Source organism: Eumetopias jubatus, unplaced genomic scaffold (genome assembly GCF_037043125.1).
Source record: "Eumetopias jubatus isolate StellerSeaLion01/CBP00866 unplaced genomic scaffold, mEumJub1_p1.0 scaffold_10, whole genome shotgun sequence".
Lineage (NCBI taxonomy): Eukaryota > Metazoa > Chordata > Mammalia > Carnivora > Otariidae > Eumetopias > Eumetopias jubatus.
Window position 1 is genome coordinate 42,093,128 of NW_028274816.1, and position 144,179 is coordinate 42,237,306.

General features: G+C 41.6%; 1 protein-coding gene across 1 annotated transcript; it reads right to left on the reverse strand.

Moving 5' to 3' along the window:
• Nucleotides 1-22,686: 22,686 nt before the first annotated feature.
• Nucleotides 22,687-90,795, reverse strand: LOC148163193 (endogenous retrovirus group K member 13-1 Env polyprotein-like). Its single transcript, XM_088026929.1, has 2 exons — nt 89,736-90,795; nt 22,687-22,811 (listed from the first exon to the last, which is right to left on the reverse strand). The coding sequence occupies exons 1-2, from the start codon at nt 90,793-90,795 to the stop codon at nt 22,687-22,689; spliced, it is 1,185 nt and encodes a 394-aa protein (XP_087883055.1).
• Nucleotides 90,796-144,179: the final 53,384 nt, after the last annotated feature.

Below are 144,179 nucleotides of genomic sequence, written 5' to 3' on the forward strand. Positions count from 1 at the left end.
AGACTGTGGCCAGCAAAATCTAAAATACTATCTGATCCTTTACAGAAAATTTCTGCCAAACCCTGGTTCTTGTAATAACCTGTAAGGTGGGTATTATTTTTACAGATGAGAAAACTGAAGTTCAGAAAAGTTAAAGGTTAGCTCAAAATCACCCAGACCATGGCAAAGCTATGATTTATACCTTCAAGTGGCTGGTTCTCTGGCAAAAGATATGGCAGCCCTGGTGTTTCTCAAGGTGTTAGGGGATGCCTGCCCCCCTTGCCCCCACCAAGTGTTTCAGAAAGAATGAGACCCACAGGCTTGCTCCTCTGGTCTAGCACCTTTTTTGCACTAAGAATCTGGGTAGCTGCTGAATTCTGTTCTCTATGTCCTCTTCTCTTGGCTGTACTGGCTACTGTGTCTTGTTTTGCCATTACCAAGAATGTAACTGCTCTTCCACATGGCTATCTTGTTAACCAATGGCACAGTAACACAGTCTATCATGTTCAGTGCAAGAACTGATAGTCTATACAATTGCTTCAGAAATTACCAAGAAGAAAAGCAGTGATTAAATTTTTAACTTCTTCTTTTTTGTTCCTTAGAGACAATAGTGTTGACTTCAGGCTGTCTCCATGAACAGCACATTTGTGGGAACTTCAACAAGGTACTTTGAAGAAGAGCAATGATTGCAAGCATATTTGAATACTTGCTCCTCACCAACACCTCACATGTGACCTCCAAATACTCAAATGTGGTCACAGGGAATCCCAACATCATTATTGACAATAGACACAAAGCCCACCTCCTCACCAATACCTCCTCCTCTTTCCTGGACTCTGGAGAGGCCCCCATCTGTACTTCCTCTCTCCAGTCTCACACCTTCCACCTTCTCTGATGCGGTTTTTACTTAGCTGAGTGGTGCAACCAATTGTGAGGTGTACTGATATAATTTTGTACTAAAAATAGTATCAGAATATAGGCATTTGCAAATTATTTATTTGCTTCCTATAGTTGTGGACTTTTGCTGGAGTACAACATATGTACAGAAAAGTACACAAATAACAAGTACAGAACTTGACGAATTTTCACAAACCAAACAAAATCTGTAAAACCAGAATCCAGAATCCAGACTAAGGAATGGAATATTATCATCTCCTAAGAAGTCTGTGTTGTATCCTCTTCTAGTCACTACTCTCAAGAGTAACAACTATCCCCAGTTTTATCACCACCAATTAGTTTTGCTGCTCTTGATCTTCATGGAAGTGGTATCATTAAGTGCTCTTGGGTCTGGCTTCTTTCCCTCAACATAGTGGTGAGATTCATCCAGATTCTGGTGTGCAATTCTAGATCATTGATTTTCATTGTTGTCCAGTGTGAATATACTACAGTTTACTTATCCATTCTATGGTTGATAGGCATTTGAGTAGTTTTCAGATTTTGCTATTATAAATTGTGCTGTTTATGAGTGTTTTTATATACCACTTTTGGTTCACATAACTACACATTTCTGTCAGGCATATATCTAAGAATTTAATGACCGAGGATAGTATAGCATACGTTCAACTTTAGAAAATAATGGCAAATGGTTTTCTAAAGTGATTGTAAATGTGGATGTGGGCACACTGCCATCAACAGTGAATGAGAGTTCCAGTTTATTACACATTCTCATCAAACTTGGTAAATTTATCTTTAAAAATTATTATTGGAAAGATTCAAGAGGGGGGCAGAGCAAGATGGCAGAGGAGTAGGAGACCTGGATTTCATCTGGTCTCAGGAATTCAGCTGGATAGGGATCAAACCATTCTGAACACCTAAGAACACAACAGGAGATCGAAGAGGAGAGTAGCAACAACTCTTTGAACAGAGAAGCAACCACTTACTGGAAGGTAGGACGTGCGGAGAACTGAATCTGAGGTGATATTCGGGAGAATAGATGGTGGGGGAGGGGGCCTCCGTCGGCCACTTCTGGCAAGTGATAGAGCAGGCAGAGCACAAAATCAGAAATCTTAGAAGTCAGCTCCGCTGAGGGACGTCACTACAGTAGCTAAGTGGTGGAACCCTCGTGGGACAGTGTGGTCTCAGGACCCTTGGGGTCACACAAAGACTGGGGATGCCTGAGTGTGGCAGAGCTCCCAGGTATCAGAGCAGGGAAGCCAGCTGCAGAGACGGAGCCAAGGCGTGGGCTCTCATCTTGGGATTGCCATAAACTGTGATCGGTGACACAGTCGGGCCACTGCTCCTCCAGCAGGGATCCAACAAGCAGCAGATCCGGGGAGACTCCTCTTCTTCCCCTGGGAGGAGCGGCGCGGGAGTGCACTGCAGGGATCTGCTGGGTTTGGAAACTCCACATGAGGTCGGGTGCCAGAGATAGAAATGCGTGATCACAGGCAGGGTGAGCACGGAGTGCGGCTGGAGACCAGGGACATGGGAGTGATTGACTGCTTTTCTCTGGGGGCGCACTGAGGAGTGGGGCCCCGAGTTCTCCGCTCCTCTGGGATGGAGATTGGGAGGCTGCCATTTTCACTCTTGTCCTCCAAAGCTGTACCAAAAGTTTGCAGGGAACAAAAGCTCCCGAGAGCAAACCCAAGCAGATTAATTAGCCCGGACCGGCAAGGGTGGGACAGTTCCACTTCCAGCAAAGACATGTGGGAACCATGGCAACAGGCCCCTCCCCCAGGAGATCAGCAAGAACAGCCAGCCAAGACCAAGACCAAGTTTACTGATCAATGAGAACGGAAGAAATCCAGCGCTAGGGGAATACTGCACATAGAATTCATGGCTTCTTTCCCATGATTCTTTAGTTTTTCAAAGTTATTTTTTTAACTGTCTTCTTTTTTTGAATTTTTCTTTTTCCCTTTTTCTACCAACATCTTATCAATCCCTTTTTTAAAAAAACATTTTTATTTTTCATTTTTAGAGTCATATTCTATCCCTTCATAGTAGTTACCCTTATTTTTGGCATATATATATATATATATATAACTTTTTCTCTCTTTAAAATTTTGGGATACAGTTTCTTCTAACAGATCAAAATATACCCTAAACCTCTAGTGTATGGCTTTGTTCTAGTCTCCTGTCAGATCACATTCTCTGCCTTATTTTTTCTTTTTTTTTTAAATCTTCTTCTTTCTTTTTACAAACAACTTCTTATCTTATCAATTCCTTTTATAAAATTTTTATACTTTTCATTTTTACACTCATATTCCATCCCTTCATTGTATCAACCCTTATTTTTGTACATATATAAGTTTTTCTTTCCTTAAAATTTTGGGAGGCACTCCCTTCTATCAGACCAAAATACACCCAAAATCTAGTCTGTGGCATTGATGTATGCACCAGCCTGATCATATTTGATCATATTCTGTCTTGTTTTGTTTTTGTTTGTTTTTATCTTTTTATCTTTTTATTTGTATTTTTTCTTTCTTTCCCTATCTTTTCCCCTGGACTCAGGTCTTTTCTGATTTGTTTAGAGTATATTATCTGGGAACGTTTTTACCCAGTTCACATTTTGTTCTCTCATTCATCTATTCTCCTCTGGACAAAATGACAAGATGGAAAAAAATCACCTCAACAAAAAGAACAAGAAGTACTATTGACTGCCAGGAACGTACTCAATACAGACATTAGTACAACGTCGGAACTAGAGTTCAGAATCACGATTTTAAAGATACTAGCTGGGCTTGAAAAAAAAACATGGAAGTGATCAGAGAAACACTTTCTGGATAAATAAAAGAACTAAAATCTAACCAAGTCGAAATCAAAAAGGGTATTAAAGAGGTGCAATCAAAAATGGGGGCACTCTACAAGAAATATTGAAAGAGGTCCTCTAAGCAAAAAGAGAGCCTAAAAGCAACAAAGATAAGAAAGGAACACAGACAATATACAATAACAGTGACCTTACAGGCAATACAATGGCCCTAAATTCATACCTTTCAATAGTTACCCTGAATGTAAATGGACTAAATGCCCCAATCAAAAGACACAGGCTATCAGATTGGATTAAAAAACAAGACCCATCCATATGCTGTCTGCAAGAGACTCATTTGAGACCCAAAGACACCCCCAGATTGAAAGTGAGGGGGTGAAAAACCATTTACCATGCTAATGGTCACCAAAAGAAAGCTGGGGTGGCAATCCTTCTATCAGCCAAATTAGATTTTAAAACAAAGACTGTAATAAGAGATGAAGAAGGACACTATATCCTATGTAAAGCGTCTATCCAACAAGAAGATTTAACAATTGTAAATATCTACGCCCCTAACATGGGAGCAGCCAATTTGATAAGGCAATTAATAACAAAAGCAAAGAAACACATTGACAAAAATAAAATAATAGTAGGGGACCTTAACACCACCCTAACTGAAATGGACAGATCATCTAAGCAAAAAATCAACAAGGATATAAAGACTTTAAATGAAACACTGGACCAAATGGACTTCACAGACATATTCAGAACATTCCATCCCAAAGCAACGGAATACACATTCTTCTCTAGTGCCCATGGAATATTCTCCAGAATTGATCACATCCTAGGTCACAAATCGGGCCTCATCCGGTACCAAAAGACTGGGATAATTCCCTGCATATTTTCAGACCACAATGCTTTGAAACTAGAACTTAATCACAAGAGGAAAGTCAGAAAGAACTAAATACATGGAGGCTAAAGAGCATCCTACTAAAGAATGAATGGGTCAACCAGGAAATGAAAGAAGAATTAAAAAAATTCATGGAAACCAATGAAAATGAAAACACAACTGTTCAAAATCTTTGGGATACAGCAAAGGCAGTCCTGAGAGGAAAGTATATAGCAATACAGGCCTTTCTCAAGAAACAAGAAAGGTCTTAAATACACAACCTAAGACTACACCTAATGGAGCTAGAGAAAAAACAGCAAATAAAGCCTAAACCCAGCAGGAGAAGAGAAATAATAAAGATCAGAGCAGAAATCAATGAACTAGAAACCAAAAGAACAGTAGAACAGATCAACGAAACTAGGAGCTGGTTCTTTGAAAGAATTAACAAGATTGATAAACCCCTGGCCAGACTTATCCAAAAGAAAAGAGAAATGACCCAAATCAACGAAATCATGAATGAAAGACGAGAGATCACAACCAAGACCAAAGAAATACAAACAATGATAAGAACATATTATGAGCAACTCTATGCCAGCAAATTAGATAACCTGGAAGAAATGGGTGCATTCCTAGAGATGTATCAACTAGCAAAATTGAGCCAGGAAGAAATGGAAAACCTGAACAGACCTATAACCACTAAGGAAATTGAAGCAGTCATCAAAATCTCCCAACAAACAAAAGCCCAGGGCCAGATGTCTTCCCAGGGGAATTCTACCAAACATTTAAAGAAGAATTAATACCTATTCTCCTGAAAGTGTTCCAGAAAATAGAAATGGAAGGAAAACATCCAAACTCATTTTATGAGGCCACCATTACCTTGATCCCAAACCAGACAAAGACACCATCAAAAAGGAGAATTACAGACCAATATCCTTGATGAACACGGATGCAAATATTCTCACCAAAATAATAGCCAATACAATCCAACAGTACATTAAAAGGATTATTCACCATGACCAAGTGGGATTTATCCCTGGGCTGCAAGGCTGGTTCAACATCCACAAATCAATCAACGTGATACAATACATTAACAAAAGAAAGAACAAGAATCATATGATCCTCTAAATAGATGCAGAAAAAGCATTGGACAAAGTACAGCATCATTTCTTGATCAAAACTCTTCAGAGTATAGGGATAGAGGATACACACCACAATATCATAAGAGCCATCTATGAAAAACCTACAGCGAATATCATTCTCAATGGGGAAAAGCTGAGAGCTTTTCCCCTAAGGTCAGGAACTTGGCAGGGATGTCCACGCTCACCACTGCTATTCAACATAGTATTAGAAGTCCTAGCCACAGCAATCAGACAACAAAAAGAAATCAAAGGCCTCCAAATCGGCAAAGAGGAAGTCAAACTCTCACTCTTTGCCGATGATATGACACTGTATGTGGAAAACCCAAAAGACTCCACCCCAAAACTCCTAGAACTCATACAGGAATTCAGTAAAGTAGCAGGATATAAAATCAATGCACAGAAATCAGTGGCATTCCTATACACCAACAACAAGACAGAAGAGAGACAAATCAAGGAGGCGATCCCATTTACAATTGCAACCAAAACCATAAAATAGCTAGGAATAAATTTAACCAAAGAGGCAAAGGATCTGTACTCAGAAAACTATAAAATACTCATGAAAAAAATTGAAGAAGACACAAAGAAATGGAAAAACGTTCCATGCTCATGGATTGGGAGAAAAACATTGTGAAGATGTCAATGCTACCTAGAACAATCTACACATTCAATGCAATCCCCATCAAAATACCATCCACCTTTTTCAAAGAAATGGAACAAATAATCCTAAAATTTGTATGGAACCAGACGAGACCCCAAATGACCAGAGGAATACTGAAAAAGAAAAGCAAAGCTGCCGGCATCACAATTCTGGACTTCCAGCTCTATTACAAAGCTGTCATCATCAAGACAGTATAGTACTGGCACAAAAACAGACACATCGATCAATGGAACAGAATAGAGAGCCCAGAAATGGACCCTCAACTCTATGGTCAACTCATCTTTGACAAAGCAGGAAAGAATGTCTAATGGAAAAAAGACAGTCTCTTCAACAAATGGTGTTGGGAAAATTGGACAGCCACATGCAGAAGAATGAAACTGGACCATTTCCTTACACCACAAACAAAATAGACTCCAAATGGTTGAAAGACCTAAACGTGAGACAGGAGTCCGTCGAAATCCTAAAGGAGAACACAGGCAGCAACCTCTTCGACCTCAGCGACAGCAACTTCTTCCTACATACATTGCCAAAAGCAAGGGAAGCCAGGACAAAAATGAACTATTGGGATTTCATCAAGATAAAAAGCTTTTGCACAGCAAAAGAAACAGTCCACAAAACCAAAAGCAACCGACAGAAGGGGAGAAAATATTTGCAAAAGACATATCAGATAAAGGGCTAGTATCCAAAAATCTATAAAGAAATTATCAAACAAAACACCCAAAGAACAAATAATCCAGTCAAGAAATGGGCAGAACACATGAACAGACATTTTTCCAAAGAAGACATCCAAATGGCCAACAGACACATGAAAAAGTGCTCAACATCGCTCGGCATCAGGGAAATCCAAATCAAAACCTCAATAAGATACCACCTTACACCCGTCAGAATGGCTAAAATTAACAAGTCAGGAAACGACAGATGTTGGCGGTGATGTGGAGAAAAGGGAACCCTCCTACACTGTTGGTGGAATGAAAGCTGGTGCAACCACTCTGGAAAACAGTATGGAGGTTCCTCAAACAGTTGAAAATAGAGCTACCATACGATCCAGCAATTGCACTACTGGGTATTTACCCCAAAGATACAAATGTAGGGATCCGAAAGGGTACGTGCACCCCAATGTTTATAGCAGAAATGTCCACAATAGCCAAACTGTGGAAAGAGCCAAGATGTCCATCGACAGATGAATGGATAAAGAAGAGGTGGTATATATACACAATAGAATATTATGCAGCCATCAAAAGGAATGAGATCTTGCCATTTGCAACGACGTGGATGGAACTGGAGGATGTTATGCTGAGTGAAATAAGTCAACCAGAGAAAGACATGTATCATATGACCTCACTGATATGAGGAATTCTTAATCTCAGGAAACAAACTGAGTGTTTCTGGAGTGGTGGGGGGTGGGAGGGATGGGGTGTCTGGGTGATAGACATTGGGGAAGGTATGTGCTATGGTGAGCACTGTGAATTGTACAAGACTGATGAATCACGTATCTGTACTTCTGAAACAAATAATGCAATATATGTTAAGGAAAAAAAAGAAGATAGCAGGAGGGGAAGAATGAAGTGGAGTAAGTTGGAGGGGAAGAGGAACCATAAGAGACGATGTACTCTGAAAAACAAACTGAGGGTTCTAGAGGGGAGGGGGTGTGGGGAAATGTTAGCCTGGTGATGAGTATTAAAGAGGGCATATTCTGCGTGGAGCACTGGGTGTTATGCACAAGCAATGAATCATGGAACACATAAAAAACTAATCATGTATTTTATGGTGATTAACATAACAATAAAAATTATTTAAAAAAGAATAAAATATATTTTAAGCAGAAAAAAAATGGGGCACTAAATGCTAGGATAAATGAGGCAGAAGAGAGAATCAGTGATACAGAAGAGCAAATGATGGAAAATAAAGAAGCTAAGAAAAAGAGAGATAAACAATTACAGGATCACGAGGGCAGAATTCGAGAGATAAGCGATACAATAAGACGAAACATTAGAATAATTGGGATGCCAGAAGAAGAAAGAGAGAGGGGGGCAGAAGGTATATTGGAGCAAATTATAGCAGAGAACTTCTCTAATTTGGGGAAGGAAACAGGCATCAAAATCCAGGAGGCACAGAGAAACCCTCTCAAAATCAATAAAAATAGGTCAACACCCTGAGATCTAATAGTAAAACTGACGAGTCTCTGAGACAAAGAGAAAATCCTGAAAGCAGCTCGGGAGAAGAGATATGTAACCTAAATTGTAGAAACATTAGATTGGCAACAGACCTCTCCACAGAGAACTGGAAGCCCAGAAAGGACTGACATGATATATTCACAGCACTAAACGAGAAAAATATGCAGCCAAGAATACTATAACCAGCTAGGCTGTCACTGAAAATAGAAGGAGAGATAAAAAGCTTCCAGGACAAAGAAAAACTAAAGGAATTTGCAAACACAAAACCAGCCCTACAAGAAATATTGAAAGGGGTCCTCGAAGCAAAGAGAGAGCCTAAAAGCAACACAGACCAGAAAGGAACACAGACAATATACAGTAACAGTCACCTTACAGGCAATACAATGGCACTAAATTCCTAACTTTCAATAGTTACCCTGAATGTAAATGGGCTAAATGCCCCAATCAAAAGACACAGGCTATGAGAGTGGATAAAAAAAAAAGACCCATTGATATGCTGTCTGCAAGAGACTCATTTTAGACCCAAAGACACGCCCACATTGAAAGTGAGGGGGTGGAAACCATTTACCATACTAATGCACACCAAAAGAAAGCTGGGGTGGCAATTCTTGTACCAAATGAGATTTTAAAATAAAGACTGTAATAAGAGATGAGGAAGGACACTATATCCTACTTAAAGGGTCTATCCAACAAGAAGACCTAACAATTGTAAATATCTATGCTCCTAAGATGGGAGCAGCCAATTATATAAGGCAATTCATAACAAAGGAAAAGAAACACATTGACAACAATACAATAATAGTGGGGGACCTTAACACCCCCCTGAATGAAATGGACAGATTATCTAAGCAAAAAATCAACAAGGAAATAAAGACTTTAAATGACACACTGGACCAAATGGACTTCATAGACATATTCAGAACATTCCATCCCAAGCAACGGAATACACACTCTTCTCTAGTGCCCATGGAACATTCTCCAGAATAGATCACATCCTAGGTCACAAATCAGGTCTCAACCAGTACCAAAACACTGGGATCAATTCCGTGCATATTTTCAGACCACAGTGTTTTGATCCAGAATGCAATCCAAGAGGAAATTCAGAAAGAACTCAAATACATGGAGGCTAAAGAGCATTTTACTAAAGAATGAATGGGTCGACCAGGAAATTAAAGAAGACTTAAAAAAAATTCATGGAAACGAATGAAAATGAAAACACAACTGTTCAAAATCTTTGGGATATAGCAAAGGCAGTCCTAAGAGGAAAGTATATAGCAATACAAGCCTTTCTCAAGAAACAAGAAAGGTCTCAAATACACAACTTAACCCTACACCTAAAGTGCTGGAGAAAGAAGAGCAAGTAAAGCCTAAACCCAGCAGGAGAAGAGAAATCATAAAGATCAGAGCAGAAATCAATGAACTAGAAACCAAAAGAACAGTAGAACAGATCAACGAAACTAGGAGCTGGTTCTTTGAAAGAATTAACAAGATTGATAAACCCCTGGTCAGACTTATCCAAAAGAAAAGAGAAATGACCCAAATCAACATAATCATGAATGAAAGAGGAGAGATCACAACCAACACCAAAGCAATACAAACAATTATAAGAACATATGATGAGCAACTCTATGCCAGCAAATTAGATAACCTGGAAGAAATGGATGCATTCCTAGAGATGTATCAACTACCAAAATTGAACCAGGAAGAAATAGAAAACATGAGCAGACCTATAACCACTAAGGAAATTGAAGCAGTCATCAAAAATCTCCCAAGAAGCAAAAGCCCAGGGCCAGATGGCTTCCCAGGGGAATTCTACCAAACATTTAAAGAAGAATTAATACCTATTCTCCTGAAACTGTTCCAAAAAATAGAAATGGAAGGAAACTTCCAAACTCGTTTTATGACGTCACCATTACCTTGACCCCCAAACCAGACAAAGACCCCATCAAAAAGGAGAATTACAGAACAATATCCTTGATGAACACGGATGCAAAAATTCTCACCAAAATACTGGCCAATACAATCCAACAGTACATTAAAAGGATTATTCACCATCACCAAGTGGGATTTATCCCTGGGCTGCAAGGTTGGTTCAACGTCCGCAAATCAATCAACGTGATACAATACATTAACAAAAGAAAGAACAAGAATCATATGATCCTCTCAATAGATGCAGAAAAAGCATCTGACAAAGTACAGCATCCTTTCTTGATCAAAACTCTTCAGAGTATAGGGAGAGAGGGTACATACCTCAATATCTTAAAAGCCATCTACGAAAAACCTACAGCAAATATCATTCTCAATGGGGAAAAGCTGAGAGCTTTCCCCCTAAGGTCAGGAACGCGGCAGGGATGTCCCCTATCACCACTGCTATTCAGCATAGTATTAGAATTCCTAGCTCCTGGACAGCCACATGCAGAAGAATGAAACTGGACCATTTCCTTACACCACATACAAAAATAGACTCCAAATAGTTGAAAGATCTAAACGTGAGACAGGAGTCCATCAAATTCCTAAAGGAGAACACAGGCAGCAACCTCTTCGACCTCAGCGACAGCAACTTCTTCCTAGAATCATCACCAAAGGCAAGGGAAGGAAGGGCAAAAATGAACTATTGGGATTTCATCAAGATAAAAAGCTTTTGCACAGCAAATAAACAGTGCACAAAACCAAAAGCAACTGACAGAATGGGAGAAAATAGTTACAAACGACATATCAGATAAAGGGCTAGTATCCAAAATCTATAAAGAACTTATCAAACTCAACACCCAAAGAACGAATAATCCAATCAAGAAATGGGCAGAAGACATGAACAGACATTTTTCCAAAGAAGACATCCAAATGGCCAACAGACACATGAAAAAGTGCCCAACATCACTCGGCATCAGGGAAATCCAAATCAAAACCTCAATGAGATACCACCTCACACCAGTCAGAATGGCTACAATTAACAAGTCAGGAAACGTCAGATATTGGCGAGGATGCGGAGAAAGGGGAACCCTCCTACACTGTTGGTGGGAATGCAAGCTGGTGCAACCCCTCAGGAAAACAGTATGGAGGTTCCTCAAACAGTTGAAAATAGAGCTACCATACAATCCAGCTTTTACACTACTGGGTATTTACCAAATAGATACAAATGTAGGGATCCGAAGGGGTACGTGCACCCCAATGTTTATAGCAGCAATGTCCACAATAGCCAAACTGTGGAAAGAGCCAAGATGTCCATCGACAGATGAATGGATAAAGAAGAGGTGGTATATATACACCATGGAATATTATGCAGCCATCAAAAGGAATGAGATCTTGCCATTTGCAACGACGTGGATGGAACTGGAGGATGTTATGCTGAGTGAAATAAGTCAATCAGAGAACAACATGTGTCATATGACCTCACTGATATGAGGAATTCTTAATCTCAGGAAACAAACTGAGTGTTGCTGGAGTGGTGGCGGGGTGGGAGGAATGGCATATCTGGGTGATAGACTTTGGGGAGGGTATGTGCTATGGTGAGCGCTGTGAATTGTGCAAGACTCTTGAATCACAGTCTGTACTTGTGAAACAAATAATGCAATATATGTTAAGAAATAAAAAAGAAGAAGATAGCAGGAGGGGAAGAATGAAGGGTAGTAAGTCAGAGGGGGAGACAAACCATGAGACCTGATGGACTCTGAAAAACAAACTGAGGGGTCTAGAGGGGAGGGGGGTGGGGAGATGTGTTAGCCTGGTGATGGGTATTAAAGAGGACACGTTCTGCGTGGAGAACTGGGTGTTATTCAAAAACAATGAGTCATGGAACACTACATCAAAAACTAATGATGTGATGTATGGTGATTAACATAATAAAAAATTTAAAATAAAAAATGATTCAAGGTTTTTCTTATAACAATACCTCTTTTACTACTTTTATCTCTTGAACTTTTAGAGGAGAAGGGAGTTGAAACTAGAGAAAGTTTTTCAGTTTATTACTATTAATGGGGTGCCCTGTCTCATGGCAGGGGAAAGCCCCCAATGAGTACCTATTTGCTGCAGTTGACAAAGTAATGAATCATGGGTCTGTCTCCTGGAGGAAACCTTTGGATATCATCAAAACACAAAATACCAGCCTTCTAAGGAAGGCAAATCCTGTTAAATGGAAGGTCTTTTTGTTTGGTTTAGTAATATGATGGATTTTGATCTGTACAGGTGAGCCTGAAGTCAGAGTTGGGACTAGCTGTCTCAGAGCAGGTACCTCAGACTGGATTACCCTAGATACCAGCACACAGGAAAGAGCCAGGAAAAGGTGTCTTATCAATCAGGACACTGGCCTGGGTACCTGTACTCAATTCCACGGAGAACTTGGAGGGTCAGTGTAGAATAGTCCACACAGGGAGGAGAGGGCTGGAGCATTCACTCAGCAACTTCCCTGCATCATCAGTTCAAGGCTGTTTTCCACTTGCACAGGAATGGTCAGAAACAAAAAGTCCTCAGACAGGAAGTTGTGGGGGTTGTCCCCCAACAGATTCTGCCTTCATAGAGGCACAGTTGGGCACCAACAACCTCTGCTTCATTAGGCATCCACCACCACTATCACTGTCTTATGCTGAACACATGGTTTTGCAAAGTAGATTCCTACCTCTCAGAAGTCATGCTGACTTCCAGTGGAATGAATGTAGGCATCCAGGGGGCAGATGCTTTCCTGCCTGATGCTGAAGGGACCACCTTGGGAGCGGCATGGCATGAAATACCTTTCTGGGTTCAGACAGGTTCACAGTTGTTCCACTCTACATGACTAAAGTCTTTCCATTAGCTCCAGAGAGGTTCCTTGGAGCACCAAGGCCTACCCTCTCTCCTTTGCATGTGTTTTTACTCATTTCTGGGAGAGAAAAACCATCCTGTTCACCTTGAAGCCCAAATAGCACCCATCAGAGACCCAGCAGAATGGATAAGGCTGCTGCCACTGTCTGCAGAGCTGCTCTCCCCCACTGGGCTGTGAGCTGATGGCTGACAGGCTGATGGATCTCCTCCCCACCATGGTGAAACAGAAATTCATTCCATCTCCAGGCCAAATGCTCACTATCCCAGACTGAAAACTGAAACCCCCTACCACCAGGACTCTTAAGTCAGGATTTCATTTCAACAGGAGTTTCAAAGCCCTGCCTGGGACCCTGAAACACATCAATTGACCTCTGAGAGGAGAGAGGAGAGAGGAGAGCAAGGCCTCCAGAGGCCAGAAACAGAGCTTTGATGCACAAAGGTTTGAGAGTCTGGGTTTTCTGTAGGATATTTGGGGAAAACGATTTATGTTTGCATAGCTTCAGAGGTTGCCAGAGTGTTTTATATAATAGTCATTGTGTTGGGGCTGAAATGGAGTCCCCATTCCTTAACTACAGATGGTCAGGATGGCAATACTGACCAGGTTATGCTGGGCATTTCCTATAGAACTAGACTCCTTCTTCTCAGGCTCTACTGAGCCCTACTCTTAGGCTCCACTTCCAGGATGCCAGAATTGATTAGGCCTCATGTTGAGGACACACGGCACAGGTATAGCTATTCATTCTATTTTCCCCAGGGCAGACATTATTAATCAGTCCTAAGCCTGGAAAGAGACTCCTCCCTCATCCTTCTTCAACACACTGTTCTAGGCAGCCACAACCAACCAATCAGTTTGTGTATACCAGTTAAATTTATTTTCCTGGTTTGCTTTTCTGTTCAAACTGGCACCTGTAAAGAGCATCATGGGACCTGGTTAATACCTCTGCCCATCACGACCTCTTTCCCATATATGCTATATACTTGTATTAATAAGAATAATTCATCCATCTCTAATATTCAACACTCACTGGATACATATATTTTGTTGAACATTTACTGTGCTCCAAGGACTGTGCTAACATGATGAATATTCAAAAGGAGTGGGATACAAGATCAAAGCCGCTCACTGGGAGAATCCTACTAAGATCAGCCTTATTACTGGAACTGCAAAAAGGTCTCTATTCATAGGACTGGTGTTCCCCAGAGTATGTCACAGCCACCTTCCACATGGTGAGTTTTGCTTTTGGAAAAGTAGAAGTGTAGCAGAGGAGAGGAAGAGTGGCTACAGGTAGGAAGAACAAGGAAGCCAACAAAAGACTGATAGAATCAAATTGTAAGTTCTTTATTTCTTCTTGTTTCTCAGTCATTTCCCAGGCAAGGGCCAAGATTGTGATGAGGATAGAAATGAACTGGATCTTGTTGGGAAAAATGAGCAAGATACCCATACCTATTTCCCCAGTCAACTATCCTCACTCTCAGGGAAGCAGACAGGTCTGTTCATACACAGGGTGAGGTCACTGGATCAGGAAGTAACACCAGCACCAAGGGCAGTCATCCAGAAACTAACCAGCAGCCTAGAAAACGGCCACCAAAAGGACTCTGCCCAAGTAGGGAAGGAAGTATCTAATCAAGCCAAGCAGTGCATTGCTCTGGGGTCTGGACCTGAGTATACAGAAAGCGATGGCCAGTTGGAGCATGAGAAGAATGTGCAAGCCGTAAGAAGAAGAGGGAGCATCTGAAACATCTTAAGCATCTGAGCATCTGAAGTCTCAGAAGGTCTTCTGGGTGCTCCTCCACTTTGCCTATGTCTTCTAGATTACTCCTTCCTCCTTCTTAAAGTAGTTTATTCTTTATTACCATAGGAATATCCCACATGCAAGGATGATGAGTCTAGGAACCAACTCATGACATGAGTCATTGTTGAAGGATCTGAGGACTTTTGCTCAGAACATGAGGGTTTCCATCTAACAATCTTGCAGGCTATCTGAGAAAAAAATGAAATGAGAGAGAAAAGTGGGTCTGCAATATATAAACCACACACTGTGCAGGGCTCTCCAAATCCATCATTTGCAATGTCCTGATAACAGTCTTACAAAATACCTCTAAATAAGTGCTATTCCTTTACCTCAAAAAATGAGGCTTAGAGAAACATATCACTATTCTCTACACATGGCTGATCCAGGATTCAAATTCTGCTGATGGTTCCAGATCAGAAGGAAACACAGATGCCATCAAATTACATGCTCTCACTGGGTCCTGCATAATTCATTCTGCATCTTGTTGCCCCCACAGTGCCTGACACCAAGTCTTGTATCTAGAAAATGCCCAATAAATGTTCAAAGAAAGCAAGAAGGAAAAAGAAGGTAAAATCTTTGAGTAGGGAAAAGTTGGGGGGAAGGAAGAATAGAGCAAGTCACATATATGGCACCCATTCTGGTGACAAGAGTGGCCTCCTGATGAGGCTTTACCTTACCTTGGAGTGAAGCCTACTGTCATTGTTCCCTCCATTTTTCTTGGATCCCATCACTATCTGGGTCCATGCCAGCTCTGTATATGTGGTCACTCCCCACAACCTGCACCTGGGTTCCTATTGTCAGCTGCCATGACTGGTCTTGTTTGTACTGAAAGCTGGCAATACCTCAGTGTATTCCATCCAGGATAAGACCTTAACCAATGATGGTTGGGGGGATTATAAATGCTTTTTGCACCTGATCTGGATAAATCTTGGGTGTTATCACTGAACTCCCTTTTGGAATAGAGCCTCAATTTCCCAGGACCTTTTCTTGATTCTACATCTTTGTCCTTTTCCTTCCTGTCCCACTTTCCTAATCCCTTTCCAGGTTTTCCTTGGATCATTTCCAAATAAATCATGTTTGTACAGATTCTTATTTTAAGGTCTTCTGGGGAACCCAACCTAAGGCACGAGCCTCATTAGAAACTTCCCTTTGATAGCTGAAGCCTTCCAGTAACCTCTTCCTGGCCACGCCTCAGCTTTGATAGGGCCTGACACTCAAGTTCAATTCTTAAGCAAGTTTTTAAGGATTTCTTCTTACCCTTTTTGGTCTTCAACCTCTGGTATGTGAGTATTGGGGGTAGAGCTTGAATTCTTAAGTCCTTTGCTCAAAACTTCTTTTTATTTTTAAGATTTTATTTATTTATTTGACAGAGAGAGAACGCACAAGCAGGAGGAGTGGCAGGCAGAGGTAGAGGGAGAAGCAGGCTCCCCAGCCAGCAGGGAGCCAGACATGCGGGCCTGGATCCCAGGACCCTGAGATCATGACCCGAGCCAAAGGCACACGCTTAACTGACTGAGCCACCCAGCTGCCCCTGCTCAAAACTTCTTTTGGAAATTGCTAAATGTTCCTTTTAAAGTATTTCATCACCTGCCTTAAAAAGTTCTAATCAGGAAAATTGAGGGTAAATAAACATTAAAATAGAATGTGTATGGTGGATAGAAGAATAATAGTAATTACTGTTGATTTAGTCTATCCAGAATGCCAGTCCTATTTTTGAGCTGTCATGTTTATTCCTGCAACAAAACTGACACAATGTATTATCACCCACCTCCTTTTTATAGATGAAGAGGAGACTGGAATCTCGTCACTAAGAAATCCATCACAGGATACATGGAGTCCAGTAAAAAAGGCATTGCACCTGGCAAAGCCCTTCTCCTTGGAGTGGGCAAATGCCATGTTTGAGTGGGCCTAGAAGAAGTCAGCAAGTTCCCCCAAGGTTGGCTGATTCTGATGCCTTGCACTTTAGGACAGTTTGAAGCAGGGGACAGAAGCATTGATTAGTGAGGAGACAGGAGCCCACCTTTTACCAACCAACACAAAATCCATATGCTCAGAAGTCCCTCTGAGATCCCTCCTTCCACCACAATGAGGAAAGAAAAGAAGATTGGTAAGGTGCCTCCACCTTGGAGAAAGCTAGACTTACATATTCACAACCAGCAGAGCAATTTCAATCAAAGCCAAGACCATATTAGTAGGGTGAAAAATAGACACAAACCAGCACAGAATGGGCTTCAACAGCATGTAGTAAGACTTGCATAGCTACTGTTTGACTCTATGCCAGATATTGTGCTCAGCCCTTTCTCCCATTTAATCCTCACAGCAGTCCCATGTATATATTCTGTTCTTATTTCCTTGTAGCTAAATGAAATATGAGAAAGGCTTAGGTAAGTTAAGACCTATGTTCAAGGCCACTGAGCTTCTAAGAGGGGATTCTCAGGTAAGAACTGGGCTGCTTATGATCATGTTCTTAACTACTATGCTGTACTAGCAGTGAAGGAAGGTTTCCAGGGGGCTACAGAGCTTGAGCTGATCCAGGAGACTCTCCAGAGACAGGGCCTCATGTGTCCTGCCCTTAACCCTGTCTGGGGAGCAGAGGAGAGTGGAGGAGGCATGACTCAGCACCTGCTGATTTGGCCAAACACATGCAGCTGCCTTGCCTCTCTCTCTCTCTTTCTCTCTCTCCCTCCCTCAGGATGGTCCTGTGTCATGGTGTCATGATTACCTTCCTGTCATCATCACTGCTGCTATTAATAATACATGAATAATTCAAAAAGTAAACTTTGAGGCGCCTGGCTCCTTCCTGCCCTGGGGGAGCTGCCAAAGATAGCTCATCCCCAGGCAGCCCACGATGCTGCTTGAGGAGAGCAAGAGGTGCATGTGGAAGAAGACTTTATTTCTCCAAGCTGGTTACATTTTATGCCTCTAATAGATTTAGAATCCTCTTCTCACCTGTGAAAGTCCCCTCCCTCAAGCTGAGAGCCAGTGAATAAAAAGAACAGTGTTGGATGACACTGACCTCCATTTCAAAGCATGTCAGCTGATTTCTTTTTCCCTTTTTTCTGATATGAGATTTTCCCAGGGCCTGATGGACCTGGTGGAGGGGGGGGGGGGGAGTTGCTGGGTGGTAAGAACCAGATGGCCACCAGAGAGAGAAAGCTCTGGGAGACAATTCTGTGTGGTAATGGGTGGTCTCCTGAGGCCTCTTCTGGCCAGCTCTGAAATGGAATTATCCAACAGAAGCCATGCCCTGTGGATCAAGAGGTTCTGAGAAGAAATGGGGATTTATGTACCCCAGTAATCAGTCCAGTAATGTGACTAACCAGTCTGGTTTGCCCAGGACTGTTCAGGTCTTGAGCCTGGAAGCCCCACATTCCAGGAAGCCCCAGAAGTGGCTAGGCCAGGATTGTGAGCCCAGGGTCAGTGGGAATTCATGGAATAACAAATGTCCAGAGGGGAAATTTGCTCTTCAGGAAAGATTTTGACTTAAAATCTTAAGACAAGGGGCACCTGGGTGGCTCAGTTGGTCAAGCAACTACCTTCAGCTCAGGTCATGATCCTGTAGTCCCAGGATTGAGTCCTGCATCGGGCTCCCTACTCAGCGAGGAGCCTGCTTCTCCCTCTAACCTTCCCCCCTCTCATGTACTCTCTCTCATTCTCTTTCTCTCAAATAAATAAATAAATCTGAAAACAAAAATCTTAAAACAAAATGAAACCCAGCCATTTGCAATGCTTGTGAATGTGTGTGAGGTGGATCTGCACACTGTGGCTAAAAATTCAGCTTATATGTCCCAGGCGTCTTTAAAAAAGTTTGAAATTTTTCCTGAGAGACTTTCTTGTATGGCTCTCTTAAAAGTTGACAAAAACTGTGGCACAAATCTTGGTATTTCAACTTTCTCCTTTTCCTCAAAGTATTACAAAAACCAGAAGGAAACAGATCATTGATCAAAATGCAGAATGATTAAAATCACAGTCCTTCCATTCATGAGCAATGTTTTTCAGCTAATAAACATTATTTTTCTATGTGTATAATTTGTCTTTTCTCCTGTTGCTGAATAAACTGCACATATAGTATGAACGCAAACTTGTAGACAGATATTGAAAATACACACACAGACATGTTAGCAAAAGACTAGAATAAAGTACACCCAAAAAAGATGCTTTAAAGACCATTTTCTCAAGATGAATTTTGGGACTCCTGGGTGGCTCAGTGGGTTAAACCTCTGCCTTCAGCTCAGGTCATAATCTCAGGGTCCTGGAATCGAGCCCCACATCGGACTCCCTGCTCCGTGGGGAGTCTGCTTCTCCCTCTCCCTCTGTGCTTTCTCTCCCTCTCTTGCTCTCTTTCAAATAAATAAATAAAATCTTTGAAAAAAAAAAGATGACTTTAATGTTTTAGAAGAAACCATACCTTTCTCTATTGTTTAAGTGATATTGAAATTCCAGTGGAAAGAATTCTAGGTTTAATGTTGAGAATCCTTTAACTAAAGCAAACTCTAAGACCTAATAATAAAATATGAATAGCACCATATACTCCTAAAACCATTCTAGTTTCTGGAATGCCATCACTCACAGAATTGCAGAAAGGGATGGGATAGGTATTGCTATCTCCAAACCACAAGCAAGGGAGCCACAGCTCAGCAAGGTTAAGTGACCTGTCCCAGGTGGCAGCAGCTCACAGGTGAGACCTCATGGGGACAGACTTCAGCTCCGCTGACACCCAGCCTTATGCCATTTGTGGTCCAGGTTGCCTTCCCAGACTTTGAGGGCAGAAAACCTTTGAGGGCAGACTTTTTTAAAAACCAGCTAGGATCTTTCCCTGAGAGATGTTGTATATTGTTTGTCCAGTGCACTCCCTGTTCTTTCCTATTATTCTAGCATAATTATTAGTAGCACCTTTTCACTTTCAGGAGTAGTCCATTAGAAAACAGGATGTGTTGCCTCCTTTTAGAGGATATCAATCCTCATCAAATTTCTGTCAGGATTTCATAAAACCACCCTTCAGGTACAGGGTGAATGGGCAAGTGACCTCCTGGCCTCATGCCTGGTGGGTGCAGTCTCCAGCTTTGAGCTCTGATTGTTATTCTGAGCATATTTCCTACTTCAGCTGTGTCACTGTGAATAGAAAAACTGCAATGAATAGAACTCTCAGGAACTCAGATAAAATGTGACTGAGGGCAGCTCCACCTGGCCTACATCTGTTGTGTTGGGAGGCTTAGCAGGGCCCACCAGAGGGCTTGCTGTGTGCTAAAAGGTCCCAAATTGGCCCTGATTTTTCATTAATTTTTTCAACAATCATACATTTAATAAATGATTACTGAGGACCAGCTAACTGTCAGGCTTGAGCACAGAGCAAGGAACACAGAAGAAAAGCTCCCTGTATTCATGGGACTGATACCCCCGAGACATACAGACAATATGAGAAATATGCACAAATAAATATAAAAATTTACATAAATAAGTGTTGTGCTAGTATATAATGGGAACAGGTCTAATTCAAATTGGGTTGTCAGGGTAGGACTCTCCGAGGGGGGAGTTTTATGATGAAACCCAAAAAGTGAAGAGGAACCAGGCATAGAAGTATGTGGGCCAAAACAAAAACCACACATAGGAATATCAAGTACAAATCCCTGGGATGGGAAAGGCTTGACATATTTGGAAAATGAAAGAAAGTTGGTGTGGCTGGACAGTAGTGAGCAAAGTAGAGAGTGGCATGAGGGATGCTGCCAAGTCAGGTGGAAAAGCTCACACAGGGACTGGTGAGGGTCTGGGCCATGGTTTCCAGGGCAATGAGAGATCCTTGAGGTGCCGAGTTATGTGAACAGGCCACTCTGGAGGATGTGCTAGAGAAGGAAAAGTGTGAAAGCAGCAGAAGAGACAGGAGGCAGATGAATGCATAAGTCTAAAAGAGAGAGTAAATAGGCAAAACGTGTTGCATTAAGATACAGAAGATTGAATGGTTTTAAGGCTAAATTTTAATACAGTTTGCACAGTAAAACAAAATGATGGATATTGTGGGGGGACCAGAAAAAAGTAAATAACCAAATATTATATTTAAATTTCTAGCTTGAGTAAGTGGTAGACAGGGTGTCCATTCTTTGAGATGTGACAGAGAGGGGAGGTAAAGATGGGGGCTGATGGGGGCGTAGGTGAAGGAGTCAAGGAGTTGTACTTGAGACATGTTATTTTGAGGTGCCTCTGAAGTGTCCAAATGGAGATGTCAAAGGGAGGGTTGGATATGCAAGCCTGGAGCTCACAGCAGAGGTCTCTGCTGGAGACATACCTGTAGGAAGTATAGGCCTATTTGGAAGACAATATGGTAAAACCCCTCAAGAAAGAACAAGTGGTCACTTGTGTCAAAAACTTAGAATATGAAAAGATAAAGATAAGAATTTTTTATAGATTTGGAAAAAATTAGATGTCACTGGTGACCTTGATGAGAGCAGTTTCTGAAGAGTTACAGGGCAAAGGTCACAATGAGGAAGGTTGAAGAGTAGATGGGGAACACTTTTCTAGAAGTATGGCAGACCAAGACAAGCCTCCTGGTAATGATGGCTAAATATAGCAAACATGTTTTTAAGTGCATAGCTTAGCTTACAAAAATAAGAGAAATAACTAAATAAGTAAATAGGTAAAGTCGAAACTGAAAACTAAAATTATAACTATGCCTTTCCAGGTTCACTGGACAGGGAGTTTGAATTTTCATGTCTACAAGTAAATGAAGCTGTGAGCCTGTGGGAGGTAGGAAGTTGGAACTGAAACTGACCCTGCCCACCGACCTAGTAAAGCCCAGAGCTCTGGAAAGCTTCATCCCCAGGAAAGAATAGGTTAGAACACTTGGCCATTGCCCTGGGAGACAGCAGAGATACTCACCCTCCTTGACTTAAGCCCTAGGATGCATACTCAATTTTTAAATTTTATTTATTTATTTTATTTTAAAGATTTATTTATTTTGAGAGAAAGAAAGTGTGGGGGAGGAGGCAGAGGAAAAGAAACTCAAGCAGACTTCATGCTAAGTGTGGAGCTCTTCATGGCCTCAATCTCATGGCCCTGAGATCATGACCTGAGCTGTAATCAAGAGTCAGAGGCTCAACTGACTGAGCCACCCAGGTGCCCCTTATTTTATTTTATTTTTAAGATGATGATAGATAGATAAGATAGATTGATTGATTGATTTTAGAGAAAGAGAGTGAAAGCATGAGTGCAGGGAGGGGTGGAGGGAGAGGGAGAAGGAGAATCCTCAAGCAGACTCCCTGCTGAGCACCATGCCCAAAGTAGGGCTCGATCCCAGGACCCTGAGATCATGACCTGAGCCAAAATCAAAAGCCGCTCACCTAACCAAATGAACTACCCAGGCACCCCTGGGATGCACACTCTTTTTAAAATGTTATCCAATACACCACTGAGGGAAATTTCCATTGACTCTGAATCCCAACACCATACAACTTTTATGGCTTCTTTATATGTTCCTCCCATACTACCTTTCCTCCTCTACCTCTCCCTGTCAGATTGCCCCTAGGAGCTGAGAATTCTTCTCCCTTATCACATGGAACCACTGCACTCTCTAAAACTACCCTGTCAAAGGTCAATGTCAGTTTCTCCAATATCAAACCCCAAGCCCACCTTCCACTTCAAGATGCCCTGATGAATAAACAGGCTCACCACTCCAATTTCCTCATGTTCATGGCATTCATGTTTATAAACTATTGAAACAAAAGAAAAAACAACAAAGGTTTTTTGGTTACCCTCTACTAAAAAGTAATTCACCTATGAAGTGTAGGAATGAAAAACAAATAATAGTTCTTTTGAGTAACCTTGGATATTAGAAAACTAAAAACAAAACACAACAAAAAATAAAACCATATATGTATACTTTCTTCTTTTTTTCGTTACCCTCTACTAAAAGACCCCATAGTGCTATTTTCATCAAGAAAATAAAGAATTTGATGGGTATTAAGGAGGGCACGTACTGCATGGAGCACTGGGTGTTAGAAGAAAACAATGGATCGTGGATCACCACATCAAAAACTAATGATGTAATGTACGGTGACTAACATAACATAATAAAATTTTAAAAATTAAAAAAAAAATTAAAAAAAGAAAATGAAGAGTTTATATTAAATTCCATTGGTCTCAAATATGAGTCCCTGAAGAGCTGGGCTGGAAGATGTTCTAGGTGACAAGTAGCACCTAGCATTCAGAATATTCCTTCTATCAAAAACTCAAAAACATGAAGCTTTTTTTCCTGCAGTGACCTTTTCATGCCTGGCTTCCTTTCTCTAAGGTGAGTACTCTGCCAGAAAACTCTTAGTGCTTTGAAAAATGGTCCCCAGGGGAGCCTACCTACCAGATTACCTGGACCTGGACTGTAGCTGTGGACAGTGCTTAAATTCAGGCCCCAGTTATACTAATATTTTATACAGAAGATCAAGTATGCATTTATTTATTTTGCATACATAATATAAATATGTAACTATTTATATAAATATATATTTAATACATAAACACATATATTTAATATATTGATATGTAAATATTTATATGAATATGAATAATACGAATTATATACATTTACAATATGTGTTTTACTTATCTTTTAAAAGATGAGATTAACTCAAACATATATATATGTTATTAGTTGGAGATAAAATATATTTATTTATTTTTTTAAATAATTTTTTATTGTTATGTTAATCACCATACATCATTAGTTTTTGATGTAGTGTTCCATGATTCAATGTTTGTGCATAACACCCAGTGCTCCATGCAGAATGTGCCCTCTTTAATACCTATCACCAGGCTAACCCATCCCCCTACACTCCTCCCCTCTAGAACCCTCAGTTTGTTTTTCAGAGTCCATCTCTCATGGTTCATCTCCCCCTCTGACTTACTCCCCTTCATTCTTCCCCACCTGCTATCTTCTTCGTCTTCTTTTTCCTTAACATATGTTGCATTATTTGTTTCAGAAGTACAGATCTGTGATTCAACAGTCTTACACAATTCACAGCACTCACCATAGCACATACCCTCCCCAATGTCTATCACCCAGCCACCCCATCCCTCCCACCCCCACCACTCCAGCAACCCTCAGTTTGTTTCCTGAGATTAAGAATTCCTCATATCAGTGAGGTCATATGATACATGTCTTTCTCTGATTGACTTATTTCACTCAGCATAACATCCTCCAGTTCCATCCACGTCGTTGCAAATGGCAAGATCTCATTCCTTTTGATGGCTGCATAATATTCCATTGTGTATATATACCACCTCTTCTTTATCCATTCATCTGTCGATGGACATCTTGGCTCTTTCCACAGTTTGGCTATTGTGGACATTTCTGCTATAAACATTGGGGTGCACATACCCCTTCGGATCCCTACATTTGTATCTTTAGGGTAAATACCCAGTAGTGCAATTGCTGGATCGTATGGTAGCTCTATTTTCAACTGTTTGAGGAACCTCCATAGTGTTTTCCAGAGTGGTTGCACCAGCTTGCATTCCCACCAACAGTGTAGGAGGGTTCCCCTTTCTCCGCATCCCCACCAACATCTGTCATTTCCTGACTTGTTAATTTTAGCCATTCTGACTGGTGTGAGGTGGTATTTCATTGAGGTTTTGATTTGGATTTCCCTGATGCCGAGCGATGTTGAGCACTTTTTCATGTGTCTGTTGGCCATTTGGATGTCTTCTTTGGAAAAATGTCTGTTCATGTCTTCTGCCCATTTCTTGATTGGATTATTTGTAAAACAAAATATATTTAAGAGTGAAATCAGAATTGAGATCATTTCCATAATTATGCACTAAATTTAACAGCACTTCCTGGCAGCCAAGTCAAAAAGAGAAAGAGGTTTTTTTGGCATGCCAATCACAAAAGTAAAGACAGCAATTTTCAAAGACATTTTAATACATATTTCATGTACATAACATGTGAAAAACCTGTATATATTGCTAATGCCAGGAATTCCAGGAATTATAAACTTCCAGTTTTGCTCATGGATTGTTCTGGCAATACTTCAATAGATCCAAGTTCCAGGTGGCAGAATGTGAATGTTCATTTGCTTATGACCCTTTGTTAAAATAAAATTTATTTGTTCAAAAGGAATAAACAAGAAAGAGAAAAAGAGTACCACAAGTAAAATGATCCACAAATAGTTCTGTGGAATGAGTTAGTGAAATAGAGAAAGCTACTGGGCTATAGTGAACATGGAAGCCAGTCTGTCCTTCAGCACCCTGGATAGGATCCAGGTATAGAGTCTCTGGGTACAACTAAGATGAAGATAAGAAGGGGTTGGAAATAGGGTAATTCTTTAGAAGTCTGTACCATCATACAAGTAGCCACCACTCTCATCCTCCGTATCCAGAGGAGGACACTCAGTAATACAGCATTCTTCCCAAGGTGGCTTTTCTCTAAAAACTTTGAAAAAATATATGGGGGGACATGAAGGCATTTTGTGTGGGTAACAGTACCCCAGAGTGAAGCCCTCCTCATTCTGACAAAGGAGGAAATAGATTTTGGTCTGAAGCCTGACACTATGATTCTTCCCCACACAACAGAGAGCTCCTAGTCAGAAACTGTATAAACATGGGAGACTACCCAAAGATCACCAAGCATATGAGGAGAGTCAGCAAGATGGAAGGGAAAGGCCAAAATATATAAAATAGAAAACATAATCCTAGAGGAAACAGTTCAGGGAATAGAAACTTAAAAAGAAATGAAGACAAGATTCCTAACATATTCAACAAGATTAAAAAAAATTAATAACCATAAAACAAAAAGAGTAATTTAAACTGGTAAATTAAATACAAATAACATGAAGAAATGGAAAATATGGAAAGCAAAGTTGAGATAATCTTCCAGAATAAAGATTAAAAAACAAATATATGAAATATTTATATTTATATATATATATATATAAAATCCAGAAGATCCAACATCTAATAGAAACCCCAGAAGAAGAGAACAGATAAAATGGATGGGAAGAAATTATCAAATAAATACTGGAAGAGACTTTCTTAGAGCAGAGTTTCAGATTAAAAAGGCCTACTGCAGATCCACCAAGATCCCATGCCTAGGCACATTCTCATAAAAAATAAGGAGAATATCCTAATAGAGGGACAAAAAGTAATTCACCTATGAAGTGTAGGAATGAAAAATAAATAATAGTTCTTATTAGTAACCTTGGATATTAAAAAACTAAAAACACAAAACAAACAAAACCAGTAATATTTTGAAAGAATGCATAGAAATACAGTAGTGACACATTAAAAACATCAGAATATTTTTTGGGGAACAAAAATGTGGAACATGAGGGAGGAAGGGAGGAAATGAAGTGAGGCGAAGAGGGAGAAACAGGGAAGAAGGGGAAAAAAAAGGATTGGAAGAAGGGAGGGAGGCAAGAAGGAAGGAAGACATTTTCATACGTCTTTCAGCAAAACTAAACAAATAACCAAGAAGGAGGAAGACATGGGAATATTAGGAATAGTGGATTCCACACAGAAGAGCAAGAAAAGAACCTTTCTGGTTCTTCTGTTTCCTTCCTTCTTTCAACAGTCATGTTCTACTATTCTACTGATGTTCTGTAAGTTCTTTTTTTGTTTGAGATTTCAATTGTTTCTACCTTTTCACTCTTAAGATTATACGCAGTGAAAATATTTTTGAATGTAGCTCTTTTCTTCTCCTCAATTACTCTAGGAAACAAATTTACAAGTTTGGCTCAAAGGATGTAAATATTATAGAGTTTTGGTACATCACTTGCATTGCTTTCCAAAAAGCTTGTATCAACATACTATTTCATAGTCAAGTCAACCGCTTTAAGCCCTAATTTCCTGATTCATAAAATGGGAATGATAATAACTCCTATCCCATAGGGTTGTGAGGGCCAAATGAAATGAAGCATCTATATTAGTAACAGTTTAATAAATGCTACATATTTATTAGCCCTGGAAGATTTGCAACAGAACCACAGAGGGTCCTGGAAGGGTAAAGTGAAGCAAAACAGGAGGCTAGAAACAAATAAATAACAACAATAGTATAGAGATTTTATTGTTATTAATTTCTTTTCAGTTTTTAATTCTTTTTAAGAAATATATCTTGTGAATTTAAGCCCAAATATGAAACACCACAATGAAGCAAGATTTCAAGTAATTAATGAAAAGCAATTAAAGAAAGCAAGCCCATTTGACTTTACCATGAGACACCTTCTATTCTGGCACAGGAGTAATGTAATGAGACACCCAGAGATGAAATGCAATCCTGCTCTTAGTACCACAATAATTGATTGGACAATTAAATTATTCACTTGTCTTTTTACCCACTGTCTCCTGCCCTGTCCTGAGAGGACTTTACCTGTCTTGTTCACCATTGTAACTTCAACACTTAGAACACTGCCTGGCACTTTTGAGTGAATAAATGAGTAAAGTGAGTGCTTATATGCTTAATAATATAAACATTGTTTATTAAATTTTAACAATGTAAACACTCTTGGACAAAGAATGGAAAGCTTAACTGAGGTGGAAAGATGTATTAAAATAACTTTCAGAGGTGAATTAGAAATGTAGCTGATAGAGGTAGAACATGGAGGGGTGAGGATGGAGTAAATGAAGAGGTAGAGAAAAAGTTAGGGTTGCTAAGATTTTCATCCATAAAGTGTTACCAGGAGGGTTACTAGAACAAGTAATAAATAATAAATATATTATTTAAATTACTTCAAGTTATTGGTTAATATAAATAATGCTGCTATGAATATGTGTGTGTGTCTTTGTGCATACATGTTTTAATTTCATTGGGTAAATTTCTAGAAATGAGAATGTCTACAAAAAGCAAGTTTATAGAGATAGAAAACAGAGTAGTGAATGGCTTTGGCTGGAAGTAGGAGTGGTTTTGACTGTAAATAGGCATGAGAAATTTTCTAAGGTGATAGAAATGTTCCAAAACTACGTTATGGTGATAGCTACACAACTTTATAACTATACTAAAATCATTGACTTGCATACATAACAATTTTATAGTATATAAGTGATGTCTCAATAAAGGTGTTTTGAAAATATAATAAGTAAAGTTTCTAGAAGAAAATCATAGGGGAATATCCTTGTGACTTAGGGATGGCAAACATTTCACAGAAAGAAATAATTATAAATAAAAAATTAATTTTAATCAAAATTAAAATGTTTTGTTTGCCAAGAAACACAATTAAGGAAATGAATAAGCAAGCCATAGACTGATAGAAAATATTTGCAAACTAAAAATTTGACAAAGACCTCATTCTTCTACTACAACTCAAAAATAAAAAGACAAAAAAAAAAACCACAATTCTTTTAATGGGCAAAAAAACTTGACCACACACCTCACAAGCACACACACACACATATACACATACCAATGAACACATGAGAAACTACTTAATGGCATTAGTCATAAGGAAAATACAAATTAAAACTATGATAAGATACATCTACACACCTATCAGACCAGCTAAAATTTAAAGGACAAATACTGGTAAAGATATTGAACAACTAGTACTTGCAAACATTGTTAGTGGGAATATGAAAGGGCACATGCAGTTTGGAAAAAAGTTCTGGTTTCTTCTAAAGTTAAATATATACTTACTCTATGGCCCGGCAATTCCATTCCAAGATATATAGATATAGATATAGATGATATAGATATAGATAAAATACACACACACACACACACACACGAAATACTTGTAGAAGAATGTTATAGTAGTTTTATTCATGATGACCAAAAGCTAGAAACAGGCTAGGAGTCTATCAATAAGAGAATAGGTAAATAACCAGAAGATATTATTGATAAAGGGAATGCCATAAACCAATATCAAAAATACTATGTTGAGTGAAAAATAAAATCTTTCAATTAAACAATATTTATTATATGGATTTCTTTTATATGACTTAGAGAACAGGGAAAACTAATTTGTGATGGAAAAAATCTAAGAAGTAGTTGTCTTTGTGGTGGCAGAGAGAGAAGGATTAGCTGGGAGAAGACAAAGAATGTAATGTTCTATATCTTGACAGAGCCTTGAGTTACAAAAGAATATGCATTTATCAAAACTCATAGAAAGGTACACTTAAAGTCTGTGCATTTTATTTTATGTAAATTTTATTTCAAAAGGAAAAAGAAAAATTTTACTTCAAAAAAAGGAGAACTATAAACAAATATTAAACTCTGGATCAATACTGTAAGCTGAAGTGTTTAGAGGAGCAGACTAATGTTTCAACTTGCTTTGAAACAAAAAAATAAGATGGATAGGTGGATGGTTATAGGTGTGGATGAATAGATAGATATGTGATAAAGCAAGTGTAGTAAAATGTTAATTGCAGTATCTAAGTGATGTAAATATGGGTGCTCACTGTAAATTTTTTTCACCTTTTGTGTGTTTGATAGTGTCATAATAAGATCTGGGGAAAATGTAATCAATGGAAGAACTAAAATAATTTAGCTATGAAATATGGAGGAGAGGATAAGTTGGGTTGGGGACAGTAGGTGAACTAAATCCTTATTTCTCCTTTTAGAGAGTCAATAGATATTGTCTAAATCTAACAAATCAATAAACGGATGTTCATATTATTTAGAGCAATGGAGGTAAAGAACACAAGAAAGAAAATAAACAATTTTAAATTATCGCTAAAAAAATTTATCTCTGAGACGTAAGATGAAGGTATGTGTGCATTAAACTTGCCTTTCATAGTAACCTATTTCTTATCTTCTGATTTTTTTACCCTATAATGCTTTACTTTGATCAAAAGAACACACAGAAAATGTCTCTGAGCCTGCAGACACATTTATCAGCTGAAGGACTGCTGGAGACCTTAGCCCAAAGCTCTCTGCCCACTCTCTGGGGCTGGAGTGATTGATGATGCTGAGAAGTATCACTGCTGGAAGGAATTCAGAATCAGATCCACTTTCATCTTGTGTCAAGGGTTTGAATGCCATGACTGCCTGGTATCTACCAGGTGAAGTGCACAGCTGAATGTGCTCAGATTAATCCCAGAATGGACCATCCTTGGAGTAAGACAAGTACCCACAGACAGTCAAAGTATACATTGTTTTATTTGATTCCCAAAGTTCTTCCTCATTTCCAAAATAAGGTAGTTTAAACAACATGGCAATTTAGAATTTAATAGTTGTCTCAAAGGAAATAGATGTGAATTATCAAGGTGCATAGCACCTGATCCTAATAGTTCAGTTAATGTTATTACAATGGAAAATACAGACTCTCATCTGAATTGTCTGCTTCTGCACTTGATGGTAGTCTGTTTTGAAAAACTTCTTTCCTGCCACCTGCTTTATGGCATTAAAATCTGGAGATTCTTTTGTTATAAAGTTACCTAGGTTCAGTGCTTCAGATTGAGGATGGCTACTTTTAGTAGAGACCAGGAATTGCAATCCCATGGGCAATCACCATTTATCCATCCACCCATTCATCCATCTGCCCATCCATCCATCCATCCATCCACCCATCCACTTATCCAACAAATATTAATTAAATACTAAATATGGGGCTCATTCATTCTGGGAGTTAAAAAAAATTCTATGGAGAAAATAGACAAGATTCCTGTCTTTGCATAGCTTACCTTTAGCTATTAAGAAGCAATAAAATTACATGATTGAAGGACATAAAGGAAATTATCAAAATTATCTAAGTTGAGAAGAAATGGTGGCAAAAGAAGTCTTCAGGGAGGTAGCATTTTAGGTGGACCAGAAGATTAAGAATTCAGCTATGAGAAGAACATGAGGTAGTCTACTTCATACAAACAGCAAAATCAAAGCTCTGAGGTTAGAAAGAACCTGGTGTGTTTGATAAACCAAATGAAGCCTGTAATGGTTAGATTTTAGAGTGACATGAATTCAATGGAGCAGGAGGTTGGGGACAGATCTTACTGGGCCAAGTAGGTCATGGTAAGGAATTTGGATTTTATTTTCATGTGAACAAGAAGTTATCACAGGATTTTAAGAAGGAAAATGATAACAGAATTTACATTTTCAAAAGATGATTCTAGATGGTCTGTGGAGAATGAATATGGGAGGCTATGAAAACTGAGGACCTTTTTTTAGTTATTTAGGGAAAGGTGGTGGTGACCTGAAAGCAGGTGGTAGAGGAAGTGTATGACTCAAGATGTTATGGCCCTCTAATTTTCCAATTATTTTTGCCCAAACTTGCCAGTACTGTGACTTCAGGATTGAAGTTCCTGCATGCTTTCTTCAGTAAAATCCTCCTCCAGTGTTCTTTGGGACCTGGAAGGAGGTTTAACCTGCAGCATCTTTAGGTGGCAATATAGCTTGCTTGGAACCAAAACTTGGCTGGAGGAGTTTTCATCCTTATCCAAAAAGTGTCCTGATGCTGTCTACAGACAATTCCACTTCAAAGGAGCCACCTAGGGGCCTACTCCAACTCTGAGCAGACCCTGGCCCCTCTCCATCTCTTTGCTCTGCTCTGTCTTCTCTCTAAACTCTTGGGTAGGCCCACTCCAAAGGCCTCACATGGTCCCTAAGATAAGATGCATCCCTTTTCCAACAGTTCTAGCAAAAGTTATGGAATTGGCTCTTATTAGACTGACCTTTTTAATTCCTGAACAACCACAGGGATGGTATAGCTATTGGCTAGGCTGGAGTCAGCTGTCAACTGCTCAAGCCAGTGAAGGTAGGATGGAGCCAGGCACATAAACCATATTGTTGGAGACTGACAGGAGGATCATTCTTCAAGGAAAACCAAGAGCTGGTACCAGCAGAAGAGGGAATAGATGCTTGGTGAGGAAAAAATTGACATTTCCCAAAGCATCTTTCAAGTATGGCTCATGAGCTCTCTCTTCCAAGAAGTGTTTATCTTGCTCCATAAAGAATGCTTGCTCCCCTTGGGAAACGTGGCTTGATCAGTGCAGTTGACTTTGTTTGTTTGTTTGTTTTGAGAGAGAGTTATTATGTGTGTGTGTGAGAGAGAGAGCTGAGGGGAAGGGCAGAGGGAGAGAGAGAATTTTAAACAGGCTCCATGCCCAGCACAGGGCCTAACAGAGGGCCTGATTCAGGGCTCAATCTCACGACCCTGAGATAATGAACTGAGCCAAAATCAAGAGTTGGATGCTCAACTGACTGAGTCACCCAGGCATCCCTTGACTTTCTTGTTAAGAGAAGTTGTAGACAAATCTCAGTGACTTCAGATGTAATCTTCCAGGGAAGTCTTGACAGAGGAGTAGGCCCCCAGGTGGCTCCTTTAAGTGGAAACTTAAGTCATGGGTCTGACTGCCTAAAGAAGTACTATGGAATTATTTTTTCAAAACATAATTTTGGGGCGGAGCAAGATGGTGGAGGAGTAGGAGACCTGGATTTTGTCTGGTCTCAGGAATTCAGCTGAATAGGGATCAAACCATTCTGAACACCTATGAACTCAACAGAAGACCGAAGAAGAGAGTAGCAACAACCATCCGAACAAAAAAGTGACCACTTTCTGGAAGGTAGGACGTGCGGAGAAGTGAATCCGAGGCGATATTCGGGAGGAGAGACGGCGGGGGAGGGGGCCTCCGTCGGCCGCTTCTGGCAAGTGATAGAGCTGCGGAGCACAAAATCGGAACTTTTAGAAGTCCGCTACGCTGAGGGATGTCGCTCCAGTGGCTAAGTGGGGGGGTGGAACCCTCATGGGTCAGTGTGGTCTCAGGACCCTCGGGGTCACAGAAAGACCGGGGGTGCCTGAGTGTGGCAGAGCTCCCAGGTATTGGAGCGGGGAAGCCGGCTGCAGAGACAAAGCTGAGGCGCGGGCTCTCACCTCGGGGTGGCCATAAACTGTGATCCGCGGCCCAGTCGGACCACTGCGCCTCCAGCAGGGACCCAACAAGCGGCAGAGCTGGGGAGACTCCTCTTCCTCCCTGGGGAGGAGCAGTGCAGGAGCACACCACAGGGATCTGCTGGGTTTGCAGACTCCACACGGGGTCGGATGCCAGAGAGAAAAATGCTCGGTCACAGGCCAGGTGAGCACGGAGTGCGGCTGGAGACCAGGGAGACAGGAGTGACTGCTTTTCTCTGTGGGCGCACTGAGGATCGGGGCCCTGAGTTCTCAGCTCCTACGGATGGAGACTGGGAGGCCACCATTCTCACCCTGGTCCTCCAAAGCTGTGCCGAGAGCTTGCAGGGAACAAAAGCTCCTGACAGCAAACCGGAGCAGCTTGCTTAGCCCAGACCAACAAGGGTGGGGCAATTCCGCCTCCAGCAAAGACACTTGGGAACCACGGCAACAGACCCCTCCCCCAGAAGATCAGCACAAACAGCCAGCAAGCCAAGAGCAAGTTTACAGCGCAAGGAGAAGAGAACTCCAGCACTAGGGGAATACTGTACATAGAATTCATGGCTTTTTTACTATGATTCATTAGTTTATGAAAGATAATTTTTTAACTGTTTTTTTTTCCCTTTTTCAACCAACATCTTATCAATCCCTTTTTTAAAAAAACATTTTTTATTTTTTATTTTTAGAGTGATATTTTATCCCTTCAGAGTACTTACTCTTATTTTTGGCATATATATATAAGTTGTTCTCTCTTTAAAATTTTAAGATACGCTTTCTTGTAACAGATCAAAATATACCCTAAATCACTAGTGTATGGCTTGGTTCTAGTCTCCTGCCTGATCACATTCTCTCCCTTTTGTCTTTTCTTTTTTTTTTAATCTTCTTCTTTCTTTTTTCAAACAACTTCTTATCATCAGTTCCTTTTATAAAATCTTTTACAATTTTTATCTTTACAGTCACCTTCCATCCCTCCATTATATCAAACCTTATTTTGTACATATATGTCTTTCTTTCTTTAAAATTTTAGGAGGCACTTTATTCTAAGAGACCAAAATATGCCCAAAATCTAGTGTGTGGCACTGATATATGCACTAGCCTGATCATATTCTGTTTTTTTGTATTGTTCTGTTTTTGTTTTTATCTTTTTCTTTTTGTGTTTTTTTTTCTCTTTCTTTTTTCTTCCTTTCCCTTTCTTTTCCCCTGGTTTCAGGTCTTTTCTGATTTGTATAGAGTATATTTGCTGGGGCTGTTGTTAACCTGTTAGCATTTTGTTCTCTCATTCATCTATTCTCCTCTGGACTAAATGACAAGACAAAAAAAATCACCTCAGCAAAAAGAACATGAGGTAGTACCATCAGCCAGGGACCTACACAATATGGACATTAGTACGATGTCGGACCTAGAGTTCAGAATCATGACTTTAAAGATACTAGCTGGGCTTGAAAAAAGAGTGGCAGTTATTAGAGAAACCCTTTCTGGAGAAATAAAAGAACTAAAATCTAACCAAGTCGAAATCAAAAAGGCTATTAATGAGGTACAATCAAAAATGGGGTGCTAACTCCTAGGATAAATGAGGCAGAAGAGAGAATCAGCGATATAGAAGATGAAATGATGGAAAATAAAGAGGCTGAGAAAAAGAGAGAGAAACAACTACAGGATCACGAGGGCAGAATTTGAGAAATAAGCGATACAATAAGATGAAACAACATTAGAATAATTGGGATCCCAGAAAAAGAAGAAAGAGAGAGGGGCAGAAGGTATACTGGAGCAAATAATAGCAGAGAAGTTCCCTAATGTGAGGAAGGAAACAGGCATCAAAATCCAGGAGGCACAGAGAACCCCTCTCAAAATCAATAAAAATAGGTCAACATCCCACATCTAATAGTAAAACTTACGAGTCTCAGAGACAAAGAGAAAATCCTGAAAGCAGCTCGGGAGAAGAGATATGTAACCTACAATGGTACAAATATTAGATTGGCAACAGACCTATCCACACAGACCTGGCAGGCCAGAAATGACTGGCATGAGATACTCAGAGCAATAAACGAGAAAAATATGCAGCCAAGAATACTATATCCAACTAGGCTCTCATTGAAAATTGAAGGAGAGATAAAAAGCTTCCAAGACAAACAAAAACTAAAGGAATTTGCAAACAAGAAACCAGCTCTCCAAGAAATATTGAAAGGGGTCCTCTAAGGAAACAGAGAGCCTAAATGCAGCATAGATCAGAAAGGAACACGGACAATATACAGTCACAGTCACCTACAGGCAATACAATGGCACTAAACTCATACCTTTCAATAGTTACCCTGAATGTAGATGGGCTAAAAACCCCAATCAAAAGACACAGGCTATCAGATTGGATTAAAAACAAGACCCATCAATATGCTGTCTGCAAGAGACTCATTTTAGACCCAAAGACACCCCGAGATTGAAAGTGAAGGGGTGGAAAACCATTTACCATGCTAATGGACACCAAAAGAAAGCTGGGGTGGCAATCCTTATATCAGACAAATTAGATTTTAAACCAAAGACTGTAATAAGAGATGAAGAAGGACACTATATCCTACTTAAATGGTCTATCGAAGAAGAAGACCTAACAATTGTAAATATCTATGCCCCTAACATGGGAGCAGCCAATTTTATAAGGCTATTAATAACCAAAGCAAAGAAACACATTGACAACAATACAATAATAGTGGGGGACTTTAACATCCCCCTGACTGAAATGGACAGATCATCTAAGCAAAAGATCGACAAGGAAATAAAGACTTTAAATGACACACTGGACCAAATGGACTTCACAGACATATTCAGAACATTCCATCCCAAAGCAACGGAATACACATTCTTCTCTAGTGCCCATGGAACATTCTCCAGAATTGATCACATCCTAGGTCACAAATCAGGTCTCAACCGGTACCAAAAGATTGGGATTATTCCCTGCATATTTTCAGACCACAGTGCTTTGAAACTAGAACTCAATCACAACAGGAAAGTTGGAAAGAACTCAAATACATGGAGGCTAAAGAGAATTCTACTAAAGAATGAATGGGTCAACCAGGAAATTAAAGAAGAATTTAAAAAATTCATGGAAACCAATGAAAATGAAAACACAACTGTTCAAAATCTTTGGGATACAGCAAAGGCAGTCCTGAGAGGAAACTATATAGCAATACAAGCCTTTCTCAAGAAACAAGAAAGGTCTCAAATACACACCCTAAACCTACACCTAAAGAGGCTGGAGAAAGAACAGCAAATAAAGCCTAAGCCAGCAGGAGAAGAGAAATAATAAAGATCAGAGCAGAAATCAATGAACTAGAAACCAAAAGAAAAATAGAACTGATCAATTGAACTAGGAGCTGGTTCTTTGAAAGAATTAAAAAGATTGATAAACCCCTGGCCAGACATATCAAAAAGAAAAGAGAAATGACACAAATCAACAAAATCATGAATGAAGAGGAGAGATCACAACCAACACCAAAGAAATACAAACAATTATAAGAACATACTATGAGCAACTCTATGCCAGCAAATTAGATAACCTGGAAGAAATGGGTGCATTCCTAGAGATGTATCAACTACCAAAATTGAACCAGGAAGAAATAGAAAACCTGAACAGACCTATAACCACTAAGGAAATTGAAGCCGTTATCAAAAATCTCCCAACAAACAGAAGCCCAGGGCTAGATGGCTTCCCAGGGGAATTCTATCAGACATTCGAAGAAGAATTAATACCTATTCTCCTGAAAGTGTTCCAAAAAATAAAAATGGAAGGAAAACTTCCAAACTCATTTTATGAGGCCAGCATTACCTTGATCCCAAAACCAGACAAAGACCCCATCAAAAAGGAGAATTCTAGACCAATATCCCTGAAGAACAAGAATGCAAAAATTCTCACCAAAATACTGGCCAATAGGATCCAACAGTACATTAAAAGGATTATTCACCATCACCAAGTGGGATTTATCCCTGGGCTGCAAGGTTGGTTCAACATCCGCAAATCAATCAACGTGATACAATACATTAACAAAAGAAAGAACAAGAATCATAGGATCCTCTCAATAGATGCAGAAAAAGCATTTGACAAAGTACAGCATCCTTTCTTGATCAAAACTCCTCAGAGTATAGGGAGAGAGGGTACATACCTCAATATCATAAAAGCCATCTATGAAAAACCTACAGCGAATATCATTCTCAATGGGGAAAAGCTGAGAGCTTTCCCCCTAAAGTCAGGAATGCGGCAGGGATGTCCACTATCACCACTGTTATTCAACATAGTATTAGAAGTCCTAGCCATAGCAATCAGACAACAAAAAGAAATCAAAGGCATCCGAATTGGAAAGGAGGAATTCAAACTCTCACTCTTTGCAGATGATATGATACTCTATGTGGAAAACCCAAAAGACTCCACCCCAAAACTGCTAGAACTCATACAGGAATTCAGTAAAGTGGCAGGATATAATATGAATGCACAGAAATCTGTGGCATTCCTATACACCAACAACAAGACAGAAGAGAGAAAAATCAAGGAGTCGATCTCATTTACAACTGCAACCAAAGCTATAAGATACCTAGGAATAAATTTAACCAAAGAGGCAAAGGATCTGTACTTAGAAAACTCTAAAATACTCATGAAAGAAATTGAAGAAGACACAAAGAAATGGAAAAAACCTTCCATGCTCATGGATTGGAAGAACAAACATTGTGAAGATGTCAATGCTACCTAGAGCAATCTACACATTCAATGCAATCCCCATCAAAATACCATCCACCTTTTTTAAAGAAATTGAACAAATAATCCTAAAATTTGTATGGAACCAGAAGAGACCCCGAATAGCCAGAGGAATGTTGAAAAAGTAAAGCAACACTGGCGGCATCACAATTCCAGACTTCCAGCTCTAATACAAAGCTGTCATCATCAAGACAGTATGGTACTGGCACAAAAACAGACACATAGATCAATGGAACAGAATCGAGAGCCCAGAAATGGACCCTCAACTCTATGGTCAACTCATCTTTGACAAAGCAGGAAAGGATGTCCAGTGGAAAAAAGACAGTCTCTTCAACAAATGGTGTTGGGAAAATTGGACACCCACATGCAGAAGAATGAAACTGGACCATTTCCTTACACCACACACAAAATAGACTCCAAATGGTTGAAAGACCTAAACGTGAGACAGGAGTCCATCAAAATCCTAAAGAGGAACAGAGGCAGCAACCCCTTCGACCTCAGCCGCAGCAACTTCTTCCTAGAAACATTGCCAAAGGCAAGGGAAGCAAGGGCAAAAATGAAGTATTTGGATTTCATCAAGATAAAAATCTTTTGCACAGCAAAAGAAACAGTCCACAAAACCAAAAGACAACCGACAGAAGGGGAGAAAATAGTTGCAAATGCCATATCAGATAGAGGGCTAGTATCCAAAATCTATAAAGAACTTATCAAACTCAACACCCAAAGAACAAATAATCCAATCAAGAAATGGGCAGAAGACATGAACAGACATTTTTCCAAAAAAGACATCCAAATGGCTAACAGACACATCAAAAAGTGCTCAACATCGCTCGGCATCAGGGAAATCCAAATCAAAACCTCAATGAGATACCACCTCACACCAGTCAGAATGGCTAAAATTAACAAGTCAGGGAACGACAGATGTTGGCGGAGATGCAGAGAAAGGGGCACCCTCCTACACTGTTGGTGGGAGTGCAAGCTGGTGCAACCCCTTTGGAAAACAGTATGGAGGTTCCTGAAACAGTTGAAAATAGAGCTTCCATACGATCCAGCAATAGCACTACTGGGTATTTACCCCAAAGATACAAATGTAGGGATCCGAAGGGGTATGTGCACCCCAATGTTTATAGCAGCAATGTCCACAATAGCCAAACTGTGGAAAGAGCCAAGATGTCCATCGACAGATGAATGGATAAAGAAGAGGTGGTATATATACACAATGGAATATTATGCAGCCATCAAAAGGAATGAGATCTTACCATTTGCAACAACGTGGATGGAACTGGAGGGTGTTATGCTGAGTGAAATAAGTCAATCAGAGAAAGACATGTGTCATATGACCTCACCCATATGAGGAATTCTTAATCTCAGGAAACAAACTGAGGGTTGATGGAATGGTCGGCAGTGGGTGCGATGGGGTGGCTCAGTGATGGACACTGGGGAGGGTATGTGCTATGGTGAGTGCTGTGAATTGTGCAGGACTGTTGAATCACAGATCTGTACTTCTGAAACAAATAATGCAATAAATGTTAAGAAATAAAGAAGATAGCAGGAGGGGAAGAATGAAGGGGTGTAAGTCAGAGGGGGAGACGAACCATGAGAGATGATGGACTCTGAAAAACAAACTGAGTGTTCTAGAGGGGAGGGGGTGGGGGGATGGGTTAGCCTGGTGATGGGTATTAAAGAGGGCACATTCTGCGTAGAGTACTGGGTGTTATGCACAAACAATGAATCATGGAACACTACATCAAAAACTAATGATGTATGGTGATTAACATAACAATAAAAAATTTTTAAAAAATGAAAAGATTTGAATTTCCCTGATGGCTAATGATGATGAACAAAACCACACTGAGATACCACCTTACACCAGTTAGAATGTAAAAATTGACAAGGCAAGAAACAACAAATGTTAGAGAGGGTGTGGAGAAAGAGGAACTCTCTTACACTGTTGGGAATGCATGTTGATACAGCCACTTTGGAAAACAGTGTGGATGTGCCTCAAAAAGTTAAAAATAGAGCTACCCTATGACCCAGCAATTGCGCTACTGGGTATTGACCCCAAAGACACAGATGTAGTGAAAAGAAGGGCCACATGTACCTCAACATTCATAGCAGCGATGTCCACAATAGCCTAACTGTGGAAAGAGCCGAGATGCCCTTCAACAGATGAATGGATAAAGATGTGGTCCATATATACAATGGAATATTACTCAGCCATCAGAAAGGATGAATACTCAACTTTCACATCAATATGAATGGGACTGGAGGAGATTATGTTAAGTGAAATAAATCAAGCAGAGAAAGTCAATTATCATATGGTTTCACTTATTCGTGGAACATAAGGAATAGCATGGAGGACATTAGGAGAAGGAAGGGAAAAATGAAGGGGGGTGTGGAAATCAGAGGGGGAGACAAACCACGAGAGCTATGGACTCCAAGAAACAAACTGAGGGTTTTAGAGGGGGAGGGTGAGGGGATGGGTTAGCCTGGTGATGGGAATTAAGGAGGGCACGTATTGCATGGAGCACTGGGTGTTATACACAAACAGTGAATTATAGGACACTACATCAAAAACTAATGATGTACTGTATGGTGACTAACATAACATACTAAAAAAAATGAAAAGTTAAAATTTTCAAGAACACTGAGTTTGGGAAAGTTTACATGCTCTAATGCCCCCCATCCTCTCTTAAAAGTCACAATGCATATTAAAGGCTTTGAGACATTCTAGAGAAAAACAAACCAGAAATGTTTTTATAAAAGGCAGAGATTATAAATATTTTCCCCCGGATTAACAGCTGTTAGCCTCTAGTTAACTAGTGTACCATGAAACATACTTTCTGAAATTCTTATTTAATGGTTCCTCCAATGTGCAAAGAATCAACTTAGAAGCAAGCTGAATTTATAAAGAGAAGTAAAAGCATTTTGTGCTTGGGCAGCATGTTGCAGGACCTTACAAGTCGGCATCAAAATGCAGATCACAATTGGATAGAGCACATTTCAATACCAACTCATATCTGTCATAGTAAAGGGAAATTGTAAATGCTGTGTTTCAGGGCTTTGTTCATGTCTACTGTCAGGGTTAATACAGTAACTGCTTAATTATTGGTAGTTGGGAATAACTAGTGCTCTATTTACACATTCTTATGTTTTACATTCTTTAGTAGAAGCCCAAAGATGGCCAAACACATTTTACAAAGGGCATCACATGTTAGTTGAAGGGAATGAAAAGAAAGGCTGGAATAGCAGGTTGGGGCAAGACAGTGAAGAGACCAGGATCACCCCAAGGATGTTAGAGTTTTCCTGCAGTAATGGGGAGATGACAAAGGAACTAAGATACTGGGGTGACTTTTTTTAAAAGAAGCTCATTATGACATTTAGCTAAGATAATGGCTAAAAGAGAGGAACTAGAAGTAAAGGAACTAGAAAGCATTTGTAATACAGAGTCCTGACCAAATGATTTGGGATAAATTTAGGGGCTGAGGAAAAAATAAGGGAAGAATAGGTGCTTTGTGGCTGGTTAGGCAGAAGAGAAGAATGTGATGCTTGTCACTTTGTTAGGGAGACACAGGGAGACAGGGTTTGGAGGAAGAAACAAAGTTCTGTGTTATAGGCTGAATGAAAAACCCGCTTGCTGAATCTGCCTTTTAAAAAACTCTTGGTTATTCTACAGCATAGATTCTATTATACAAGTGACCATCGGGATTATTCTGTGATGCTCTAAGCCAGAAAGTAACAGGAAATCCCAGCTAGTGAGCACCTTTCAGCAAAGGTCAACCATGAAGAAAGCATTCCTGCATGGCACTATTTGACTCAGCACTATATTTGGACTGGGTTAGGATGACAGAACTCATGTCGTTTGGCTGGCTTGCAAGCAGGACTCAGCATGCACTCTTCCCCAGGCCTCCTTGCCTGGCCACATTATGTCAACTTTGAGACACTTCCAGGGACCTAATATGTTTTAAAATTTGAATGATACTTTAAGTGACTTTTGGGAGTGGTAGTGATGGAAAGATGCTAAGGAAGGGATTTATTTCTTGTTTGTTTTTTTTTTTTTTAAGATTTATTCATTTGGGGATGTCGCAAAGATGGCAGAGGAGTAGGGAACCCTATTTCAACTAGTCCCCTGAATTGAACTGGATATCTACCAGATCACTATGAAGATCCACAAAATCAGCCTTAGATGTAAGATAGATCTGGATCTCTACAAACAGAATATCCCTGGCGGTTGTTTTCAAGGTATGAAGCAGGGAGCCGGGATTCTGTGGGCAGGTATCAGAAGAGAAATGGAAGGCAGAGGGAGCCTCTGGGGATCCTGCACCTCTGGAGCGCAAAAGCCTCCTGCGCTGGGGACCAGGCAAAGACTCTCAGATGGGTAGTAGCTGGGAAAGGACTTTAGGGCAGACCCCAGACTGAAACCGGAAACTGGGGGGCTTGCATATGAAAAGGAGGGGGGAGCGGCTGAAGGTTTTAGAAACACAAAGGGCAGAGACTAGCCCCAACCTGGAGGTGAGGACTGGGAGCACTGCGGAGGGACACACAACCCAGACCCTGCAGTTTATAGCAGCACAGACAGAAATGGAGACAGTGTGGCTTGGAGAGCTCAGTGGAAAGCAGCCTGCGCTCTCTCTGTTCTGAGACAGAGGTTTGGATATGGTCACTTCTGCTCTCTCAGAAGACACATGGAAAGCCACCAGGGAAAGCCTCCAGAGAACAAAAGCCCCCCGAATCTGGTTTTCACTGAGCCCATCCCCGCCCCCCCCACAACAGGGGCAGGGCAAGGACTGCCTGAGTAACAGCATGGCAGGCCCCTCCCCCAGAAGAAAGGCTGGAAGAACAAGAGGCCAACAACCTTAAGGTCCCTATGAAACAGGTGCATCTTGCTTGGATCGTGGTCAATAATTTGGACTCTGTACATTCCCTCAACCACCCCTTCACAGAATGACTAAGAGGAGGAACCCCCAAAATAGGAAAAATTCAGAGACTGTGACCTCTGCCTCAGAACAAAAGGATATGGATATAAACAATACGTCAGAAATAGACTTCAGGGTAACAGTTCTGAAGACAATAGCTAGAATGGAGAAAACAGTTAATGGAAACAGATTGTTTAAGGGCAGAAATGAGAGCTGATCTGGCAGAACTTAAAAATGTTATCAGTAAGATCCAATCTAATCTAGATACTCTAACAGCTAGGGTAAATGAGGCAGAAGAAGGAATAGTGATCTAGAACACAACCTGATAGAAAGGAAGGAAGAGGAGGAGGCCTTGAACAAACAGCTTAAACGTGATGAAAACAGAATTAGAGAAATAAATGATGCCATGAAACGTTCCAATGTCAGAATTATTGGGATCCCTGAGGGGCTGGAGAGAGAGAGAGGACTAGAAGATATATTTGAGCAAATTGTAGCTGAGAACTTCTCTCATTTGGGCAATGAAACAAGCATTCATGTCCTAGAGGCAGAGAGGACCCCTCCCAAGATCAAGGAAAACAGAACAACACCCAGGCATGTAATAGTAAAACTTGCAAATCTTAGAACCAAGGAAGTGACCACTTTCTGGAAAGTAGGATGTGCGGAGAAGTGAATCCTGAGGTGATATTTGAGAAGATAGACTACAAGGGGAGGAAGCCTCCATCAGCCGGCTACCAGCAAGTGACAGAGCAGCAGAACACAGAATCAGAAGTTTTAGAAGTCTGCTCTGCTTAAGGATGTCATGTGCCAGAGATAGAAATGCTCGGGCACAGGCCGGGTGAGGACGGAGTGCAGCCGGAGACCAGGCAGACAGGAGTGATTGACTATTTTTCTCTGGGGCTCACTGAGGAGTGGGGCCCTGGGCTCTCAGCTCGTCCAGGGCCAGAGATTGGGAGGTCACCATTTTCATTCTCATCTTCCAAAGCAGTACAGAAAGCTTTCAGGGAACAAAAGCTACCGAGAGCAAACCCAAGCAGATTACTTGGACTGGCAAGTAATAACATGGGAGCAGCCAATTATATAAACCAATGAATAACAAAATGAAAGAAAAACATTGACAATAATACATGTAGGGGACTTTAACACCCCCTCACTGAAATGAACAGATCATCTAAGCAAAAGATCAACAAGGACACAAAGGCTTTAAATGACACCCTGGACCAGATGGACTTCACAGATATATTCAGATCATTCCATCCAAAGCAACAGAATACACATTCTTCTCTACTGCCCATGGAACATTCTCCAGAATAGATCACATCCCGGGTAGCAAATCAGGTATCAACTGGTACCAAAAGACTGAGATCATTCCGTGCATATATTCAGACCACAGTGCTTGAAAACTAGAACTCAATCACAAGAGGAAAGTCATAAGGAATTCAAATACATGGAGGCTAAAGAGCATCCTACTAAAGAATGAATGGGTCAACCAAGAAATTAAAGAAGAATTAAAAAATTCATGGAAACAAATGAAAATGAAAACACAACTGTTCAAAACCTTTGGGTTGCAGCCAGGCGGTCCTAAGAGGAAAGTATATAGCAATACAAGCCTTTCTCAAGAAACAAGAAAGGTCTCAAATACACAACCTAACCCTACACCTAAAGGAGCTAGAGAAAAAACAGCAAATAAAGCTTAAACCCAGCAGGAGAAGAGAAATAATAAAGATCAGAGCAGAAATCAATGAAATAGAAACCAAAAGAACAGCAGAACAGATCAACGAAACTAGGAGCTGGTTCTTTGAAAGAATTAACAAGATTGATAAACCCCTGGCCAGACTTATCCAAAAGAAATGAGAAATGACCCAAATCAACATAATCATGAATGAAAGAGGAGAGATCACAACCAACACCAAAGAAATACAAACAATTATAAGAACATACTATGAGCAAATCTATGCAAGCAAATTAGATAACCTGGAAGAAATGGGTGCATTCCTAGAGATGTATCAACTACCAAAATTGAACCAGGAAAAAATAGAAAACCTGAACAGACCCATAACCCCTAAGGGAATTGAAGCAGTCATCAAAAATCTCCCAAAAAACAAAAGCCAAGGGCCAGATGGCTTCCCAGGGGAATTCTATCAGACATTTCAAGAAGAATTAATACCTATTCTCCTGAAAGTATTCCAAAAAATAGAAATGGAAGGAAAACTTCCAAACTCATTCTATGAGACCAGCATTACCTTGACCCCCAAACCAGACAAAGACCCCATTAAAAAGGAGAATTCTAGACCACTATCCCTGAATAACAAGAATGCAAAAATTCTCACCAAAATACTAGCCAATAGGATCCAACAGTACATTAAATAGATTATTCACCATGACCAAGTGGGATTTATCCCTGGGCTGCAAGGTTGGCTCAATAACCACAAATCAATCAATGTGATACAATACATTAATAAAAGAAAGAACAAGAACCATATGATCCTCTCGATAGATGCATAAAAAGCATTTGACAAAGTACAACATACTTTAAACTTCTTTTTTTTATTGTTATGTTGATCACCATATATTACATAATTTGTTTTGGTGTAGTGTTCCATGACTCAATGTTTCTTCATAACACCCAGTGCTCCATGCAGAATGTGCCCTCTTTAATACCCATCACCAGGCTAACCCATCCCCCACTCTCCTCCCCTCTAGAAACCTCAGTTTGTTACTCAGAGTCCATCATCTCTCTTGGTTTGTCTCCCCCTCTGACTTACTCCCCTTCATTCTTCCTCTCCTGCTATCTTCTTCTTTTTCTTTTTTCTTAAAATATGTTGCGTTATTTGTTTCAGAAGTACAGATCTGTGATTCAACAGTCTTACACAATTCACAGCGCTCACCATAGAACATACCCTACCCAATGTCTATCACCCAGCCACCCCATCCCTCCCACCCCCGACCACTCCAGCAACCCTCAGTTTGATTCTGAGATTAAGAATTCCTCATATCAGTGAGGTCATATGATACATGTCTTTCTCTGATTGACTTAATTCACTCAGCATAACACCCTCCAGTTCCATCCACGTCGTTGCAAATGGCAAGATCTCATTCCTTTTGATGGCTGCATAATATTCCATTGTGTATATATACCACTTCGTCTTTAACCATTCATCTGTCGATGGACATCTTGGCTCTTTCCACAGTTTGGCTATTGTGGACATTGCTGCTATAAACTTTGGGGTGCACGTACCCCTTCGAATCCCTACATTTGTATCTTTGCGGTAAATACCCAGTAGTGCAATTGCTGGATCGAATGGTAGCTCTAATTTCAACTGTTTGAGGAACCTCCATACTGTTTTCCAAAGGGGTTGCACCAGCTTGCATTCCCACCAACAGTGTAGGAGGGTACCCTTTTCTCCACATCCCCGCCAACACCTGTCTTTCCCTGACTTGTTAATTTTAGCCATTCTGACGGGTGTGAGGTGGTATTTCATTGAGGTTTTGATTTGGATTTCCCTGATGCCGAGCGATGTTGAGCACTTTTTCATGTGCCTGTTGGCCATTTGGATGTCTTCTTTGGAAAAATGTCTGTTCATGTCTTCTGCCCATTTCTTGATTGGATTATTTGTTCTTTGGGTGTTGAGTTTGATAAGTTCTTTATAGATTTTGGATACTAGCCCTTTATCTAATATGTCATTTGCAAATATTTTCTCCCATTCTGTCGGTTGTCTTTTGGTTTTGTGGACTGTTTCTTTTGCTGTGCAAAAGCTTTTTATCTTGATGAAATCCAAATAGTTCATTTTTGCCCTGGCTTCCTGTGCCTTTGGTGATATTTCTAGGAAGAAGTTGCTGCGGCTGAGGTCGAAGAGGTTGCTACCTGTGTTCTCCTTTAGGATTTGGATGGACTCCTGTCTCACGTTTAGGTCTTTCAACCATATGGAGTCTATTTTTGTGTGTGGTGTAAGGAAATGGTCCAGTTTCATTCTTCTGCATGTCACTGTCCAATTTGCCCAACACCATTTGTTGAAGAGACTGTCTTTTCTCCACTGGACATTCTTTCCTGCTTTGTCAAAGATAAGTTGACCATAGAGTTGAGGGTCCATTTCTGGGCTCTCGATTCTGTTCCATTGATCGATGTGTCTGTTTTTGTGCCAGTACCATACTGTCTTGATGATGACAGCTTTGTAATAGAGCTGGAAGTCCGGAATTGTGATGCCGCCAGCTTTGCTTTTCTTTTTCAATATTCCTCTGGCTATTCGGGGTCTCTTCTGGTTCCATACGAATTTTAGGATTATTTGTTCCATTTCATTGAAAAAAGTGGATGGTATTTTGATGGGGATTGCATTGAATGTGTAGATTGCTCTAGGTAGCATTGACATCTTCACAATGTTCGTTCTCCCAATCCATGAGCATGGAACGTTTTTCCATTTCTTTGTGTCTTCTTCAATTTCCTTCCTGAGTATTTTATAGTTTTCTGAGTACAGATCCTTTGCCTCTTTGGTTAAATTTATTCCTAGGTATCTTATGATTTTGGGTGCAATTGTGAATGGAATCGAGTCCTTGATTTGTCTCTCTTCTGTCTTGTTCTTTGTGTATAGGAATGCCACTGATTACTGTGCATTGATTTTATAGCCTGCTACTTGACTGAATTCCTTTATGAGTTCTAGCAGTTTTGGGGTGGAGTCTTTTGGGTTTTCCACATACAGTATCATATCATCTGCAAAGAGTGAGAGTTTGACTTCCTCTTTGCCGATTTGGATGCCTTTGATTTCTTTTTGTTGTCTGATTGCTGTGGTTAGGACTTCTAATACTATGTTGAATAGCAGTGGTGAGAGTGGACATCCCTGCCGCGATCCTGACCTTAGGGGGAAAGCTCTCAGCTTTTCCCCATTGAGAATGATATTCGCTGTAGGTTATTCGTAGATGGATTTATGATATTGAGGTATGTACCCTCTATCCCTATACTCTGAAGAGTTTTGATCAAGAAAGGATGCTGTACTTTGTCAAATGCTTTTTCTGCATCTATTGAGAGGATCATATGATTCTTGTTCTTTCTTTTGTTAATGGATTGTATCACGTTGATTGATTTGCGGATGTTGAACCAGCCTTGCAGCCCAGGGATAAATCCCACTTGGTCGTGGTGAATAATCCTTTTAATGTACTGTTGGATCCTATTGGCTAGTATTTTGGTGAGAATTTTTGCATCCATGTTCATCAAGGATATTGGTCTGTAATTCTCCTTTTTGATGGGATCTTTGTCTGGTTTTGGGATCAAGGTAATTCTGGCCTCATAAAATGAATTTGGAAGTTTCCCTTCTATTTCTATTTTTTGGAACAGTTTCAGGAGAATAGGTATTAATTCTTCCTTAAATGTCAGATAGAATTCCCCTGGGAAGCCATCTGGCCCTGGGCTTTTGTTTCTTGGGAGCTTTTTGATGACTGCTTCAATTTCCTTAGTGGTTATAGGTCTGTTCAGGTTTTCTATTTCTTCCTGGTTCAGTTTTGGTAGTTGATACATCTCTAGGAATGCACCCATTTCATCCAGGTTATCTAATTTGCTGGCATAGAGTTGCTCATAATATGTTCTTATAATTGTTTGTATTTCTTTGGTGTTGGTTGTGATCTCTCCTCTTTCATTCATGATTTTATTGATTTGGGTCATTTCTCTTTCTTTTTGATCAGTCTGGCCAGGGGTTTATCAATCTTGTTATTTCTTTCAAAGAAACACCTCCTAGTTTTGTTGATCTCTTCTACTGTTCTTTTGGTTTCTATTTCATTGATTTCTGCTCTGATCTTTATGATTTCTCTTCTCCTGCTGGGTTTAGGCTTGATTTGCTGTTCTTTCTCCAGCTCATTTAGGTGTAGGGTTAGATCGTGTATTTGAGACCTTTCTTGTTTCTTGAGAAAGGCTTGTATTGCTATATACTTTCCTCTCAGGACTGCCTTTGCTGTATCCCAAAGATTTTGGACAGTTGTGTTTTCATTTTCATTGGTTTCCATGAATTTTTTTAATTCTTCTTTAATTTCCTGGTTGACCCATTCATTCTTTAGTAGGATGCTCTTTAGCCTCCATATATTTGAGTTCTTTCCGACTTTCCCCTTGTGATTGAGTTCTAGTTTCAAAGTGTTGTGGTCTGAAAATATGCAGGGAATGATCCCAATCTTTTGGTACCGGTTGAGACCTGATTTGTGACCCAGGATGTGATCATTTCTGGAGAATGTTCCATGGGCACTAGAGAAGAATGTGTATTCCGTTGCTTTGGGATGGAATGTTCTGAATATGTCTGTGAAGTCCATTTGGTCCAGTGTGTCATTTAAAGTCTCTATTTCCTTGTTGATCTTTTGCTTATATGATCTGTCCATTTCAGTCAGAGGGGTGTTAAAGTCCCCCACTATTATTGTATTGTTGTCAATGTGTTTCTTTGCTTTTGTTATTAATTGCCTTATATAATTGGCTGCTCCCATGTTCGGGGCATAGATATTTACAATTGCTAGATCTTCTTGTTGGATAGACCCTTTAAGTAGGATATAGTGTCCTTCCTCATCTCTTATTACAGTCTTTGTTTTAAAATCTAGTTTGTCTGATATAAGGATTGCCACCCCAGCTTTCTTTTGGTGTCCATTAGCATGGTAAATGGTTTTCCACCCCCTCACTTTCAATCTGGGGGTGTCTTTGGGTCTAAAATGGGTCTCTTGCAGACAGCATATTGATGGGTCTTGTTTTTTAATCCAATCTGATAGCCTGTGTCTTTTGATTGGGGCATTTAGCCCATTTACATTCAGGGTAACTATTGAAAGGTATGAATTTAATGCCATTGTATTAACTGTAAGGTGACTGTTAACTGTCTGTTGTCTGTGTTCGTTTCTGCTCTTTGCTGCTTTTAGGTTCTCTCTTTGCTTAGAGGACCCCTTTCAATATTTCTTGGAGGGCTGGTTTCGTGTTTGCAAATTCCTTTAGTTTTTGTTTGTTCTGGAAGCTTTTTATCTCTCCTTCTATTTTCAATGATAGCCTAGCTGGATATAGTATTCTTGGCTCCATATTTTTCTCGTTTAGTGCTCTGAAGATATCTTGCCAGTCCTTTCTGGCCTGCCAGGTCTCTGTGGATAGGTCTGTTGCCAATCTAATGTTTCTACCATTGTAGGTTACATATCTCTTCTCCCGAGCTGCTTTCAGGATTTTCTCTTTGTCTCTGAGACTCGTAAGTTTTTCTATTAGATGTCGGGGTGTTGACCTATTAGTTGACCTATTGATTTTGAGAGGGGTTCTCTGTGCCTCCTGGATTTTAATGCCTGTTTCCTTCCTCACATTAGGGAAGTTCTCTGCTATAATTTGCTCCAATATACCTTCTGCCCCTCTATCTCTCTCTTCTTCTTCTGGGATCCCAATTATTCTAATATTGTTTCGTCTTATCATATCACTTATCTCTCGAATTCTGCCCTCGTGATCCTGTAGTTGTTTCTCTCTCTTTTTCTCAGCCTCTTTATTTTCCATCATTTGGTCTTCTATATCGCTGATTCTCTCTTCTGCCTCATTTATCCTAGCATTTAGTGCCCCCATTTTTGATTGCACCTCATCAATAGCCTTTTTGATTTCGATTTGGTTAGATTTTAGTTCTTTTATTTCTCTAGAAAGGGTTTCTCTAATAACTTCCACGCTTTTTTCAAGCCCAGCTAGTATCTTTAAAGTCATGATTCTGAACTCTAGGTCCGACATCGTACTAATGTCCGTATGGAGTAGGTCCCTGGCTGACGGTACTACCTCTTGTTTTTTTTGCTGAGGTGATTTCTTTCGTCTTGTCATTTTGTCCAGAGGAGAATAGATGAATGAGAGAACAAAATGCTAACAGGTTTACAATGTCCCCAGCAAATATACTCTATACAAATCAGAAAAGACCTGAAACCAGGGGAAAAGAAAGGGAAAGAAAGAAAAAAGAAAGAGAAAAAGAAAAAAAAAAAGATAAAAACAAAAACAAAACCATACAAAAAAGGCAGAATATGATCAAATATGATCAGGCTAGTGCATAGTTCAGTGCCACACACTAGATTTTTGGCGTATTTTGGTCTGTTAGAAAAAAGTGCCTCCTAAAATTTTAAAGGAAGAAAGGCATATGTGTACAAAATAAGGGTTGATACAATGAAGGGATGGAAGATGACTGTAAAGATGAAAATTATAAAAGATTTTATAAAAGGAGTTGGTAAGATAAGTTGTTTGAAAAAAGAAAGAAGATTTAAGAAAAAAAAAAGGAAAAAGGGAGAGAATGTGATCAGGCAGGAGACTAGAACAAAGCCATACACTAGTGATTTAGGGTATATTTTGATCTGTTAGAAGAAACTGTACCTCGAAATTTTAAAGAGAGAACAACTTATATATATATACGCCAAAAATAAGGGTAACTATTATGAAGGGATAAAATATGACTCTAAAAATGAAAAATAAATTTTTTTTTTTAAAAAAGGGATTTATAAGATGTTGGTTGAGAAAGGGAAAAAGAAAAATAAAAAAAAAACAGTCAACAAAAATTAACTTTGATGAAATAATGAATCATGGTAAAAAAAAAAAAAAAAAAAAAAAACCATGAATCTATGTGCAGTATTCCCCTAGCGCTGGAGTTCTCCTATTCTCCTTGATCGATCAACTTGGTCTTGGCTTGCTGGCTGTTTGTGTTGATCTTCTGGGGGAGGGGCCTGTTGTTGTGGTTTCCAAATGTCTTTGCCGGAGGCGGAATTGCCCCGCCCTTGTGGGTCCGGGCTAAGGAAGCTGCTCCGGTTTGCTCTCAGGAGCTTTTGTTCTCTGCAAGCTCTCGGTACAGCTTTGGAGGACCAGGGCAGAAATGGTGGCCTCCCAATCTCCACTCGGAGGAGCTGAGAACTCGGGGCCCCCCTCCTCAGTGTGCCCCCAGAGAAAAGCAGTCAATTCCGTGTCCCCGGTCTCCGGCCGCACTCCGTGCTCACCCGGCCTGTGATCGAGCGTTGCTATCTCTGGCACCCGACCCCGCGCGGAGTCTCCAAACCCAGCAGATCCCTGCAGTGCGTTCCCGCACCGCTCCTCCTCGGGAAGGAAGGGGAGTCTCCCCGGATCTCCTGCTTGTTGGGTCCCTGCTGGGGGAGCCGTGCCCCGACTGGGTCGCAGATCACAGTTTATGGCAACCCCGAGCTGAGAGCCCGCGACTCTGCTCCGTATCTGCAGCCGGCTTCCCTGCTCTGATACCTGGGAGCTCTGGCGCACTCAGGCACCCCTGGTCTCTCTGTGACCCCAAGGGTCCTGAGACCACACTGTCCCGGGAGGATTCCACCCCCCACTTAGCCACTGCAGCGACGTCCCTCCGCCGAGCCAACTTCTAAGAGGTCCGATTTTGTGCTCCGCGGCTCTATCACTTGCCAGAAGCGGCCAGCGAAGGCCCCTCCCCCGCCATCTATCCTCCCGAATACCGCCTCGGATTCACTTCTCCGCACGCCCTACCTTCCAGTAAGTGATCGCTTCTCTGTTCAGAGAGTTGTTGCTACTCTCCTGTTCGATCTCCTGTTGAGTTCGTAGGTGTTCAGAGTGGTTTGATCCCTATTCAGCTGAATTCCTGAGACCAGATGAAATCTAGGTCTCCTACTCCTCCGCCATCTTGCTCCGCCTCTAGTGCCCCCATTTTTGATTGCACCTCATCAATAGCCTTTTTGATTTCGACTTGGTTAGATTTTAGTTCTTTTATTTCTCCAGAAAGGGTTTCTCTAATAACTTCCACGCTTTTTTCAAGCCCAGCTAGTATCTTTAAAGTCATGATTCTGAACTCTAGGTCCGACATCGTACTAATGTCCGTATTGAGTAGGTCCCTGGCTGACGGTACTACCTCTTGTTCTTTTGCTGAGGTGATTTTTTTCGTCTTGTCATTTTGTCCAGAGGAGAATAGATGAATGAGAGAACAAAATGCTAACAGGTTTACAACGTCCCCAGCAAATATACTGTATACAAATCAAAAAAGACCTGAAACCAGGGGAAAAGAAAGGGAAAGAAAGAAAAAAGAAAGAGAAAGAAAAAAAAAAAGAAAAGAAAAAGAAAAACAAATAAAAACAAAAACAGAACAATACAAAAAAAGCAGAATGTGATCAAATATGATCAGGCTAGTGCATAGATCAGTGCCACACACTAGATTTTGGGCGTATTTTGGTCTGTTAGAAAAAGTGCCTCCTAAAATTTTAAAGGAAGAAAGACATATATGTACAAAATAAGGTTTGATACAATGAAGGGATAGAAGATGACTGTAAAGATGAAAATTATAAAAGATTTTATAAAAGGACTTGATAAGATAAGAAGTTGTTTGAAAAAAGAAAGAAGATTTAAGAAAAAAAAAGAAAAAAGGGAGAGAATGTGATCAGGCAGGAGACTAGAACAGAACCATACACTAGTGATTTAGGGTATATTTTTATCTGTTAGAAGAAACTGTACCTCAAAATTTTAAAGAGAGAACAACTTATATATATATGCCAAAAATAAGGGTAACTACTATGAAGGGATAAAATATGACTCTAAAAATGAAAAATAAAAAATGTTTTTTAGTATTCCTCTAGCACTGGAGTTCTCCCATTCTCCTTGATCGGTAAACTTGTTCTTGGCTTGCTGGCTGTTCGTGCTGATCTTCTGGGGGAGGGGCCTGTTGCTATGGTTTCCAAATGTCTTTGCCGGAGGCTGAATTGCCCCGCCCTTGTCGGTCCGGCCTAAGCAAGCTGCTCGGGTTTGATCTCAGGAGCTTTTGTTCCCTGCAAGCTCTCCGTACAGCCTTGGAGGACCAGGGCAAAAATGGTGGCCTCCCAATCTCCACTCGGAGGAGTTGAGAAATCGGGGCCCCGCTCCTCAGTGCGCCCCCAGAGAAAAGCAGTCACTCCCTTGTCCCCGGTCTCCGGCCGCACTCCGTGCTCACCCGGCCTGTGACCGAGCGTTTGTATCTCTGGCACCCGACCCTGTGTGGAGTCTCCAAACCCAGCAGATCCCTGTGGTGCGTTCCTGCGCTGCTCCTCCCCGGGAAGGAAGGGGAGTCTCCCCGGATCTGCCGCCTGTTGGGTCCCTGCTGCAGGAGCAGTGGCCCGACTGGGCCGCGGATCACGGTTTATGGCAACCCCAAGCTGAGAGCCCGCACCTCAGCTCCGTCTGTGCAGCCGGCTTCCCCGCTCCGATACCTGGGAGCTCTGGCGCTCTCAGGCTCCCCCGGTCTTTCTGTGACCCCAAGGGTCCTGAGACCCCACTGTCCCGCGAGGGTTCCACGCCCGCTTAGCCACTGGAGCGACGTCCCTCCGCGGAGCCGACTTCTAAATGGTCCGATTTTGTGCTCCGTGGCTCTATCACTTGCCAGAAGCGGCCGGCGGAGGCCCCTCCCCCACAGTCTATCCTCCCGAATATCGCCTTTGATTCACTTCTCCGCACGTCCTACCTTCCAGTAAGTGGTCGCTTCTCCGTTCAGATAGTTGTTGCTACTCTCCTCTTTGATCTCCTGTTGAGTTCGTAGGTGTTCAGAATGGTTTGATCCCTATTCCACTGAATTCCTGAGACCAGACGAAATCTAGGTCTCCTACTCCTCCGCCATCTTGCTCCGCCCTCCCAGCATCCTTTATTCATTAAAACTCTTCACAGTGTAGGGATAGAGGGTACATATCTCAATATCATAAAAGCCATCTATGAAAAACCCACAGCACATATCATTCTCAACAGAGAAAAACTGAGAGCTTTTCCCCTAAGGTCAGGAACGCGGCAGGGATGTCCACTATCACCACTGCTAGTCAACATAGCATTAGTAGTCCTAGCCACAGCAATCAGAGAATAAAATAAATAAAAGGCATCCAAATCGGCAAAGAAGTAGTCAAACTCTCACTGATTGCAGATGATATGATACTTGATGTGGAAAACCCAAAAGACTCCACCCCAAATCTGCTAGAATTCATACAGGAATTCAGTAAAGTGGCAGGATATAAAAATCAATGCACAGAAATCAGTGACTTTCTATACACCAACAACAATACAGAAGAGAGAGAAATTAAGGAGTCGATCCCATTTACAATTGTACCAAAATTCATAAGATACCTAGGAATAAATCTAACCAAAGAGGTAAAGAATCTGTATTCAGAACACTATAGAATATTCATGATAGAAATTGAGGAAGACACAAAGAAATGGAAAAACGTTCCATGCTCATGGATTGGAAGAACAATTATTGTGAAGATGTCAATGCTACCTAGAGCAATCTACACATTTGATGCAATCCCTATCAAAATGCTATCCACTTCTTTCAAAGAAATGGAACAAATAATCCTAAAATTTGTATGGAACCAGAAAAGACCCCGAGTAGCCAGAGGAATGTTGAAAAAGAAAAGCAAGGCTGGCGGCATTACAGTTCCAGACTTCAAGCTCTATCACAAAGCTGTCATCATCAAGACAGTATGGACTGGCACAAAAACAGATACATAGATCAAAGGAACAGAATAGAGAGCCCAGAAATGGACACTCTACTCTATGGTCAAATAATCTTTGACAAAGCAGGAAAAAAATATGCAATGGAAGAAAGACAGTCTCTTCAATAAATGGTGCTGGGAAAATTGGACAGCTATACACAAAAGAATGAACTTGACCATTCTCTTACACCATACACAAAGATAAACTCAAAATGGATGAAAGACCTCACTGTGAGACAGGAATCCATCAAAATCCTAGAGGAGAACATAGGCAGTAACCTCTTCCAACATCAGCCGCAGCAACTTCTTTCAAAACACATCTCCAAAGGCAAGGGACACAAAAGTGAAAATGAAACTTTAGGACTTCATCAAGATAGAAAGCTTCTGCACAGCAAAGAAAACAGTCAACAAAACAAAGAGGCAACCCACAGAATGGGAGAAGATATTTGCAAATGACACTACAGACAAAGGGCTGATATCCAAGATCTATAAAGAACTTCTCAAACTCAACACCCCAAAAAGCAAATAATCAAGTCCAAAAATGGGCAGAAGACATGAACAGACACTTCTCCAAAGAAGACATACAAATGGCTAACAGACACATGAAAAAAAATGTTCATCATTATTAGCCATCAAGGAAATTCAAATCAAAACCACATTGAGATACAACCTTACACCAGTCAGAATGGCAAAAATTGACAAGGCAAGAAACAACAAGTGTTGGAGAGGTTGTGGAGAAAGGGGAACCCTCTTATACTGTTGGTGGGAATGCAAGTTGTTAAAGCCACTTTGGAAAACAGTGTGGATGTGCCTCAAAAATGTAAAAATAGAGGTACCCTATGACCCAGCAATTGCACTACTGGGTATTTACCCCAAAGATACAGATGTAGAGAAAAGAAGGGCCACATGCACCCCAACGTTCATAGCAGCAATGTCCACAATAACCAAACTGTGGAAAGAGCTGATATGCCCTTCAACAGACGAATGGATAAAGAAGATGGGGTCCATATATACAATGGAATATTACTCAGCCATCAGAAAGGATGAATACCCAACTTTTGCATCAACATGGTTGGAACTGGAGGAGGTAATGCTAAGTGAAATAAGTCAAGCAGAGAAAGGTAATTATCATATGGTTTCACTTATTTGTGAAACATAAGGAATAGAATGGAGGACATTAGGAGAAGGAAGGGAAAAATGAAGGAAGAATCAGAGGGGGAGAGGAACCATGAGAGACTATGGACTCCAAGAAACAAACAGGGTTTTAGAGGGGTCTGAGGTGGGGGATGGGTTAGCCCGGTGATGATATTAAGGAGGGCATGTATTGCATGGAGCACTGGGTGTTATACACAAACAGTGAATCATGGAACACTACATCAAAAACTAATGATGTACTGTATGGTGACTCACATAACATAATAAAAAAATTTTTTTAAATAAAAAATAGCAAGGGGCACCTGGGTGGCTCAGTTGGTAAGCGACTGCCTTCGGCTCAGGTCATGATCCTGGAGTCCCGAGATCGAGTTCTGCATCAGGCTCCCTGTTCAGCAGGGAGTCTGCTTCTCCCTCTGACCCAACCCCCTCTCATGCTCTCTCTCTCTCTCTCTCTCTCATTCTCTCTCTCAAATAAATAAATAAAATCTTTAAAAAAATAGCAAAAAAAGGATATGTTTATTTGACAGAGAGAGAGAGAGTGTGTGAGCAAGTGCACAGGGGTGGGGAGAGGCAGAGGCAGAGGGAGAGAGAGGATCTCAAGCAAACTCTACAGAATGCTGAGATCATAACCTGAGCTGAAATCAGGAGTCAGTGGCTCAACTGACTGAGCCACCCAGGCACCCTGGGATTTATTTTTTTAATAGCTATAATTAGAGATATAGCTGCAATACAGACGTATCAGGAAAATATGCTGGAATATCCTGATTGAAAAGGGTAATTCGAAGAGCTCAGTTTGCATTCCAAGTCCATTTGGGAATTGCTAGGTATGATAAACTGCTCATGTCCTCTGACTTGTGGAATTTAGGAACTTAGGAAACATGAAAAATCCAGTCAGTCACTAATAACTCAGCCCTGATGGAGCCAAAGTGTGCTCTCCAGAGAGGGGAAAATAACATTGTAGGGGACATGTTTAACCTATATAATAAAATAATATGGTTTTAACACAAAATATGAAAATCAGTGCAGCAAATTATAGTCCTTTTTATCAGTTCATTGAAGTAGGCTCTGCAGGGGCTCTATTTGTCCCACCCTTCACTGGCATTGCATTTCATTATCTGTGTAGTTGAGAGGGAACAGAATGAAATGGCTTTTCTTTTCGAATACTGTCTAATTTGAACTTGAGCAATCCAGACTGGCCTCCTCAGCCCCAAGCAGCCTGGATAAGAACTTTGAAGAGTTTGTGAGGATGAAGATGCCTTCCTTGAATGGGCCACAAGGAACACTCCAACTCTGTGTTTAGACAAAAAGTTTCCACATGTTCCTCTTCCATCTTTCTCTTCTGTAAGGGTTTTAGAGAGGTAGCAAAATGGACTTCTTTGTGCAAAATGTTTTCAAAAGTTGTGTTAATGGAGAAACTTCTTTGGGGGCTTAAGTTTCTATTTACCTTTTGTGACATGATTAAAAAAAAAAAACTCATTATCTTCCTTTCCCACAATCTCAGCAGCAGAATGGAGATAAGACAGGTCCTGATGGCTGGGTATGCTGCTGGGATATCTAACGCACCCCTTTAACAAATATAGTCTTTAACATGCAATAACACTCACAATCTTAGTGCTGGGTGATAAGAATAATTGTATTCATTACACAGTTGAATACAGGAACATATTTCTGAAATAATTTTCCTTGTCTAGAATTACACAGAATTCCACTGAGTGGCACATTCAAGTGAATTTTTACTAGGAGGATTCCAACAAACTGTTCAGTGGCAGAGAGACTTCACGTTTAATTTAATTTCTCAAAACCAGGGTATTGTTGAGAAAGGCATCAGACAACCACTGAGTGCTGGTTAACAGGAACATCTCACTAATCAGGGATCATGTGTTCAAGCCCAGCAACCAACAAGCACTCACTGAGATACTCTTATTCAGGAGTGGACACTAAGTCACTTCAGGACTCCAAGTATATGTTTCCTGTTTCTTGTCACCTTTTATTTGGTTTCAGAGGTGGCATGAACTTTTGTACTGACACAGAATAAAAATCAGCTCCAGACAGACCTTCACACCCTCATCTACTTGGGTCCAGGACAGGTGGGTATAGGGTAGAATTAAGAGTTTTAGAACAAATTTTGCCAGGAAGGAGCATCCTCCTTTTATTTTGTTTTCACATAGGCAACAATCTGAAAAACAGTTTAATACATTAGAAAGGGTTTTAGAGAAGTAGCAAAGCACCATAAGCACGGCCATAAGCACCTATTGCAGAAAGAGCAATGTAATTGTAAGCTCTGGTACTGATCTGTAGTGGGTTGAATAGTGGTTCCTAAAAAGATATGTCTGCATCCTAATTCCCAGAACCTATGTATGTGACCTTATTTGGAATAAGGGTCTTGCAGATGTAATTAAGGATCACAAAATAAGTAGATCATCCTAGATTAACTGATAGGCCTAAAAGTATGTGTCCTTTATAAAAGACACACCGAGGAGAGACATAGGGAGAAGAGAAAGCCATGAGAAGATGAGACAAAGATTTCAGTGATGCTGCCACTAGTCAAGGGACATCTGGAGCCACCAGAATCTGGAAGAAGTAAAGATTCTCCCCTAGAGCCTTTGGAGAGATCATGGCCCTGCCAACTCTTTCATTTTGGACTACTGGGCCTCCAGAACCATAAGAGCATACATTTCTGGTATTTTAAGCCACATAATAATTTGTTACAGCATCTTCAGGTAAGTAATACATGGTCTTATCTCTAAGCATGGTATAAAGTTGTCTTGTTTCTGCTGAAGCTCAGGCATACTGAGGCATAAGAACACCATACCTTAGACTCTACTCACTGCCTACCAACAGTTGTCAAAGCTAGGATGGCTGAGTCTACACATCTAATAAGAGAATCAGGAGTGCCTGGGTGGCTCAGTTAAGCACCTGCCTTCAACTGAGGTCGTGATCCTGGGGTGCTGGCATCGAGTCCCACATTGGGCTCCCTGCTCAGTAGGGAGCCAGCTTCTCCCTCTGTCTGCTGCTCCCCCTGCTTGTGCTCTCTCTCTGTCAAATAAATAAATCTTAAAAAAATTTAGAGAATCAATGTCAGGACTGGAAGGTGCCTTAGTTTCCTCTTAAAGGGAGGTTGTTGGACAAGCTAACCCCTTGGACCTGAATCCTAGTCCCCACCCTACTATTCACTGGCTGGGTGCTCTTTTGAGAAGCTGGGACAACCTTCCTTCCAGGTGGCCCTAGCTAAGTATAGAAAGTTCTCATGATCTGACCCAAATCACCTCCCTCTATGTCCTCACCTTCTACCCCCATTCCCTGTCCTCTGCCATTAATATGCTGTTCACTACACTAAGCTAAGAGAGGAACAAATCATCTCTTAAACTCAGAATTGGCTGTCCACAGATCTTTTCCTGATTCCCCAAGTGGGTGTCACCTTCCACTTGCTCCCTCTATGTATTGTACATTGCTTTGTCACCACTAACCACATTACAGAATTGCTCACAAGTCTCATAAGACATGCAGAGTCCCCAACCTACCTCTCTTCAGTTTTCTACTCCAGTCCTTAAATTTACAATGGCCTCTCCTGACAAAAGGCCTTTGTGTAAGCTGTCTTTGCCCTGAAGTCCTCTTTTCCTCTTTGCTTACATGACTCCTAAATAAAAGTTCATTATGTTCTACTTCTTTGATTTGTTCCACTTCCCATGATTTTTTTTTGCTCAATGCTATGTCCTCACTGTGCAGCAAGTTCTATAGAGCATAGATTATGTCTGATGGTTCTTCTAGTACAGAGCCCAGAACATCATAGGTCTAACAGGAATTATAAGTGATTGTATGATTAGTCTAGTCTACAAAGTTCTCTTCCAAGGTCCCCAAGGTAAGTCCTGGTTATTTTTTTTATCTGTAGCACTTAGCACAGAGCCTGTGTTCAATAATTATATGGGGAACATTCATTGAATAAATAGGTGAATTAAATTCTCCCTTTCTGGACTAAAGTTTTCTCATCTAGAGAATGTGAGAGTTGGACTACATCAGCAATTCTTACACTTAGTAATTATAGCTCACTTAGATGAGGTAAAAAACAAAACACAACAAAACCAAACCAAACCAACCCATGTCTTCTTAAGCTAACTAGTCCCACTTACCAATGAAAAAATAACAACAAAATATGACCAAAAATGGGTAGTGGTATAATCATTTAAAATATTAACCCATGTTTTTTTCTTGGCTGGTGATTCTTTTTTACCTTTTTGCCCCCATTCTGAAACTTCATTTCTCCCCACTAATTTCCTAATTCAAACCAGACAGAGGTGACCATTGCCTTCAAGAAAGATTGTTACAACATAAAAGCAAAGAGAAAGAAAAGTCGATGCTCACTTCTTAGTTTCAGATCAGGCCACTGAAACCAATGATGGAATGTCACCAGGAAATCTGTAGGAAGCTGACTGAGGACTGAAATTGAAGAGAATTTTACAAAGGGTTATTTACAAAGGAGTGGGAAATGTGTAGGAAGAATACAGTGTGTAAAGAGAGATGTGAAAAACAGCACCAGGATGCCCTTACCACTGTAGCCAGAAGGGGTAATAGGAAGGAGAGAGGCTTGCAGAGAGTGCAGAGATACACTGTCAAGGGACCTAGACAACCTACAGTAACCTGGCAGGGGTGGATCTGGGAGTAGAAATAACCAACTCTATGCTCTTCTTTCCCTTAAATCCTTCTTTGGCTCCGTTTTGCCAAAACCCAACTGAAAACCAGAGGGGCAAGGGAGCCCACTGATAAAGTCCATATAGGGCAGCCTTCCAGAGCACAAAGGTGAAGGGAAAACAGAAGACATGCTAAACAGACAAATACTGGTTTCAGAGAATGAAGTTTAGAAAAACCATCAGGCAAAAGTTTATTCCATAACAATAAATTTGGTGAAAAATGTGAGTGATCTCAGAACAGTTTTTCTTGCCCCTTCCTGTTAGTCCCTCAAAATAAAACCTTAGGACTAGAGCAAAGGGAAGGTGAAGGGGAAGTAAAACAACATGATGCTGGGGAGGTGTTACCTATTGAATTGAAGGCTCTGTCTTATCCTCTAGGTTGAATTCCATAGGATGAGGAAGTTAAGCCCTAGATTAATTTCAGGAGCTGAGAGCTTAGGTGGTCTGTGCTACACTTCCAACGGAGCCTGGGGAAGCAGCAAATCTCCTGGAATCTCCAGCACAAGCCTGTGCAGCAACATTAGAGCTACACGGCCATGGGCATAGTCTAACTGCAAGGCCAAAGAGCACAGTGCAGTGTCCACAGTGCAGGAGAGAGCTCCTTGCAGTTCCATGTGTCCTCACTTGCACACATCCCAAGAGGATGTGAGAGGTTGGACTCAGAGGTTCTGAGACCAGAGGCCAATGGGATCATAGAGATCATCTCAGTGGATGTCAATATTCACAGATGACTTTGCTCAAAAACCAGAGTCTGTGCATTACATTGGCTTCCTGAAATTTAACTGCAACCCCACTGAGGAGGAGAGGGGAAAACTCATGAAATGATTGAGGTTACTCTTACGTGGACTAAAATTAAGTGTCAGCCAAAGTGGGAATGGAAAGTCAAGGTCGAAAATAAGTTCAACTGCAGAAAAATAAAACTACATTTCTCTTATGCACACCTAGGTTTTACCTCCCTAGTTGGATTGGGTGAATCTGTTCATCCCCCTCCAAGGTCCCAGAACACACTTGGAAAAGCATAAAAAAAAAAAAAAAGAGTAAGGTTTCATAAGAGATGGGACATTCCCTTGGTCCCCCTACCCTTTCTGCTGTTATTTAGCCTTTATTGGGACTATAGGTCAGGAGAAAAGATAATAACTCTTTGAGAAATTATCACCTAGATGATAGAAAAACTCATAGAATAAAACATGCCATTCAAACCATTCCATTCTTTGGCCCATTTCATCAAGGAAATCCCTCTCATTGCTCTGCTGGCACCTGGTTTTAGATCCACATCATCAGAGCCTGGGTCCTGTGCCATTTAAGTCAGCTGAAAGTGAAGCATGAGCTTATTGGCTTTGCACCTGAATCTCTCCCTACAAGCATCTTAGGACTGACACCATCTTCCTATCAAATGATCTCTCACTCCCAGTGCATTTTACTTGAGTTATAAGGGATCAGACTGTCAGAGTAAAAGAATGTTAGAAATGGAAGATCATTTAGAGTTTAGAGATGAACTAGTTCAGATAAGGAAAATGAGACCCATGGAGAGAAAATTATTTCCTAAAGTTCACCTAGCATATTAAAGACTAAATTGAGTTAGAAACCAGGCCTTCTGACTGCAAGGCCAAGGTCTTTCCCTTCTGCCACTCTGTACACCCCCTCACCAACTCCAGTCAGGAAGTACAGCTGGTACTGTCCACAGATGGGCACTCTACACACTTTGTATATCCCAGGCCATATGCTAGGCACTGGAGATAAAATGATGAGGAAAATAGACCTGGTCTCTGCCTTCAAGGTACATACACCTACCCACACTGGACTCAATCCAGGGTCCTGAAACTGTTTATTTGGAGTAGTAGTGTACTGGAGAAACCATTTTTCTTAGCAAAGTGAGACAAATTGGGTGGTCAGTGGCCTGAATTCCATCCATGCAAGCATGTGGAATACTGTTTGGACTTTCTACCTCCTTGTTAAAATGAGCAGAAAGTTTCTTTCTACTTGAATGAAACATTTCTTAATGAGTGGTTGGAATGATGACTAAAGCCATCATAGATCTAATCCTTGACATGAGTAGCAACAAAAGGCACACTTTCTTCTACTTTAAGCTGCTAAATAGTAGATTTTTCAGACTGCTAGAAAATTTTAGGGACCTGGTGGGAGGAAGACTTTCTGTAGACTTAAACCATGAGTCCAGCTAACAAAAAAACTCTCGAAAACCAATGAGGACTGTATTCTGGAGACTCCCTCACCATGTTTTCACTGTCTACCCACACATTTCCCTAGGTCCTGTGAATTCTCTGCATCTGCCAACATAGGCAGTAAGGACCTTTCAAAGGGAAGAGGGGCCTAGATGTACCAGAACAAAATAAGGCAATTCAAGCTTTTGAGCTTCAAAATAGTCTTTGGAAACCAAGAGTCTTTATTTGTAGGAAACAGAACTTTTGAGTTTCTAAAGTCTGAAGAACTTATGAGTACTTGTAAGTAATAATAATAAGCCTCTACTCCCATGAGAGGTAGATTAAGAAAAATCAAACAAGAGCTAGGATTTCAGACAAAATAATGTTCTTGTATGTGGAGAGGATATGTGGTAAGAGGAGGGAGATGGTAAAGAGGAGCAGTTGGTAAGGTCTTGGAGGGAAGGACTGAGGACCACATGGACAGAAAAGTTAGTGCTAACAGACTCTCCACATCCATGCCCCCCCACAAAGGGTACCCCTCAACCTTGTCACAGTGTCCTGTAGGGACATGCAGGGCCTGAAGACCCTCCAGGCACCATCCAACCCAGCTCATACAGTGCTGTGCAGGCTTCTTGCTTTCTTTCTAGGCACTGTTATTTAAGGAGGACAGGCAATGGATGGGCAGACCCTTTGCTATTGTGGATTATCTAGCAGAAATGACACTTATCCATGCCCCCAAGACTTCCTTCATACCTGTCCAAGCTGTATTGTATGAACAACTCTACTGTGTTTGGGAAATGCAGGTGGGCTACAGCAGATATTGGAGAGGCTGATTGTCAATGAGAAGCATCATGCAGGGGCACTTGGGTGGCTCAGCCATTAAGCGTCTGCCTTCAGCTCAGGTCATGGTCCCAGGGTCCTGGGATCGAGCCCCATGTTGGACTCCCTGCTCAACGGGAAGCCTGCTTCTCCTTCTCTCACTCCCCCTGCTTGTGTTCCCTCTCTCGCTGTCAAAATAAATAAATAAAATCTGAAGGAAAAAAAAAAAAAGAAGCATCATGTAGCAGATTTTTGTCAGCTTCTCCCACTCAGCCAATTCAGTCCTGTGTCTGTGGCTTGACCACCCACACCTAGCATATCTGTTTGGGTCTTTCACCTCTCTTTGGGCATGTAGAAGATCATGTGTTGGGGAAAATAGGCTTGTCAAAGATTGTGATATGGAGTTCATGTGTACAGAGAATATCCCAGTTAGTCCACATTCTGGTATGGAACACGAATATGAGGAGACCAACTAGGATTGACAGAGGTAGGACAAGTTTTATTGACAATAAAAATAGATGTGGCCAGGTTACTGGGAGAACATTTCAGGTAGTGGCTGGGGAGCTAGAATGATCATAGACCATAAACGTTCAGAAAAGTGTTCATTGAAAAAATCTCACACACACCAGTTTATTTATTACTCACTACCTCCTCTGAGGAAGGGTGACCTCAGCTAAGGGGAACAATAAGGACTCAGCCTTGGCCAGAATAGCCAGGTATTAAATAGTATTTAAAAAGACATGTATTTATAGAGAAAAGAACTAGGTGAATGAAATGTAATACCAAGTGCACTTCTGACATTCTAGTCATTTATGCAGTGACTAGAATGACGTCCTTTAAAGGGGGAGTCAGAGCATTTTATCATCATCCCTGAATGTACCCTTGAAGAGGTTCTCCTTGAGTTTAGTTAAGATACCAACTTCTTACTCACTTTATAATCACCCAGCATGTCCATTCTCTTTCCTTAGTCCCTGACCTCATTTCTTGCCACTTCACCTCTCCCCCCAGCTTGTCAAGTTCCCTGGCATGCTAACCACAAACCTGTTCCCTACATGGAGACTTGCATTTGCTCTCCCCTCTCCTTAGAAGTCTTCTCTATCTCCCACCCCTTCCATGCTTGTCCAGATTAATTCCCATCTATCTTTTAGGTCTTTGCTTGAAGATCACTTCCTCAGAGAAAACTTACTTGACCTTCCAGTCCACTTACTGCTAATGAATACTCTAATTTTCCTGTATGGCATTTATCAAAACTTTCATAACCATGCCTTCATGTGTGTGCTCATCTGTTTCATATACATCTCTCAGGGGCACCTCGGTGGCTCAGTCGGTTAAGCATCTGACTCTTGATTTAGGCTCAGGACATGATCTCAGGGTCATGAGATGGAGCCCTGCATCAGGCTCTATGCTCAGCATGGATTCTCTCTCTCTCTCTCTCTCTCTCTCTCCCTCTCCCTCTGCCCCTCCCCCTGCTTGTGCACACTTTCTCTCTAAAAAAATACACACACATATGTGTGTGTGTATATGTGTGTTTATGATAGATATATAAGTGACATACATATACATCATAAGTTCCAAGAAGGCAGGCAGAACTTGACTGTGGCTGTCTAATTTCCAAGACCCCTACTCTCACCACTTTACCATCCCCATCTTCCAGAAGGAATGGAAGCAAAAGAAATGTAAATGCATGAGGTGCAAAGCCAGCTGACTTGGGAGACCATAATGACTTTTGTCCTGTGTTTATCCCTCCTGACCCAGAGGGGAAGCACAATGCCACAGGGAGCTCAGAGACAAGGCGGGATAATACTTTGGGCTTTAGTGTGTCCCTGGGATGTTGCTCAGCCTTCCCCACCTTGCCCCTCCACAACTCTTGCTTGGAATATAGTTAGACAGCTTCCTTATGAGGCAAGAATTCTTATCCCCATTTACCAGAGAAGCAGACAAAAAAGAGATGGGAAGACTCGCAAAGGTAGTATGTGATTGTGAAGCCTATGCTCTTTCCAATAGCATTGTCCTTTATAAATGAAGGTGATGATTCAAGCTGCTTCTAGCATTGCTGGGAAAAGGCAGCACTGTCAGATGGGTAGATACAGGGACAGACAAAAAGACCATTTTTCCTTTGCTTCCACCCAAGATGTTGACATTTCCTCTCAGTGCACTTCCCAAATCCTTTTGCTCCCCACAGTTCTATTATCTTGTCATGGTTTACCTCTTCCCTGGTATCTGCACTTGCATTAATTCCTTATCACCTGTCCCTCAGCTCTAATCTAGGACTTTGTGAGGATAACTAATTAAAGTCAGAAGGTTCTTAGAAAGAGATATTGACCTACAATTCAGCCCTTTCTCTCAGCAGGATCAATCTTCAGGTTACTGGTCAAGAGGACATGTATTTAAAAACATGTCCAGCTAATCAGCCTTTCAGATGTGTTCATGAAGTCTCATGAGCTGTTTGTGAATTCTAATTACATATCCTGCTTACTGCCTAAGAAAAGCATGCCTGACAGAGGAACACATGGGGATTACAGCTTGCCTGAAGAATTCGCTGCATAAGAAGAAAAGAGAGAGACAAAAAGAGGAAATTATCTATATTATCTATCATCTATCTATCTATCTAGCTAGCTAGCTAGCTATTTATCTATCTATCTATATATAGAGAGAGAGAGTGCACCAGCCCCCAGGCAGCATAAGAGAAGAAACTCACTTAAACCTGGAACAGATGCCCCCAATATATAAATTATAATAATAGGTTATACAATTATCTATTATATAACCTGCCTCTCTAGGAGCTTTGACATTGTCTAGACTGACATGTAAATAAGAAAATCAGGACCCTGAAAGTGTACATGACTTGCTCAGTTTTCATGCAGCTGCTCCATTGCAGTTTGGAGACTGGACTTCAGGGCCTTGGACACCCAGATAGGCTCTGTCCAAGATAGGCTGCAATTTGTCAGGAGAGAAGTTGAGAGAAGAAGCCAGTCATCTTCCTGTCTGACCTAGAACACTTTGGTTCTCATCTCTTCTAAATACACACAACAGCTTCCCAATCACTCATGTAAAGAGAAAAAGGAGAAATATGTAATATACCCTGAGTTGATGAGTGACAGGACCAGAGGACCCAAAGAACAGGGGGCTTAACAGTGTCTATTACTAAAAGCAATATCCTACTTTTGAGTGCTGGCTGTATCCAGGTGTAGTTCTTATCTCTTTACATGTATTAGCTCATTTACAAATGAAGTCTCCGAGGCTTAGAAATGTCAAGTGGCCTGTTTGAGCTCACACAGTTGGTCAAGTTTGGAGCCAGATTTCTAGATTTAGTCCTGTGTTACAAAACAATTCTTTATTGCCTAGATTGACAAGGTGCAAATTAATTTGAATTAAGCCGAGTGATTTGATTCCTGTACTTTACAAAGATTTGAGTGCCAAGCTTGTGCCTGACCTATGCCAGGAGCTGAGGAGATGCAGATAGTGGGGCAAAGGAAGCAGATGGCAGACTAGCATAGTGAATAAAAGCTCCTGCTTATGTCAGACAAATGCAAGGTTGTGTTCTGCCTCATTGAGAAAACTTCCTTAAACTCCTTGACCATAAGTTTTCTCATCTTTAAAACAGGGATAAAATAGTACCTTTCTTCTTCTCCTTTCTTCTTTCTTCTTTCTTCTTTTCTCCTTCTTCTTCTTCTTTTTAAATAGTACCTAGTTCTTAGGGTTGTGAGAAATCATGGGTTGGTCCATTCACATTTTCTGGAGCATGCCAGGCACCCAGGAATCAGAAATGCTCATCAGTGAGACCTTTAGTCATCATGAATACCAGTGGTAGTGATGACTAATGAAGATCTGTAGTTGCTAATGCTAATGGTAATGGTGATGATGGGAGTGATAAAAGCAGTGGTGGTGATGTCACTGCTACTGTTACTGCTGCTGGCATGATGGTAGCAATGAAGCAGGAGGACATGCTTCTGATGGGTTAGGGGCTGGCCACCAAAGTCAGTGGCTCCTAACTGGAGGAGGTTTTTCCCAGGGGATATGTGCCAATACTTAGAGACAGTTTTGATTGGCACAACTGTGAAGAGAGGGTGCTACTGACATGTAGAGGGTGGGGGCCAGGGATGCTGTTAAACACCATACAATGCACAGCACAGCCCCCACAGTTAAAGAATTATCAAACCCAAAGAAGACCTACAAATAGCCATCAGGTATGTGAAAAGGTGCTCAACATCAATCATCAGCAGGGAAGTGAAGGTCAAAACCACAAGGTAAGATGTCACCTCACAATTGTTAGGATGGTTATTTTCACAAAAACGAAAAAATTAGTGTTGGCAAGAATGTGGAGAAATTGGAACCCTTATACACTATTGGGGGGAATATAGAATGGCACACCCTCTGTGGAAAACAGTATGGAGGTTCCAAGAAAAACTAAAAATAGAACTACCATATAATTCAACAATCCCACTTCTGGGTAAATATCCAAAAGAACTGAAATCAGGATCTTGAAGAGATATTTTCACACACACATCTCCCACCCCATCTTCTACAATATTATTCACAATAACCACTATGTGGAAACAACTCAAATGCCCATCAACAGATGAATGGATAAAGAAAATAGGATACATGCATGTAATGGAATATTTTTCAGCCTTAAAAATGAAAAGGAAATCCTACCATTTAAGACAGCATGGATGAACCTAGAGGACATTATGCTAAATGAAATAAACCAATCACAGAAAAATACTTCATGATTCCACCTGTATGAGGCCCCCAAAGTAGTCAAACTCATAGAGGCAGAGAATAAAATAGTGGTTGCCAGGAGCTGAGGGGAAAGGAGGAGTTGTTGCTCAATGCACTTAAAGTTTCGGTTTTTCAAGATGAATAAGTTCTAGAGATCTGCTGCCCAACATGGTGCCTATAACTAATACAGTTATTGCACACTTTAAAATATGTTTAGGGGTGCCTGGGTTGCTCAGTCAGCTGAGTGTCTGACTCTTGATTTCATCTCAGGTCATGATCTCAGGGTCATGAGATTGAGCCCCATCTGGGGCTCTGTGCTCAGTAGAGTCTGCTGGAGATTCTCTCTCTCTCCTTCTCCCTCTGCCCTCCCCCTGCTTGTGCTCTCTCTCTATCCCTCTCTAAAATAAATAAATAAAATCTTAAAATAAAATATAGGGGCACCTGGGTGGCTCAGTCATTGGGCATCTGCCTTCAGCTCAGGTAGTGATCCCAGAGTCCTGGGATTGAGCCCCGCATCAGGCTCCCTGCTCCGCAGGAGGCCTGCTTCTCCCTCTCCCGCTCCCCCTGCTTGTGTTCCCTCTCTCGCTGTGTCTCTTTCTGCCAGATAAATAAATAAAAATCTTAAAAAAAATAAAATAAAATAAAATATATTTAGAGGATATATCTTATGTTAAGTGTACGTATCACACCAAAAAACTACAAAAGAAATAAGGAAAATTTTAGAGGTGATGGATGTGTCTAGTATCTTGATTGTGGTGATGCTATCATGGACATATGCATATATCCAAAATCATCACAATGTATATATTAATACCATTACACATCTATTAGAATGGCCAAAATCTGGAACACTAGCAACATCAAATATTGACAAGGATCTGGAGCAGTGGAAACTATTATTCATTGCTTGATATACAAAATGGTACAGTTACTTTGGAAGAAATTTGGCAGTTTCTTACAAAACTAAACATACCCTCACCATATCATCCAACAATGGCACTTCTTGGCATTTACTCAAAGGAGTTGAAAACTTATATCCACACAAAAATCTGCACATAGATGTTTAGGGCAGCTTTATTCCTAATTGCCCCAAACTGGAAGCAACCAAAATGTTCTTCAGCAGGTAAATGGATAAACTGTGGTACATCCAGACAATGGAATATTATTCAGTGACAAAAAGAAATGAGTTATCAAGCCCTGAAAAGATATACAGGAACCTTAAATCCATATTACTTAAGGAAAGATGCCAATCTGAAAAGGCCATATAATGTACTATTCCAACTATGTGACATTCTGGAAAAGGCTAACTATGGAGACTGTAAAAAGATCAATGATTATTAGGGTTTGGGTGGGGGGGAGGGAGGAATAGGTAAAACACAGAGAATTTTTAGAGCAGTGAAAATGCTCTCTGTGATACCATAATGATGTACACATGTCATTATAGATTTGTCTAAACCTGTAAAATGTAACACCAAGTGACCCCTGAGGTAAACAATGGACTCTGGTGATGATGATGTGTCAGCATAGTTCACCAATTGTAACAGATGTAACTCCCTGGTCAGGGACATTGATATGGGGAGGGTGATGGGTGTGTGAGGGCAGGGAGTACAGAGAAAATCTCTGTACCTTCCTCTGAATTTTGCTGTGAACGTAAAAACTGCACTGAAAAAAAAATGTCTTCTAGAAAAAGTTACACATTACATATGTACAATATGTGATTTTTTGTTAAACAAACAAACAAAAAGACTTCTCCAGCCTAAAACCTAGTGCTAAGGTTAAGAAACCCTGGTCTAGGAAGATGGGAAATCTAAATACTAGAAGTGAGAGACTGAAACTTCCATTAACTGACTACATGACACAACCCTTTCAACCACTGTCTTAAACTGCTTAGGAACCTGCACCAAAGGAGGACAGGAGAGTCCCTGCAGACCGAGAAGGCTTGGATGATGCAAGCCTCTCTCTGGGGCCAGGCCTTGCCCTCCTCCCTTTCCCACTAGACAGCCTAGTGGCTGTGCCTCTGGCCTCTCCAAGTACCCAACTGGTGACTGTATCCTGGTTGTGGAATAAGCAAGAAGACCTGTGGCAGGAGCAATCTCTCTCACTGAGGCTCTGATGCTGTGATGGGAAGTACTAGGCAGGAGGGGGAGAAGGGGGAGAGAGGAGAGCCACCAATAAATGAAAGAACAATGGAACATTGATCAGCTCTTTATCACAGCAGGGGGAGCTGCTTTGCTGAGCCCCAGAGCTCTCATGCAGACCCTTGATTAAACCTGCACAGCTGCCTGGATGGATGGCCCTGTTTAGCTCCTGTCAGCAACTCTGCCAGAAGGGAAGAGGCACCATGGAAATTATCAAGTGGGCCCAGTACACTCGGCTGGATGTTCAGTGGGCTGACTCCCTCTTCCCTTCACCATAGCTGGATCCAAATTCCAGACTCAAGAGCAGAAACTTTATTTTTCCTCAAAGATATGGCTGGTTGTGGGTGAGACCATGGGGAAGGCAAGATTCACTGGGAAAGAACAGTTGTTTTTGTACTCTGAAGCCTGGCATTTGCAGGAAGTTTTACTGATATGGTTCTTCCTGATGGGCAGGGGGACACCTAAGTCCTTACTAAGTTCCAGATGACTCTAGCAAGGAGAAGGGGCTCAATTCAGCTATAAAAATGTTTTCTTTTTGTCCCTTGGAATTCTCCTGATGGCCAGTGAGTTTTCTGTTGCAAAAGCAAAAATACTTTTCTTAAGACATAAGGAGTTGTGGATTCTCTTCTGCTCAAGATCACTGTGTGACATTATAAAAGTCACATTTCACTAACTCTGAGTCCTCTGTTGATAAATGCACGTGATAAAGCCGGTCTTCATGGAGGGGTTTTTGATGAACAAAATGAAGATGAATGTTAAAAGCATTATGAAAACTAAGCCACCACAGAAAGTTAGCTGCTGAACCCAGTAGAGAGGGAGCACTTTGCAGACAAGGTCTGATCCTTAATCACCACTGGGGTCCTAGTGCCTCAGACTGTGACACATATAGCATAGTAAAGAGAAAGGAAAACCCATGCAAATTTGTAAGTTACCCTCCCCAACTGCCTCCCTAAGAAGGTGACTGTGTCATGGAAGGTGATAGGTAAGGAGATGCAGTGGTGGAGGACTTGGGACAGAGTTGGATTGCTCTACAAGAGAAAAATGAAAAATAACATAGTGGAGAATATTGGGATAGGGGTGGGGCCAGGGGAAATTTAACAGTGGGTGAGTGGATAGTGGGAAGGGGGAGGTGATGGTGGCTACACTGTCTATGGGATGGGTTATGAAGTTTTCTAATATGGTGGTAAGGTTATGGGCCCTCTTCTGGGTCTCCCTGTGAAACTTCCAGTAAACACATAGCTTGCTACTGCTTTGTGAAAAGGGCTTGCATTTGGGGGTTTCACAGCTGGTCTGAAGTTAGATCTCAGGATGCCCATGGGAGACCTGCCATATTCTGGGATGTATCGCAAAAGAACACTCCTTTCTTTCCATGGCAGGTATGAGATCTTATACACCTTGACTTGAGTCTATAGTCTGACACTGCCAGATACTGGGTCATACTTTACAACTTACCCAAATCTTTATGAAGTTATTTACTCTCATTCTCTTTGAACTGTATCAACATACACTGCCACTTTGGAGAAGGGGGAGAACAGAGGGGAGGCTAGAAAGAAAATCCCAAATACAACCCTAAATCTACATCAGATTTTCCTTTTAGCCAAAACCTATTTGGTATTCAGCAGAAATTTTGAGTCTAGTATTTGACATAATTTAATAGTGCACATTAATGACTATAATTTTCCCCTGTAGTCAGGATACTAAGAAAATGAGGAGTGTTTCATCTACACCACACAAAATAGTAACCAGGGCAGACCTGCAAACAACAGTGAAGAATGAAGGTCCATGAGGGCCAACAGTTTGTCATTAACTTCAGATTTAGGCACATAGCACTCCACAATTTAGAAAGTTATTTTATATTTGTTATGTCCCTTTATCCTCACAACATTGCCATGTGGTTGATAATATTGTCCCTATTGTGCAGGGCCTGACACTGAAGTTGGAGAGGTTTGGAGATAGGAAATGGTTCATGTCTGAGGATAAAATGCATATATTTTTTTTAAGTTCAGTTTTTAAAATGTAATATTTGGGGTTGGAGTGGATGGGGTGGAAAGGCAGACAGCTAGCCCAGCAGATTCATTCACCAGACCTCCCATTTCCCTTCCCTGTACGTTCTTACCTCTGGGGACATTTTTAGCTAGTTCTAGCCCATCTCCCATTATTTGTTTTGGATGGGGAAATGGCCGGCTATCAACCAAAGCTCAAAGTTCTAGTTTCTCCTTTCATTGCACTGCATTTTTTCTGGAAAGTGACTTTCCAGAGAGGTGCCACATATCCCAGGCTTCTTTGCATGTAGGCCAAGCCAATTATGAAATCTCATGAAGGGAATGGAAACAGAAGTAATGAATATCACCAAGGACCAGGTATGTGAGAAGTGTGTGTGCCTCCTCCACATTTCCTCTTCATTCCCTCTGAGGGGATGGAGAGCATTCTGAGGCCCTGAAGGATTATGGAGACACAATGGAAAAAACCTGGGTGGAGGAAAGCTATAGTAGACCACTATGTGGATGAAACATAAAGTTCTATTTTGTTAAGTTCCTACATGTAGAGATTTATTTGTCAAAGCAGTAGTTGCTACCCTAACTAAAACAGGTGGTCTCACATCTTGTTATGGAATGTGGGAATGATTTGTACCAATTGTGTTGTGGTTCCCACCAAAACTGAAACAGAAAGAATACCATTTTTAAAAATGTACCTAAATTTTGGGGCACCTGGGTGGCTCAGTCATTAAGCATCTGCCTTCGGCTTGGGTTGTGATCCCAGGGTCCTGGAATCGAGCCCCGCGTCAGGCTCCCTGCTCTGCAGAAGGCCTGCTTCTCCCCCTCCCACTCTCCCTGCTTGTGTTCCCTCTCTCGCTGTGTCTCTCTCTGTCAAATAAATGAAAAATCTTAAAAAAAAATGTACCTAAATTTTAACATCTTTTCATCTATGAGAAGGCCTTGCATTAAGAAAATATGAATTTAAATAATAATTTCACTTAGGCTGAGAGTATATTATCTATCACAAGATATTTCACTGTATGTGATAACTTACCCAGGTGAAGGAAAGTCATAGTAAAAGCATACACATTTAAACTACACAATGGTACGTGTGTGTTAAAAATGTATGCGTCTGAGGGTATTCCATTTTCCAAGGTACAGAACTCCAGGGCCTGGATTACTCATTTGCATTAAGTTGAACCCCCCAGAGCAACTTTGTATTCTGGGGAAAAAAAAATGTGAATTTCATGATTGAAGACTTCTTTAACTTTCATATGTTTGATTTTCATAAATTATATAGTGACAGAATTAAATCTTAACCATCTGAATTTGGATGGACTCTCATACATGGGTTGACAGCATCAGGGGCTCTCATGGGTGTAGTAGTTTCATTTGATAAACCACAGTGTTTATGGAATTCTTTATGTGTTTGTTATTTTATGCTTTAAAAATAAATTAGAACAGGAAAATAAAAGTGCTGATACTAACAAAAATATTGGTCCCATAAATGTAATATAATTATGGCCAAGCTAGAATTGATCAAGTGTGATCACTTCTCAAATGGTGTGAATCTCCATCTCAAATGGACTTTCAAATATGGTTGAATTACAAAGAAAAAGGACAAGATTAAATGTAATGTTTTAAATATATTGTGCCCAAAAGGCACAATGTATTTAGAGATATTATAGTATTTTTCAATCTCTGGCATGAAACACACAACCACCCAACCACCACCACAACCAAAACTGTAATACTCTTGTTTATTTATAAATGTTTTTATGCATGTTTTCAAGAACATATTATTTACATAAAATAGATATTTCTAATGTGTTTCACCCCAGAGGCTAAATGCCAGATTTGTAGCCCAGTGCTTGTAACTATGTAGGCACAGAGGACCTGAATGTAATCTTTTCTCCACTGCACATTCTGTAAACTGGCATTATATCCCCCACTCTATTGAACGTTTTCTTTGTCCCAGATTTTTTAAAAATATCCACTGCCCTTGTTGAGTATGAATTTGTAACCTGTGTCAAATTCTAGTGTTCAGAAGTGAGGTGGGGAGTAGGGGGACACAGGGAGGCCAGATAAAATGCTGAGCACATATCAGGCACTATGTCAGGGACTGTGATTACTGGAAGATATTACTCTCCCATCTGTCCTAGGAGAGGAGGACAAGTAGATAATCAGTGTACAGTGAGACTACATCTAAAGCACATGAATGTACAGGTGCCCTGGAAACCTAGGAGGAGGTTATGAACTTGCAAATAGCCAGTGTTCATAGGTAGCAAAATTCACAGCATCCCTAAAGAGTAAAATGTGTAAGCTGAGTTTGGAGTGTTTAGTTCAGCGGATAGAGTATGCATTCATTTCCTCTTCCTCTAGAAGATGACAGAAAAGAGGCATATGAGGAAATAAAATCCTGTAAGGGGGGCGCCTGGGTGACTCAGTCATTGGGCGTCTGCCTTCAGCTCAGGTCATGATCCCAGTGTCCTGGGATCAGGCCCTGCATAGGACTCCCTGCTCTGCAGGAAGCCTGCTTCTCTCTCTCCCACTCCCCCTGCTTGTGTTCCCTCTCTAGCTGAGTCCCTCTCTGTCAAATAAATAAATAAAATCTTTTTAAAAAAATCCTATAGGAATTGGGGTAGAATGGAGGGATATCAGAGGAGGAAGAGTTGTGAGAAATTTCCAATGTTGAATGTGGATAGTGTGCTGATGATGGGGGTGCACAGCTCAGAGCTGACACAGGAGAAGGCTCTGGGGAAGGCAGGAGCTCCCATTTGAAGACTAGGGGGAAATGCCACTCCATAATTGGCAGGTACAGCAATTTTAAAAAGAATGGGCCAAAATAGAAATATTTACCTAAAGAAATGCCTAGTTAATGTCTAAGCAAGTTGTTCTCCCTGGTATGCACACATATAGCAAGGGAGTTCCCATAAAGATATTGAATTATCTGCTTGTAAGTGGCAGCTAGCCCTTCTGAATAGAATCCTCTTGTGCCCCCTTATATGGGCTTGTAGGATGAAGTCAGCACAGCCTCAGGCCTGCCCATCCCCATCCCTCCAGGTAAACCTGCTAGTGGACAAGATATACCTACCTACCCACACAGAGCTCAAAGTCCAGAAATAATATAGAAAATCCACAGTACTCTATTTATAAATAGTTTTAGGTGATTAAGAATCAGCAGCTACTCAAGGGTAAACAACAGCACAGAGGAGAGCCCAAAATGAATAGAGGTTCTAGCTAACATTGAGCACTTTTCTAAAGATTTTGCAGATATTAACATATAATTTTCACACCCAATTTTTGTTTTTTGGGTTTTTTTTTTTTTTAGATTTTATTTAAAATTCAAGTTAGTTAACAATAGTGCATTATTAGTTTCAGGGGTAGTATTTAGTGATTTGTCAGTTGCATATAACACCCAGTGCTCATTACATCAAGTGCACTCCTTAATGTCCACCACCCAATTACCCCTTCCCCCCACCCACCTCCCTATGCTCAGTTTGTTCCCTATAGTTAAGAGCTTCTTATGGTTTTCCTCCCTCTCTGCTTTATCTTATTTTATATTTCCTTCCCTTCCTCTATGTTCATCTGATTTCTTTCTTAAATTCCACATGAGTGAAATCATAGTATTTATTTTTCTCTAACTGACTTATTTCGCTTAGCACAATATACTCCAGTCTCATCCACATTGTTGTAAATGGCAAGGTTTCATTCCTTTTTAGGGTTGAGAGTAATATTCCATTATATATACACAGCACATCTTCTTTATCCATTCATCAGTTGATGGACATTTGGTTTCTTTCCACATTTTGGCTATTGTGGATATTGCTGCTATAAATATTGGGTGCATGTACCCTTTTGAATCACCATTTTTGTATCCTTTGGGTAAGTACCTAATAGTGCTATTCCTAGATTTAGGGTAGTTCTATTTTTAACATTTTGCAAAAGACATATCATTAACTTTTTGTGAACCTTCATATTATTCTCCACAGTGGCCACACCAGCTTGCATTCCCAACAGTGTAATGAGATACCCCTTTGTCCACATCCTCGCCAACATCTGTTGTTTCCTGATTGGTTAATTTTAGCCATTCAGACCAGTGTGCGGTGGTATCTCATTGTGATTTTGATTTGTATTTCCCTGATGATTAGTGGTGTTGAGTATTTGTTCATGTGTCTATTGGCCATTTGTATGTCTTCCTTGGAGAAATGTCTGTTCATGTCTTCTGCCCATTTCTTGATTGGATTTTTTTGTTTTTTGGGTGTTGAGTTTGAAAAGTTGTTTATAGATTTGGGATATAGCCCTTTATCTGATATGTCATTTGCAAATATCTTCTCCCATTCTGTAGGTTGCCTTTCACGTTGGTTGACTGTTTCCTTTGCTGTGCAGAAGCTTATCTTAATGAAGTCCCAATAGTTCATTGTTGCTTTTGTTTCTGTTGCCTCTGGAGATGTGTCTAGTAAAAAGTTGCTACCAATAAGGTTGAAGAGGTTCCTGCCTGTGTTCTCCTCTAGGATTTTGATGGATTCCTGTCTCACATTCAGGTCTTGCATCCATTTTAAATTTATTTTTGTGTACGGTGTAAGAAAGTGGTCCAGTTTCATTCTTCTGCATGTGACTGTCCAGTTTTGCCAACATCATTTGTTGAAGAGACGGTCTTTTTTTCCATTGGATATTCTTTCCTGCTTTGTCAAAGATTAGTTGACCATAAAGTTGAGGCTCCACTTCTGGGTTCTCTATGTTTTTCCATTGATCTATGTGTCAAGACAGTACCACACAGTCTTGATGATTACAGCTTTGTAATAGAGCTTGAAGTCTGGAATTATGATGCCACCAGCTTTGGTTTTCTTTTTCAACATTCCTTTGGCTATTCAGGGTCTTTTCTGGTTCCATACAAATTTTAGGATTATTTGTTCCAGCTCTGTGAAAAATACTGGTGTTGTTTTGATAGGGATTGTATTGAATGGGTAGATTGCTTTGAGTAATATAGACATTTTAACAATATTTGTTCTTCCAATCTGAGAGCATGGAATGTTTTTCCATTTCTTTGTGTCTCTCTTGATTTCTTTCACAAGTGTTCTATAGTTTTCAGAATACAGATATTTTGCCTCTTTTTTAGTTTTATTCGTATCTTATGGTTTTTGATGCAATTGTAAATGGAATCCATTTCTTGATTTCTCTTTCTGCTGCTTCATTATTGGTGTATAGAAATTCCACAGACTTCTGTGCATTGATTTTATATCCTGCAATTTTGCTGAATTCCTGTATCAGCTCTAGCAGTTATTTGGTGGAGTCTTTCAGGTTTTCTACATAGAGTATCATGTCATTTGGGAAGAATGAAACTTTGACTTTGTCCTTGCCTATCTGGGACGCCTTTTATTTCTTTTTCTTGTTTGATTGCTGAGGCTAGGACCTCCAGTAATATGTTGAACAACAGTGGTGGGACTGGCCATCCCCGTCCTGTTCCTGACCTTAGGGGAAAAGCTCTGTTTTTCCCCATTGAGGATTATAACAGCTGATGTTGAGGTATGTTCCTTCTATCCCTACTCTGTTGAGTGTTTTTATCAAAAAAGGAGAGGCTGTATTTTGTCAAATGCTTTTTCTGCATCTATTGAGAGGACCATATGGTTCTTATCCTTTCTTGTACTAATGTGATGTGTCACATTTATTGATTTGCAAATGTTGAACCACGCTTGCAGCCCAGGAATTAATCCCACTTAGTGGTGCTGAATAATCCTTTTAATGTACTGTTGGATCCAATTAGCTAGTATATTGTTGAGAATTTTTGCATCCATGTTCATCAGGGATATTGGTCTATTGTTCTCCTTTTTAGTGGGATCTTTGTCTGGTTTTGGGATTAAGGTAATATTAGCCTCATAGAATGAGTTTGAAAGTTTTCCTTTGCTATTTTTTGGAACAGCTTCAGAAGAATAGGTATTAATTCTTCTTTAAATGTTTGGTAGAATTCCCCTGGGAAGCCCTCCAACCCTGGATTCGTGTTTGTTGGGAGATTTTTGATAATTGAGTCAACTTCTTTACTGGTTATGGGTCTGTTCAGGTTTTCTATTTCTGTTACAATTTTGGTAGTTTATATTTTCTAGCAAATTATCCATTTCTTCCAGATTGCCTAATTTGTTGGCATACAATTGCTCATAGTATTCTCTTATAAATTGTTTGTGGTTGGCAGTGTTGTTTGTGATCTCTCTTCTTTCGTTAGTGATTTTATTTAGGTCCCTTTTTGTTCCTTTTTGATAAGTCTGGTTAGGGTTTTATCAATCTCATTAATTCTTTCAAAGAACTAGCTCCTAGTTTTGTTGATCTGTTCTACTGCTTTTTTTTTTATTCCTTTATCATTGATTTCTGCTCTAATCTTTATTATTTATCTTCTTCTGCTGGATTTAGGTTTTATTTGCTGTTATTTTTCCAGCTACTTTAGGTGTAAGATTAGGTTGTGTATTTGAGAGCTTTCTTGCTTCTTGAGGAAGACCTGTATTGCAATACACTTCCTCTTAGCATTTGCTGCATCCCATAGGTTCTGAACAGTTGTGTTTTTCATTTTCATTTGTTTCCATGTATTTTTTAAATTCATCTTGTATTTCCTGGTTGGCCCATTCATTCTTTAGTAGGATGTTCTTTAACTCCATGTATTTGTGATCCAAATTTTTTCTTGTGGTTGACTTCAGGTTTCATAGCATTGTTATCTGAAAATATGTATGGTATTATCTCAATCCTTTTGTACCAATTGAGGCCTGATTTGTGACCCAGTATGTGAACTATTCTGGAGAATTATCCATGTGCAATCAAAAAGAATGTGTATTCTGCTGCTTTAGGATGAAATGCTTTGTATATATCTGTTAAGTCCATCTGGTCCAGTGAGTCATTTAAAGCCCTGTTTCCTTGTTGATCTTTCGCTTACATGATCTGTCCATTGCTATGAGTGGGGTGTTAAAGTCCCCCTACTATTATTGTATTAGTATTAATGAGTTTCTTTAAGTTTGTTATTAACTGATTTACATTATTGGCTACTCCCAAGTTAGGGGTAAAAATATGTACAATTGTTAAATCTTCTTGTTGGATAGACCCCATCATTATGATATAGTGTCCTTCTTCATCTCTTATTTACAGTCTTTGTTTTAAAATCTAGTTCATCTGATATAAGTATGGCTACTTCAGCATTCTTTTGATGTCCATTAGCTTGATAAATAGTTCTCCCCTCCCTTACTTTTAATGTGGAGGGGTCTTTGGGTCTAAAATGGGAGTCTCTTATAAGCAGCAGAATTATCATTATAAATTAGTCCATTTACATTCACAGTAATTATTGAAAGATATGAATTTAGTGCCATTATATTACCTGTAAAGTCACTGTTCCTGTAGATTGTCTCTGTTCCTTTCTATTCTTTGTTACCTTTGGTCTCTCTTTCCTGCCCCTTTAATATCTCTTGCAGGGCTGGTTTTATATTCACAAGTTCCTTTATTTTTCCCATTTAGCGTGTTGTATATATCATGCCACTCATTTCTGGCCTGCCAGGTCTCTGTGGATGGGACTGTTGCCTAACCTTATGTGTCTACCTTTAGAAGTTAAGGACAATTTTTTTCCCTAGCTACTTTCAGAATTCTCTCTTTATCTTAGTATTTTGCAAATTTCACTATGATATATCTTGGTGTTGACCTGTTTTTGTTGATTTTGAGTTGAGTTCTCTGTGCCTTTTGGCCTTGAATGCCTATTCCTTCCCCCAGATTAGGGAAGTTCTCAGGTAGAATTTGTTCAAATAAACCTTCTGCTCTTTTCCCCCTGTTCTTCTTCTGGGACTCCTATGATATGGATATTATTTTGCTTTATGGAATCACTGAGTTCCCTAAGTCTACTTTCATGATCTAACAGTTTTCTTTCCCTTTTCTTTTCAGCTTCATTATTTTCCATAATTTTATCTTCTAGATCACCTACTGTCTTCTCTGCCTCTTCATTGTGATTATATCCAAACTGTTTTGCATTTCAGTTATAGCATTTTTTTTTATTTCCATCTGACAAAATTTTAGGTCTTTTATCTCTGCAGCAAGGGTTTGCTATCTTCTATGCTTTTTGCAAGTCTATCTAGTAGTCTTATGACTGTTGATCTAAATTCTTTTTCAGATATATTGTTTGCATCTGCTTTCAGCAAGTGTCTGGCTGTGATATCTTCCTGACCTTTCTTTTGGCGAGAATTCTTCCATCTTGTCATTTTGGATAAGTTTCTATCTTTTGCCTGTTATGAAAGCTTGTTATATTTCCTGCACCTCACAGTAATGCTATATTAAAAATAGGTCAGGGGCACCTGGGTGGCTCAGTCATTGGGTCTCTGCCTTCGGCTCGGGTCATGATCCTGGGGTCCTGTGATCAAGCCTCACATCAGGCTCCCTGCTCAGTGGACGCCTGATTCTCCTTTTCCCACTCCCCCTGCTTGTGTTCCTTCTCTCGCTGTGTCTCTATCAAATAAATAAATAAAATCTTAAAAAAATAGGTCATACACTGTCCAGGGCCTGGCACTTCATGAAGTGTTTCTGGTGTATGCTGTGTGTACTCTGCTTTTGCATTTTGGCTGATTTTTCCCTACTGGTCAGTCCTCTGCAAAGTTCCTTCTTGCTTGCAGTGGGGAGTGCTTGGACCTTTATCTAGGTGTGCTTTGATTTGTTTGTTGAAAAAAGTCTGGGAAAAAAAGGAATGAAAGAAAAAAAGAGAAAAGGGAAAGGAACAAATAACAACAAAAAACCCAGACCATCAAAAAACAAAAGCAAAAACAAACCTATAAGACTGATTCCAAACAAAAAGGAAAAAAAAAATAAAAGAAAAAAGGCTGATCAAAGAAAGAGAGAGAGAAGGTAATGAAAAAGCAAACTAACAAACAAAAAATTGTAAGCCTGATTCCAAGGGAAAAAGAAAAAAAAAATACAGTCTGGTCATAATTGAATTGAAGGGGACACTTTGAAGCACTGTATGATCAGTAGATTTGGTGCATGTGGCATGCTGCCTATTTTGCTCTTCTGGGGGAGGGGACCCACTCCACTGGCTCAGTCAATCCTGCCCCAGCAAAAAATGCACTTGCCAAGCACAGGGGTCAGCGTTGGTGTAAATGGCTCCCACCTTCACTGGGAGCCACTATGTTGCTCTCTGATGTCCAGCCATGTTGGTTGCAGGGGTAAAATGGCGACTCCCCACTCTCTAGACCCCAGATGGGGGAGGTCCCACACACTTTGTTGTTCAGGAAGCCCTCACAGAAAAGTGAGGGCCATCAGTGTGCCTGACACCCAGCTCTCCTGTGTTTTATTTCTGGTGTGACTGGGATTCAAAGCTCCAAATCTTTATAAAATAGTTGGCCCACTCAGATCTGCCCTCTTCCAGGTTTGAGGCTTGCTGTGGTCTGACTTAGTGTCCTTTGTCCCAGAAAAATAGTCCCATGCCTGTGTGGTGTCCGGATTCTGTGCTGTCCAGCCTCTGTGCACACCTTTGTTCATTGTCGATGAAAGACTGTTTGCTGGCACCTGCAGTCTTTTGTCCTTGGAGAGGCAATATACCCTATTCTCAGTGTACTCCAGGAAGGGGAATGATCTTTCCCAGTGTGACCTCAGAGATCCCTACACCATTTTTTGTGCATTCCAGGGCCAGAACCCTCCTTTTCTCCAAGAGCACAGGCAACAGCTCCCCTCCACTGAAAGTTGAGCATTTTCAAATTCTCTGAGCTTGAACTCCACTCACTGCTTGCAAAAAATCTGAACGATTCAATTCCCACAGCTACCCAGTCTGTGGTCCAAGGGGTTTTTCTTCCTATGCGAACAGACACCACTCTCTCTCAACCCCTCTGTCCCACTCTCCCTCTCTCCCTTTTATCTCCCCATAGAAAGGGTTCCCTCCCCTACACAGCATGGCAGGTTTTCTCTCCGCCAATCACTTACATGCACATCATACCTATCACGCTGTCTCCCACCAACTGTGGAAATCCTTCTTTCAATCCTCAAATCAATTTCCTGAGTTTCCAAGTGATCTGACCTCAACACAGCTGTGTTTGAAGGATGAGGAAAGCCTAGGGTCTCTCTACTTCTCCGCCATCTTAACTCCTTGAGGTGGTTTTTTACAAGTGAGGAAACCAAGGTACAAAGGCAGGTACCTTGCCCCAGATCAAAAAAACTAGTAAATGCTATAATGCACACCCAGGTTCTTAATCACTATAGTTTCCTCTCATGATCAATGAAACATTGTGACTTTGGAGAGGACAGAGCAAATTGAAGGGAGGTAAATTTAGATCTAATGTGTTCTTGGGGCACCTGGGCAGCTGAGTCAGTTAAGTGTCTGACTCTTGATTTCGGCACAGGTCATGATCTCAGAGTTGTGAGATCAAGCCCCATGTGGGGCACCACACTGGGTGTGGAGCCTGCTTAAGATTCTCTCTCCCTCTGCCCCTCTCCACCCCCACACCCTGCTCAGCTCATGCACACACGTGCTCTCTCTCTAAAAAAGATTAAAAAATGTGTTCTCACTACATAAATAAATAAATGAGTTGATGGATGTGTGAATTAACTTGATTTTGGCAATCATCTCACTATATATACATATCTAAACCATCACACTGTATACCTTAAATATACACAATATTTATTTGTCTACTGTATCTTAATACAGCTGAAAAAAATAAAAGGACTTCAAATAATTTCCTCAGAGAAATTTAAGATGTCACATTTATGTAAAAAAAAAAGAGAGAGAGCAAATTTCTATATGTAAGAAATAATATGAAAACAAAAACAAATCATTGAGAGCTAAAAATATGATGGCTAAAATAAAAATATAGTTAAAAGTCTGAAAAGTCAACAAATGTCCCAAAATATAAAGCAAAAAGCAAAGAGGTAGAAAAGAAAAAGAAAGCCCAAGAAGGCTAAAAATACAATCAATCCATCTAGAGGGCAACAGGCATCAATAAATGTTCTAGAAAGAGAATAGAAGTGGCTAGAGAAGATATACAAGAGTAAAAAGAAGACCATTTCACAAAACTGAAGGATATCTGGAGTTTTCAGATTTAAAGTGTCCACTGATTTCTTGGTAACACGAATACAAAATGACAAACACAAAAACTTCTCCCCAAGAAATTTTAAAACACCAAGTGTCAAGAGAAGTTACCAAAACTTCCAGAAATGAACCAAAAAATTCAGACTGGCACATAAATCTTTCATTGGCACTACTAGGCATAAGAAGACAGAGGCATAATGCCCTGTGCCCCCTAGAGGCCAACGTCTATGGGCTACTTTGCTCTCTGGCTTTTAGTTGGGTTTTAACAATAAGAGGCACCAGCAGGAGATTGACAAGGAGAAGGAGAATGGAGTCAAGATATTTATCTCCACAGCATGCTCCCTGACAGATAATTGAGTATTGGCTGTGTCTCTCTATCAAGACCATAGCTTCTGGGTGCCTGGGTGGTTCACTCATTAAGCATCTGCCTTTGGCTCAGGTCATGATCCCGGGGTCCTGGGATCGAGCCCCACATCGGGCTCCCTGCTCGGCGGGAAGCCTGCTTCTCCCTCTCCCACTCCCCCTGCTTGTGTTCCCTCTCTCACTGTGTCTTTCTGTCAAATAAATAAACAAAATCTTAAACAAACAAACAAACAAAAAATCATAGCTCCTGTCAGGAAAGCCTTCTCCATTCATCTACTCTCTTAGGGCCTGAAGTGGACATAGCTCACTGCTCTTGCCTGCCCTGAAGTATTCCACTATCCCTTTAAATTTTGCCCAAATCTTGCAATAATCTTTTTATCCAATTTTCCTCAATTGCATAGTTTGGGTGCTGAGTATTATATAGAGGATTTCAAAAGATAACAACTGCCACAACATCGTAGCATCTTCCTGGCCCATCAGCTAGAGATACCATTCAAAGAAGTTTTCTTTCAACTTCCAGACCTCTTTTGTACAAGTGATGTCACTACTAGGCAATTCTATATTAGTTAAACATACGTGGCAGTGTATTAGCCCAAGACTTTGATTAGTAACTTTGAGCATGTCTGATTTATTTTGCTTCCTTTGGATAATCAAAGGAAGTCCTCATTGTGATAAGGACTCAGATTTATTGCAGTATGTCTTAGCTCCATGAAAATTAAAAAAAAATCCAATCACAGAATTAAAACTTCAGAAATATACCCAACATATCGGAAAAGATAAAGATGGTGGTCCTGCTTAGTCCATAACTGAACTAGGAAGGAAGAGAAATCATGTTTAGGTCATTGGTTTCAAGAGAGAATACAAAGGAAGAAGCAGGTATTAAGAGAGTTGCAGTTATCTCTGTAATACAAGGAAATTGTACACCATATATTACACTATATATATGTACTCATTTCCATTTTTTAAAGTAAATGGTAACATACCATGCATGTTACTGCTTTTATTTTAAATCTCTTAAATATATCCTGGAGATCACTCCATATAGTGTATAAGATCTCTTTCATTTTACCTTTTTTTATATATGTGTGGCTTCTCAGCATAAGCAGAGTCGATAAGGAAAATTTTTAGATACATTCTAGCTAACGAATAAAGGAGGCATGATGGATTAGAATACCCAACTGTAACCTCCTATGAAGGAGAAGATCTTTCCATGATCATCAATGGCTGCTAACAACACATGAAGGGAGACAATAAGGTATTATGGGCCTCCTAGCAATACAATCTCTGAAACAGTCTTGCCAAAAAACATCAAACCTGAACCTGACCAAGCATCTAGATTTAATTACCAATATATAGAAAACGCAGGGAACAAATGAGCATGTTAAATGACACCATAGGGGTACAATCACAAAATCCAGATTGTTGGAAGCTCTCCAGGACAAAATATCCAGTTTTTCCAATGAAAAACAGCATGAGTAATAACATCAACAACCAAAGAGAAAACATTGCAAGAAATAAAAAACACAGGGAGAGGGAGAAGGTAAATTAAAGGAAGTGTAAAAGATGTCAGCCAATCACAATGCAGTTTTGGATTCATATTCAAGCAGTTTAAACATTTATTTATTATTTATTTATTTATTTAGAAAAAGAGCAAAGGCCTTTATTTGGGGTCTCTGAATTGCAGTTCAGGCAGCACAGATTACAGCCGCAACCAAAAAATATGTCACCTGTGTGGGGAAAGCTAGGGGTTTTTATGAGAAAGGGGAAGAGGGGCAATTATGTGACTTGAATAAAAGAAAAAAAAATTGTCGATTAGTACTACCAGGCTGAACAGCTTTTGATTACACTTTGATGACCTGATCTGCAGTTGCTTATGAAGGAAACTACTCCTGATAAGCATTAATTCCTCTGTCTTTGGAAAGCCCCCACCGACAGTGTTACAGGCCAGATGCCAGTCCCCCTGTTGACTCTAGGAGCAACTGTTCCTAAAACAAATGCTGTCTCTGGCCCAGTTCAAAGGTCTTTTTGCCCCATTCAAGAGTTCATTAGCTATTTATTTTAAAAAGAAAAATGGAGCTTCTTGTCTAGAAATTTTATACAGTTCTGCACTGGGGGGAAAGGAAAACGACCAGACGAGAAAAATATCTCACACTATGGGAGAGAATTAAAATGGTGTCACTGGACAGTACTGAGGGCCTATGTGAGCCAAGGCAGGCAGGGGAGACCTGCCTGGCAGGAGGTGACACTGAGGCGAAGCCCTGAATGGGAAATAATCTTGGCTCCAGGGAGTGCTATGCACTTGGAGTGACTTTCTACGGGGCTCCAGGTTCTGTTGGTTCCTCCTAGGGGTAGACTTCTCAGTGCCCCGGGCCCTGCCCTCTTCCCCTTGCCCCTCCCCACCCTTCTTGTTTAAACGTTTAAAGCACTTGTATGACAATTGAGGAAACATAAATACTGACTTGATGTTTGATGTTATTAAGGAATTATTTTTGATATTTTTAGGTGTGAAAGTTGTGGTGTGGTTATAATTACATTTTAAAAGTCTTTTATCTTACAGATACAGACTGAAATATTTATAAATGCAGTGACAGAAATCTGAGAGATGTTTCAAAATAATGTGCGACAGGATGTGGGAATAGGTTGGAACAGAAATGAAATAAGAGGGCGCATTTATCAGTAATTGTTGAAGCTGGGTAATTGGTACATGAGAGGTTAACTATACTAATCTCTCTACTTGTGTATATGTTTCAAATCTGCAATACAACTTTTTAGAATAAAAATTAAATAATCAAAAGAGAGCCTAAAAGCAACGTAGACCAGAAAGGAACACAGAAAATATACAGTAGCAGTCACCTTACAGGCAACACAATGGCACTAAATTCCTCTTTTAATAGTTATCTTGAATGTAAATGGGTTAAAAGCCCCAATCAAAAGACACAGGCTATGAGAGTGGATAACAAAACAAGATCCATCAATATGGTGTCTGCAAGAGACTCATTTTAGACCCAAAGACACCCCCAGATTGAAAGTGAAGGGGTGGAAAACCATTTACCATGCTAATGGACACCAAAAGAAAGCTGGGGTGGCAATCCTTATATCAGACAAATTAGATTTTAAACCAAAGACTGTAATAAGAGATGAGGAAGGACACTATATCCTACTTAAAGCATCTACCCAACAAGAAGATCTAACAATTGTAAATATCTATGCCCCGAACATGGGAGCAGCCAATTATATAAGGCAATTAATAATAAAAGCAAAGAAACACATCGACAACAATACAATAATAATGGGGGACTTTAACACCCCCTTACCTGAAATGGACAGATCATCTAGGCAAAAAGTCAACAAGGAAATAAAGACTTTAAATGACACACTGGACCAAATGGACTTCACAGACATATTCAGAACATTCCATCCCAAAGCAACGGAATACACATTCTTCTCTAGTGCCCATGGAACATTCTCCAGAATTGATCACATCCTAGGTCACAAATCAGGTCTCAACCGGTACCAAAAGACTGGGATCTTTCCCGGCATATTTTCAGACCAAACTGCTTTGAACCTAGAACTCAGTCACAAGAGGAATGTTGGAAAGAACTCAAATACATGGAGGCTAAAGAGCATCCTACTAAGGAATGAATGGGTCAACCAGGAAATTAAAGAAGAACTTAAAATATTCATGGAAAACGAAGAAAATGAAAACACAACAGTTCAAAATCTTTGGGATGCAGCAAAGGCATTCCTGAGAGGAAAGTATATAGCAATACAAGCCTTTCTCAAGGAACAAGAAAGGCCTCAAATACACAACCTAAACCTACACCTAAAGGAGCTGGAGAAAGAACAGCAAAGAAAGCCTAAGCCCAGCAGGAGAAGAGAAATAATAAAGATCAGAACAGAAATAAATGCAATAGAAACCAGCCAAAAGAACAGTAGAACAGATCAATGAAACAAGAAGCTGGTTCTTTGAAAGAATTAACAAGATTGATAAACCCCTGGCCAGACTTGTCAAAAAGAAAAGAGAAATGACCCAAATCAACAAAATCATGAATGAAAGAGGAGAGATCACAACCAACACCAAAGAAATACAAACAATTATAAGAACATATGATGAGCAACTCTATGCCAGCAAATTAGATAACCTGGAAGAAATGGATGCATTCCTAGAGATGTATCAACTACCAAAACTGAACCAGGAAGAAATAGAAAACCTGAACAGACCTATAACCACTAAGGAAATTGAAGAAGTCATCAAAAATCTCCCAACAAACAAAAGCCCAGGCCCAGGTGGCCTCCCAGGGGAATTCTACCAAACATTTAAAGAAGAATTAATACCTATTCTTCTGAAACTGTTCCAAAAAATAGAAATGGAAGGAAACTTCCAAACTCGTTTTATGAGGCCAACAATCCCTTGATCCCCAAACAAGACAAAGACCCCATCTAAAAGGCAAATTAGAGACCAATAACCTTGATGAACACGGATGCAAAAATTCTCACCAAAATACTAGCCAATAGGATCCAACAGTACATTAAAAGGATTATTCACCATGACCAAGCGGGATTTATCCCTGGGCTGCAAGGTTGGTTCAACATCCGCAAATCAATCAACGTGATACAATACATTAACAAAAGAAAGAACAAGAATCATATGATCCTCTCAATAGATGCAGAAAAAACATGTGACAAAGTACAGCATCCTTTCTTGATCAAAACTCTTCAGAGTATAGGGATAGAGGGTACATACCTCAATATCATAAAACCCATCTATGAAAAACCTACAGCAAATATCATTCGCAATGGGGAAAAGCTGAGAGCTTTCCCCCTAAGGTCAGGAACGCGACAGGGATGTCCACTCTCACCACTGTTATTCAACATAGTATTAGAAGTCCTAGCCACAGCAATCAGACAACAAAAAGAAATAAAAGGCATCCAAATTGACAAAGAAGTCACACTCTCACTCTTTGCAGATGTGTCACGGCCCGCGTGCAAGGTCGAACAGGGATGAGGGTAAGAGAATGAAACATAAAAGTATGGGAACAGGAGGGTTGCCCACGGGGATGCCGCGAGCAACAACTTTATTCTCTTACTTACACACTTTATATAAGTTCAGGTTATATAACAATAGGACATAAACAAGTTCCACAGGTTCCTCCCTGCCCTCTCCTAGCTCCGTCCCGAGTTTCTGGTTCAAGGCCAAGTTCTTCAAGCGCATAGTTTCTTCCCATGCCTTCAAAGGACCCGGTGCGCTATTTTTCAGGGCTTATCAATAACACTGTGGTTTTCTTAGCCTAAATACAACTCGGGCTAGCCAGTATAACATGTTTTTGTATGGGGGCAGTCAGGTGGCCATGGTTCAAAGGGATCAGGGAGCCTTTGCTCTACCTGATTAACCCCTTTGTTGCTCATGGCTCCCGACATTTCCCCCTTTTATCTTTAAACGCAACATGTGTACATTTGCTTGGGTACTAGCCATGAAAGCAAACAGACAGCGACTCCAAGCACACCATAAGCAGAGTAATAAGGTTACTCCTACAACCAGAGCACACATAATCCAGAAGGAATGTTGGAGGATATTAAAGGGGTTAAACCCCTGTAGCTTTTGTAGAAAGGATTGTGCCATGTCTCCGGGGGTGACTACATGCAGATGGGAGGAGGCTATATTGTTTATTTGTTCTTGCAATTGAAGCAGATCCAGGCTTACATTTGTCTCATGCCAGATACCTTGCAAGTGCCTCTGCACCATTTCCCAGGAGACATTGTCAGCCTTCAAGGGGGTTACACAAATGGAACCATACCCGCCGTGGCATACAAAGGACAGACGAGTGTGTAACAGTGAATATTGGGTGCCCAGGTACTTGACGGCCTGCTCTAGACTATCTAGGCGAGCCAAAATTTTTCTATCTATACTTCCCTGCGTGGCAAGGGTCTGGGAGACATTATGAGCCAAGCTATTTACATGAGCGGCAGTATGTATGCCCTGGGACAGTGCCACCGTGGAAACAGTAGCTGATGCTATCAAAGACACCAAGGCAGTGATGCCAGCTATTAGGAGGCCTAGGAAACGTCGCCCCTGGCTAAGCAGGCCCTCCAATTCTTGCGCAAATTGGTAGCCATAATCTCTATGCCAGGGCCCCCCCACCTCTACAGGCATCATTAGATAAGGGGGCTGCATGGCTAGAAAAACCATCTTTGTTGGATTTGGGGCGCCAGGTAAAGGCAAACAGTCGGTGAGATAACATTCCTCACAAGTTATTTTGTAAAGGGTTCTATTGGCCTTAGCCTCAGGTACTACAGATCCATCCCCCACTACAAACAGGAACGGTGGGGAAAGACATGCCTGAATTTGAAATGTCAATGGGCCCGAGGGGAAGCCAGGGAAAAGAGATGAATTAGCTTTAACATCTCTCATGGCCGCAACAATTTTCCACAAGTCCGGGTGTCTCATACTCCCCAGTGACAGCAGTCCCCCGGGAGCAGAATTATTGTGGTCATATGGCCCATATTCTGAAGGCGGGGGGGAGCGGCGCAAAGGGAGATCCCCGTCTTTTGACCAGTCAATTATATAAGTGTCAGGTATGCCATGGGGAGTCACAATCTCTGGGTTGTGATGAATGCAGGTTTTCCAAGAGGGTCCGTAGGTTTTCCACGTTAAGTCAGATTTGCAGAGGGGATAGTCAAGGTATGGGGTCTCAAGGGATCTGGAAGCGGGTCCGAAACGGCCAACAGGCAGGGGCCGTCGATGTTGAAGGACAACCTCGTTGATGTCCCAATTGTCCACCATTACATGAGGTGTCAAAGTGTCTCCTCTAGGTGGCTCAGTTCCATACCAAGAGCGGATTCTTCGGGAGACTGGTGAAGTGACCACGCATCCATGATGGGGCGCCTCAGGGTCATCGATGGCCTGGAAACAAATGGGGGGGGGCAGAAGCCAGGCTGGTCCTGTTAAAAGGCGCCACGGCATGAGTGAGGCCGGAAATCTCAGGCCCATCAAAAATGTCTGTGAAGTTAGTAAACACCTTGGGTGAGGGATCCTTCCAGGTGACTGCCCTCGTGGTAGGAGGATCCGGGACAAAAGCCCAGGAAGAAGAGGCCTGGGCAGAGTCAAGGGTTAAAAGTGATATCATGGCAAGAAAAAGGGCAACAGCCGTGACTGGCTGGCCCGACTCACGCACGGTGGCCTCAGCTCGAGCGGTCAGGGCTTTGATGTCTCCCCAAGTTATTTTCCTCTGATCCGAGGCGGGGCGTCTCCTCTTCCTCCCGGAGCGGATCTGAAGCCGCCTCATTCTGCAAACCATCACGGACAATGCGGACGCATCGGAGCGGGAGCCAGCGTGGCGTCCCCTCATCCTGGGGAAAGATACAAGCGCATCCTCGGCCCTGGCGTAGGACCGGGTCGGGTCCCCTCCATTCCGCGGTGGCGGGGTCACGCCACTTCGCATAGAGGAGGGGAGCCCGTTCAGGCTGCCAAAAACGCTCGGCGGCAGTGCGGCCAACCGAGTCAACATTCAAAAAATTTAAAACAAAGAGTACCAATGAAAGGTGTAAATGAGGTGAATATTTTATTTTCCCCTGCAGTATTTCCCCCTCTTTTAGTTTTTTGAGGTACATTTTGAGGGTGGAATGGGCTCTTTCGACTATGGCCTGACCTTGAGAATTATAAGGAATATTTATTTGATTTTTCATCTCTTGGCCCACCCGTCTCCAATCCTCTGGGTTTGCCGTCCCTTCTAGTGGGAACCAAGGGCACAAGTCTTCTATGTTCCTGAAAAATTCCTGCAGGGTAGAGGAAGACACCTTATGCCCTCTCTCTGCCAATAGAACCCGCAGGGTCCGCAGAAAATATGCATGACTAGCGGACTGACTTTGTCCCATAATTTCTTACTCCTGTCGTGCCGGTTAAAGGACCGGTTCTCTTACCTGATTGCGTGCGACGTCAGTGTCCAGGATCCTCTTTCATGTGCTCAGGTCCCTGTTCGGGCGCCACTTGTCATGGCCCGCGTGCAAGGTCGAACAGGGATGAGGGTAAGAGAATGAAACATAAAAGTATGGGAACAGGAGGGTTGCCCACGGGGATGCCGCGAGCAACAACTTTATTCTCTTACTTACACACTTTATATAAGTTCAGGTTATATAACAATAGGACATAAACAAGTTCCACAGGTTCCTCCCTGCCCTCTCCTGGCTCCGTCCCGAGTTTCTGGTTCAAGGCCAGGTTCCTCAAGCGCATAGTTTCTTCCCATGCCTTCAAAGGGCCCGGTGCGCTATTTTTCAGGGCTTATCAATAACACTGTGGTTTTCTTAGCCTAAATACAACTCAGGCTAGCCAGTATAACATGTTTTTGTATGGGGGCAGTCAGGTGGCCATGGTTCAAAGGGATCAGGGAGCCTTTGCTCTACCTGATTAACCCCTTTGTTGCTCATGGCTCCCGACACAGATGATCTGATACTTTATATGGAAAACCCAAAAGACTCCACCCCAAAACTGCTAGAACTCATACAGGAATTCAGTAAAGTGACAGGATATAAAAATCAATGCACAGAAATCAGTGGCATTCCTATACACCAACAACAAGACAGAAGAGAGTCAAATCAAGGAATCGATCCCATTTACAATTGCACCCAAAACCATAGTTACCTAGGAATAAATCTAACCAAAGAGGCAAAGAATCTGTACTCAGAAAACTATAAAATATTCATGAAAGAAATTGAGGAAGACACAACGAAATGGAAAAACATTCCATGCTCATGGATTGGAAGAACAAATATTGTGAAGATGTCCATGCTACCTAGAGCAATCTACACATTCAATGCTAACCCCATCAAAATACCATCCATTTTTTTCAAAGAAATGGAACAAATAAGCCTAAAATTTGTATGGAACTGGAAAAGACCCCGAATAGCCAGAGGAATGTTGAAAAAGAAAGGCAAAGCTGGCAGCATCACAATTCCAGACTTCAAGCTCTATTACAAAGCTGTCATCATCAAGACAGTATGGTACTGGCACAAAAACAGACACATAGATCAATGGAACAGAATAGAACGCCCAGAAATGGACCCTCAACTCTATGGTCAACTCATCTTTGACAAAGCAGAAAAGAATGTCCAATGGAAAAAAGACAGTCTCTACAACAAATCGTGTTGGGAAAATTGGACAGCGACATGCAGAAGAATGAAACTGGACCATTTCCTTACACCACACACAAAATAGACTCAAAATGGATGAAAGACCTCAGTGTGAGACAGGAATCCATCAAAGTCCTAGAGGAGAACACAGGCAGCCACCTCTTCAACCTCAGCTGCAGCAACTTCTTCCTAGAAACATTGTCAAAGGCAAGGGAAGCAAGGGCAAAAATGAACTATTGGGACTTCATCAAGATAAAAAGCTTTTGCACAGCAAAAGAAACAGTCAACAAAACCAAAAGACAACTGACAAAATGGGAGAAAATAGTTGCAAATGACATATCAGATGAAGAGCTAGTATCCAAAATCTATAAAGAACTTCTTAAACTCAACACCCAAAGAACATATGATCCAATTAAGAAATGGGCAGAAGACATGAACAGACATTCTTCCAAAGAAGACATCCAAATGGCCAACAGACACATGAAAAATGCTCAACATCGCTCGGTATCAGGGAAATCCAAATCAAAACCTCAGTGAGATATCACCTCACACCAGTCAGAATGGCTAAAATTAACAAGTCAGGAAATGACAGATGTTAGCGGGGATGCGGAGAAAGGGGAACCCTCCTACACTGTTGGTGGGAATGCAAGCTGGTGCAGCCACTCTGGAAAACAGTAGGGAGGTTCTTCAAAAAGTTGAAAATAGAGCTACCATATGATCCAGGAATTGTACTACTGGGTATTTACCCCAAAGATACAAATGTAGGGATCCGAAGGGGTACGTGCATCCTGATGTTTATAGCAGCAATGTCCACAATAGCCAAACTGTGGAAAGAGCCAAGATGTCCATCCACAGATGAATGGATAAAGAAGAGGTGGTATATATATACCATGGAATATTATGGAGCCATCAAAAAGAATGAAATCTTGCCATTTGCAACGACTTGGATGGAACTGGTGGGTATTATGCTGAGCGAAATAAGTCAATCAGAGAAAGATATGTATCATATGACCTCACTGACATGAGGAATTCTTAATCTCAGGAAACAAACGGAGGGTTGCTGGAGTGATGGGGGGTGGGAGGGATGGGGTGACTGTGTGATAGACATTGGGGAGAGTATGTGCTATGATGAGCACTGTGAAGTGTGCAAGACTGTTGAATCACAGATCTGTACCTCTGAAGCAAATAATACATTATATGTTAAAAAAAAAAAAAGAAGAAGAAGAAGATAGCAGAAGGGGAAGAATGAAGGTGGGAAATCAGAAGGGGAGACGAATCATGAGAGTCTGTGGGCTCTGAAAAACAAACTGAGGGTTCTAGAGGGGAGGGGGTGGGAGGATGGGTTAGCCTGGTGATGGGTATTAAAGAGGGCATGTTCTGCATGGAGCACTGGATGTTATATCAAACAATGAATCATGGAACACTACAACAAAAACTAATGATGTAATGTATAGGGATTAACATAACATAATAAAAAAATTAAAAAAAAACATTTAAAAAATTAAATAATCCAATATACCCGATTTGGTCTCTGCTAGAATAATATCTCATGTTGGCAGTCCCTAGAATTTATTGTGCACAGCATGAAAATGACATGGTACGTCTCCCTGCCCCCAGAATCCTGGACACATTTGTGAGTCTCTTCACCCTTGTCTCACTGGAGATGGTATTGGGCATAGAACCTTCAGTATGCAAGAAATCCTTCCTCATAAGCAGAGGGGGATACATTATGCCCCATATGTTATTTATCCTAAATAATAAAAACTTCCAGTTAATGTGAAATAAGATATGATTGACAAGGCCTGTATAAAATCATATATTTCTGTACAGTCCTATTAGCCACTTACCTCTTCAAAACTTTCAAATATGACTAGAGATTTAGGACTGTCCCTTGGGGGTTTGTTGTAAAGGGATTTTTCCTAAATAACGAATGCAAGCAGCAAGGGTCAGCCCACCTAACTGGAGACTAAAAATAAATGTATCAATCTTCCCCAGCATTTAAAAAACAAAAAACAAAACAAAACTCTGCACACCCATGGGGATTGTACAAGGGGATGCACACAGCTCCCAGATTTCTCGAGTTCAGACGGAAGTCAGGATTTAGAGAAAGAAACAGGGAGACTATTTAGAGAAAGAAACAGGGAGAGTAGATCTTCCTGGCTCTTCTGATGCTCACAGAGTCATCATTTGAGTCAACTGTTGAGGCTTCTTTGAACAGAGGGACAAAGTGATGATATGCCAAGTTTGCCATAAAGTCCCAGATATCTATTTTTTTAAAGATTTTATTTATTTAGGGGTGCCTGGGTGGCTCAATCGTTAAGCATCTGCCTTCAGCTTGGGTCATGATCCCAGGGTCCTGGGATCGAGCCCCGCATCAGGCTCCCTGCTCCACAGGAAGCCTGCTTCTCCCTCTTCCTCTCCCACTCCCCTTGCTTGTGTTCCCTCTCTTGCTGTGTCTCTCTCTGTCAAATAAATAAAATCTTTTAAAAAATTGTATTAATTTATTGGGGCTGGGGGAGAGATCATGAGCAAGGAGGAGGGGCAGAAGGAGAAGCTGACACCCTACACAGGGAGCCCGACGTAGGACTCGATCCCAGGACCTTGGTATCTCAACCAGAGCTGAAGGCAGATGCTTAACTGACTGAGCCACCCAGGTGCCCCACTGAGCCACCCAGGTGTCCCCAGAAGTTTTGAGAGAAAGAACAGAGTGCTCTTTGCAAAACAGAGCTGGGTGCATGGAGCCCTGATGGTCAGGGAACACAGAGACCACCAATCTGAAACCTCAGACACCGCACTGCTCTTTGTAGATACAGATCTGATGCCCCCCATAAACATTTGTACCCCAAGTCAGTTGGCTGGGGCTATTGATTCACCCAGAGGCATATGTGTCTCCTACTCCAGGCACTAATAATTATAACCCTACCCCATAAGGACTCTCATCGCCATCTAACAGCCAAGGAAACAATACTGCTTACATATTTGGTTTTGTCCCTTGTGTGACTCTAGAACCACTATGACCAGTTTTCCATTCTTTCTATGTAGACCACATTTATATCATTAGATCAGAGGCAGAGGAGAACTTTGACAACTGCTTCTTTGATCTCCGGCCCTGAAATTAGGGCCACTTAAGCAACCTGTGTACTCTGAAAACTGATGAAGTGTTAAAAGCTCTTATTGACACTTGATCTTGGGATTCCAGAGTTCCCATTATGTTCCCACAACTTGGAGCCTATTCCTACCACCCCTTTCAGGGAAAATAAATGGGAATGAATAGTGGGCAGACCAGTTTCCCAAAACCCTGGAAAAGCCACAGGGCAGCTATAATGAACAGTGTGGTTCATGTTGGGGAGTCCTGGATAAACTAGACCTAATCCTCAATCACTTTCTTTTACTGATAATTGGACCCAACAGGGCCACTCCAAATCATTTCTCTCTGTTCAGTTATTCTACAGTTCCATCCAAAGGGTCAGTTTAGGGCATAATTAAGCCAATTACTTTCTGAAAGACCATCATGACAACCATTACAGAAAATGATAGCAGGCCCCACTCATGCTGTGGGAATTATTAGCTTGTCAGCCTCAAGGCTCATGGAGACAAAGGATCAAAAAGATAGAGGAATTCAGTTTTTCACCAATTCATTCATTTTTTTTTTTTTTTTACCATGTGTAAAATCTATTATGAGCCAGAGAGTAGGAGCTAAAGACATAGTGGAGAACAATCTTACTCCCTGCCTTCATGGGGCTTATAGCTTAGCGGAAGACACAGAACTCAATTAAATACTTACACTGTAAATATACTGCTACAGATGGAGCAATGAGATGTGATGTACAGTAAAGATCTATTTTATATCATGGGGCCCAGAAAGGGCTTTTTGAAGCTCAGACTAGCAGGATGAACAGGAGTTGGCTGGCCAACAGAGGTAGATGTGTCTTTCAAGTGGGTTTTTATACACACTGATTTTGGGGGGGAGCTGAAAAGAGGACAGTGTGGCCAGAGACCATGAGGTGACAAGGAGATGACCTGAGATAAGATCTGAAAGTGGCTGAGCCAGAGGGTAGTGACAGATGAGAAGAGGAATGTGGTGTAGCAGACAGAACATGGAAGCTGACATCAGGTGCCTAAATTCTGGAACCACTGGCTACACTGTGTTCTTCTCTCATGTGGACTCATCATGGATGTGCAGGGCCTGGGGTGAGGGGTTAAGGTGCATAGTGTACCTGGTCAAGTGTGATCTCTGCACTGCAGCAGATAGTTGTGGGACTAGGGGAGGGCAATGAAAATGAGGAAGAAATGGGACAAAGACTTTGAGACCAAAGCCCCTGGGATGTTTCTCAACCAAACCCTGGATGCCAAATGGGTTTTTATGTCACATGCCAACTGCACTGGAGCCAGTCTATGAGCCACTCAGATGCACTCAGCAATTCTAGCTTCCTGAGCTTTGGTCACCTGCCAATTCTCCATTCCCACAGATGTAAAGCTCCAACTTCCACTGCCTACCACCTCATCTTCTAACATCCAGATGGGCTCAGCCTCCCGTGGGGAATGTCCTGGGCTGTGCCTGGGCCCACCACACTTGCTGTGATGAAACCTGTGGTGCTAGTGCCCTAGTTCAGCCCAATGGATTCATGGAGGCTCTGATTTCCTTGGTGGCTGCCTGGGGGAGGGGAGGTCAATTATTACAACCTGGAGGTGAATAGGCATTGAAGACCCACAAAGTGGACTTTGACCATTGAGAGGCAGGAAATGGAAATAAGTCAGAAGATAAACTCCTTGAGCTCTTCCCCTGAGATGGACTGTCTGGACATGCTGTTTTCATATGTTCTCCCTGAAGCTATCCCATGTGACTGAGCAACCAGCTGGAGTTCTTGAGAAACTAGTCAGCTTGGTAACATGTCACCTGTATTTGCTTTCTCTCCTTCCTTGCTCCATTTCCTTTACCCTCACTTTGCTTGCTGGACCTGAACCTCCTAATAAAGCATTAGCATGCTGGCTTTGCTGAGTGTTCTCTTTCTTGTGTTGAGAGGAATCTGAGCTAAGCCTAGATCTAATGAACAAGAGCAAGGTCTACCACAGGTGAAAGAAGAGGTGAACAGCATCTGTTATCCCTGAACTAGCTCCTTCTATGGTTAATACCTGCTTAACATCAACAGTCCCTAAACACACTTGGGAACACAGAGAAGGTACAATTCAACTTGCCTCCAAACTGGAAAAGTAAAATAGGAAAGAAACATGTGATCCTGGGAATATCATAGCTAAGAGCAAATTAGGCAATCCCTCCATGTCATTCAGCATGCACTATGGTAGAGGCTGAAAAACAAACCATGGAAAAGATGGATAATAATAGTATACTCAGTTACTGTGTGCCAGGCACAGTAGTAAGATCTTCACACGCCATCTCATTTAGTCATCATCTCAGTACTATAAAGGCATAGATTCATAAAACCTCCTATTACAGACCCAGAGAGGTTAAGCAACTAGTCTAAGGTTGCACAGCTAAGAAGGCAGAGGTAGGCTTTGGGCCCAAGTAGTCTGGGTCCAGGGTCCATGCCCCTAACTGGAGCACTGTGCTGCTCAATAGAGCTCTCTGCTAGCAGAGAGGGCTTGACTCCCAAGCAGACACAAGCATCATTGAGATAATATCCCTATTCCCAGAGGCTAATAACAAGGAGGGAGATTAGCCCTTTCTGTAGCTTGTCCCTTAGAAGACTCAGGATCAGAACTCAGAGTCAGAGAGGCAGAAACTGACAAGGTAGGGAAACAAGCTATAGGAGTTGTGGAGGACTGTTCTTATTTTAGAAATTAAAGAACGATTATCTCCAATATCCATTAGAAATGCTCCTCTACTCTTTCTACCTCACATATTGTGGGGTACTCTGAGATATAACTTCAGCACTTTATTACCCATTTCCAAAGTTCAATAGATGTGATTGCCACAGACATGCAGTGGCCTTAGTAAAGAGGAAGAGTCTAGGGTTTGATAACGGATAACATGTCCTCTATCTTAGAAAGGTTATTCTCTAAGGAGTAACCCTTTCAGAGAAATAGTCCTCTATCTTAGAAAGGTTATTCTCTAAGGAGTAACCCTTTCAGAGAAATATTCTCTACAAATATAGGGCCAGAATTAGTATCTTAATGTTAATTAAGAGAGAAGGAAGACTAGTAGCTTACTATGTGGACATCAGCAGTTCCATCAGAACCATCAACATGCAGAGACCAATGTGGGACTCTCCACAGCGTGGTCAACTTGCCAGGTTGAAGACAGACAACCTCTATGAAGGGAGTAACTTTAAATAGTTAATTTTTCCCCTCCATTGTTGCTTATTAACATGGGAATCTGATTAGAAATTAGATTCTCTGTGAGAGCTTCAACTTATAATTTAAGAACTTTTGCTGTGCAACCATTGCAAAACAATTACATAAAGATTAATTAGCAAATTCCCAAAACAGTAGTAAACAGCAAAGTAGTTTAATTAAAACCATTATCTCCAAAATCTGAACGTTGATAACAGTTGTAGCCCAGGGAGGAATAAGAGACACGCCAACAGAGGGTGAGGGAAAGCGGAGAATGTCCTTTGACACCAGTACTCAGCCTGCCCACACTTCAACATCTGCTGTCCTGCTTAATTACTCCCGAGAACTCTCTGGCCACTGCATCTTGCAAGGTCCTAGGTTTCTTCTCTGGGCCTCTGTGGCTGTGGCTTTGAGATCTCCTGCAGACCAACCTGTTACAATCAGCCTGCCTCCAATAAGAGGCCTTTAATCTTCAAAAGAGAGAGGCAGCAGGTGGTGCAAATAATAAGACTTTCTAGAGGGGAATTCATAACATTTGGATTGTCAAAAAACATCTGTAACAGTGACTCCTGTCTTTCAGAAGACACTGATAAATTTTACCCAAACCCAGAACCCTCATCACAGACTCTGAATGAAGGGTTTGGCAAAGGAGCCTAATTTGAATGAAATTTAACAATAGCACTATTTAGTGAGCACACACACTGAGCCCCCATTCATTTCCTTTATGATCTCATATTGTCACAAGAATCTTACAAAGCCACATTAGCTTTGTGGGGGTTTTTTGGTTAAGTTTTTACTTTAATTCCAGTATAGTTAACACACAGTGTTATATTAGTTTCAGGTGTACAATATAGCGATTCAACAACTCCACATTACCTTTATTCTTAAGCAGAGTGACCTGCTTAGCCTAGGGCATGGGGAGCCTGCTCTTTCCCACTCCAGGCCCATTTATTTTCCTCCATACCACACAGAGATCCCCTTTGGTGGTGCAACAAGGTAAACATTTAACCCATTTAAGGCAAAGACTTTTTTCGCACTGTGAGCCTGGCATGATTTACAGCATAGACTTGACAATGATCAGTTTCTCCAAAGTCCTCCATCAGTAGATGAACCTAACTCAGAGAAACCTTGCCCTCAACCAGAACAGCCAATGTCTGTGCAACTCCACACGGAGCACCAGCTACTTATAAAGGGCTAGCCTGGCCGTGGGGTCCCTAAGGAGCAGTCCCTAAGGAGCAGGGTGGGAGCTGTCTCTCCCCCACCCCTTCTAGTCCTTGATTTAGGTACTCTGTCATGGGCAGTGGCTTAGAAGCCACTGGCTCACTGTACTAGTTCCATCCACCTTGCCTCACCCTCACAGGGGACTGTGAGGGACTGACATATTAATGTGGCTTCTTCCTAATAACACAAGGCCCTGCCCTATACCAGCAGAGTCAGACTGTCTGCTGCATCCTGGTTTCTTATTCTGCTGCACTCCAGAAATTATGCAAATCACAGCTATTAGTATATAACAGCTTCTGCAGATTTCAGGAGGAAAAGGAAAAAAAAAAAAGCACTACCACAAAATCCCTGTGCTTGGTTAAAAGACCATGAATCTCCCCATTCTCCTCATTCATTCTTGTCAATATGATATTTATGCATCTGAAGCCTGTTTTTTAGTCATATGAATATCTATAAAAGAGACATCAGTCAGTCAGCAGAAACCTCTGGAACAGCAACCATGAAAGAGAATAAGGGAAAAGCCCAACTCGAGCCAGGAGAGAGGGAACAGGGAGATGGGCTGGATGGGGGACATTGTCCCAAAAGGCCTGGGCAGGGGTCTGGCTTTAAAAGACCTCGATGGGAGGGGAGGCAAGGCTCACTCTGATGTTGGACAGATTTGGCCCCAAATCTACTCTGAGCACTCTCTGCTGTCCTTTGCTCCTTGGCTCCCCTTTCCTTCATCTGGCTCACTAGACAGGAAGCTTTCCAAGGACAGGAGCTGTGTCAATCACCCAGTTCCCCTGTAGCCCTGAGCACTGCTCAGGCACAAGGAAGTGCAGCATGAAATCAGGCACCCACTGTGCCATCATGTCAATGAGACAAGACAACAGTGCCATTATCAGTCACAGACCCTGAAGGAGCAGGAGCACATCAACATTCAGAAGGTTTAATGATATAACATTTCACAAAGGTCTGAGTGGAGCTGTGACCACAGGCCTGAAGGGACACAGTGAACAAGTGATCCCCAGTTCGCAGAAGGAGGAGTTCTGTAGACATACTACACACATACATCCTTGAAAGGAGGGACCCAGTCAGCCAGAGGCAATCCCACAGAGGGAAGCAGGAGGTCTAAATGCTCTGAGTCCCCGGCTCCCTTCCACTGTTCTCCTTCCAAGGGCTCTCAGTGAGCAGAGGGATAGGAAGCCAGTTAATGCCATTCAGGTTGCTTCCTGAGGTACAGAGCAAGGGAAGAAGCTCCTATGGGCCAGCTCTGAGCAGGATCCCTTGGAACTCCTCTGCAAGGTGAAGAAAATAGTGTGGGGAGGGCATAGCAGACCACCCTGGTGCCCTGGGTCACACCCTCCCCTCAGCTCACCCCCATTTGGAGTTCCATGGTTGTGTGCTTGATCCCCTGGCACTGGTGTTGTCCCACTACAGGTATATTTTACCTTCACTCCAGGGCTCAGTTTAAGTTGTTGAGACCTCTAAGTCCACACTAAGGGGCAGCTCAGGAGTGTGGGCCTAACACCCCCGGGGACAGGCCCCAAACAAGAAGAAATGGGAGATGGCAGACACATTATCCTGCTTCCTGTCTTTCAGGTGGAAGATTCTGGAAGATACTCTATGCACGTGCTGGCAGAGATGGATTTGAACCCTGTTGTCCATAGTAGCAACTGTGACTCTGCCCTAACTTGTCTTCTCCTCATACCCTTACTCTTTAGAAAAAAAAAAAAAAAAAAAGATTTTATTTATTTATTTGACAGAGAGAGAGCACAAGCAGGGGGAGCGGCAGGCAGAGGGAGAAGCAGGCTCTGATGCGGGACTCCATCCCAGGACCCGGGATCATGACCTGAGCCTAACGACTGAGCCACCCAGGCGCCCCTCACACCCTTACTCTTGCTTCCTGTGTTCACCTCCCAAAGAAACAACATGAGGCTTTGCTTTTGGAGAAATTCAAATAAGACAGATGGACAAGCCAATACAGCACTGGGGCAACAGATCACCACAGAAAGAAGTGTTACATCGGATTCTACCTCATGCCATAAACAAAAATCAATTCTTAATGGCTTAAAGATGTCAATGTAAAAGGCCAAAGCTCGACATATTTAGGAGAATATACTTATGACCTCAGAGTAGGGAAGGATTTCTTAACTAAGACACAAAAACTGCTAACCATAAAAAAGGATAACTATTATGACATTATAATTAAGAACTTCTGTTTATCAAGAGACACAATAAGGTAGAAAGACAAGCTATCAACTTAGAGAAGATATTTGTAACATGCAAAACAAGGAAAGGATTATTAGTCAAAATATCCTAAGAAAAATCAATAAGGGGGGGAAAAGTTTTAAAATATAGGTCACAGAAGAGGACACATAATGGGTCATAAATATATGAACATTTATGAACAGATTCTCAACCAATTATTAATCAGAAAAATGCATATTAAGACCAAAAGTAATTATTAAGAAGGGCAATAAAACATAGAGTTGAAAGCAAAGCCCAAATGTCTGGTAGGATTAAATCCTGGCTTCACTGTGTGCCAGCTATGTGATCTTCCTACTCTACTCCACTGCTCTGTGTGCTACAGCTCCCTCATGCATGAAATAGGGCTCACAGTAGTCGTTACCTCATAAGGCTGCTGTGTTAAATGAAAGAAGACATGCAAAGCTCTTAGCATAGTCCTTCAAAAACAGTAAACATGCAAAATGCTTTTAAAAACAATCCCCGGGAGATCTTGGACATGGATGGAACTGGAGGGTGTTATGCTGAGTGAAATAAGTCAATCAGAGAAAGACATGTATCATATGACCTCACTGATATGAGGAATTCTTAATCTCAGGAAACAAACTGAGGGTTGCTGGAGTGGTGGGGGTTGGGAGGGCTGGGGTGGCTGGGTGATGGACATTGGGGAGGGTATGTGCCATGGTGAGTGCTGTGAATTGTGCAAGACTGTTGAATCACAGATCTGTACTTCTGAAACAAATAATGCAAGATATGTTAAGAAAAAAGAAAAAGAAGAAGATAGCAAGAGGGGAAGAATGAAGGGGAGTAAATCGGAGGGGGAGACAAACCATGAGAGACGATGGACTCTGAAAAACAAACTGAGGGTTCTAGAGAGGAGGGTGGGGGGATGGGTTAGCCTGGTGATGGGTATTAAAGAGGGCACATTCTGCGTGGAGCACTGGGTGTCATGCACAAACAATGAATCATGGAACACTACCTCAAGAACTAATAATGTAATGTATGGTGATTAACATAACAATAAAAAAATTTTAAAAACACAATGAATCATAAAAAGCAAAATGGATAAGTGTATTTAAGTAAAAAATGTAAAACATATCAGAAAACACCATAATGAAAGTAAAAGGGTAATATCGAACCAAAATACATTTGTGAAAAATACAGCAAAGGAGTAGTTTTTAATATATAAAGAATGTTTCTAACAATTAAAAAATATTTATATAACCATAATAGAAAGGGGAATTATGAGATAACACATACAAGAAACACAAATAAGCAGCAAGCATAGGTTTAAAAACATGGTTCAAACTCACTAGAAGGCAAGAATTGCAAATTAAAATCAGGATGTCATATGTTTTTTTAAGATTTTTATTTATTTATTGAGAGAGAGAGAGAGAGAGGATGGTAGAGAGAGAGCATGAAAGGAAGGAAAGTCAGAGGGAGAAGCAGACTCCCTGCTGAGCAGGGAGCCCGACGCGGGACTCGATCCCGGGACTCCAGAATCATGACCTGAGCCGAAGGCAGTTGCTTAACCAACTGAGCCACACAGGCGCTCCAGGATGTCATACTTTTGCCTGTTAAATTGGCGAAGATGTCAATGGTTCTCTGCCATGGGCAAAGCCATGCACTGATGATGGAAACATAAATTGATTCGACATTTTTGGAAATGACATGACAACATTTAGCAAGCATTTTAAATGTGTCTATACCCTCTTTGACCTAGTAATTTTACTGTTGGGAATCTATTCTAAAGAAATGATAAAAAATGAATAGAAACTGTCCTTCCTTAGCACAGCTTTAGGTTCCCCTCCTAACTCATGGGCCTTCCCATCCTCCTTCTGACTCATCCTCCTCTACCTGATCTCTAAATGCTGGGGGACCAGGGATCAGAACGTAGCACTACTTTTCATCCTCACTGTCTCCCTAAGGGATCTATTACTGTCCCATAGTTTCAAAACCCGTCTATACCCTGATGACTTCCAAATTTATGTATCCAGTCCCTGCTTCTCCTCTGAGCTCCAGGCTGCCTTATCTGACTGCCTACTAATCTTCTCTACTTGAATATTTAATAAGCATCTCCAACCTAACAGGTTCCAAATCAAACTCCTGGTCCCCCTCCCAAACCTGCCTCTCCCGTGTCTTACCTTCTCAGCAAATGGTACTGCCATTTACCCAATAGTTTTAGACCAAAGGTCTCATTGAGTCCTCTTGTGTGTGCTCCTTTCCAGGTAAATCCTGAATATAGTTCCTTCCTCCCCAATCTTCCATTGCTGCCTATGCCCAAGGTACTGGCTCTCACAGAAGTAGTGAAAAAATAAAACCTACCTTAATGTCCCAAAATAGCACATTTTACTTTTTAAGTATGGAAATCGCTATGAAGCCATTAAAATCATGTTTTCAGAAAAAGTCTGAAGAGAGGAAAAGTTTCACTGTTATATAGACAATGTAAAGTGAAAAACCAAAAACCAGATGCAAAATTATAGATTTTGGTGGTCTCAATTTTGTGAAATTCTCTGTCCAGTAAAGTATTTAGAAGTAAAGAAATGCACTAAAACGGTAACACTGTATCTGTGCAGTGGAATAACAGGTTACTTTTTATTTTATTATGTACACTTTTGAATTGTTAAAATTTTATTTAAAGAAACTTGCATGGACTTTTTTTTTTTTTTTAATTACATGCTATGACGTGAGGAAGAAAAGGATTCCTGCCAGAAATGTGTTTTAGGTAAGAAGCCATTTAAATTGCAGCCTACTGCCTGGGGGGCAGCAGGGGACTGGCCTGCTGACTGCCTAGCTCTGACCAGGAGGCAGGAGGGTGGGGGCGGAAGAGCTCCAGGGCTGAGGATGGACCAGGAGATGGACCCAGGGGAAGGGGAGTCTTGGCCTCAGCTCTGGCATGAGGGGCTACCCAGCATTCTCGCTAGGGATCGCAGCCCTTAAAGACTAGAAGGTACTTTCAAACTGCTCCACTGGGACAGGAAACACACTGTGGGTACTTGACAAATAAACCTGTGAATGAAAGAATGAAAGACTAATGGGTGAATTGGCTCTGGCCTGTAATGAACAAGCCAGAAAACAAGCAGTGGGAGAAAGCAGCAAACGCAAGTCTGTCCTCCATTCCCTGTGAGGCTGGACGGTGCTTCATGACTGGCCGTCCACACAAATGCAGCCCTCATCCAGTGCACAGACAGGCAACCAACGACCCTGACCTGTGCTGAAAGGTAAAAACCACATAAGCCTCAGCCTGGAAACACAGAGGTCTTTTGTGCCAGGTGGGCACCTTCAGGAGCAGGGTTGGGGGGAGGATTAGGGGAAGGAGAGGAGGAGGAGTGGCGGAGAGGAAGCCCAGGAGAGAGGAGCATCAGCATGAGGAGGAGGAGGGAGGGTGGGGCTGGAGTCCTGTGGTGACATGGTCTCCCCCACTCCCCTTTGCAGATGAGGCTATGCACGTATATGCAGGCTACGGAGAGGAAAGAGGGTCATAGAGGCACACTCCACTCTACAGAGCCAGTATCTGACCCTCCACCAGCCCACGGGTGTGAAGGAAAATGAGGATGAAGCACCTGCTGGGGACAGGAAGAGCCTATGAAGGTAAAGAAAGCTTCCAAAGCTGATCTGACAGGGCAGGGCCAGGAAAGTCATGGCCCAAGAATAGTATACAGCTGTGCAGCCCGTCAGGCCTCAGGTATTTGTGTCTGTGAATAGATGGGTGAAGTTTCTGGTTTCCAGACCCTGATGCAGCCCCTGGCCACGTGTTGCCACAGAAACTGGCCATTTGGAAGGTACTCTGTCACATACCTAAATGTCATTATCCCAAAACACCAAGCTAGCCAGTTAAGACTTTGGAAAGTACCCGAACAGCTGAGCTTGCTGTTTTGATGAAACACTGTTTGGTAGAAAAACAGGCCGCCCCCGGTAGTATGTACAGAATGATAGAATTCATGAATATGCATAAAGCCCTCTTTCCAGAGACAATTGCCGCAGTGGTTATTGGAGCAGAACAGGCGGGTAGGAAGGCAGCTCATCCCGATGTCCTTCTGCCTCCCTTCAGTAGTTATAGAAGGTTAGGATCATTTCCTGTATCTCTAGCACCTGGTCCTTAGCCCCAGGGAAGCCCACAGAGGCCCTCTGGACTCTGCCATGTTCCTTGCCCCATTTCACCTTGTTCAGAGTAGAAAATAGAGCCCAGAGAGGAGAAGTGACTTGCCTAAGTTCACACAGCAGTTGCTGCAGGGCCAAGGCCTCTGCTACCAGGACAGGTGGCTCCCACATTGCAGGCCCCTGGGAGGACACCGGAGTAGAACAGAAACTGAGCAGGAGCAAGCCCTCAGCACAGGTCAGCAGGGATTCAGAAGCCCTACAGGGGAAAGCCTCTCTAGCTCTCACTGGAAATGGGGGCCACAGTGCAGAGCCAGGCAGGGAATTCCATGGGAGAACTTTGATGGAGCTTCCCTTTGGCATCTGCCTCTGCACCTTTGATGCCCAGCTCCTTCAGGCTTTCTGCAGTTTTCTTCCATGAAAAAGGTAAGGTCTGACCAACACAAGCATGATAAGGTATGAGTATGTGTTGCCCTTCCCAGGTTAACTATATGCCTTTTGAGCAGAGGAGCCTGGAGATGTAAAGGGACAGAGAAGAATAATGGGATTATGATCAAGCATTCGGCAGATCACCCAAATGGCACCACCAGGGAATGATCCTGCCCAAAGCCCTGAGAGGCCATAGTGACAAATATTCCCCAATCTGACTCCTTATGCTGCCCCATATCCCAATCAAAAGGAGCAGTGCAGGAGGGTTCCTAAGTCAACGTGGGCAGTCAGACATTTTCCAAAGAAATTCAGGCAATGCTCAGACAGCAGGACCCAGTGGATATCAGCATCTATTGCTGTGTGTTCTGAAGTCCATGGAGAGTGCCAGGCAGGGCTGGTTTGGCTGTCAGGTACTCACTTGTCATGCTTCTCACATTGAAGAGTCAGGGGAGAGTGGTTCCTTCGAAGGGTTGGGTAGATATGAGGTTGCTAGAAGCAGCAAACCCCATTTCATTCTTCTTTTGAAGGGGTCTGAGATAGATGGCTAGCTGAAAGTCTGAGTCGTGCTGAGCACAAGGGCCACTCTTTTGCAGAGTGTACTGTGAAGGGGAAATCCAAGCTCACTTTGCTAGATAGAGCAAATGGCACTCTGCAAGCCCAAGGCTGGGAGAAACCACCTGGAGTTTACAGGCATTTAGGAACTAGAGTGGATATATGACTAGCACTTATGTGAACCTGTTTGGCACCAGGGCACCCACAGACCTAAGTGTGAACCACTAGGTCCATCACTTTGGACAATTTGTTAACTCTCTGAGCCTCAGTTTCCTCTTCTGTGAAATGGAAGTTAAAAATATCTACACTGCAAGGTGGTTGAAGGGATTAAATGTGATGATACAAACTGTCTCTGGGAGTACATTCTGTAAATGGGAAGCACTCAGCATACAAAGATGAAAAGCACTCAAGAAACTCAGAGACAGGGGCACCTGGGTGGCTCAGTCATTAAGTATCTGCCTTTGGCTCAGGTCATGATCCCAGGGTCCTGGGATCGAGCCCCTCATCCAGCTCCCTGCTCTGTGGGAAGCCTGCTTCTCCCTCTCCCACTCCCCCTGCTTGTGTTCCCTCTCTCGCTGTCTGTCTCTGTCAAATAAATAAATAAAATCTTAAAAAAAAAAAAAAAAGCAACTCGGAGACATCTGGAGAAGACACCTCCAGATAAGCATCATAAAACAAGATATGGGCCAGAGTGGCAAGATCATTAAGGAGAGGCAGAAAGTAGAGGAAGGGAGCTCTCCAAAGGAGATGGCTTTTGCACAGCTCTCAAGGATAAGTAAGATTTCCATGAGGACAATTGGAAAAGACATTTCAGACCCAAGGAGCATCATGGGCCCTTGAACTGCAGCCCCTTACATACTTGTCGTATTTGGGTCTGCCAGCTTCAACTGGGGCATGAGACCAAGTCAGAACAGACAAAATAATCATCCCAACACAGAGTTGGAAATGCCATCACAGAGACCTCCAAGCCAGGCTAAGGAGGCCTGAGGCTTCTTGAGCAGATGACCCCTAAGATGAATGATAGAGAAAATGTAGGTGTCAGTCAGGTGAGGGTATGAAGATGTGGAAAAGGAAGTAGTCAAATGTGAAAGTGAGTTGAAAAATGCACTGAATCTTCCCACCCAAGAGTTCAGTGAAGGGCTGAACAGGAAGCAGAAGCCCAGTAAGTGGGTGGCTCCTGCCCTTCTCTGGACATCTACGTGCCATGGACATGAAAAACCCCTTCATTATCAGTACTGTGCCTGTAGCTCCTAAGAGCCCTGGGAGCATCCCCCCAGCCACAATACTTTGTCCCCAATAGGCTATCTTGGAAAACTCACCAAGAAAACTGCCTCTGTTTCTTCTAATTCTCCTTCATATGATTATATCTGAGATGGGTTAGCCCTTTCCATCTGAAACAGAGAAGAAAATGGCCTCAGAGGATGGCACAGTGTGAATGTGTGCCTCTTGGAGATTTGGTGCAGGGACTCCACCCAGGACAAGGGCCTTGCTTAGCGATATGCATGCTCCACACATTCTCCTATGGTGCTAGAATAGGATGGAGAACTTCCCTAGCTGTTGCAGGATGAATCAGGGACAAGGTGATGGAGTCTGACAGAGTGCAGTACCCAAGAGAACCATAGAACATGTGTCCCATGGTGATTACAGCAGGGCTCGCTGCTTTGGCTGACTTGAAGGATACACAACATAGCACTTCCTAAACTTTAATATGCCTACAAATCACCTGGTATCTTGCCAAAATGCAGATTCTGATTCAATAGATCTAATGTGGGCCCAAGGTTCTGTGCTTCTAATAAGATCCTGTGTGATGCTAGGGTTGCTCAGTCACGTAGCAGACAGTTACTGAGCATCCTCTAAGTGCTAGACTTCATCCTCTGCACAACTGGGAGCAAAACAGGCAAAGACCCTTGCCCTCCAGGAGTGTCCTTTAGAGTTGAAGAAGACAACAATAAACAAGTAAACAAATCAACAAGAAAACATCACAGAGTGATAAGTTCCTTGGAGAAAAACAACAACAACCAAACAAAAGAAGGAGAGTGACTGAGAAGGACTTGGGTGGAACTAGTGGAGGTACTTTAGGCTGGCTGATAAAGGAAGACTGGCCAGAGAGGCAATTAAAGGAGGAGAGGGAGCCCCCTGGGAGAGACCTGGTCAGAGAGCATCACAGCAGACAGATAGCAAGTGCAAGCAAGCATCCTGCATTGTGCACAAGCTGAGGTCGCTCAAGGAGCACAAACTTGAGACAGCCCCAACCGTTCAGTCCACACCCTCCTCCTTGGTTATAGGCTTCTGTTAGTGGGGTTAAACTATCAAAGCCCCTGACCTGCTAGGGCTTAGAACCCTATAACCATTCAGGAGTCCTTGAGAAACCAAGTCTGAGAAGTAAAGATTTCACCCGAAATCTTTAATGGCAGAGTTCCACTTTTCTCCTGGTCTTAGAGACCCAGGATCACTTTTCCAAGGAATTTGGGTGGAGGGAAGGCTTGGCAATGACTCAGTAACAAAGAATGGCTGAAATACATTCTGGGCCCATTAGGGAAAAAAGTGGAGGTAAGTTTTGTAAAACCCTAGAGAGAATAGTTTGGGCTCTAATCCATGTTGGAAAGTGGTACCCATTGACATGGGACTGGAAGAACGTGTTGAGTTCATGGAGCCTGATGTCAATTGATGAGGATATCAGATTGAGGAGGGATGCTGATAGATGATATAAGATGGTTTAGAAGCAAAGAAGAGTGACCAATTAGCCAAACCTGTGATGTTGCCCATTTCTTTACTTACTCTGCTGCCTTGAGTTCCTCCTCCCAGTCATTCTCTTGCTCTGTGTTTTATCACTTCTCACCAGGCATGCAGTAAATGTGGTGGTCTAGAGTCTATTTGGACTTTTGCCACCTCCTGCTTCTTGCAGGCTATCCCTGACACATTCTGTGACACATACCCCCATATACTCATGGGCCACTTTTTAGTTTTGGCCAATGTACTGAAGGTGTGATCTGATGGCTCCCAGAATCAGTTGTGCTGGGCATTTTTCTCTCCTTAAGAGCTACTCTGTCACCATTTCACAGGGCTTTTGCAAGAACCTATTTGGCCTTTGTGATGCACATGCAATCTGAAAGTGTGAGGGAGCTAGCACCTTATGAGGACAGCCCTTGACCAATGAGGGATGGAGCTAGTGGACAAATATGCCTCTCTTCTGCCCTTTGGGCAGGAAATTCTGAACTGAATTCTACATGGCTCCCCAAAGGGTCCCAGCAGGACTGAACCCAATTAGTGGTAATTATCTCAGGAAGGCATCCTTATATTGATGTTTCTTCCCTTTTCTACTCTTCTCAGTACCCCACTTCTGTTCCCCGAAATCACTTCCAAAAATCAACTTAGTGCACACAATCTCTTGTCCCAGGCCTTGCTTTCTGGAAGGAATCAAAGTTCTAAGACAGAAAGACTTGCCAATCAACAGTAACCTAGTCTTGTCCCATGCAATCCTACCCCACTCATGGGAAGACCAGAATTTTACTGCCCTGTCTCCTTTGTGAGTGGTCACAGGTGGGAGTGTTGAGTTAGCTCAGGAACTAGGCCATCTGCCTCACTCTTATCTGGGAATTAACATGTCAGGTCCCCTTGGATGGATCTTCCAGGTGGAAAAACAGATCTTGAGCTGCAGATACATGATTGACTCTCTGAGGTCTCTTCTAGAAGTCTGGAATTTGGAAATTGCAGTCCCCTAATGCTCGGCCACAACCCCTTGGTGGTCATGCCTAAGGCCTTACCAAGACATCTCTCATATTGGGTCAAAGGCAAAGGGTCTGTGTTCTTCCAGCATCTCCCATTCCCCAAACACCCTGTGACCTGCTTCCAAAGAAGCAATACAGAGACCATATACGATGAGGGAAATGAAAATAAGGTTATGACCCTGGAGGACTGGTTGATTCAGGGATGGGGCAGAGAAATTACAAGATGAGCCTAAAGTATCTTGCAGGGCCAGATAGCAGAGTGTTAAAAACCAAACAAAAAAGAACAACAAAAATAAATGTGTGTGTGTGTGTGTGTGTGTGTGTGTGTGTGTGTGTGTGTATTTCAAAGGACACAGGAGCCAAATTGAAAGAGCTCCCAATGGCCATCATTGGAACAATCTGAGCAAAATAAATAACTATAGTATTGAATTATAACCCAAAGAATAATATAAATATCCATGAGTCTATACTGCTTAAAAAAGTAACTGAGTAAATCAATAAATGAAGGAGAAGCAGCAGCTTTTCCTTACAGTAGAATTCCAATTAATAAATGTAGAAGTAATAACATAGCACCTTAGTGAGGTGATGAAGAAATAAGCAATTATAATAGACATCACCGCCATGAACTCCGTGTGATGCACTGAGAAGGGTACACCATTGCCACGGGATCCTCCTCAATGAATCATAACCTAAATCTAGTAAGTAGAAAACATGAGACAAAAACATGAGACAAATCCAAACTGGATGGACATTCTATAAAACCATTTACTTGTTTATTTCAGAAATTTCAAAGCCAGGAAAGACAAGGAAAGAATGAGGCCATGCTACACCAGTTTCCTTACCAACCTGGCTCCATATTTCGCCAGAGCTCTTCTCCCTCCCTTCCATCTACCTTAAATTGTGGTACTTAGCCACTTCCTGTTAATGCCCAGTGAGGAATTATCCCTAAGCCTCCTACTAATCTAAGAGGGCTATATGCTGTGTTTGCTCCTCTGTCTCAAATCAGGTGTTTTCTTCCAATCTGGGACAGACACTGAAGAGAGTAGAGTGAGATTAGCTAGAAGTTCTGCTCCTATGTGCCCTCAAGATCCAAGGTCAAAAGGCTACTAAACCAGACCCTGTGACTAGCAGCCTTTGTTTCTATGGTCAAACTCCCAAATTAAAACTGAGGCCAACGTGGACTCCTAACATACAGAGCTTCCTTGATAGCATTTTAGGGTATTAGGCACTTGTGCCAGAGCCCAGAGAAATTGGAAGCTAGCAGGGCCCATGCAGCATCTACAGCACCAGAAAACTCTGACATCTTGCAGGCTGTCACCTACACGAGGGTCCCTCATTCGGTAGAAAGCAAAGCCATCATTGTGACAAATCGGCCTGCATTCTGCCTGTGCTGCTTAGGCAGCCATATGGTTTGTGATCTCTCCTTCCAGCCCAGTCACTCTTACTGCAGGCACAGGACTAGGTGACAGCAGCAGCTGGTCGCTTCCAGGCAGAGCCATGCACATGCTGACTAGGATGCCAAAGGGAGTATGCTAGAAAAGAAAGTTGACAAGCGGGCTTCTCTTAGTCCATCAATGCCCAGAAAACCACACTTTTCCCTGACGCCCTGCAGCTAGGTCATCTCCAAAGCATGAGTTTGTCAGTGGGAAGAACTCTCCTGGAATTTCCACCTGACATTTAAGGTTTCCTCTATCATTGGTGGACATCAAGAGACTTCTTTATAACCCCACTACTTGAACTGAAAGGGGGGAAAATAGAATAGTTCCTAAACAAACATGGGTGTGAAGATTTAGCTGTAAGTTTATTCACAATAGGAAAATAACTAAGACGATATCATAATGTGCAACACACACTTGTTGCTGGCTGCCCAGGATCCATTCCCCTGTTCAGAAAATAGAACTGGAAAAAAAAAATAGGACTAGAATTTAAAGATAATTTGGATACCATGGTTTCCATGTGATTTAAACAAACCACCCTCAATGTCAGAGGTCCCTAACAGCTATCACTTCTTGATTCACAGATGAGCATATGACCCAACCTAGTCTGGTAAGAAGAAATCCAGGACTTTTTTCCAGAAATGGTGGGACATAATCCCTTTTTCACTGACATTTGTGCCATGGGAATTTGAGACTATCAAAATCATTATTGTAGTCATAAAGGGAACTGATGTGAAGACAAATGGACCCAAAGGAGAGAATCTCAGAAAAATCAGTAACATTTTGAATCTCTAGATCAAATTACACCTAAAGCTAGCTCAACTTCTGGATTTATTATTTATATTAGTTTGATTTTTTAGGCCAGTTTGGGTTGGGTTTTCTGTTTCTTGCAACTGAAAGAACTGTATATCCATACAGTGGACTATATAATGCAAAGTTTCCCTACTGATTATCGTTGGATGGTAAAATCATGATGTTGTTTTATAACTTCCATTTCATGCTCTAAATCCCCTGATTTCTCTCTACTAGGCATGGATTACATTTTAGAAAGAGAACTAAAGTGATTTCTAACTTTTAAATATTACTTATCTTCTGTATTACAGTGCCCTTCACACCCAAGAAAAGGCCCCACCTATATATTCTAGTGGCTTTAATCTGCATGGAGCCTGCCTGCCAGGACCCAGCACACCTTTTTCCTGGAACTGTTATGTCTTTATGTATTAATCATGCCTTTCTGTTTTCTGTATTTCTGATGCTTTGACATCTGGGGCCTTGTGGCCCCTTCCAAGCCTAGCCCGTTCTTAGAGATAACAAATTAGGGTGGCTTTCATATGCAAACTAACTAATCCAGAGCCCTAATCCCCCAGCCTCTTCCTTTATCAGGCTCTGCCACTCTGGACCACTAATTTGCCCTAATCACTACAGAGCCAGATACCAGACAACTAGAGCCCCTATGCCCCAGAGATTTCTAAAATTATTCAAACCTGCCAATCCTAAATCTGCTTACCCTGCCTTGCCTTTCCCGTGGAAACCAAAATAAAGGCTCCTGCCTGTGTTTTTTTCCTTGGCTAACTCTGCCTCCAGACTGACCCTGGCGCTTCCCTGTGAGGCCCTCTGGGGTGTGGTGCACCACCTCCTCAGGAACTCTAACAAATCATCTTTTCAATGGCAGTCATCTCCTGATCTGTTGGCCTCACCATACGTGAATGATAATAAAACATTTCAAAATGACTTGCTCACCCATTAAGAGCCACACGCTCAACAGAGTACTCAGACAAACCCAATAAGCTGTCTGTGGCACAGGACTACATGCTCACCATGAATGCTGCTTTGGAAACCTCAGCTGTAGGGGAAATTGTAGATCTACTCAGATTCTTCCTCTATAATGCTAAACAAGCAATGCACACTGGTTGTTTGATGAAGCACACTGATCAGGCTATGCAAAAGCCATAATCACTGTACACCTATGGCTGAGAGGAACCTCCAAGAGCTCCTAGATCAAAATTTATACAACTCCTCTCGCAGGAGACATTATGAGGGTCTATCTTATTGGAGGCTCTCAGAAGCAGATCCTGAGGTGAAGATTTGCATGCCAAGTGGTTTATTAGGAAGACAATTCTGGGAAGCACCAGTAAGGAAGCAGAGAAGTGAGACGGAAGGGAAGAAATCACAAAACAAGGTGTTTAATGAACAAGTGGGGCTCCACGCACTGAGGACCTCTGACAATATAAGGCTGTCCTCAAACTGTAGCATGATCAGAATCACCTAGATGGATTGTTAGAACAGAGTTTGAGCTGAAGCCTCAGGGTTCCTGACTCAGTGGGCTTCCAGGTGACACTGTGCTGCTGGTCCCTGGACCAGACTTGGAGATTTCTCCCCACCTCCATCCCCACGAAGCTGGGGTATTCATAACCCACCAGCCTTTCATCATTGGCTGAGGGCAGCTCCTAGGGGCAGTGACTGCCCAGCACATGTGGTCTGCCTCTGTGTGGGTGGAGGGAGGGTCCTCAGGCAGAGCATGAACATGTGTAAGTGGGACACCAAGCATGCACAGGGACAGGTAGTACTGAGGGGTGGGTGCAGGACACTGACAGTGTCTGTGACTGTATCTTAACTCAGGGAGATATCTCAAAGGAGATAAAGGACAGCCCTCCCCCGCCACCTTCTATATCCCTTCTTGGAAAGTCTAGGGTTCACTGGCATAGTGAAGGTTCTGAGAAGTCCTGAGATAAGAAAATCTGTTTAACTCAATTTTCCCAAATTTCTTTGAACTTCTTTTGAAAGAAGACAGTTTGGAAATTGCTATTCTAGAGCCAGGTTTGGCAACTGAGACCCATGGGCCAAATGCGATGGGCTGCCTATTTGTGTAAGTAAGTTTCACTGGAGCACAGACACACCCATCATTTACAGGCTATCTGTGGCTACCTTTGCCCTGCAGGACCCAAGAGACCGTGTGGCCCACAAGCCCAAAGCATTTGTGATCTGGCCCTTGCAGTAAAGGTTGATAGGGCCCCATTCCCGTCCAACTCCACCCTTTCCGCTCTATAAATAGTGAAACTGACTGAGATGGAAAGTGTCTCGCCTCAGCCAGTGAGCAATTTATGTCAATGCTTCTGATTCTTGTGCCTTTCTTTCCAGGAGCCCCTTGCACTTTTTACAACTCTGCCTCAGTTTCCCTTTATCTCCCAGTCACTATTCTCTTGGCTTGCTAATGTGACTGATGATGGATTCTCCAGAATGAAATCATAATTCTAATTAAAGTCTCTCCTATATGCCACTAGACCACTTATTCATCAGGCTTTCTGGTGGGCCAGGCCCAATTTAGGCATGGACATGCCATGAGAAGAAAGAACTAGCATGGTTCTATCTTGTTTGTAGCCTCGTCGAGCAAGGGAGTATTTTATTTTTATTTTTTCTTTAAATGTGTAATGTCTGTGCTGAGTGTTTTGGAGACAATGATAAAAGTAAGAGAGAGGTAGGGGAGGCCGGTTGGGATTGGATGGCCATAGGAGCCCTCTCTGAGGAGTGATATTCAAGCTATGAATTATGAAGCCAAGACACTGTGTGAAAACCTGAGGGAAAAGTATCCCCAGGCAGGAAGGAGGGCGAGTTCAATGGCTTGAGATTGGGAGCATGCTATGGCTGGAGCCTAGTGGAAGAAGACAGATGTAACATTTGAGGCAGAGACCAGATCAGGGTAGGGCCTTGTAGGCCATGGTCAGGAATTTGGATGGTATTCCAAGTAAGAGGAGAAGCTTGTGACTCTGAGAACAGTTCCCAGGAAACAACTTCTGAAATCCTGATATAGGTGCAAGCTTCTCCGTGGACACTTATGTTAATAAAGGCCTAGATCATGCAGGAAGAGGTATGTGTTTTGGCCTGGCAGACACTCTGGAGATGGTTTAAATATGCACACATCTATTGCATAGATGGAGCAACATGTGCTGTCCTTACAATGCCACTGTGTCCCAGCCACCCAGGTCAGTCCCAGTGTAAACACATCGCCCCTGCAATGATGACTAAGAGTGCCCCCTTCCACTCCTAGCAGTATCTCAGTTTGAATAATAAATTATACCATCACCCTAATTATACCACTTGCCTCCATGTAATTTAAGCCTTGACTCATGAGGTCCATTACTCTCGGGTCGATAATTTATTCTACCTTGAAATATAAATTCCTTGCAATTAATAGGAACCATCACGTTTGTGTCTTATTTCTCCTATAGCACTCTATACCCAGAGGACAGAACATGTGTGTGCATCAGTCCATTTATACAAAGAGCATTAGACAGATCTAACATTAAAATAATACAAAGATTTTAGGACATTATTGCTTGAAAGTTAGGTTATTTGGTCTTCACAACAAAACTGCTGGGAGAGTCCAGGGTCATTTCCCTTCTATGGATAGAAGGAAAGTGACTAGCCACAATTTCATGGGCAGTAAGTGTGAGAATTAGAACTTGATCTTCAGAGGGTATGTGCTATGGTGAGCGCTGTGAATTGTGCAAGACTGTTGAATCACAGATCTGTACCTCTGAAACAAATAATACAATATATGTTAAAAAGCAAACAAACAAAAAGATAGCAGGAAGGGAAGAATTGAAGGAGGGGAAATCGGTGGGGGGGAGAAGAACCATGAGAGACGATGGACTCCGAAAAACAAACTGAGGGTTCTAGAGGGGAGAGGGGTGGGAGGATGGGTTAGCCTGGCGATGGGTATTAAAGAGGGCACATTCTGCATGGAGCACTGGGTGTTATACGCAAACAATGAATCACGGAACACTGCATCAAAAACTAATGACGTAACGTGTGGTGATTAACATAACATAAAAAAAAAGAACTTGATTTTGGGGGACACCTGGGTGGCTCAGTTGGTTGAGTGTTGGACTGTTGGTTTCAGCTCACGTCATGATCTCAGGGTTGAGAGATTGAGCCCCACATGGGGTTCCACACTCAGAATGGAATCTGCTTGAGATTTCCTCCCTCTGCCTCTACCCCCCATGCTCTCTCACCCCCCCCTCAAATAAATAAATAAATCTTTAACAAAAGAGAAAAAAAAGAACTTGAACTTGGGTGGGCTCAACCCCACACCTCGGCATCCTTCTACACCACCACCCTGCAGCTTAAGGTCTGGCTGACCGCTCTTTTAGGGCAGGTACTGACAGCCTAATAAGACAGAGAAAACACAATAACCTTTCCTGTCTGGGCTATGCAAATATAAAGTGCTTTGTAACAGCTGAATAATAACAGCCCTCGGCATTGGCAGGTGATCAGGACTTGGCTAGACAGTTGAAGGTGCAGAGATTTTTATGACTATCTCTTAATGTATGTCAGGTCAGATGTAATACCCTGTAATGTGGGAGCTTATCAGTCTTGCTCGAGGCAGGCATACATCGCAGACACCACCAGGCGCTCTTGGCACATGTTCAAACCTAAGCTGTCAGGGCTTTCTGAACACCAGCCCCCCAGGCAGGTACATACAGAAGGTGCTTGTCTCCCCAGGGACCCACTGGTGAGCTGAGGGAGCTCCACCTGAGGCCTTCACCAGCACCATTAAGCTTCAGGGTAGCTTTTAAGATAATTTGTCACCTTGTCAGGGAGGAGCAATGCCTCCTGGAGAGTCCCCCCACCTTCCCTCAGGCCGAGGCCTTCCTCCCTCCAGACACAGGCCCAGACTGCTACTGCCAAACCTGGTTCTTGTTCCAGCTCAGACTCTAGCCATCTGGATGACCTCAGGCAGGTCCCCAGGCAGGAGGAGTGATGGGAAAGAGCTGGATGCAAACACTGCCAAGGACCACCGCTCCGTCCCTCTGAGGCTCAGACTCCTCCCCTGCAACCCCTGGTGGTAGTGATACCTTACAGGACTGCTGTGTAGATAAGATACCCAGAGGTTTGCACACAGCAGGTGTTCACAGTGGGTGGGCCACGCTCATTAGCATCACCATTTTCACCATCACCATCCCGGCTTAGAGGCTCTAGCTCCAAAATTGCAGAAGGTGAATGTGGACAAGATCACCTGTCAGCACAGCTATCTTGACATCTCTGTCCTGGGACTCCCCAGGGAGCTGTGAGACCCCAATCAGAGAAGGCAAAACAGGAATGCTAACTTACTTCCTGTAAAATTCTCCCCTGGCCTAGCACTTTTCCTAATTTTGTGCACACTGCAATTAGTCAAGCAATTAGGTTTATGAGTAAATTGAATTAGGAAGCCTGTAAAATGACTTTCCAGCCTCCCTCCCCACCCCTCCACCCCCTCACCCCTGGCTCTGAGCAAGAGCTGTTTATTAATGTCAGTGGGGGTGCACATCTAAGCGTAGCCCTTCGACCCTTCAATTCTTTCTTTCTTTCTTTTCTTTTTATTAGGGAAATGTTCAAACACTCTCAAAAGTAGAGAAAATAGTATGATAAGCCCTCATTTTCAACAATTATTACCATTTTGCCATTCTTTTTTCATCTGTCTCATACACATACATTTGTTAAGACAAATTGCCAACATTATATCCTTTCACCCACTTCATCCTTGTTAGCATACAAGGAAGAGTAGGGGCTGGGGGATGGAGAAGGCTGCCCAAGAACTAAAGAAACAGGTCCCTGGCATGGGACCTGAGCCCAGGGCCTCGGAAACTGTGATTTACACACATCCCACAATAAGAAGGAGCAGAGAGAATTGGGGAAGATCTGGAGGAAACTACATTGGAATCTGCTTTAGAATCTAGGAATACAAATTTTGAGGATAGAGTGATTCTTCATGTTAAAAATCACATAAGTATTTCTGAGAACAGTTGGGGGATCATGCCCCTAACATAAGTGTATAGAACATCATAGAGCCCTGGAAATGCCCAAGTGTCTGGAAGTATACCCACAATCCACACTAGGACCCATAGGTGGGGAGATAATATTACTATGCCCTGGGACTCTCAAGCAGCAGATTCTGGCATCACCAGACAGAGAGCAAGAAGTTGGAAGCAACCACTGCTCCAGCCTCCCATCTCCCAGCTCTCCTCCTGCCAAATGTAGACGCAGCTATCTCTTTCCACAGAAGCAATCTTGCGTGAAAAACAAATTAAGGGAATGCTTGGCACACTGGGAGAGAAGTGGCCAGCTTCAAAAAGGTGAAAACACGGCTAAAATTAAAAATGTGTCTTCACATCAAGAAAACAAGGTGCACCCATTTTACAGATGAAGAAGATAAGACTCAGAGAAGAAAATTGCTCAGAATAACAGCTAGCAAATGGCAGAGGCAGATTTAGTAACTCTCCTTTCTCATCCTTTCTTCTTAGCTCAAGGTTAGCTCCCAGAATTGAGAGATGAATCTCTGGTAGGAAACATTTTTGGGTGATGGATTTACTAATCAGCTTGGCTTGGGTTTCATAAAAGGCAGTGCTAAGAACACTGAGTCAGTACTTCTTTCCAGTTTCTAGCATGCGGAGAGGAAGAAAATGCAAAAAGCTCAGATATGCAAATGAACACTTGGACTGACTTCCTCTGGAGTTCCAGCCTCCAGGAGAATTCTTTATTCCTTGCAGAATGCATTCTTGTTTCTGCTTAACTGGTGAAAAAGGAGGAAAGATCTTTTCCAGGTGACCAAACCTAGGAATGAAAATCTCCAAGGAAAATGCACTTTTCAGGAAGCAAATGTTTGCTAAACAAGGATAATAAATGTTATTTTAAATAACATTTAAATTTAAATAAGTGTTCCACTCACCGAAAGAAATGGACAAAGAGAATTCCCAAGCAAATGAGTTCTACACTCATTGCTTACCTTTCTTTTACTCAGGCCCATATTTTAAGCAAGGTCTAGGATGACCTCAGGAGGGTACTCAAGGATGTGAGTAGGAAAGTGGGCAGCAGCCTCTCCTGTAAGATAGAAAAGTCAACTGTAATGTACTAAAGTATGTGGCTTAGATGTGAGATCCTGTGCTGGCCCTGGGGGAAAAGAGGGGGAACACAAGCCCTGTAACACTGGACCAAGGTCCTGCGCCTCAAGAACGCCTAAGATGTGTACCTAAAGGTATTGGTCAGATGTGCTCAGGGAATACAGGTTGCAAGGTCTTCTTGCTTCCTTCCAGGGGAATATCTAATACTTTGAGTGCCCCAGGTCCCTAATGGGACATTTTGTTCCCAGCTCACCACTTTCTTACACCATACACAAAAGTAAATTCAAAATGGATTAAAGACCTAAGTGTGAGAGGCACCTGTGTGGCTCAGTCTGTTGAGGATCTGCTTTCGGCCTGGGTTGTGATCCCGGGGTCCTGGGATCAAGCCCCGTATCAGGCTCCCTGCTCCACAGGAAGCCTGCTTCTCCCTCTCCCACTACCCCTGCTTGTATTCCCTCTCTCGCTGTCTCTCTCTCTGTCAAATAAATAAATTAAAAAAAAAAAAAGACCTAAGTGTGAGACCTGAAACCATAAAAATCCTGCAAGAGAACACAGGCAGTAACCTCAATCGTCAACTTTTTTTTAGAAACATCTCCTGAGGCAAGGGAAACAAAAGCAAAAATAAACTATTGGGACTACATAAAAAAATATATATATATATTTCCTTTGCTGTGCAGAAGCTTATCAACAAAACTAAAAGCCAACTTATGGAAAAGGAGAAGATATTTGCAAATGACATATCTGATAAAGAGTTAGTATCCAAAATATACGAAGAACTTATAAAATTCAATACCCAAAATCCAAAAAATCCAATTAAAAATGGTTAGAAGACATGAACAGACATTTCTCCAAAGGAGACATTTAGATGGCCAACAGACACATGAAAAGATGTTCATTATTACTTACCACCAGGGAAATGCAAATCAAAACTACAATGAGATATCACCTCACACCTGTCAAAATGACTAAAATCAACAACACAAGAAACAACAGGTATTGGCGAGGATGTGGAGAAAAAGGAACACTCACGCACTGTTGGTGGGAATGCAAACTGGTACAGACACTCTGGAAAACAGAATGGAGGTTCCTGAAAAAGCTAAAAATAGAACTACCCTATGATCCAGTAATGACACTACTGGGTATTTATTCAAATAAGGCAAAAGCACTAATTCAAAAGGATACATGCACACTGATATTTATAGCAGCACTACTTATTATAGCCAAAGTAGGGAAGCAGCTTGTGTCCATCAATAGATGTATGGATGGGGGGGTGGAGCAAGATGGCGGAGGAGTAGGAGACCTAGATTTCATCTGGTCTCAGGAATTCAGCTGAATAGGGATCAAACCATTCTGAACACCTACGAACTCAACAGGAGATCAAAGAGGAGAGTAGCAACAACTCTCTGAACAGAGAAGCGACCACTTACTGGAAGGTAGGACGTGCGGAGAAGTGAATCCGAGGCGATATTCGGGAGGATAGATGGCGGGGGAGGGGCCTCCGCCGGCCGCTTCTGGCAAGTGATAGAGCCGCGGAGCCCAAAATCGGAAATTTTAGAAGCCGGCTCCGCTGAGGGACGTCGCTCCAGTGGCTAAGCGGGGGTGGAACCCTCGCGGGACAGTGGGGTCTCAGGACCCTTGGGGTCACAGAAAGACCGGGGGAGCCTGAGTGCGCCAGAGCTCCCAGGTATCGGAGCAGGGAAGCCGGCTGCAGAGACGGAGCCGAGGCGCGGGCTCTCAGCTCGGGGTGGCCATAAACTGTGATCCGCGGCCCAGTCGGGCCACTGCTCCTGCAGCAGGGACTCAACAGGCGGCAGATCCGGGGAGACTCCCCTTCCTTCCCGGGGAGGAGCGGCGCGGGAACGCACCGCAGGGATCTGCTGGGTTTGGAGACTCCACACGGGGTCAGGTGCCAGAGATACAAACGCTCAGTCACAGGCTGGATGAGCACGGAGTGCGGCCGGAGACCGGGGACAAGGGAGTGACTGCTTTTCTCTGGGGGCACACTGAGGAGCGGGGCCCCGAGTTCTCAGCTCCTCCGGGTGGAGATTGGGAGGCCACCATTTCTGCCCTGGTCCTCCAAGGCTGTACGGAGAGCTTGCAGGGAACAAAAACTCCTGAGATCAAACCCGAGCGGCTTGCTTAGCCCGGACTGACAAGGGTGGGGCAATTCAGCCTCCAGCAAAGACATTTGGAAACCACATCAACAGGCCTCTCCCCCAGAAGATCAGCACGAACAGCCAGCAAGCCAAGACCAAGTTTACCGATCAAGGAGAACGGGAGAACTCCAGCGCTAGGGGAATACTGCACATAGAATTCATGGCTTTTTTCTACCATGATTCATTAGTTCATCAAAGTTAATTTTTGTTAACTGTTTTTTTTTCTTTTTCTTTTTCCCTTTTTCAACATCTCATCAATCTCTTTAAAAAAAAAAAAGACATTTTTTATTTTTCATTTTTAGAGTCATATTTTATCCCTTCATAGTAGTTACCCTTATTTTTGGCATATATATATATATATATATATATATATATAAGTTGTTCTCTCTTTAAAATTTTGAGATACAGTTTCTTCTAACAGATAAAAATATACCCTAAATCACTAGTGTATGGTTCTGTTCTAGTCTTCCTGCCTGATCACATTCTCTCCCTTTTTTCTTTTTTTCTTTTTTTTTTAATCTTTTTTTTTAAACAACTTCTTATCTTATCAAGTCCTTTTATAAAATCTTTTATAATTTTCATGTTTACAGTCATCTTCTATCCCTTCATTGTATCAACCCTTATTTTGTACATATATGTCTTTCTTCCTTTAAAATTTTAGGAGGCACTTTTTCTAACAGAGCAAAATACGCCCAAAATTTAGTGTGTGGCACTGATCTATGCACTAGCCTGATCATATTTGATCACATTCTGCTTTTTTTTGTATTATTCTGTTTTTGTTTTTATCTTTTTTCTTTTTTTTTCATTTTTTTTCTCTTTCCTTTTTCTTTCTTTCCCTTTCTTTTCCCCTGGTTTCAGGTCTTTTCTGATTTGTATACAGTATATTTGCTGGGGACGTTGTAAACCTGTTAGCATTTTGTTCTCTCATTCATCTATTCTCCTATGGACAAAATGACAAGACGAAAAAAATCACCTCAGCAAAAAGAACAAGAGGTAGTACCGTCAGCCAGGGACCTACTCCATACGGACATTAGTACGATGTCGGACCTAGAGTTCAGAATCTTGACTTTAAAGATACTAGCTGGGCTTGAAAAAAGAGTGGAAGTTATTAGAGAAACCCTTTCTGGAGAAATAAAAGAACAAAAATCTAACCAAGTCGAAATCAAAAAGGCTATTGATGAGGTGCAATAAAAAATGGGGGCACTAAATGCTAGGATAAATGAGGCAGAAGAGAGAATCAGTGATATAGAAGACCAAATGATGGAAAGTAAAGAGGCTGAGAAAAAGAGGGAGAAACAACTACAGGATCACGAGGGCAGAATTCTAGAGATAGGTGATTTGATAGGACGAAACAACATTAGAATAATTGGGATCCCAGAAGAAGAAGAAAGAGAGAGAGGGGCAGAAGATATATTGGAGCAAATAATAGCAGAGAACTTCCCTAATGTGAGGAAGGAAACAGGCATCAAAATCCAGGAGAAACAGAGAACCCCTCTCAAAATCACTAAAAATAGGTCAACACCCCAACATCTAATATTAAAACTTACGAGTCTCAGAGACAAAGAGAAAATCCTGAAAGCAGCTCGGGAGAAGAGATATGTAACCTACAATGGTACAAATATTAGATTGGCAACAGACCTATCCACAGAGACCTGGCAGGCCAGAAAGGACTGGCAAGATATCTTCAGAGCACTAAACGAGAAAAATATGCAGCCAAGAATACTATATCCAGCTAGGCTGTCATTGAAAATAGAAGGAGAGATAAAAAGCTTCCAGAACAAACAAAAACTAAAGGAATTTGCAAACACGAAACCAGCCCTCCAAGAAATATTGAAAGGGGTCCTCTAAGCAAAGAGAGAGCCTAAAAGCAGCAAAGATCGGAAAGGAACACAGACAATATACAGTAACAGTCACCTTACAGGCAATACAATGGCACTAAATTCATACCTTTCAATAGTTACCCTGAATGTAAATGGGCTCAATGCCCCAATCAAAAGACACAGGCTATCAGATTGGATTAAAAAACAAGACCCATCCATATGCTGTCCGCAAGAGACTCACTTTAGACCCAAAGACACCCCCAGATTGAAAGTGAGGGGGTGGAAAACCATTTACCATGCTAATGGACACCAAAAGAAAGCTGGGGTGGCAATCCTTATATCAGACAAACTAGATTTTTAAACAAAGACTGTAATAAGAGATGAGGAAGGACACTATATCCTACTTAAAGGGTCTATCCAACAAGAAGATCTAACAATTGTAAATATCAATGCCCCGAACATGGGAGCAGCCAATTATATAAGGCAATTAATAACAAAAGCAAAGAAACACATTGACAACAATACACTAATAGTGGGGGACTTTGACACCCCCCTGACTGAAATGGACAGATCATCTAAGCAAAAGACCAACAAGGAAATAAAGACTTTAAATGACACCCTGGACCAAATGGACTTCACAGACATATTCAGAACATTCCATCCCAAAGCAACGGAATACACATTCTTCTCTAGTGCCCATGGAACATTCTCCAGAATTGATCACATCCTAGGTCACAAATCAGGTCTCAACCGGTACCAAAAGATTGGGATCATTTCCTGCATATTTTCAGACCACAATGTTTTGAAACTAGAACTCAATCACAAGGGGAAAGTCGGAAAGAACTCAAATACATGGAGGCTAAAGAGCATCCTACTAAAGAATGAATGGGTCAACCAGGAAATTAAAGAAGAATTAAAAAAATTCATGGAAACCAATGAAAATGAAAACACAACTGTCCAAAATCTTTGGGATACAGCAAAGGCAGTCCTGAGAGGAAAGTATATAGCAATACAAGCCTTTCTCAAGAAACAAGAAAGGTCTCAAATACACGATCTAACCCTACACCTAAAGGAGCTGGAGAAAGAACAGCAAATAAAGCCTAAACCCAGCAGGAGAAGAGAAATCATAAAGATCAGAGCAGAAATCAATGAAATAGAAACCAAAAGAACAGTAGAACAGATCAACGAAACTAGGAGCTGGTTCTTTGAAAGAATTAACAAGATTGATAAACCCCTGGCCAGACTTATCCAAAAGAAAAGAGAAATGACCCAAATCAACAAAATCATGAATGAAAGAGGAGAGATCACAACCAACACCAAAGAAATACAAACAATTATAAGAACATATTATGAGCAACTCTATGCCAGCAAATTAGATAACCTGGAAGAAATGGGTGCATTCCTAGAGATGTATCAACTACCAAAATTGAACCAGGAAGAAATAGAAAACCTGAACAGACCTATAACCACTAAGGAAATTGAAGCAGTCATCAAAAAGCTCCCAAGAAACAAAAGCCCAGGGCAAGATGGCTTCCCAGGGGAATTCTATCAGACATTTAAAGAAGAATTAATACCTATTCTCCTGAAACTGTTCCAAAAAATTGAAATGGAAGGAAAACTTCCAAATTCATTTTATAAGGCCACCATTACCTTGATCCCAAAACCAGACAAAGACCCCATCAAAAAGGAGAATTACAGACCAATATCCTTGATGAACATGGATGCAAAAATTCTCACCAAAATACTAGCCAATAGGATCCAACAGTACATTAAAAGGATTATTCACCACGACCAAGTGGGATTTATCCCTGGGTTGCAAGGCTGGTTCAACATCCGCAAATCAATCAACGTGATACAATCCATTAACAAAAGAAAGAACAAGAATCATATGATCCTCTCAATAGATGCAGAAAAAGCATTTGACAAAGTACAGCATCCTTTCCTGATCAAAACTCTTCAGAGTATAGGGATAGAGAGTACATACCTCAATATCATAAAAGCCATCTATGAAAAACCTACAGCGAATATCATTCTCAATGGGGAAAAGCTGAGAGCTTTTCCCCTAAGGTCAGGAACGCGGCAGGGATGTCCACTCACCACTCCTATTCAACATCGTATGAGAAGTCCTAGCCACAGCAATCAGACAACAAAAAGAAATCAAAGGCATCCAAATCGGCAAAGAGGAAGTCAAACTCTCACTCTTTGCAGATGATATGATACTTTATGTGGAAAACCCAAAAGACTCCACCCCAAAACTGCTAGAACTCATACAGGAATTCAGTCAAGTAGCAGGCTATAAAATCAATGCACAGAAATCAGTGGCATTCCTATACACCAACAACAAGACAGAAGAGAGACAAATCAAGGAGTCGATCACATTCACAATTGCACCTAAAACCATAAAATACCTAGGAATAAATTTAACCAAAGAGGCAAAGGATCTGTACTCAGAAAACTATAAAATACTCAGGAAGGAAATTGAAGAACACACAAAGAAATGGAAAAACGTTCCATGCTCATGGATTGGGAGAACGAACATTGTGAAGATGTCAATGCTACCTAGAGCAATCTACACATTCAATGCAATCCCCATCAAAATACCATCCACTTTTTTCAAAGAAATGGAACAAATAATCCTAAAATTTGTATGGAACCAGAAAAGACCCCGAATAGCCAGAGGAATATTGAAAAAGAAAAGCAAAGCTGGCGGCATCACAATTCCAGACTTCCAGCTCTATTACCAAGCTGTCATCATCAAGACAGTACGGTACTGGCACAAAAACAGACACATAGATCAATAGAACAGAATCGAGAGCCCAGAAATGGACCCTCAACTCTATGGTCAACTTATCTTTGACAAAGCAGGAAAGAATGTCCAGTGGAAAAAAGACAGTCTCTTCAACAAATGGTGTTGGGAAAATTGGACAGCCACATGCAGAAGAATGAAACTGGACCATTTCCTTACACCACACACAAAAATAGACTCCAAATGGTTGAAAGACCTAAACGTGAGACAGGAGTCCATCAAAATCCTAAAGGAGAACACAGGTAGCAACCTCTTCGACCTCAGCCGCAGCAACTTCTTCCTAGAAACATCGCCAAAGGCACAGGAAGCCAGAGCAAAAATGAACTATTGGGATTTCATCAAGATAAAAAGCTTTTGCACAGCAAAAGAAACAGTCCACAAAACCAAAAGACAACCGACAGAATGGGAGAAAATATTTGCAAATGACATATCAGATAAAGGGCTAGTATCCAAAATCTATAAAGAACTTATCCAACTCAACACCCAAAGAACAAATAATCCAATCAAGAAATGGGCAGAAGACATGAACAGACATTTTTCCAAAGAAGACATCCAAATGGCCAACAGGCACATGAAAAAGTGCTCAACATCGCTCGGCATCAGGGAAATCCAAATCAAAACCTCAATGAGATACCACCTCACAGCCGTCAGAATGGCTAAAATTAACAAGTCAGGGAACAACAGATGTTGGCGGGGATGTGGAGAAAGGGGCACCCTCCTACACTGTTGGTGGGAATGCAAGCTGGTGCAACCCCTCTGGAAAACAGTATGGAGGTTCCTCAAACAGTTGAAATTAGAGCTACCATTCGATCCAGCAATTGCACTACTGGGTATTTACCCCAAAGATACAAATGTAGGGACCAGAAGGGGTACGTGCACCCCAATGTTTATAGCAGCAATGTCCACAATAGCCAAACTGTGGAAAGAGCCAAGATGTCCACCAACGGATGAATGGATAAAGAAGAGGTGGTATATATACACAATGGAATATTATGCAGCCATCAAAAGGAATGAGATCTTGCCATTTGCACCGACGTGGATGGAACTGGAGGCTGTTATGTTGAGTGAAATAAGTCAATCAGAGAAAGACATGTATCATATGACCTCACTGATATGAGGAATTCTTAATCTCAGGAACAAACTGAGTGTTGCTGGAGTGGTTGGGGGTGGGAGGGATGGGGTGGCTGGGTGATGGACATTGGGGAAGATATGTGCTATGGTAGCACTGTGAATTGTGTAAGACTGTTGAATCACAGATCTGTACTTCTGAAATAACGCAACTTATTTTAAGAAAAAAGAAAAAGAAGAAGATATCAGGAGAGGAAGAATGAAGGGGAGTAAGTCAGAGGGGGAGACGAATCAGGAGAGATGATGGACTCTGAAAAACAAACTGAGGTTTCTGGAGGGGAGGAGGGTGGGGGGATGGGTTAGCCTGGTGATGGGTATTGAGGAGGGCACATTCTGCATGGAGCACTGGGTGTTATGAACAAACAATGAATCATGGAACAGTACACCAAAACAAATTATGTAATATATGGTGATTAACATAACAATAAAAAATAAAAAATAAACCACCTTATGCAAACTCTAAGAAAAAAAAATAGATGTATGGATAAAGAAGATGTGGGGTGTGTGTGTGTGTGTGTGTGTGTTTGTGTGTGTGTGTAATTGAATATTATTCAGCCATAGAGAAGAACGAAATGTTGCCATTTGCAAGGACATGGGTAGAGCTAGAGAGTTTAATGCTAAGCGAAATAAGTCAGTCAGGAAAAGGCAAATGCCATATGATTTTGATCACATGTGGCATTTAACAAACAAAACAAGCTAAGGGGAAAAAGAGAGAAACCAAGAAACAGACTTTTAATTATAGAGAACAAACTGATGGTTACCAGAGGGGAGGGGGATAGGGGAATGGGTTAAATAGGCAATGGAGATTAAGGAGTGCACCTATTGTGATAAGCACCCGGTGATATATGGAATTGTTGAATCACTGCATTGTACACCTCAAACTAATATAACACTTTATGTTAACTAACTGCAATTAAAATAAAAACTTAAAAAAAAAAGAAAAAAGAAAAACCCAGCTCTGTGTGCCCAGTGATTTTTCTAAACTGGCCAGATGTCCAACAAATAGTAAGTCTTGACCAGGCTGGTTCACTACAATGCCCCACTTTGCCTCCTTTCTCCTGTGCTTTATATTTCACCCAGGACCCCACATGTGGGAGCACCTCTCAGAACCTTCACATTCACGACTGGTTCAGGCAGTGGCTGTCCACTCCTGAGAAGGCTCTTAGGCTTAAGTCTTCAGAGCTGCTGATAATCTAGCAATTAACCACCAGGCTGGAGGCATACTGTTTGAATCCTTTGATAAAGCCTAGCATGCCTCAGTGCTATCTTCTTTTGTTTTCAATCATCCTGACACTGCCGAGGCAGCTGGAGAGTGATGCATATGTTAATGACACCTTCAGAGTAAGGCCAAAAAAAAATACAGCTACCAATGCCTGAGGTTGAGATTCCCAGTGACTGCTTGTACCTGGGTCACTATTTTTAGTAGGAACCTCCAGTCAAAAATGTCAGAGGGAAAATGAATGTGAATTTGGCTGAAAAGGATGAATTAAGATTGGTGTTTCAAATAATGCAATATATGTTAAGAAAAAAAAAAAGAAGAAGATAGCAGGAGGGGAAGAATGAAGGGGAGTAAGTCAGAGGGGGAGACGAACCACGAGAGACGATGGACTCTGAAAAACAAACTGAGGTTTCTAGAGGGGAGTGGGTTGGGGGGATGGGTTAGCCTGGTGATGGGTATTAAAGAGGGCACGTTCTGCGTGGAGCACTGGGTGTTATGCACAAACAATGAATCACGGAACACTACATCAAAAACTAATGATGTATGGTGATTAACATAACAATAAAAAATTTAAAAAATAAAAGATTGGTGTTTCATCCCATCTCTCTTAGAAACTCACCCTGGGTGCTACGAAAAAGCATTTCCCAGCTCTGGGCCTCAGAATTTCCCACCTGAACAACCAGAGGTTTAGATTCCCTATCAATCAGACATTCTGTGAAATCAAAGACAGGCAATATCCAAGGAAGAAGGGTTCCAGCCCCATAATGCCAACTGCCCTACTGAAAAGCTCTTGCAGGTGTCTCTAATGCTAAGGTTTGCAATAAGTTCTCACATCCTTGCCCATGAGAAGCAGAAAACAAACAAAACTCAGCAGGGTCACATCTGACAAAGAGTTAGATTCTAATGTCAGCACATAAGGCAAGAATCATACACAGTCAGAATTCCCCCAAAGGAAGGTACCATAGAGAAGACCCACCCATCACTGTTCCATCCACTAGCCCAGCCCAGTATTTCTCCAGCCTCAGAATTACCAGTGTTCAGTGCCTGGATGGCTCAGTTGGTTAAGCGACTGCCTTCAGCTCAGGTCTGATCCTGGAGTCCTAGGATGGAGTCCCACATGGGCCTTCCTGCTCAGCGGGGAGCCTGCTTCTCCCTCTGACCCTCCCCCTTCTTGTGCTCTCTCATTCTCTCTCTCAAATAAATAAATTTTAAAAAATCTTTAAAAAAAATTACCAGTGTTCTTCCATTAAACACCTGAGGAAATTGTTGCCTTGCTTTTAGGGGACATACTATACAAAATAATAATGATAAATCATAATAATAATCATAACAATAAGAACAACAACACCATTAAGGTATTATCAGAACCAAACTGACCTGATGAAAGAAAATGCCCAGGTCCAGCTGGCTCTAGCATTCCACTTGGGAAAAGGGAAATACTCAACTTCAGTTCTCTCTAACCATCCTGTCCCACCTATAGGGAGGTGGCGGGGGGTACCTGAGAAAACTTGTGAAGTCACAGTCCAGAGGCACACGCTCCCTAAAAGACTGAGACCTAATCATAAGACTATAGAATGTTCCTTCTCCTACCATACTTCACAGCCACATTACTAAATGGCCTATGTACAGCAGTTCCTTGTCCCCAGTACATCATGTCTGGTTATCAAGAATATATATATATATATATATATATATATATATATATATATATATATATATATATATTACCAAAAAAGCAAGAAACATAATTTGAGCAAAGTAAGCAACAGAACCAGACATGGCAGGGATGTTGGAATTATCAGACTGAGGATTTAAAACAACCATGGTTGATAAGCTAAGAAATCTAATTGATAAAGCAGACAGCTGTAAAAACAGATGGGCAGTGCAATAAGAGAGATGAAAATCCTAAGAAGTAACCAAAAAGAAATACTAGAGATTAAAGAAAAGCAAACCTGTAACAGCAACGAGGTATGCCTTTGATTAGTTTATTAGTAGATTAGACATAGCTGACAAAAGAATCTCTGAGCTAGAGGATATATCAATAGACTCTTTGAAAACAAAAACCAAAGAAAATAAAAATGGGGGGGGGGAGAACAGAACATCCAAGAAATGTGAGACAACTGCAAAATGTATAACAAATTCATAATGCGTATGCCAGGAGGAGAAAGAGAGAAAGAAAAAGAAGAAATATTTGAAATAATAATGACAATTTCCCCAAATTAATATCAGACAACAAACAGATCCTGGAAGTTCAAGCAGAATAAGTGTTCAAAAAGACTCTGCACCTTGGCATATAATTTTGAAGTTACCAAAAACAAAAAAACAAACAAAAAACCAAGGGTAAAGAAAAAAATCCTTAAAGAAACCAAAGGAAAGAAACACCTTACCTATCTACAAAGTAGTAAAGGTCACATCTAACTTCTATGCAGAAACCATGCAAACAAGGAGAGTGAATAAGTATTTAAAGTGTTGAGAAAAAAAAACTACTAAATTAGAATTCCGTACCTTGTGAAATTATCCTTCAAAAGTGAAAGTGAAGTAAAGGCTTTCTCAGACAGATAAAAATGGAGATTTGTTGACACTAGACCTGCTTTGCAAAGAATGTTAAAAGTTCTTTAAAGAGAAGAAAACTAATATAGATGAGAAACTTGAATCTACATAAAAAGAATATCAGAATGAAATAAAGTAAAATAAAAACTTTTATTTTTCTTATCTCTAATTGATCCAACACATAACAGTTTGTTCAAAATAATAATAGCAAAACTGTATTCAATTATGTATGCTTATGTACATATCATGTGTGTGTATGTGTGCTTACATATGTCTAAGTGAAAGGAGTGACAATGATAAAAGGGATGGGAGGAGGGAATTAGAATCACTTCATTATTATAAGATACCCACACTACCTGTGAAATGGTATAAAGTTGTTAAAAAAAATAGATTAGTTATAAATGCATTGTGAAATCTAGGGCAAACACTAAAAAAGTTAAAAAAGAAGTGCAACAGGTATGCTAAAAAAGGAAAAAAATAGAATTATATAAAATGCTCAGTTAAAACAACCACAAAAGGTAGGAAAAAAATGGAAACAAAGAACAAGGGGAACAAATAGAAAACAGCAATAGATATGGTAGACATTAATCCAGCTAATCAATAATCATTTTGAAGATCAGTGGTCTAGATGCACTGATTAAAAGACAGAGATTGTCAGAGTGGATCAAAAAACATTACTTAACTATATATTGTCTAAAAGACACTTGAAAAACACTTTAAATACAAAGACACATTAGATTAAAAGTAAATGGATGAAAGAAAGTATACTATGCTAACACTGATAAAAAAAAAAGCAGGCATAGCTATATTTCAGACAGAGTTGACTTCAAAGAAAGGAAATTTATCAAGGATAAAGAAGGGCATTACAGGGGCACATGGGTGGCTCAGTCGTTAAGTGTCTGCCTTAGGCTCAGGTCATGATCCCAGGGTCCTGGGATTGAGTACAGCATCGGGCTCCCTGCTCCACGGGAAGCCTGCTTCTCCCTCTCCGGCTCCCCCTGCTTGTGTTCCGTCTCTCGCTGTTTCTGTCAAAGGAATAAATAAAATCTTAAAAAAAAAAAAGAAAGAAAGAAGGGCATTACATAATGATAAAGGGGTTGATTCTCCAAGAAGACATAACAATTCTTAACATGTACACACCTAACAACAGAGTGTCAAACTATATGAGGCAAAAACTGACAGAACTGCAAGGAGAAATAGATGAATTCACTATCATAGTTAGAGACACAGACACCCCTCTCTCAGAAATGGATAGATCCAGCAGTCAGAACATCAGTAAGCACGTAGTTGAACTAAACTGCATCATCAGTGAACAAGATATTTATCAACTACTTCATCCAAAAATAGCAGAATACACAGACACATGGAACATTCACCACAATTGACTAAATTCTGGGCCATAAATTATACCTTAACAAATTTAAAAGAATAGAAATTACACTGTGTTTTTTCTCAGACACAATGGAATTAAACTAGAAATTAGTGACAGAAAGGTGTTTGGAAAATCCCCAAATACCTGGAAAGTAAACTACACACTTCTAAATAATGCATGGATCAAAGAAGAAATCTCAAGATAAATCTAAAAATATTAGGATGTAAAGAATGTGAAAACACAACTTATTGAAATTTGTGGGATGCAGCAAAAGTGATACCTAGATGGACACTTACAACATTGAATGCATATGTTAGAAAAAAAAAGAAAGATTTAAAAATCAATAATATAAGCTTCCACCTTAGCAAACTAGAATAAGAGCAAATTAGATCCAAAATAAGCAAAAGAAGATAAATGACAAGTATTAGAGCAGAAATCAATAAAATTGAAAACAGGAAATAAAAGAGAAAATCAACAAAATAAAAAAGTGCATTGAAAAGATCAAAAAAATTTACAAACCCCCTGCCAGACTCACTAAGGGGGAAAAAAAAAAGTAGACATAAATTGCTAATATCAAAAAAAAAAAGAGGAAATACCATGAACATTAAAAGGACAATAAAATAATATATATATCTCTGCCCACAAATTTGGTAATCTAGATAAAATGGACCAATTTCTTGAAAGGTGCAATCTGCTGAAACTTTCATAAAAAGAAATAGATAATTTAAAAAAGCCTGCCATCTATTAGAAAAAATGAGCCCATAATTAATAACCTTGTAAAACAGAAAGCATCAGGCCCAGATAGATTCACTGGTGAGTTCTACTGAAAATTAAAGGAAGAAATTATACCAGTTCTCTATAATCTCTTCCAGAAGAAAGAAGCAGAGGGACTACTTTCTAACTCATTCTATAAGGTCAGCATTAGCATAATGCTGACAGACCAGACAAAGGCATCACGTGAAAAGAAAACTATGGGGCAATATCTCTTAAGAACATAAATGCAAAAATCCTAAGCAAAATATTAGCAAATCAAATCTAAAAATATAAAAGCATAAAAATCAAATCTAAAAAGCATAAAATTATGCACCTCAACCAAGTGTGATTTATCCCAGATGTACAAAACAGGTTCAACATTTGAAAATCAATTAATGTAATCCATTGCATCAAAAGACAAAAACAACAAAATCTTATAATCATATCAATAGATGCAGAAACAGTATTTGACAAATTCAACACCCATTCATGATAAAAACTCCCAGTAAACTAGGAATAGAGGGGGAATTTCTCAACTTAATAAAGAATATCTATAAAATCCTATGGCTAACAGCATACTTAATGGTGAGAAAAACAAAGCTTTCCCACTAATATCAGGTACAAGGCAAGGATATCCCCTCTTACCACTAGTCCCTGCTAATGCAAAGAAAATAAGTTTTGGAAGGAAGTGATAAAGCCTTCTTTGTTCACAGACGATCATCTCTGTAGAAAATCTGAAAGAACTGACAACAAAACTCCTGGAACTAATAAGCCATTACAGTAAGGTAGCAGGATACAAGGCTTATATACAAAAGTCACTTGCTTTTCTACATACCAACATGAACAAGTGTGAATTCAGATTAAAAACATAATACCATTTATATGTCACCCCCCAAAATGAAATACTTAGATATAAATCTAGCAAAATATGTACAACATCTATATGAGGGAAACTACAAAATGCTGATGAAAGAAATCAGAGAACTAAATTACTAGAGAGATGTCCCATGTTCATGGATAAGGAGACTCAATATTGTCAAGATAGTTCTTCCCAACTCAATCTATACATTCAATGCGATCCTAATCAAAATCTCAGGAAGATATTTTATGGATATTTGCAAAATGATTCTAAAATTTATATGCAGAAGGCAAAAGACTCAAATAGCTAGCACAATAATTGAAGGACAAAGTTGGAGGACTGACACTACCAGACTTCAAGACTTATTATAAAGCTACAGTAATCAAGACATTTTTGTAAATAAAACAATAAAAAAAGACAGGTTAATGAAATAGAAAAGAAAGCCCAGAAATAAATATGTCTAGAACAACCAGACACCCACAGGGGGACAGAAAGTGCATCTACACATAACAGCTTACAGTCTTCACAAAAATTAACTCAAAACATAGCATAGATCTAAATGTAAAGTGTAAAACTATAAAACTCCTGGAAGAGAACAGGAGAAAATCTAGATGACCTTGGGTATTGTGATGCCTTTTTAGATATAACACCAAAGTCACAATCCATAAAAGAAATAATTAATAAGCTGAACTTCATTGAAATTAAAAACCTCTGCTCTGCAAAATGCAATATGAAGAGAATTAGAAGACAAGCCACAGACTAGGAGAAAATATTTGCAAAAGAAGTATCTAATAGAGGACTGATTTCCAAAATATGCAAAGAATTCTTAAAATTCAACAATAAGGAAACAAAGAGCCCAATTTTAAAAATGAGCCAAAGAACTTAATAGACACCTCATCAAAGAAGATATAGAGATGGAAAAAAGCATATGAAAAGATGCTTAACATCATATATCACTAAGAAAATGCAAGTTGGGGCACCTGGGTGGCTCAGTTGGTTGAGCGGCTGCCTTTTGCTCAGGTCATGATCTCAGGGTCTTTAGGAACTTGACCTGGTTGTACATCCAAGCATATTCAAGAGGAAGGCAGCACTCTCAAGTTGTGGGAAGATGGGATGGGGGACAGGATGTGCCAGACCAGGAACCCCACCTTCTCTCCCTCTTTCAATGGTGTGTGTTCCATTCCAGGTAGAGTGCATTTTAACAGGTCCAGCTTGCAGCAGGATAATGGGATCCCAGTGGAGACTAAGTAATTTCCCTTCATCTAGGTGTGTGAAGTAACTCATCTACCTCAGCATGATGCCCCATTGTAAATTCCAATAGATAACTCCTTTCCCAAGTGTGATGGGGCTTGGTGTTCTCAACTGTGCAGCATGTTGACCCATAGTGAGAGTAGAGCAATGGCTGTTTCCCATGATTCCATACCTTTATGTTATTGGATGCCTCAGTGGGGGTCCCCAGTCTGGCATGTGGGGCAACAGGCCCGACTAGTTGATCATTCAAATGTATTAAAGCCTGGGAAAGTATTTTGGTTCTCCCAGCCAAGGTGGTCTTACCTATTAACAATTTAATTTGCTGTGTTAATATTCCATTTTTTTCCTACCAACCCTGCTGCTTATGAGTTATAGGGGAGATGGAGCAGCCATTTAATGTCATATCCTTCTGCCCAGTCTTGCATGTCGTGACTTTTGAAATGTGACTCCTGATCACTATCTGTTCAACAAGGATATCTGTATATGGTACTCGGTTTCTCCAGTCCCCTAATGGTGACAAGCTGTTTTGCACAGCAGCAGGGGAAAGCTTGGGTTAGGCCAGGTACAGTGTCCACACAAACTAAGACATATTTTGAACTCTCACTCAGAGGGAAGGGGCCAACATAATCAATTTGTCAATCCCTCATCTGTTGAAAACTCCAGCGGATGACTTTGGCAGTTGCCTTGGGTGTTGCTTTAAATGTACAAGACATGCTGTTACTGCATTAACCAAGTCATTGTACTTTAAAGGGAAATCTGACATCCTTGGCGATATGCCGTTATCTTTGGGCACTGCAGTGACCATCTTTCTGTGCATACAATCTTCTGTATCTATTGAAGGATCAGTTGTTGCAGGCAGACCCAAATGTCTTTCTACATATTTTGACCCCATAAGGGCTAATTTATAATCATCCACCCCTTGACTTCCCATTGTCTGAGTCATAGGGTTAATCCCTTTACAATAGCCCACCATCAGCACAAAGTGGTTAATGACCAGGACTCAAAGTAATCACCAGCCAGAGCACTCTGAGCTCAGTCAGCTATCCACGGTACTGCCTACTCCGCGAGAGGCTCTCCCTGGAGAAGCACTGTGTACACTGCTAGATGCTGTTGCCTCAAGGAGGTGTCTGGGGTTTCTGCCCCCTTCCAGAGGTGGGACCAAAATCCTCTGGGCACGCTCTCCTTCTGTTGCTTCTGCCACAGTGCCCAACCCATTCCTTCTAGAGTCACAGACACCTCTAATTCAAATGGCAGCCCTGTTCGGGAGATGCCCAGAGCTTCAATCTGCTTCACTGGTAGTACTACCTTCTCAAAGCTGGCTTGCCGCTCTGCCCCAGGCTCTGCATACCTCTTCTCTACCAGGAAGCATTGTGTCAGCTGTGCAATAAAAGTCCTCCAAAACCTCAAAATCTCTACAAGGCTTGCACTTCTTTCACATTCTTAGGGGTTGGATAAACTTCCACCTTATCAATCATAGCAAATGGGACAACAGGGGTCTTACCCAACCAGACAACTCTTAAAAACCTTATGGCAGTGCCTGGACTTTAAAATTGTCTGTGGGTTCACTGTCCATCCACTGCCTCACAGATGCTCCAGCAAAGCTTGCAGGGTGTCTTGTAACAGAGGCAAATCTTTATATGTTAACAATATATCATCAATGTAATAGATCCATTTTACTGATATGGGGAAGGAGAATAGGGACAGGTCCCCAGCTACCACCTCATGACATATTGTGGTGCTATGCAAATAGCCTTGGGGGAGCACTTGAAAGGATCATCATTGTTCCTCCCACATGAAGGCAAATTGATCTTAGTTATTAGAAACCTGTACTTGTCAGTCTTTCCCATAAACTTCCTTGAAGATAAAGTACTTTTGCACACTTTTTTTGCCAAAGCATCAGAGTAAAAAGTAACTGTCTGCAAATGACAATAAAGTTAAAAAACGGCCATGGTTAAAGATCTAATGAGAGTTCATTATAATGCAATTGACAAAGGAACTTCTATAGCAGAGTGTATTTTAAAAAGCCCCCCCCCCTTTATTTTCTTTAGTTTCTGTGGGCAATCTTTTGACTATCTTCTGGTATGTTTACATTTCAAAGACATGATAAGATTTACAACTTCAAGGAACAGAGAAAGAGTGGCAATTTTTCCTAGGAGTTTTGGGTAATTGCTATTTTAAAATTTTCATTTGTATTAGGGGTCAGAAGACAGGGGGCATTTCCTCTGTTTCCTCATGAATTACCATAACATCCTCCTTTTTACCTTCATCACTTTTTCAGAGATTCCATCCCTTGGTGTCCTAATCAGGCTGTGTCATAAGGGCCCAGAACTTAATCCAAGGCATCTTTGCAAAACAGCACATTAAGGTCTCCACCTTATTATTCTGCTCCCTCACTTTATCTGTCACCCCAAGCTAGCAAACTAGTGGACACATGCATGTCCTTCTCTAATCTTAGCTCATCTTCTAACTTCCTGACCTGAGTGTCAGCTGGCAGTCTGGTATTGGAGGCCAGCTGAACTGCCCCACAGCAGAGGCCAGCCCAGCTCTGCAACCAGTATTTCCCTACCCTGGCACAGTGCGCTGTGGACATTTCCTCCAGCAAGCAAGTTAGACTACCAGCATTTGGGGGACATCCCATACTCACGTAGTGGTCCATAAGCATCTAATATATAGGCCCCCCCCTCCCCACATAGAGGTCAATAGCCAACTTGAAATATCCCCCACAGATGCCTGGTTCCCAAGGCCCATTTCTTCAGTCTCCTGGCTGGCTCACTAATTGTTGGTTCATAACCTCCTCAGGAGCTTCCTAAATACAATCTAAAACTGACCACCAAACGCAGAAGGCAGGGAGAGACTGAAGAGGCAGGCCACTCAGGTTGGTAGGTGGGAGTTTTAATAAGCAAAGGGAACTTATATAGTGTAACCAAACTAACATGAATCTGCTTGATGAGTTGCAGATAGAGACAACCCCAGGTGGGGTTGTCACACAAAGGAAATTTTATTTGCAGCAAATAAGGAGATCACAGGGAATAATTTTAAGCCATTATTCCCTGAGCAGGGGTGAGAGGGTTCTTTTTATTTACAGTTTAGGATGAATATTCAGAAAGGGGAGCTGTTTCATGGCACATAAAAGTGGGAATAAGGTTGCACACACGTACTTAGAAAACATGCATATACATGCATCCTATGTTATGTTAATGAAGCTTGTACTCCTTTTAGACTTTAATATTATAATGAAGAAGAGGTAACTATCTGACAAGAGAAAAGGGCTTTGGGCATGATCCAAGAGCTGGTATAAACTGGATGGGGTCTTAGGCTCATTATCTCTGGTAAGGAATGCAGGGTCTTGCTTATTTTTGAACCAGCACTGGGAGCTTTACCCCTGATTTATTGTCTCTGAGATGGTTGGCTATTTCCTGGCCTGGTAGAGACTGTTAGTTTTTACATTCCCTTTGTTCCCTTAAAATTCTTAACTACAGAGGTTTTTGCATTTCTTTGTAACTCTGACATATCCTAGGAAGCTTTGTAAGAAGTGTGCTTAGGCAAATAGAGCTGATAGGGCATAGATCACAGGAAAATAGCTAGGAGCCTTAAATGACTTCTCTTTTTGTCAAGAAAGCTAAGTCTCTTCTTTTTCTGGGAACCCCTAACTTTTCTGCTTACAATACAGGCTTATCTTGGGTGGCAGAAAGATGAATGGATCCTCTCACCTGCCCACCACATTTAAGAGTTTATGTAGAGGACTTGGGGCGCCTGGGTAGCTCAGTCCTTAAGTGTCTGCCTTAGGCTCAAGTCATGATCCCAGGGTCCTGGGATCGAGCCCCGCATCAGGTTCCCTGCTCCAGGGGAAGCCTGCTTCTCCCTCTCCCACTCCCCCTGCTTGTGTTCCCTCTCTCACTGTGTCTCTCTCTGTCAAATAAATAAAATCTTTTTTTTTTTAAATTTATATAGAGGCCTTAATTGGGCTTAGTCATGTAGACTGTGTAGATGTTCTTAACACCCATCACTCTCTCAAGGCTATGTCCTTGGAGCAGCCTTTGGGAATGGGAAGGGCAAGTGGAACCCACATTCCAAAGACAGGAGAGGGGATGCAGGGACTCTGGTCATCTGGGTCCAGTTCATAGGACAACCAGTGGCCATGTCTTCTTGACATCTATTCTATCCACCCACCTAGAGCAAGAATCCTTCCTTTAGTATTACCAACGGATACTTGTCTAGCCTTTACTTAAATCCTTCCTGAGAGAGCCCATCTATGTGTGGGTAGCCCTTGTGGTTGGAAGGAGACACAGGCCAGTGAATGGCAGGCCAGGCTCATGTAGATCTAAGCTGAGACTTGCAGATGGGATCTCTAGGAAGCCTGCTTGTAGAGAGAGGAGCATGAAACAGATGTGCAGAGGTGAGGAGAGAGGAGGGGAGCAAGGGAGGGAAGAAGAGAAGGGGAAAATGGAGAGAGAGATTGAGAGAGAAGTGGAGCTGCTGAATACTGGGGCTCCTGACCAATTCCTGACTGTCATCTCCCAGCCCTCATGAAAGCCCACTTTCCCTTGGATGGGTTTATTTAATCATATTAATCAGATGTACCATATGCCAGGTTCCATTCCAGGATCAGGTATACAGCAGTACCTGCCCTCAAGGTGCCTCCTTTCTAGTGGGTTCTGTGAGATACATCCATTCCTTTAAACACATTTTTCTTTATTTGATTGAGCTCAAGTGGGTTTCTACTTCCTGCACCCAAGAGATCTCGCACTAAGATCAGGTTGGCATGGATCTTCCCATTCTGTGGATGAAGACCCAGAGCTCTGAAGAGGTAAAACAAGTTCATTCAAATAACAGCTGGACTTTTGAAGGCAGCACATTGGATTTGAAGCCCAAGCATCTTTCACTGTTCCTATCGCCTCCCAAGAGATGAAGTCATTAGCACTGCCAGAGGATTTCAGGGCTCTGCACCCAGAGGTAACTCTGGGGTTAATAGCAAAGATGGTGAGGGGTGCATACAGAGAATATCCCGCTCATGGCAACACACTCAGAAGCTTTTACATAAGTTTTGGATTCTCACAACAGCCCTGCTGGAACCACAGCCTAGGCTTAACTCACTTTTATAATTAGAAAACCCTGAGTTCAGAGCCCACAAGTAACCTGCTCAGGGTCACAGAGTTGGTGAAGAAAGAGCCAAGATGCCACCCAAAACTTCTAGTCTATGTTCTTTTCCCTATTTAACAATGGCTTTAAATCTCCACCAAGGGGCGCCTGGGTGGCTCAGATGGTTAAGCATCTGCCTTCGGCTCAGGTCATGATCCCAGGGTCCTGGGATTGAGTCCCGCATCAGGCTCCCTGCTCCTTGGGAGCCTGCTTCTCCCTCTGCCTCTCTCTCTCTCTCTCTCTCCCTCTCTGTCTCTCATGAATAAATAAATAAAAAGTTTAAAAATAAATAAATAAAATAAATAAATCTCCACCAAGCATCACAGCATCTCATCATATGGCCCCCTCCTCTCTTTGGACTATTTGCCACTTCTTCTCAGCCTAGTCTCCACCCACAAACTGCCCCCAGCTTTTCAACTGTTTCTTACTCCCCAACCATCTTCACTAAACTCAGGCTTCTTCCTGTCCTCCCCACACTCTCTCAACATGTCTTAAGCCCAACACTTTATTTGGCCTCATCACCTAAACCACTTCATCCAAGAGCCTCCCATCCCAGTAAGTGCCACCATCTCCAATGCAATGACCAGGTTAAACCAGCCTTTGTTTCAGTGCTGCTCCACTCCATTAGCTACAGGCCCACATCACATTACCGTCCAATCCAACCACTTCCACTGCTCTGACTGGTGCCTCATTCTGCCTCAACTGGAGGACTGCAGTGGCCTCCACTCTGCTATCTCTGCTTCCTAAATTGTGACCCCAGGATATAATATATAAACTGCAGCCAGATATCTTTCCATACAGAACTCTGGATAAAATCCAGATTAGCACCAGATGCAGTAGCAACTCTAGGCTAGAGTTCTCCAAAGGCCCATCAAAGGACCAGCTCAGCAGAGTCACCCAGGTCTCTTCCTAAGATGTTGGTTCTCAGGCCCTGAGTATAATCCTTCAGGTCAGAGTTGCTAAGGAAGGGCCCAGGGATTGTCACTTAATGAGCTCCCAGATGAATTTTATGCACACTAAATATTGGGAACCACTGAAAATTTTGACAGGTGAGGAGGAAGGTTCATGGAGGGCATGGGCTGGGAGATGCCCTGGGTCACTTTATAACTGAAGAATGGAGCTAAAATCTAAGCTCTGGGTTGAGGTTGAGAAGTAGCTGAGGGTCAGGAGCCCAGCATCAAAGAGCACTTGAAAGGCTACTTCCTAGATATGGGGCCTCAGACTATGGGATGCACCTCTGGAACTCCAAGTTATTTAGTCACAGAACAAGATAATGATGCTTGCCTGGTAGGGCTTTTGTGAGGATTAATACCTTTGCAGTTTACCCAGCACTTAGCACAGGTAGTAAATGCCTCACAAATGTGGGACATTATGGTATAATTAGTGATGTGTCTTCCTGAAGACATAAGTTATTTTCTGGTTGATGGATTTATATAACTTGAAGGCCAAATGAGGCTCCCCTTATGGAATGTTTATATTATTCCCAGGTAACATTATTTTCTTGTTATCCTCTACTCTCTCTCTCTCTCTCTCTCTCTCTCTCTCTCTCTCTCACACACACACACACACACACACACACACACACACACATAGACACCAAGTTTCATTAATATTCCTGGTTACTATCCTTTTTCTATCTCAGTGCTATTCACTGTCTTATCCACAAGGAATTCTTTTGCCTCCATTCTGCCTTTTGAATAATAGCTCAAATCTCAACTTGTATTCTCTCCCCAACATGAAGCTTTCTAAACATTAGCCTATGGTTTCTCCATCCAGGCAGCATTAATACACACCCCCCCCCAGGACTTGGTGCCAACTCTGCTCCCTCACTGGACTGGGAAGCCCTTAGAGTATAGCCTTGCCTTAGTCCCTTATAGGCTTCTACAAGCCCAGCACCATTCTGGCCCAGAAAAGGGGCTTGGCAAATGTCTGATGGGTAATGAAGGGCTGGTATGTCTGCTTCCTTCTTTCCAACTCAATTAGGGAATAGAGAAAATCCTATCTTCCCCTTTCCAGGGCTTCCTAACTGCTGTTAGTCATGAAACATAATTAGGAACTTTCTGGCTTAGTTCTAGTGAAAATAGCTGCTCTGTCATTGCTGAGTTTCAAATAAAAAATTATATATTTTTAG

What these genes read in the sequence shown, in the direction of transcription:
- LOC148163193 (XM_088026929.1), bottom strand. Translation starts at nt 90,795, where the DNA reads ATGGTGGACAATTGGGACATCAACGAGGTTGTCCTTCAACATCGACGG. An exon ending in GGTGCAGAGGCACTTGCAAG is followed by an intron (nt 22,812 to 89,735) that starts GTATCTGGCATG and finishes TTGTTTCAATAG; the next exon opens with TTTATAAACATGAATGCCAT.